Source organism: Lutjanus erythropterus, chromosome 8 (assembly GCF_056507025.1).
Source record: "Lutjanus erythropterus isolate fLutEry1 chromosome 8, fLutEry1.hap2, whole genome shotgun sequence".
Taxonomy (NCBI): domain Eukaryota; kingdom Metazoa; phylum Chordata; class Actinopteri; order Lutjaniformes; family Lutjanidae; genus Lutjanus; species Lutjanus erythropterus.
In genome coordinates this window covers 2445439-2552588 of record NC_139324.1, presented here as the reverse complement: position 1 = coordinate 2552588, position 107150 = coordinate 2445439, and the positions used below count along the sequence as shown (strand labels likewise).

At 38.6% G+C, this 107150-nt stretch overlaps 1 protein-coding gene across 1 annotated transcript; it reads right to left on the bottom strand.

The window, feature by feature from the left end:
• Positions 1-5570: 5570 nt before the first annotated feature.
• On the bottom strand, positions 5571-80859 carry tfpia (tissue factor pathway inhibitor a). The gene is made up of 7 exons (XM_084724237.1): positions 80698-80859; positions 37172-37372; positions 17453-17629; positions 15861-15938; positions 13770-13829; positions 8330-8518; positions 5571-5641 (listed from the first exon to the last, which is right to left on the bottom strand). Exons 1-7 carry the CDS (start codon positions 80855-80857, stop codon positions 5574-5576), a joined length of 933 nt encoding a protein of 310 aa, XP_084580363.1. The 5' UTR covers positions 80858-80859; the 3' UTR covers positions 5571-5573.
• Between the last annotated feature and the right edge of the window lie 26291 nt (positions 80860-107150).

The following is a 107150-nucleotide window of genomic DNA, read 5'->3' as shown; positions in this document are numbered from 1 at the left end:
CTTTTACATCCTTTTTGTCTTTTTATGTCATTTCCATTTTGTTCCATCGTTTTCATCTGGTTATGCTCTTTTTGTCTTGTTAGGTTGTTTTTATCTTGTTATGCCTTGTATGCCATTTTCATCTTGTATTATCTTGTTTCATCATATTTGTCTTGTTACATCTTTTACATCATTTTCATATTGTTACATTGTTTTCGTCGTGTTATGTCCTTAACGGCGTTTTCATCTTGTTATGTCTTGTTACATCTTTAACATCATTTTCATCTTGTTACGCTGTTTTTGTCTTGTTACATCCTCTATGGCGTTTTCATTTTGTCATATAAGTCTTGCTAATTCTTTTATGCCGTTTTTACCTTGTTACACCTTTACATGTTGTTATATCTGCCGTGTCGTCTTTGTCTTGTTAGGTCTTTTTGCATTGTTTTCGTCTTGCCTGAAAACTAAAGTAACAAGCCTGTTTTGAAAATGTAACACATAAAAAGTGCAGGTAGTTGTTTTAAAATGTAAAAGTAAAAAGTTGTCTGAAAAAGAAATACTAACATAAACTACAAAATACCTGACAAATTTTCTTAAGTACAGTAACAAAGTATTTCTGCGAAGTTAATTCCCATGTCTGTCTAACACACACTTGGAAGTGCAGTTTGTGTTGTAAAAATGTGTTTCATACAGTTCATACAGTCAGATTCAGTCTGCACAGCTTCCATGCAGCTGGTTGGGATGCAGTGGCTTACTCATGGGCACTTCAGACATTCAGTACATTTTTTTATAACCTTGTCATTTTTCCAGCTGACAGCTATTAGCAGCTGGACCACATTAGTAGTTTTGAAATGGGTGATGAAGAAAGGCAGGGCCGTAACCACAATTTTAGAAATACTGAGGACATGTGTAAGGTTCCCGAACTCCCTTGCAACATAATAGGCTAACAGACATCATACAACTTAAAGTTATTTAGATTTTTGTTTATTTGTAAAGAAAGCTGAGTTGGTCATACCCATGTGTGACACAACCATGACATCACCCAACCCAGTGAGAACCAACCAGGATTTTAGTGTTGATTTCTTGTGAAAACAGGAGGCAGGAGCTTTTACTATGGTTATGGATACTGCCTGTGTCTCTGTTGCTCTCAAATGTTGCAACAACAGACAGGGGACATATTTATTGTCCGCACCAACTGTGACATGAAATATCCTGAATTGACCCAATGGTTTGTTGACTATCATTTTGAAGTCCCAAGTTTAGCATTATGGGGGTCTGCATCTTTGTTTTTTGCAGCCAGAACACATGTGCCATGACGTGCCATGACGTAAAGCAACTTGGAGGGTCTTTGGTTTGAGCTCATCTGTTCAGCAGGAAATAATGGCAGCCTGTCTGGCCACAATCTTTCTCATATTACAGCTAAACAGTACGCAAAATCACATTTTTGAAAACATTTGAGACAAGAAATAGGCAATGTGGTAACATAATATTGATCCATACTTGATCAGCACTGTCAGGTTTTACGGTGTGATCTGAGTTTTGTGAGCCCTATGTGCAGTGAGAGCAACTAGTCAATCATAAGGTAGCCAAACCATAAATCATACTCTGCTGTATCAGCTCTTTTTCTCTGAATGGGGCCATAACTCAGAAAATGAATGCTGTATTGAAGAAGACTTGAAACCAGCAATTGAGACCATAAACTGTTTACTGAAATCATACATTAAGTGAAAAGTGGGGTCATTTTCCCATAAGAGTACATGCAACCTGACTTCTTTTTGAAACCAGTGGAGTCACCCCCTGCTGGCCATTAGAAAGAATGCAGGTTTAAAGCACTTGCACATTGATTTCACGTGGCCAATCTGGAAGCTCCATACATTATTTAATATATGCTCTGTGGTTATCCCCTAAATGGTAGGTATCCACCAATATCTTATGGGAAGCTGGCTATCTGGCTCTGTAGCTGCTAAATGCTCGACTGTGTTCACCAGCTAGTTGCTAACTTTGTGTGGTTGCTGTTTGGTGCTGGGCAGGTAGTGTACAGTGGGTTTTTAAGAGTTTCTTCACTGAAAACTGCTTCTTCCTGCAGTTGCTAATCATTGTGTTGAGCAGTCTGACCAAATTAAAGTGTAACGTTGTGGGCTATAAAACCAAAACAGAGTCAAGTTATAACTCTCTGTGGGTTTGTGACTATGAGGAACACTTTTCACATGGATATTCTACATTAATAGAAAAATATTGCAGCAGCCATGTTGATATGAAGTAGCAGGGTAAACACGTTACTAATTACTAATTAAGACCCTTTTAATTCGGTGTAGCAGAGCCTTTCCAGTGAGCAAAGATACACAATAGCAGCACCCTGACGCTGTTTGACCTGAATAGAATGGAACCTTAATTAGTATCATTGCTAACACCTGTGTTTACACGACAATCTCATGTCAGAATGGCTGCTGTGAAAAAGGTCTATTGTGTTGTTGCCATTTTTATTTCCCAACACAAAGATGTGGATGCGTTCAGACAAGCTTTTGCCATAATGCCAGGGATCAAAAAGAAGGGAAATTCTAAATCATTTACTTTATTTATTGGACAAAAGTTTTTTCAAATCTCAATACACTAAGTCTCAAAACATTCTTGGATAAATCTAGGATATACACAGACCCTCAAAGTCCCTGAAATGAAAAATACACAAGACGTAAGCTACAAGGTTGCTTGACATAGTTGGGTTTTATTAAGTGATTTTAAAGGAGTTTTGGAGATATCTGTCGTAGAGATGTCTGCCTTCTCTCCACTATAATGGGACAAAATGTCACTCAGCTTGTGGTGCTCAAAGCACCAAATAAATGCATTTGAAAAATTTTGAAACCAGTGTCAAATCATGTCATGGTTACTCAAGATAATCCACACACCTTATTGTGAGCAGTTTCGCGTAGGAACTATTTTCTTCCGTAAACTGCAACTACTGCTTTGAGCACTGCTTTTAGTCCCATTATATTAGAGAAAAGGCCTAGCCAATATCTCCAAAACTCTGCATCTCACGCCAAAAAAATCTAGATGGATAAATCGCTCAATAGACCAGAGGACAAATATGAATTTTTGAGTTAAACTGTCCCTTTAAAACCCTTTAATTTTTAACAGATTAATTGTAAACAAAAATCCAGTATTTTGTTTTTGTTGAGATCATAAGACAGTAATTTTCATACATTGGGTTCTCATGTGAAGATTAGTTTTACATTTGTTTCCACTGCCAACACAACACAAAAACATACAGATAATGACAAAACATAAGATCGTCATGTCTGCATTCATACGTCTCAGGTCAGTGCAGTGTCTGTGAGGCAGTTTGTTCAGGGCAGCTATGGCAGAAATGATAAAACTCCATCTCCAATCCAGATCCAATTTAAAGTCCCATAACTCCGTCCACATGGTAGTAATATAAACTGCTGTTTAGGGGGGTGATCAGTGTCCTTTGCTATCAAGAGTGCAAGGCATGTAATAGATCTGTGGTTCATGTCCGACAGATTGGCTATGGGAAGGATGATAATTTCAGAGGCAGTGTGTGTGAAGCTGCTAAATTGTTTTCTGTTGGAGACCTTAAAGGGATGGTTCATTCCAAAATCAAAAATACACATTTTCCCTCTTACCTGTTGTGCTGTTTATCCTTAAAGATCCTTCTCAAACTGTGGTGCATGTACCACTGCTGGTGCATGAGCTCCCTCTAGTGGCACACAAAGGAATGTCAGAAATATATATTTTTTTTAAATTAAATAGTACCATCCAAATACTGCAACATTTTTAATGAAAATACAGAAAATATCAGCTGACTGAAATGGTTCAATATCATCCTGCGATGTAGTCATGATCATGTATGTAGCCTGCATATATGTCATCCATTTGGCAGTTACAAACTAAACTGTGATGGCAACTTAGTAAGCAGAGGCAAAATGAAATGCTTCACAAACACGACAATCATGCCTCCAGATGGGACCTATTAAGAAGTGAAGTGCACATCAGTAGGAGATCATTTTGAGCAGCCATGTTGAACATGTTGACCATGGCTGTTGAACTTTATAACCAATGCACAGCAGGACGGATGTATATCGTCATCATTAACATGCAGAGGCTACATGCATTACACCTCTTGTTCTGGCTGCACTTTGGATGTCATTAATTTAACATCTGACGTTGTGTTAGCAGTTTCAACTGAACCATTATTACCAATGCACTGTTGTCTGCTTGTGCATATGGAATAAATGCACTAGTATTTTTTCCTCTGGCCTGTAGTACTGTTTATTCACCTATACTATTTTGGTGTGAGTTGACTAGTTTGGGACATATAAACCATACAGATGTCTTCCTTCTCTTCAATAATGGAAATAGATGACACTCGACTTGTGGTGCTCAAAGCACAAAAAATACATTTGAAAAACTCAATGCCAATATCTCTTTCCAGAAATCATGACCCAGTTGTTCAAAATAATCCACAGACCTTATTGTGACCAGTTACATTTAGGAACTACTTTCTTTTCGCAGAACAGGGGTGTATTTGATGTATCGATGACCACCTCTTATATGATGAATAAGTAATAAATAAGCTTTAAATAATTTCTAAAGCATATGGAAGCTATGAGATCTCTGTGATCATATTATTTTAATGTGTTTTATCTTTTCTAGCCTTTTTTTCTGTCTTGCTTGCTTTTTTTCTGTGAAAAACATTGAATTTACATGCATTAACATGCAGAAGATGGGACATAAAACCATAGAAAAGAGAAGAATATTGTTAAACTTTATTATATAAACTCTTACAGTCCAATACATTACAGCCATGATTATAAAACAATACAGTGAAGCAAATACTGTGCAGCCAAAACGGAGGCAGTGCTGACAACCTCTCTGAAAACTTACTTTACACAACACTGCCTCCTTCTGTATCCTCCCATCAACAACACCTACAGGACTGCAACAGTGATTTATGAAACTGCATAACATTGATTAAAAAGAAGGAAAAAAAAAAAATGTTCACGCTTAATCTGACAAAATAAAGCAGTCATTACCTCGTTCACATTGATTTATAGCTGCGAGGACATGGTCATCTTGATTAATGTGTGTGCTTGAGAAGATTCTATATATTGTTGCTGTTGATCCCAGAATAAGGATTGTCCACCAGTTTAATCTGCTAATGCTGTTGTTCACATTGATTAACAACAGTGGAGCTTGTAGAAAAGCATTCAGTTGCTCAGCTGTACAGACGGTAAATATGCAGCAGAGCATTCATTTTGTTATCGAACAAAAATCTTGCCCCGACTTTGGTGTTTCCCATAAAAGTAACAGTGAAATCAATATGATCATAACAGATGCTTTAAAATTAAAAAGATATTGTTCATACAAAAACATTGAAAAATATTCATACATGGAGAGAGCTGCTATATTAGACATCAGCAAAACAAATATGTTTTTTTGTCAGTGAGATATAATGAAAAAATGTGGATAATGATGATAATTGCACAAGTACTGGTGCACTACAAAACCATAGATGTGAGTGAAGCTAAAAAATAAAATATGGACATAAATACAGGGGGCTCCAACTGTTTAATGCAGAGTCTTCAGACTGAGCGATTAACGATGTTGTCTATGTTTTTCTTCCTTATTCGGATCATCTTCTTCCCATGAGCTGCAACAGAACAGAGCAACAAAATATATGTTATTTTAGACACTTGTAATTAAAATTACTTACACCTGCTCTTGCTTAAAGGGACAGTTCACCTCAAAATCAGATGTTCATATTTTCCTGCAGTGCTATTCATCCATTTAGCTTAGACCTCGGCAAAAAATCTAGCAAAGACAGTCAACCGTTAAACCCTTATCAGACCTTTATTTTGAAAGGGGTCAGCGCTGTGTTCATTGGTAATGATAACCGTATCATGTATATTTAACTGTAACTTTATTCACTCAACACTGTGCATCCGTGTTGTTTATGTTGTTTGTCTTCTACTTTTGCGGCTATTATCATTGCAACCTGTATGCATCATGCATGCTACACTGTAAAACATCAGGTTTTGGACATTGTCAATAAAGTATTAGCCCACAGTTCATCACATGGTAATTCAAAAAGGGAGAACAACAGTAGAAGTGCCTTCAATACTTCTGACCATTCCACTTTGAGAAATTTGGCCATTGTTGGGACATTATATCATTTGTCTCTGGCCCACGGCAGCCTGATCAACTTTTTGTGAAAAATTGACGAATAATTTCCCACCCTGGATCGAGACACTTTTGGTGTGAGATGTAGAGTTTTGGAGATATCAGCTGTAGAGACGTACTGCCTTCTCTCCAATATAAGTGAAGGAGAGTGCAGGCAACTTGTGTGCACCAAAAAAATACCTCTGAAAAACTCAACATCTCTCTCCAGAAATTATATCCGGTTACGCAAAATAATCCTAGCTCTGGGCAATGTATCGATATCATAAAGTTCTGTGTAGAGTTTTCATGTTTTTGCCGTGGTCCCTCAACCATCAAAAACATGTATGCCAGGTCAATTCTCCTTTCAGTACACCTGACCGAAGCGCTGGTGTACAGCCGGAGTTGGTTCCAGGCGGCTGCACAGCAGCTGCTTATACTGTTCTTAATTCTAGGAGAGGTTAAATGTAGAGACTGAATCTCACTGTCTCTTGTACTCTATATAATGATGTATGTGGCAATAACCGTAACCTTTAGTTTTATATCATTCTTAATCTAGAGCTGTAAGAAAATGTCAGAAAATAGTGAAAAATTTCCATTCCAGTTTTTCAAAGTCCAAGGTGATGTCTTTAAATATCTCATCTTCTCAGTCTTAAACACAAACACATTCATTTTAATATGATAATAAACAAAGAGAAAAGCATATTTGAAAGGGAAAAAACAGCATTTTCTGTCTTTTTGCATGAAAATGATCCTAAACGATAAGGCTAATAAATTATCAAAATAGTTAAAAAAAAAAAAAATAGTTTAGTTCTTTTTTTTTTGTTTTACCACTTGCCTGTTTGAGCAAGTGAGTTGCCAGATTTACTAGCCAAACATGACATTTTACTTGCCCCGGTGAGCATGAAAACACAAGTAGTTATCCCTACAATATTGTTACAATATTGATTTTAAAAAAATCAAAGTAAAAAGTATCACAATATTTTATTTTGTCCATATGGTCAAGCCCTAGATAATCCACAGACCTTGTTGTGAGCAGTTTCATGTACCAACTGTTTTCTTCCAAAAAAAGAAGTGTGCATCTGCTCTTAGATGAGAGGCTCATGCTCAGCGGGATATAAACATTAATTGCGTCCTTCTCGACTGAGCTGTAATGTTAGCACCACTGAGTTAGCTAGCTAACTAGATACAGTTCGCAGGTGTAGGTCAGAAGAAAGGAAGGACCACATACCACATACTGGTCCGAAATCTTCAAAACTCTTAGCACAGCATATAATACTACTGTCACTCCTGACCTCCTAACCCTAACCCTCCTGAACCTCTCTTGGCCTTGTTTGGTGCCCCCTTGCAGCCTACTACCTCTAAAGTCATGCAGACTGTTCTTGTCTTCACCATCCTGTTGGCCAGGCGACTTATACTCCTTAATTGGAAACACCCTCAACCTCCATCCCACAACAGGTGGGTGAAAGAGCTGTTACTGTCCATTAGACTTGAAAAACTTAGATTCTCCCTCAATGGCTCTCTAAACTCATTTGAAAAGACTTGGAGACCTCTCTTAAATCATGTTGACTCTTTGACATCTCTGCCTGATTGTGATATTTGAGCCCCCCCCTTCTTTTATTAATTTTATATTTTAACTATTTCTAATTTGTTACTTTTTAAAATATTTCCATTTTATTTACTTATTTATTTGTTTTCGGAACTGGTGTATTTGTTGTATGTACTCAGTATTCTTAACAGGATGTTAATGGATGCACAAAGATAATCACTCTCCTTTGGGTGGGGTGAGATTGTGGGAGGGATAAAGGGATAAAAGAAGGGAAAAAATGGAAAGAAAAGAAGTCTTCATCACATTCCACTGTTGTGTTGGTGTCTGTGTAATTGCTTCCAATAAAGAAAGTTAATTAAAAAAAGAAGAAAGGAAGGAGTAACTAGGTCGTGATTTCTGGAAAGAGACGTTGCTGCTGAGCTTTTCAACTCTGCAACTCACACCAAAATAATCTAGATGATAAATATCACTACAGGTAAGACGAAAAATATGTATCTGTCCCTTCAACAAAATGACACATTTACGCAGGCTATACTTTTTCACAATTAAACAATACTAAATAATGAATTCCAACTTTTGTTTTCATAAAATGGAAACAGGCAATTCTGAAATAATCTCTTAACAGACTCATACCCTTTCTACTCCTGATGCACTTGATAATACAGTCTTTCCGGTATTTGAAGTTGTTCTCGTTTCCCCCGCAGCCGCTGTAGTAAAACATCTGACATCTCTTGGTCATGGGGTTGTACGCAAACCTCCTCTCTGAACTGTGACATGTTCCCTCCTCCACAGGACTGAGACACACCTCTGTAGGCTTCGGTTCTGCAAATCAGAGTAAGAGCCAGAAAACAGCAAAGCATTAAAATAGCAAGCAACCCACAATTATTTTCATTAGCATTCATTACAAAATAGTGTGCTGTGATGTACATCATCCTTTAAATGATGTATCATTATAGGGAGTTGGAGGATGCATGACCCTAAAGCACCTAAAGACTAATGAAGCCTCTTTGCTTTTCAACATCTTCAGCAACAACAGCTCTGAACTCACCATGGGTTCATATCCTCACATATTTATGCTTCGGTCTGACTCTGGAATAGATTTCGCCCAGTGTCTGCAGGCTCTCAGACTTAAATTGACGGATTTAAAGAAGTGAGAGTTGTTATCACGGCCTCCCACAGGGCTCTGTAAGCTATCCTCTTTGATTCATTCTGGAGCTTTCTTCATGGTGAGAAACAGCTGCAGTTGAGTCGTAGGAAAGCTTGTTAGCAATCACAAGTGGCCACATGGATTTTAATAGGTAAACACTTTAAAGGTACAATATCCACCTCATTATTATTTCATTGTTGGGGTCAACTGGAACAAATAAATTGATTAATTGCCATTAAACTGCCAATAATACTGAATATCGCTATCAATCGCAACAAAGTATTAGACAATATGACTTTACAGAAGTAATGTGTACTTTGCTCCTCAGTTTAAGAATTATTTCATGAGATAAAAACCTAGTAATAGTTCAAAGTGAGGGTGCAAGATTAGGGCCAGGCAAGGAGAGGTATGGCAGGATTTTTTTTCTGTAGTAGAGATTTGAGATTACACCAAACTCCCTTTAAGAAATATGACATACTAACAATTCCTTACATATCAGAGAAATTACGTAATTCTAGAAACACAAGATAAAAGGTGTCATATGTCGACAGCCTTCTTGTCAGTTCGGCATCAATATAATCCATAAAGACAAACTGTACTACTGTACAAACTTTACGATTTTGATTTTGTCTCCTCAGCTCGTTAGTAGCTTCTGTTAGTGAACTGTACTATTTTAGTGGGAGAAGACAGAAGGAATGAGAGGAGAGCTGTTTCAGAAATGAAGATTTCTGACTAAAATAACTTAAGTCTTTAAGTAACTGCCTGATTTGCTGATTCCTGTTTGGCTCTGGGGAGAGTGCACCCACCTTCTGATAATATTAAACATTATTTCATCATGGTTAGGAACTATTTTTCATTCGAAGTAGCTCACATGTTTCAAAATTGCAAAGTTATATCATCAAAATGTGGGGACACAAAAGCACTTGTTCCCCCGGTCTAATAGTGGGGCTGCAGCTGCTCCACTCGCTCCATTGCTCAGGTGCCAGTGGTCATAATATCTGGAGGAGAAACTCAACAGTTTCTCAAAATATGTTTTTCATTTTGTATCATGTCTCAATTATAACTAACTGATAGGAGACTGAACAACAGCTTCCTGCATCCTCCTTTATTTACATGCAAAAAGTCAATTAGCTACAGAGATCACTTGGTGATGAAGGATTCACCGTTATAGCTAAGACATTCATTATGGGAAATTTCCCTGTGGATCATGCACCTCATGTAGCAATACGATTAAAAACTGACTAATTCAAAAATGTACAGACATAAAAGAAGTGCAAAATCAAATCCCTACTTCCCTCTAGCTATACCAATGTGATTGATACTACTCTGTCAATGTAAAATATACTTATATAAGTCAAGTTTAAAATTCTGATCCTGATTCTGGTTCTGATTTTGATTTACAGTGGAGGTGTTACTGAATTCATTATCTGAATGAATGAGGGAAACAGTTTGATCCCTTTGCTGTAAACAAAATTACTTTGTAACTTCCAGGATATAACCTATTCATGTTATTACACATTGTTATTTTTATCTTTGAACATTTTTTTGTAAGTCGCTGCAATAATATAATTGCAATTACTAAATTTTATTCATGGGGTATTACATGTGGAAGTGATATTAGATTCATTATCTGAAAACTCAGGCTAGTGTCATTGTAACTTCCGGAATATTACTTATTCCTGCCATAAAAATACTTTCTTTTTATTGTTTTTGAGTTTTTTTTTTCTCTAAGATTTTTTTATAAGTCACTGCAATAACATGTGTTGTGTCGAATATCACATGTGGCTTGGATTACAAATTATATATCTTGAAATTGGAAGTTGTTTGGTTTGATTAGTTTTATGAATGATGAGAAACCTGAAGACTGCAGGGATTAACATGGTGGTTTTGTAATAATTTTCAGTTTGTATTGGATCCAGAGCTGCTCTGGTTTGTAATTAGTTGCTTTATTTTGACACAGGTATCTGCATTACAGCCTCTCCCACTGACACTAAAAATGTACTTCATCATACAACCACTAGATGTCAGTCTTTGGTTTCAACACTGCAACATGAGCTTGGTAGAGTGACACCACATTCATGATGTATGCCAATTCTATAAAACTCATGTTCCTGCTTTTGTGACTTTTTAATCCAGCGGTGAAAAACAATTGCGGTCTGATGTGTATTACTGACATGAATTATTAGCATATGTTCATGTAAATCAAATTTAAAATCTGAATAATTCATCTTTACTCTAAGGAGTGTTGCTTTCACGCCAGCATTCTTTCTGAGAGATCTTTTTGTCACATGCTGTTGATCTAATCGCAGAAATAAAAGCAGAAAAACAGATTGATTACGGCACCAAGGCTAACTCATCCTGAATCTTTCCCTCTCTGTATTTTCTGACAAGAGTGAAATTGAATTCTTAAAATTATAACACCTTGAATGAGCGGAGGGAGGCAGGCCAGGGTGTCCCTGTGCTCTCCCACTGCGGCACAAAGGAGCCTTGGAACGCGACAAGTGTGATATATGCTCCCTCACTCCTAATACACAGAAAATTAGTGAGTGTGGGAATATGTGACAAATGGGCTGTGGGAAGGAGACACTGATGCACTCTGTTTCTGCCCTTTGCTTCACACAACAGAAGCAATTTTCCAAGCTGTCTACCATCTATGCATCACTGCACCTTGGCATTTTATTTTATTTTATTACAGTTACATTATTGGCAGCATACACTGCTTTAATAAATGAGCTGGATTTGCTTACTTTGAGGTTTAATTCAGAATTCAGCATGGGCTGGTTGCAGCTCTGCGGACAGGGTGATTGATTTAATTACGCCTTACAACAGTTAATCTATCCCAAATGTCTGGTGCTCCGTGATGTCTGCAATGAATTAACTTCTTCTGGCTTTGTGCCACGCTGTCTGCATTTATGAGTTTCGTCTCATCTTGAAAGGAAAAAAAAACTATTAGTCACAATTTATTCTCCTCGCTGATCAAGAATAGTGAAGGAAAAATTCAAAAGAGCAAAGCTATTTTTCTGTGACCACTTGTGCGGACCATGTTTCATTGCCCCAAGCAGAAAATGTACTAACTGCACAAATGTTAGTTGGAAGCTAGCAAGCAACAATTCAGGGCACGTTCACACCTGAATCTGGTCCAGTTCCTGAATCGATCCAGTGTGAGGATGATATATTCAGTTTGGTTTGGTGGTTTTTGTTCACAAAGGCAAAACTCAAACAATCCAACAACAGAGGTGAAGTCATAGGACCCAAGTTCAGGGAAAACATGAACTGTAGTCTACGATGACAGACAAATGATTTTTGATGCTATATGAATTGTGCTACGAATCACACATATGGTATTTGATAATTAAGAGATCATTTTACAAGAAAGTGACCTCATGATCTTCTCCCTCCAAATGCTAACATTAGGCACTGAAGGATGATTCCTATGCATTTTCATACCAAGTCAAACAACACTGGGTCTTCTTTCTTTCTCTTCCAGGCTGATAAAAGGACCAGGAGTCCCTGGATAAAACTAAAAAAATATAACATAATGTTACAAGAGTGATGTTGGTGCTGATGGTGTATATTTTGCGACAGAAGAGCTGCATTTTACTGAACGGTTTCAAACTATTATCAGTATTTACCCCTTTGGGTAAATGTTCAATCGAACTAAACAAGGCTGGTGTGAACATGCCCTAAGTTTGTGAATATGGACACAATGTCCTCCTTTTTTTTTGTAACACTCAAGAATTTCCAACTAATTTATTATCCACTGTCAATTTGATTTCAGACTAAACAAGGCTGGTGTTGTGAACCCACCCTAAATCTCACAGCAATTTCTGAAATAGTCACAAAATGTAATTAGTTTAGACTGTGACGCTCATGACTTTCAAACTAATTTATTACCCAACTTCTGGCTGGTCAGTTACAGCATTTTAAGGTCTGTAAGTTCTGTATAGCAGACTTTCGCTATGTATATCACGCAGTTGCTATGGATACAGTTCTGATCAGAGACTCTGGAGGAGCATTAAAATCATTTTTAAATCAATAAAATGTTTTTCAAATGAACATTTTGTGTCAAATTCTATTTATTAGTAAATAGCAATTCAATAAGCAGAATAATGTACAGCGAGCAGGTCATTATGGCAAAATAAACCCCTTTAGGATGTTTCAAGACTCCTCCACTTTGTGTTAGGCTCCTGCATCACCATGTTGGAGTTTTCACTCACTTGACATTATCCCTTACTCATTATCGCCTGTGGTCGAGTTAGCAATAACATGCAATGTATGGTTATGCTCTCAAAGTAAAAGGTCATGAGCAGATTTAGATGCTAAAACTAGGTGGTTAGGTTTAGAAAATGAGCATGGTTTGGGTTAAAATGGCTACTTCCATAAATCAATCAACCATCCACTCTTTCCTCCTCCCTGAGTAGACTTTCCCACTCAACTACGCTCATCCTTATTACTTTAAAAGTCTTGCTGACTCAAAAATATTGACAATTCCTGTCCACGTGCACAAATCAATGAATAACATTTTGTGACTACTTCACCAACTGCAGTGGTACTGGGCTGCAAGTAATATACACAGCCACTGTGTGTGTGTGGTCAGAGTAGCAGCTCAGCCTTTAACTGATCTCTGAACTCAGAAAGAACTTCAGTTCTGTCTGTTATTATTTTTCTCCAGGCTCTCTCTCTCTGTCTGTCTCTTTTCCTCTTGTCTCTGTGCATCCATGTACATTCATAAATGGGATGGCAGAAGCAAAAAAAAAGACCAAGGTTTTGCTCGAGTTGAAATGTTTTTCAACTCATGCGGACGTGTCTTCACCTCAGTTTGCACTGGAAAAATACATGTTTATTCTCGCCCACTTGCGTCTTTCCATTGACTTTAATCATCCCACAGCCCTGTCTGAACACACCTTCAGAGTCACACTTTCTTACCTTTTGGCTGTGTATTTGTGTCATTCGTTTGCACCAGAGGTTCAGGTACAGTCAGTTCCCCTGAGAGAAAAACACATACATAAAGGGACGTGTCATTTAAGAGAAAAAGTTCAACATTTTGTTATTTTGTCAACATTTTTGCTTTCTTTCCCAGAGTGAAATGAGAAGATCAAAACCTGAGCGTTTAAGGGCAGTTCTGGTATTTTTAAATCTTGGCACTATCTTTTCAGAATTTTGGCACTAAATGGCTAAGCAGGAAAAAGTTTTTGGACTTGCCTCAGCTGTGGATTCTTGGGGGCACATATGCAAATACAGATAATAGACCCACTTTCCAAAAATTATGATCCAGTTACTCAAGATAATGCACAGATCCTGTTGTGAGCAGTATCACATCAGAACTACTTTCTTTCTGCAGTGGAATGTACTGGACCTACTTTCTTTTGAATAGAGAGAAAGTAGTTCTTACATGAAACTGCTCACAACAAGGTCTGTGGATTATCTTGACTGACCAGGTCATGATTTTTGGAAAGAGACACTGGTTTTGAATTTTTCAAATGTATTTTTTTGTGCTTTGAACACCACAAAGCCAAGTGCTATTTAGTCCCAACATATTTGAGAGAAGCCACACATCTCTATGGCCGATGTCTCCAAAACTCTGCAACTGACACCAAAAAAATCTAAATGAAAAAATAGCACCAAAGGCCCAGGGGAAAATATGCACTTTTGGGGTCAATTGTCCCTTTTAGCTTGGCTGGTCCCCCACTGTGCAGGGCTGAGTCATGATAGGCCACATCCCAGTTCATATTTTCCTCCGCTTTGTGCTGTACTGTATGCAGGAAATCGGCAAGTGAGATTTTCTTCACATCTGCGGTTTAGATGATCCTAACTCAGGTATTCAAATATGCAAGGAGCCTAGTGTGGATTATCACATATATCTCCAAAACTCTGCAACTCACACTTAAAAAATGTAAATGGAGAAACAGTAGTACAGGCCAGGAAATAAATATGTATTCTTTGGTGTTGGGGCAAACTGTCCCTTTAAAGGGTTAGTTCTGATATGAACTTGTGTGTCGGAAAGAGCTTTCTGTAGTATTTTTCTGCAGTGTCTCCACTTGCCTGGCAGAGTGACTCTTTGGACAGAGCCAAATCTGGTTTCTGTTTCTCCCCTCCCAATCTTTATGCTAAGCTAGGCTAATTGCCTGCTGGCTATAGCTCCACATTTCACACACAGACATGAGAGTGGTGCCAACCTTCTCATCTCCCTCTCAGAACAAAAGTAAAGGTAGAAGTATATTTCCCAAAATGTTGAACCGTTTCTTTAAGGAGTGCTTCACCTTCTACATGTAAGTAAAAAATTTAAACCTTAATTACACAATTGCAAAACTGAATGCTTATTTTATTGTGTATCTGACTGATTTACTTTAAAGGAACAGTTCGGCAGAATTAAAAAATACATTTTTTTCTCCTATATATAGGAGAGAAGGCAGACATCTATAATGTCTCTATAATGGGACTTGGCTTGAAAAAAAAAAAATTGAAAAAAAAATTCAACAAGAATGTCTCTTTCAAAGAAATCATTCTTTCGAAGAAAGTATTTTAGTATAGTATTTTTTAGTATTTCTGGTACATTCTAAAGTAGTTCCAGTAGATTCTACTGCAGAGTAGTTCTTACATAAAACTACTCACAACAAGGTCTGTGGATTATTTCATCAGGTCGTGATTTCTAGAAGGAGACACTGCTTTTTTTTTTGGCAGTTTGAGCACCACAAGCTGATTGCCATTTAGACCCATTTTACTGGAGAAAAGGCAGACATCTCTATAGCAGATATCTCCAAAACTCAACAACTCACACCAAAAAACAGAAGAAATGTTGGCTAAATAGCATTACTGGTGAGAGGAAAAATTGTGTATTTTTGATTTTGGGGGTGAACTTGGGGGTGAACTGAACCTTTAAGACAAACGTCTGATGCAGTGAATAGTTATTAGGATACTTTCTTGCAAGAGTTTTAAACTTGAATGTTAATCCATAGAACACACAGAAACATAACACAATTTGGTGCAGAGTGTGGTGTAGTGTACATTCAGTCTTACCAGTTAATATGGTGGGCTGCACCTCACTGGGTCTTCTAGCAGACTGTGTGTGGACTTCTGGTGCCTTAGTGGTTTGTGCTATATTCACAAAAAAGCATAAAAATAAAAATAAAATACAATTTTAAAAAGCCACATAAGAGCAGCTGTAAAGACTTTGAGAGGTTGCTCATCCAGAACATAAATCCCACGGATCAGATTGTGAAGCAGGTTTTTACATGGACCTATATTTAGACCAGATCTCCTCAAATCCCAGTGATCAATCATAATTAATGCAAGTTTAATTTCATTAGTATCTGACTGGAAAGGGTGTTGGTCTGAAAACAGATATAATCTACTAATGAAACCAGACAGAGTCATCTATCTGAAATTGTTATCCATAAAAAAAAAGCTTCTCCAATTGATTTTCAGCACAACATAGGCTGCTGGCAGAATTGGTCACAGCTGAGCAACTTACTCTTTCTGTTCTTTGACAATTTCAATATCTAAATGACTTCTAAGTCATGCCTAAGTCTAGTATAATTGAGTGTGCTTTGGTCACTTAAAAACGATTTAAATGCTAAATCAAGGTGGGATGCGATTTCATGGTCAGCTAAAATTCATCAGAAAGTTAATTTTCTGGGGTAGAACTGTTTTGATTATGTCACCACTCTAAAATGAGTTTGCGCTTGTTGTGCCCTGCCTGGGCTTTGGCTGTCTGTGAACCCAGTATGTGCGTAAATTACACCTAGCATGCTGCTTTGAGGTGAAGGTACGGAAAGTAATTATTTCTGGTTGGCTTACAATGCCAAGGTACAATCTAGGTTCAGACATCTCCAGCTGACTTTATACACTATAACTACTTTGTTGAAATAAAAGCCTTGTAACCATATATACCCTGACTTTTCCTAAGTGTGTGTATATTTTGTTCTAACATTGTCATTTTATTAAAGTTATGAAACACAAAATAGTTCTGAGTATTTCTATTTCTACCTTGAATGGCTACAGAAGTCATGGTTTAGTTTGGTTTAGTCCAGGAAACACTTCTGGTAGTTTCACAGAATCTCCCAAACAAAACCTCAATAAAAGCTTCAACCATAAATATGACATCACAAAAATTACATTTAGATTTTTTTATTTTATTTTATGCTTTTAATGACAGGACAGCTGAAGACGTGACAGGAAATGGGGAGAGAGAGTGGGGGAATGACACGCAGCAAAGGGCCATGGGCGGAGGTCGAACCCACGGCTGCTGCAGAGGACTCACAGCCTCCGTACATGGGGTGCACGCTCTACCAACTGAACTATCGCCCCAAAATGACATTTAGTACAGACCAGTGTGAGCGGTTAGATCACTGCTATGGCCATTCTGGTAGTTATAGAATATTGTTAGTTCTGGTGTTAAAGCTGAGGTGTATTTGTGTTAGCTTGTACTGCCTTTTTTTTTTCAAAGATGCAGTCGATTTTCCACACCTCTGGAGCATTCACAGCTGCAGAACATACCCATCCAGCTTTAATTTGTGTTTCTGAATAGAACTTTACAGTGCCGCAGTCTGGACAACCTCAGTGTCAGTCAGTCTTTACTGTAAAAGTGCAGAAGTTCAACCTTGGCCTACCTGGGTTCTGACACCTCGCCTGGCACGCCGCCATGCTCCTGAAATTGTTGGCATTGCCGAAGCAGCCTCCGTAAAAGAAATGCTTGCACTGCTGACTACTGCTGTCATAGAAGTAGCGAGACACCAGCCCCCGACAGAGACCAGGAGCCTGGGCTAAATGGCACGGGTCCTTGTCATCTAGGAAAGGGAGAAGGAGAACAATTATAAGAAATTATAAGAAAAGACTACATTACAGCTCTCAGTTATTGAGTACTGAAGTCCTGCGGGCAAGTGAGAAAAATGACACACAGTTTCACATAAGTGATATTTTATAAAATAAACAAAATATTCAGGAAAAATTAGTTATATGCGGAAAAATAAATAATTTCATAATAGTCCTATATTTTGCTATTTGTCTTTATATTTCCACATTTTTATTCGCTATTTATTATTTTATTTCACTTTATACTTTTATTTTCTTACTCTGACAGATTTTTTCTCTTTTATGGCACTCCTATGACTCCATGCATCATAGCGTACTTACTTACATAACGTAAATCTATTCATGCTGCAATTTACGAGTCAATAATTATTAGGCCGGAGATATACTCACTGTTTGACCATGCATTCATGTAGACAAACAGCTATGTAGTGAAGCAAACTGTTCACACCACGTCCACTTGCCTACGCATGTTACTGCAAAACACCACTAGAGGGCACAACAGAGAACTGAGACCACAAACCACCCATAAAAACAAAAGAAAGAAGAAAAGGAGTCCTGTTTTTCCATCATCTAATGCACTCAAACCTCATTTATTTCGATGTGTTTTGATGTCGACTTCCAAACCTGAACTTATCCGTTGCTAGCTGTTGTGGCAGGCATGTTTGTCACTGTGTAGCAGCAACGATACGTTGTAAAGACGAGGGTAGTTGTGGACTTGTTCAATGAGCCTGTCCTTAAAACTTTCTGTCATTGTTGTTGCATTCTGCCCCTGCACTGCCCCTATAGGTCGTGTGTATTGCATCTTGCAGATGTATACCATTAATTTCTGAGGATTTGCACAACCGACACTCCAAATGGTTGCAGGATACGCGAGGCAGACATCACGCGTACACGAATGTGCAGTTAAAAGCAAGTATATTTCCCTAATAAGCCTTATCTACTGTATTTATTCCAAAGATTTTCTTAATATAGATATGTATATAGCAGCGGGGCTTCTAAGGCTTGTAAACCTGCCCAATCCATATCAGTTCCTGGCAGTTTTCTGTGCTGGTTGCAAATTCCCATAAACAGTTGTTAGCCTAAACTTCCACAGCAATTTATAGTGCTATTATGTACCAATGAATATCTCACTTTTCTTGCAGCAGATCTTGCAGTAAGTGTTGCGCATATGACCATACTGTACGTGTGCGATTCTTTATTATACATCTGTCCCACAATATAAACTGGCACAAGCAGAGCTACAAAATGATGCCAACCTCTGTTCATAACACACCGTCATAGTTTGTGCAACTCATCACTTTAACATTTAAAGAAATATATATAATAAAAAATTTATGAACAGAAAAAAATATTTGACCTCAGTGGTAGCCAAGGGCCTGTTTCTCTTTACACATCAATTTGCACACATTCAACTTTGGTCTGTAACAATTTTTGCTAGAGTTACTGAACATAATCTTTTATGGTTTATTGACAAAACATAACATTGATTGATTGAAGATTTATTGATTGAACATTGCTCAATGTCATTTTTCAATTTTCTTTCATTTTGTCCAGAACATAAGGCTCCAATGATTCTGAAATTGATCTTCCGTAAGAGAGTAAAATGAAAGTGAAATAGAAATGAAATAGACGTGAAATACTTCACTGCCTCTATTGAGTTTTCAGTTTTGCTTTGATACCACTTACTGATTACTAAATTTCTTTCTATGGAACAACTCGCAACAAAGCCAGCGATCAGTTTTTGTTTATCACACGTTTGAAAGGAATGTAGAGTTCGGTACAGTCAGATAAACGCGTCTTGAAAAGAAAAAGCAAGCAAGCAAGGACAGACCACGGAAGTGACAGTAATAAAGACATGGAGAGGGAAGATAGAGCTACTTGAAGCCTGTATAGAGTATGAGGTCCAATAAATGAACTGAGGCCATTGTCTTCTTGTCTCCTCAGCAGCACAGTGACATTTCCACTCCATCTTTCTCTTCAAGCTGAAAAATCAACACTTTCCCAGCAAGAACATCCTTATGTTCCCTTGTCCCATGTGAACCACATCACCTCCCCTACCATGTCTCCCTTCCCTGCTTTTCTTTTCTGTCGCAACTCTTCTACCTCTCTCCTAGCTCTCAGTTTCAGTTCTTAGCACTCGTTGCATATATTATCTCCCTCGGGTCTCAGAGTGTTGGGATCAGGGTGCTGCAGCTCTAAGCTACGGCTTGATGCTAATCTAAATTCTGCATCTTTCATTGCGTAAGGTTGATGTAAGGTTGTTGAAATAGAACATTTTTGTTTCCTGTTTGTCTGTCTGTCCTTGACGGCAACTCTTCATATTTTGTCAATCCAATCTTGATGCTTTTGAAAGGGAAATTTGGAAAGTTAGGGATTATTCGAACTTCAGATCTGTCATACAAACTGCATTCAGACTCTCTTTAATCTGAAATCTGTAACTCTAAAATACTATCACCTTCTGTGGCGTGGAGCACTCAGCAGAAAAGACAGCAGAGCTGTTGAGGGGTGTTGTCAGGAACCCTGCTGTTTATTTGAATAAGCCTTCATGAAACGACAGAAAGATATTTACAAGCTGGTGACAGGCTCATGCTTGATTTGAGTCTGTAACACAATCACAGCCATGGGGCGAAATGCATCCCTTGCAGTTGACTGGCTCGGTTTGTGACAGATTTTACAGGCATCGTCAGCCAAGACAGGTGCAGCCTGACAACCAGTGACTAGCTAATAAACATCTCTGAAAAGCAGAGTAGAGAGAGCGTGCATCCATTCAAGTGCACTGGGTTGTGCACTTGAATGGATACCCAACTACATATGACATATAATGCAGGTACCCCTGTAGTGTAATTTCTGGACTTGGTCCTCTAGTCTTATGTTTTGATGTGCTGTTGAAGTCAAGTGACGTAGTACAAAGAGTGAGAAATTCCACGTATGGAGGAGGTGGCGTGAATGGATGGGTGAAACAAACACACTTTCATCCCAGAGATTGGGGTTCATGTCCTGCGTGAAACCAAAAGTCAGTTCACATACATTACGCTAATATATGAATTTATTCTCTCATTCTTATTTTGACTAATTTACATAATTTACCATCACTGTTGACTTAGTAAGCTATTACTAAAGTTCTATAACTTTTTACATAACTTTCTACATATCTTACATATGTTATGCATGTGAACTTTCATATGTCAACCTACCTCCACAAGTAGTTTAAGATCAATCTCATTTTCAGATCTATTAATACACCTAAGAATCAGTGATACCGCACACAAGTCAGAAACACATCCTCTGATTGAACAGACTTACGCCAAGGCATCTTGGGATTGTTAACGTGTGGCTAACAACATGCTAAGAACGACAATGACGACTGTTTTCAAAAAATGATAAATGATGAATATATGACAGTTGGGGTCGAATTTATCATTGTTGGTTTCAAGTCTGGATTACAAAGCTTCTTAAAGAGACATGATCATAAAGAAGCTGACAATATGAAGGTGTAGTGCTAGCGTTAGCTTCAGCTTAACGTTAGCCTTCCCTGCTCAGCATACGTCAGGGCTAGCCCCATCACTTTCCCAGCAGTTGGGAAATAACAGGCAAGTTTTTCTTGGTCTTGGGAAGCTAAAGCACTTATTAAGTGACATACTGTAACATCTACGGTACATTCACTGCTAGACTGACAGCTTTCTGCCACTTGCCATCCTTCACTTGCGTGCCACACACAGTGACATACTGTCCTAAAAGAGTTCTGTTATGCTTATGACAGCAGGCTTCGATGACATCCAATAAAATGTAATTATTAAGGCAGTCGCAGTAAACTGCCGCCCAGCGAGAATATGTTGCTGTGTCACCACGGTAAGGAAAATCCATACCATCATAACCTTATTTGTTCCCTAAACATAACCAAATAGTTTTTGTGCCTACAGTTAGAAAGTCTACCTGGACATTGCATTTTTACTGTATTGACCATGAAGCCCTGCATGTGCAAAACTGGCACTAGAAGGATATCTAAGATTCCTATTTTCAAGTGTAGGGCAACTGATCGAGCTGCTGTATTTGAAGAGATGGGAGTGAGAGCACCTTTTTTCCATCACACAGCTGCATAATGATTTATTTATCAAAAAATGTTACTTTTAACTTCAGTTACTTTAAATGTCTGCAACTTGGAAAGTTTGATAAAGTAATACTTGAGGGTAACAAGTTTTTTTTCCATGACTACAATGAAGCATCCTCACATCAGACGAAACGATGATGAGGCATTTTATTCTAGAAATGTGTAGTCCAAAGATTGTTGAGGCAGTGAAATAAATAAGTAAGCCTCTTAAATCTCACTGACCTTCCAGTGGATTAGTCATTTCAAACTCATGCTGTGAACTCTGACTTTGATCACACCGACAAAACTTGAATTTAAATTCTAGTGGAGATCCCAAAGTTTCCAAAACTACAAAATATACCAGGCTGTAGGCTATTTTGGGAAATTGTGTCTAAAATGATCCACAGTGTGTAATATTTTCATTTCATGGACAGGTGCAGCCATAAAAACATGAAGTGAAACACCTTTAAAGATAAAGGTGAAACAAGGATTTTTTTTTTAAACTCTGTTTTTTATTATTTTCTTTTAAACAAAAACAGGACAGACAGGGTCATCACAGGTGTAAAAAAATGCTTAACATATAGAATGAGGGTTGAATGAATCTGGGTTACATTCATTGTCTCATATCAAAATCTATAAGTCTTTTATGTCTGTGAGTGTCATTTGAGGTCCAAGACGTTTTTATGATCCTTGGCTCCATTTAATGCTAGTCCTCAGTGTTTCCTACAAGAAAAGATGTCTCCCAGTCTTTCTTAACTTAAAGGTCCACTCTGTTTGTGCAAAGGAAAAGTACATTACATTATTTCTCTAGAAACAAGGATTTTAAGGAGTTAAAATATATATAATGTCCCACTACATTGCTCTGTATTGTTTAGTGCAACAAATGGCCATCTAATGCTATAATGTCTGTCCATACTAAACCTCTGTCTGTCCTTTTAGGTGTAAAAAAGAAAAAAAGAAAAAAAAAAGGGAAAACAAAGCATATCGGCTCAGTAAACCTGAGTAAACAGCTAACTGTAGCCCACAGGCTAATTTAAGAAAGAAACCAATGTCATAGAATAGTGTTTTGGGAAATACATTAGCTCTCTTGTCAAGACTTTGATGAGAAGCTAGCAGGTGGACTTTCTTTGGACAGACCAAGGCTTGCAGTTTCCCCGTGTTTCCAGTCTGTGTGCTAAGCTAAGCTAACCAGCTGCTAGCTGTAGCCTTATGGACCGATGTGAAAGTGGTATCAATCTTATTGTGTAACTCTTGACAAGAAAGTGAAAAGCATATTTCCCAAAGTTTCTATATATAGAAATATATATATATTCCAAGTGTTTTATCTAGAACCCACCCCAGGCTGCTACCATGAACCTTTCATATTTCATCTAGAACTCACCCAGAGGGCTCTACTATGAACCTTTTTATACTCCAAGGCTTTTGTCTAGAACCAGGGGGTTCCTCCAAGAACTCCTCCATTTTCCAAGGGTTTTATCAAGAACCCACCCAGGGGGTGCTACCGAGAACTACTTTATGGTACAAAGAACCCTTAAGAAAACTCCTTCCAAAAAGGGTTATTTGGATGAAAAGGGTTCTAAATTGAACCCATAATCTTACAACGACCCATTCTTCAAAACAGGGTCTTCAGAGGCAAACAGTTTGGGGTAGAACATCGGGGTTCTACCCCTTGGTAGAACCCTTTTGGAAACCTTATTCTTAAGGGTGTAGTTTCTATAAACTATGTAGCTGAAATGGTTTTACAACAAGACAGTGCCAATTACTAGACAGTGTGATTTACTGAAGCTGAAGCAAATACCTGTCTGTCCCAACAGATGAGGACGCCTTCCACCTGCTAAACACGCCCAGTTTGGTTTATATGTTAAGTATCTTAATAACAGCACTCCACTGAAGGGTTGCCATGATTAAGAGGCTATCATTGTAACATCTAAATACATTTTATGAGGTGACTTTGACTTAAAAGCATGGGCAAAGAGATGTGTCAAAGGGTAGTCTAGCACGCTCTCGAGAGCAATGCAGTGATGAATAATTCAGAGACACAATTCTCTATCAAAGCTGTGAAGGTGGAAGAGGTGATTTGTGTTTTGAGGAGAATTATCGGTCAGCTTTTTCTTTTTCTTTTTTTTTTTTTTCTTCAAGCGCTGGGTGTGAATTATACGGTCCGTTGTTCCAGAGAGTTTTGGCTGCTCTCCAAAGAGAACCTCAATATTTCAGCAAAACAGACTTCAACATTTAAGAGCAATTCAGATGATTGTGAGGTGCAGCCTGGTTCGTGCGTGAAGAAACAGATATTTTCATCTTTTTTCACTAATATTCAAGCTCCTTTGAGAAAGATGAGATTGTGCGACAATGTAGAATGAATCTATTGAACACTTACAATGTTTACAGCATATTTGTATCACCCCATCCCTCCCTTATCTCCTCACTTGAATTGATTTCTCACTGCTTATTTCTTTCCTTCAGTTTTCAACCATACATTTTGAAAGGTTATCATTGTTCTGCCTCTAAAAGTGCTGACACTATCTTGGCCTGACCCCTTGTGGAAAAAAAGGTGACTGATCTCAAATAGAACTGGACTTCAAGTAAAATACATGAACTTGAGCATAGAAGTTCCAGTTGCCACTGGGAGTCCAGACACCATGGGATTATGGGGCCAGGCTTTCCCTGGATAACCTTAGTGACCTCCCTGTTCCATCTTGTCCACTCCCCTCCATTTTCTGCTGTATAATTATTTTATAATGAATGTTTGTGTGTGTGTGTGTGTGTGTGTGTGTGTGTCGTTCATTCATGAGAATTGGGACAAATAATGTCCTACCAAAAAAAAAAAATCATTCTTTAAGGATTTATCTATTTGAAACATGCAATCATCAAAAGATTTTATTTACCTTTTTTTTTACATTAAAAATGTGCTATTATAATCATCTTTGTTTACAATTTTTTACATCCCAAATTTCTGTCGACAAGACATAATTCAATCAGGTATAAGAAGGTTAGCTATACTTTCAGGACCCTTTGTCTCACTTCCTGGTTTGAAAAACGCAGGAATACTGTTCAAGCACAGATAAGCTTCTGATTTTTCAGCAAATTCATTAAATGATACTGCTATCAACCACAACATGTCAACTCTGTAGCCTTTCTAAATCAAAGCTAAATAAGAATTGTGGTTTGAAAATGTGTATTTTGATTAGCATTAAGAGAATTCTTTAAAAAATATAATGGCAACTCACTATGACTATGCTGTGAAATGAAAAAAATGTAACATTTTGTCAACTCCATCCAACATCAACTATGTCAGATTTTCCACCTTCCATTACTTAACAGCTATATTTAATATAATTTAACCACCAGGAGGTTGGCCTGTTACAAGGTTTGATAGCCAAGAGTTTGATCTTTTAAATATATTTTCTTATGCTACCGCAATAAGAAAAAAATCCATCATCATGTGACTTGTGTGGATTACATAATATAGTTACTTCAAACCAAAGTATGACCCATTTTTCAATGTAACCAAGTAGTTTTGGTGGCCAAGCCTAATCAAAATATGTCCATTTTAGGATGTTAACCACATGTTAAGAAGACTCTTTGGGAGCATCTTATATGGATACCTTGTGCATCAGTATGAGATGATGAGGGATGTGACAAATATGTCAGTATTTTACATCTAGGACAAGAACAGGTTGGGAAATCGATGCAAATCTGCATATACTTAATTACATAATGCATCATTTACAAATTGAGACATAAAAGTTCAGAAAACTTTGATACAACAACAATAATAATAATATATTAATATTACTATTATTATTTTACCCTTTTCACCTGCAGTGTCCTGCCTTTTATAAATCTTACTGTTTCAGCTCTATGAAGTCAGCTCACATTTTTCCAGTCCACTTTTTTCCTACAACAATATACCCAGTTCTGCCACCTCCAGCAACATCGTATTGTTTTTGCTGCTGGCTTTTCTGCCCCTTTTCCCTTTGCTTACTTTGTTTTTTAACAACGTCTGTGCTCACAGACCGAGCGGACGCCCTGAGCCGAGGACAAAAAAGTGCGACTGTCACAGAGAAACGCTGTGTTTGTGTCTCGGACCTCTTCAAGCGGAGCTTTAAAAGGGACATCAGACCAAAGGAAGAAGTTTGGGACACAATGGTTATGACTCATCGGGGTTTCAGTAAAAACATCAGGGCCGGGGAGAAAAAGCATTTGCCCGCTCAGACATAAAAGTAAAAAGTACCCCAGACTGAAAGCCAGAATGTTCCTCACATTTCGTTTGTGACCTTTGCAAGAACATTCTTGTTAAGCTGTCTGTGACTGTGTCTGCATGTGTGAGAAATGTAGGTCGCTCAGTCTTGAGAACTGGGGCAGAACTGTACTTTGAGGGGATTTTTGATTTTTACTATTAAATTACACTTGGAAAATATATTTAAAAGATCAAACTCTTGGATATGAAAACTTGTAATGGCCCAACCTTGTAGTCTATAGAGTTTATAAAATATTACTTTTTTCATTTCACAGCAAATTCACAGTGACTGGCCATTTTATTTTTTAAAGTCGTGCAAAATTTTCTAAATGCTGATTAAAATACATGTAATTCTTATTTAACTTTGATTAAGAATGGCTACAGCATTGACATGTTATGGTTGAGACACATCAGATAGCAGTTTAATTTAATAAATTTGGTGAAAATTTGAAAGTTTACCATCACTTGAGCAGTATTCCTGCCTTTTTTAAACCAGGAAGTGAGACAGGGGTCCTTAATCCTGTTTTTGTAAAAATCTGACAGAGTTAACAGAAATCTAGGAACTTTAAAAGGCCAACATTTTCATTTAAAAAAAGAAAGAAAACAAAGATTATTATAATAGCATATTTTTATACCATCTTGTTAGTTTTAGATTTTGAAGGTTTTTAACATATGTTTAAATTGTTTGAAGTTGTGAATTCTTGTCTGGGTGTTTTCTGGCACAGAGCAAGTTGAGAAATTTAGAAAACTAAAGCAAACCAAAATATTTCATAAATTCCATATACTTCATAAGAATAAATTTTCACCAAAGAGTTGGAATTGTGTTGGTACTAACCATATTTAAAGGCTTTTTTGGTGAGACATGATTTGTCCTACTTCTCAAGAATGACTGATAAGTGTAATAATTTCATTTTGAATGTGTCAGCTCACAGTTTTTGTAGTGTGTGCTATTTGTGGGAATGAAAATATCACTGACTTGATGATAACAGCCGTGCTGAAGAAAACGTTAGCCCTCGAGATCTGCTTTCTGTAAGTTACAAATGAGATGACATTTTCAAATGTCTGCAGCTGTTAAATCAAACCCCTCTTGGAAAAATCTAGTTTCACTTTCTTATTAGTGCGACGACACTGAAACACAGAACTGAACACATACATTCACTGTATTCAAAGAAACACTCAACATCATACCGTAGGGGCAAAAAAACAAACAGGAAAACACTTAATAATGGGTGGTATTGATCAGTGAAAATGAAAAGACTGGTGTTAATTTAGTTTGATTTTAATTTAATTTACAAATGCATCAGACTTAATGAGACAAGATCATTAATTGTTACTGCAGTGGAGCTCAGGGCTAACTCATTTTCTCACTAATGGCTTCATTTGTTTACAGCCATCTCACTCCTGTCTTGTTAAATACAGCTGAGTTCCAATTCAATATTTAGATTGTATATATTAAATACATCAGTCTAATCTTTTTTAGTATACTGTGTTTTCAATTAGTATCCTGGAAATGAACTTTATAAATGACACAATGTAATGATAAAACATGCAACTCTCGAAAGACATTATTAATTAAATTTTACAAAAAGAAAGCAAATATCTTTGTGAAGACTTTTTAAAATTATTATTATTTCCCAAGATCCCTCTGTAGCTGTGTCACTTGTGGATGTATTTAGTGGGCAGGTATGGGAGCAAGTCATCTTTTTGCAAATCACGAGTAAGTCTTAAGTCTTTGCACTCAGGTCCCAAGTCAAGACAGGCAAGTCACAAGTCAGTTTTCAAGTCAAGCCTAGTCAAGTCCTGAGTCCTAAACTTTCAGTTTCAAGTCTTCCAGTAAGTCTTCAGAGATTCCTTGACTCACCGTTCCTTGTGCAACTTCAAATGTCAAACTAAACTGGAAGTTGTTATGTCTCTGTCTGTAATTTTCCACAATTCATTTTTTGTTGACCATCGCTTTTTTGTACGCGAACAAAATTATCTTTGGTACAAGTGTCACGATTTTCCTTGATTTGAAAAGATCAACAGATCATTCTGTTTCCGTGGTTTCTGTTTCTGCCCTGACAATTTACATTTTCTAATTCTTCATTAAAAAGATCTATATGGTATCAAGTGTGATATGATGGTTCGTATAAACTACGCTGTGTGTACAAAGTATTGTGTTTCTTTTCTTCAGACACCCAACAGATGCTGCAAATAGTAAGAGAAAAAAGGGGTTCTGTTTTTGATTTCGATTCAGTTGTGCTTGTATCAATCAATTTTCGATCTAATAGTTCAGTAATTTAACTTTGATGTTTTATGGTTCTCTCTTGCATCTTGGTTGGATGCTGTCAGATTGGTTCAAACAAAGTAGATCTGGGAAACTGACTGGCTGAGAATGAATAGAGTTAATGTGCAGGAAACGAAGGGAAATTAAGAGTATTGATGGGAAATAAACTGATTTGTGGATTCACAGTTTTTAAATTATATACAATTTAATATTTGGGTCTGGGAGAAAGTATCAAGTGCTTTCAGGTCAAAAGGCTCCAGTCCAAGTGAAGTCATACGCTTTTTTGATTTTATCAAGTTTAATGACATCAAACTTGAATCCAAGTTATGTGAGTTTTTTGGGACAGTTGCTTATGGGGCACATATAATAAACAAACAAACAAACAAAAAAAAAAAACCTCTGCAGACTTCCTGAGGCTCTTGCATTTTGGACTGATAGAACATGCTTAGTAGTTTCCTTCTTGAGCCGATACACAACTTCCTCTGACCCAGCCGGCTGACTACCTGTTGGCTCCCTGCACACACAATAATAATAAATAAATGAATAGCTAAAAAAAATCAAGTAGCTCTTCTAGACTTTTCAGATGTTACTGAACCAAATGGATCAAATTCTGATAATAGAAAGAGTCGGTGTGGGGTGTGTGTGACACTTTTACAGTGTGAACACACTACAGCACGCAGTAAAAACCTGCATAGAATCAGGACAGAACTGGGTTTATTTTTTCCCTTCTAATCATGACTTTGGCCTCTAAACCAAAGTCACCACCCAAAACAGGACAAATGGTTACGCACATGGAGGTGTGGTCCAGTGTAGATAAAAGCAACCACAACTTGGTATTATGCAACAAGCCAATAAAACAGCCCTGAAACTACCCTTTAAATGTCATGGTACAAATGTGTAAGTTTTATAGTTCACTAAGAGCTTACACACACTCATGAGTAAGACCATACACACACAGCACCTTCACAGTTCTGTCCAAGCTGTTTTATTTAGAGGAACATATTCTTCCCCTGGTCTGCAGTGCTGTTTATCCATCAAGATCATTTCAGTGTGAGTTGTTGTATATTTGAGTTCTCTCAAATATAATGGAACTAAATGACACTCGCTTATGGTGCTGAAAGTGCCAAAAAAATACATTTGAAAACTCTAACCCACAGACTTTGCTTCTGAACTTCTCAGAAATACAGATAAATAGTAGTACAGGTAAGAGGAAAAACATGTACTTCTGGGGTGAACTGTCCCTTTAAGTGCACCTTTGGAGATCAGCCGGAGCTGGGAACCCCACAACTCCAGATTGGTCTTTACAGTGTAGATTTGTTTGTGTGGAAACTCATGAGGGGACATGAAATGGAGGCATCTACTGCACGCGGTGATGCCTGCAGGATGCAAATTCATTCATGACCCTCGTGTCTGACTGCATAATGTATCACAAGGCGTGCAATAAGAAGGTGAAGGTTATGCTTTGCCAGCGGGAGAAAGCACTTTGTCACACCACAGAATAACGCACCATCTAAATACCCTTGATAGATGTGTTATTGCTGTGCATGAGAGGGCATATTTCATTTTGATCAAACAGGCATGAGCATTAAAGATGTATTGTTTCTCCTGCCATAGGTGACAGATACAGTTACATACTGTATGCAGTTGTTACGCTGGCGACAAAAGTATTTCTCTGCCATTCTCCCATTTCCTTTTGTGGACATGCAGCGTTTTTCACATCTCGGAACTGTTCCACTCACCTGGAGTGCTTTTTAAACCAACAGGCGCGGAACAACTCCCGTTACAGTGGATAAACTCAACTCCCAGGGGTGAGAGGTGTAATTGATGCAGCTTTGATTGCTTGTCAAGAGCAACAGTGTTATTATATATCACTGGCATCCCACTTAACAACAGGTAAGCGCAGTGCTGTGAGCGACACATAGCAGATAGCACCAGGCTCTTACCAACAATTGATTAAGAAAGACTGCAGCAGAGATCAGCGGATGTCTTCTGTCAGCGCGGCTCTCAGACCGTCTCTTTGTCATGTTCACACACATTAACAGTGACCTTTGACCCCCTACTTTTAGTAAGCTTCAGCTGCTTTTGTGTTGCTATAAAACATCAGATCTCGAGGTTGTGTGATCCAGGGGGTAGCTTTTGTGTGTGTGTGTATACATTTACTGCGCAACACTAAAGAAAAACCTTCAACAGCTGCTACATAACATGCTTGAACTTAGATGTGGCATTCAGCTGGATTCTGCATGAAGGAGCAGAGAACTGTAACAATGTTGATGGCCGAGTACATTTTTCCTTTTGATAAAAAAAAGAACTTTTATGCATGTTCATATATCTGCCTCTTTTACAAGCTACTGGTGCAAAATAGCTGATGCATAAAAGTCTTTGATTGTGAGTAAAACACAGCAGCGCTTTGTGGCTCTGCTCACACAGGACTAGTATTACCAGATGACAGGGTTGCAAAGTTTGAGTATTTTCCTTAACCGATAGTTGAACATGTTTACAATTAATAATTGATGAATAATTAAGCTGTACTATGAAGCTCAACACAGCCAGTTTTTCTTTGCATGAGCTGGCTCAACAAAACCTAAAACCCCAGTCAGAGATAACGGCTGTCATGATGATGGTTAACAACGTTTTTTGTTGACCCAGGCATTCTTCTTCAGGTTGTGGGGCATTTGGTTTATTTCTGCACAAAGTGGACCAATTGCATGATGCCTACTTCATTCAAAATGAACAAGTCCTTGTAACGGAGAGCTGGGGAGAATATTTAAAAAAATCACTAATCTACTTACAGTATGTGCTTTTAACGCCTGCTGTTTATTTCTAACATGACGACTGCACATTAAAGAGACTGTTCACCCAAAAATGAAATTTCAGTCATTATCTACTCACCCATATGCCGACTAAAGGCTGGGTTTAGTTTTTTGTCCACAAAACACTGCTGGAGTTAAACAGGAAAACAGCTTTGCAGGATCAAAAATTTTGAGTGAATGGTGACCAAATTTCAAATGTAAAAAAGAAAACATAAAAACAACACGAAATGCCTCCATACTGCTCATGTATACACTCATGTGTATTCCAAGTTTGTTCAGTTTGAGAACTGGTCACCATTCACTTAAAGTGTTTGGATTAAGCAGTGCTCCAGCAGTATTTTGTGGACTAAAAAACTAAACCTGACTGTCAATCGCCATGAGGGCGAGTAGATAATGACTGAATTTTCATTTTTAGGTGAACTATCCCTTTAAACAATTAAACTTGATCCAGCAGATTTAAACATGATACTGCCTATAGAAATTACTTTAGTTTTTGGCCAACTAAACATTACTGATTGAATATTATTTGTAATAAATAGGACAGACTAATCAATTTTCTCATCGGTGTTCTGAGCTTCAATATCAGCAGTAAAAACAGACTTGGCAGCAGATTCAAAGAGTCTACAGCTGCTTCACCATTCTGTCAGTGTGTGGACGACCTGCGGTGTAAAATTAAAAAAGAACATCGTCAGAAAAAGAATAAATTAAAGAGCAGTGCTTTTTACAGCCAATTTAATCCAAAACTCTGAACATAATCTGCTCCAGACCAGTGTATGAGTTCAGCATAAGTTACCACGGTGTTCTAGCCAGGCAGGAAGAGAGCCACCTTCATGACATTAAAACTGTGAGTTTAGATTCAGAATAACTCACTGCTCCTGTCTGGCCGTCCTTCAACAAATGACAAACAAAACACTGTCAAATGTGGCATAATTACTGTCATTTCTAGACCAATAGTAAGTACATTTTTCAGTTAAATTCTTAAAAGCAATTAATTTATTAATGATTTATCAGTAACATTGCTTCCAGGGGACCTCGTGTGATTTAGAAATTGTATTTGCACATCTGTATTTAATGCAGCGCATTTGCATGTCTGTATTTTACTCAAATTTACCCCCTGGATAAAATACCAAGGCTCTGTGTAACATCAATGTTGCAGAAGCAGATCTTGTGTTCTTCAGCAGCCACATTATTAATGTAGTTAACAGTTGTTTAGCCCACTTTCTGCTGTCATCATCACTCCTTGTAAATGTCAATGTAACCAATCTCTCAGCACAGCTGTTGACTGCTGTTCAACAGGTTATGAACTACAGTTAAATTTGTTGTTCAGTTGGCCAGCATACAGAAAACAGATGTGAAAATAACATTAAAAGCCCAAATCTCAGACATGCCAATTGGCATATGACAGATCACAGACACAATTATTAGTCATTGTTAGAGGTCTCCATGTAATAGAGGGTATGTACTGACGTCAGTTTCCCACCAGAACATGACTCCTCACCCTCACCAGTTGATTCCACCCAGCACAGCACGTCTGCACCACGGTTCTGATCCGTCCTCCACACTGCTGCAAGCCCAGCCAGCAGCGTTTCAGAGGCATTAGTAGTGGAGTGTTTTGCCCACCTGATTATGTTTACGTGCTAAGGTTTTGTTGATTAGGTCCTCTTTCCTTGCTCTTTGTGCTTCTACCATGGATAAGCAGGCTATGTGGTTACACAGTTTCTTTTCTGTCTGTCTTTATGATCGTGAGTCTGCACGTGGTCTTTTATTTTGAAAATTAACTGGATTCTCCCTGCCTTTTCCATGTCTGACTTCCTGCCCCTTCAATCTGCTCTATGCTAATTGACACAGCATCTATCAAAAATAGACTCACTGTATTTGAAGTGCAGTGGAGCAGAGAGCTGCTTCTGGGATGCTCCTAGGTGCTGCTGGTGGATTCACAAGCATTGTGTAGAATGGCTGCAATCAGCTCCGGCTCACGTAGCGGAGCCATAATGCGACACACCTGCACTTGGTGGAATTTAGCTGTCAGTCAGACTGAGTGGCAAAACATCGTGCAACACAGTTGCCTTTAGTAGAGGAGGCCTTTAGAAGGATTATGTGCTTAAGCCAAAGGCAGTTGAACTTGAAAGTGATCCTTACACAGTGGTTCATGGACACTATCATGTGGCGAAGAATCAGGTTTCCTGACATTTGACTGGACGTTTGGCTGTAATGCTACTTCAAGGTGGGATTTGTTGGCAAAATTAAAATGATGAGGACATCAAAGGATACACTGGTTGTATGTGGACAGGTTAGGTTATCTAATTTATTTATTTTTTAAAGATTTTTTTGTGGGGGGGCTTCATGCCAGTTGACAGCTGAAGATATGTCAGGAAAGGGGGATAGGGAGTAGGGTAATGACATGCAGCAAAGGGCCGTGGGCGGGAGTCAAACCCACAGTCCCTGCAGAGAACTCACAGCCTTAGTGCTTGCTCTACCAAGTGAGCCAGGCCACCACATATCTTTATTTTATGACATTACTGGATAGACGTTTGCATGCAGCAACACCGGGGTTTGCAGTTTTGTCTGCAGCGAGGATGCGTGATGCAGTGCATGTTCGTATGACACAACACTTAGTTACACGAAATATAAATGGAAGATGCTAAATATTTAATTGATGAGTAAGGATATTCACAATCCGTTTGATCTATTTGTTTTCATTATTTAGAATTTTGTAGTCTATTATTCTTTAACAGTGTGTCCTGCTTTGATCACTTCAGCTTTTAGAACATCATGCAAAGCAGTTAAAAGACTATCCAACAAAATCCTTAATGAGACATCCCACTCTCCTTCACACCTTTTTTGACATGATGCAGTGGGGACAGAGGTTCAAAGGTACCTGTGCATGGGAATGCTGTTTTGAAAAACCCCTTTGTCCCCACTGCTACTGTGGAGCACAACAGCAACCACAGAGAAACTTAAAGATTCACTGAGCTGAGTCAGCACACAGCAACTTTACATTTAGTATGTAATATTATTTCTTAACTGCCCCAGGTCATCTCTTTAACTTAACATTCTACTCCTACTCCTTTTTATTATATTATATTTTATTTCACACAGTTTTTTTTTATTTAATACATGTGCCCTTTCTATTTCTATTTGATTCTTGTAAATGTACTGTATTGCATTCTGTTCTGTGCACCAGTAAAAGAAAAAATTCTGTGATTTCTTGCATTAATGGACAAAAAAGTTTTTGAATCTTGAATCTAGCTTTTGGCATTCAATCTGCCACTTTGTGGGTCTCACCAAGACTTCCATCTACCGTGATGTCACATGCATTCCTGTACGAATTGGGTTTATGACAATACTGATGATGTACCAAATCGAAAAACTACAATGCATCTTCCAATTACCATCAAGTCCATGCATGGGAGGCACATCACCTACACTGTTGCAGCAGGGTGTGAGAGAAAATAAATTCACTCCCCGTCATAAATATCTGGATGTTTTTTGTCTGCATTATTTTGAGCTCAACACTTACCTGGGAACTCTGCCACAGCTCCTCTCTTCACCCATTCAGAATCCGGTGGGGGACTGTATTTTTAGCTACGTTTTACATTTCACTCTAATTGAACTATAAAAAAACAGCCTAGAATCAGGACTGTTTATGGGCTTAGCTGAATGAATGAACACCCTCTCCAGCAAAAAGACACAGGTGAGTACTGACGAACACAGAGCAGTGCTGTGTGCTCACTACAGATGTGGAACATATGCAACCATATGTTAATTATGTGCACTTCATAATCTAAAATCCTCCAGGGTAAGATTTATTGCTCTCTCTGTGGTATTGATTGATGCAATTATTTTCCCAGTATGACTTTTATCTAATCTTATTGCATTATAAAATATTATATTAGCAGTGATAAAAAATGACGCCTCCTGTTTGTATAGGGTGTCTGCATGTTGATGTACACAGTGTACTGTAATCTTATGTGAAAACTTCAGAAATGTCCTTTCTAAAGTGATTTTACAGTTTGGGAATTGAGCTGGGTTTTGTTCAAAGTAACTTGACCTTCTAAACACCACATGTACACCAGGTCTGTCAAGCTGTGGAGTCTTCTCAGCATGGCTGTACTTGGTATCTAAAGAGGTATGGATATAAAAGTGTGTTTGTTTTGGGGATGTTACTGATTAAGCATAAATCAATTCATCATCATTAAGAATTAAACCGATTAAATTTGTATTAACCAAGAATGTTTTGTGTTCCATTTCTGGCTTGGTTTTGTCAGAGATGGCAGTGATAGCGTCTCATTTGATTGGTAGACCCATTTGTTAAAAGGACAGGTGGACAACAGCAGCTGTTTCTAGTAAGAGTTTTATTGTTTTATTTTTCGGTTTCACAGACTAATGTGCAGCTAGAATTGTTAAATAAAGCTTAAACCGAGAAAAAGACTTGGGTTTTGTATCTGATTAATTATTAATGATTCACCAATTATTGTTTGTTAACATGTTTGACTGTCAGTTAAGGAAAATGGATAAAATTTCAACTTCCTCCTTTCCTGTTTCCTGTACTCAGACATGCTATGTGCTAGGATCGTCTATGTTGAAAAGGAAACCACATTTTGAAGATGGTTAAAAAATGTTGCTGGGGGACCTATACAAGTGGCATAAAATCAGCTAGCTAATCTACATCAATCACTGGCTAGCTAGTTAGTGTTATGCTAACACTAGCTAGCTAGCATTTTGCTGGCATTAGTTAATTTACGATGTGGCTCAGTTTTACAGGAAAAGGGGAAAGTTGACCAAGGTACTAAGTTTGCTCAACTGTTATTGGCGCACAGAGCAAAATAGGGGCGGGGCTTAAGAAGGACCAATAGACATAGCTTTCAACTGTCAAACCAGACAATGATATCATTGTTTATGACATGGCATTGTTAAATACTCAACTCTGAATAGTCAATTTCAGATCTCATACACAGATCTGATCATAGACTCGGTAAAATCATTTTAAAATGAATATTTTTGTCAAATTATTTATATTTTGTAAGTAACAATGTAATAAGCAGGGTAATGTACAGTAAGTAGCTGGAACTCTGCATCAAACTGTCAGGGTTTATTTTGCAATAATGACCTGCTCACTGTACATTTGCTGCGTTCAAATGCAACTCGCGAACTCAGCGTTCAAAAGGGCTCACATTGTAAACACAGCACTGCAACAACGTCATATCAAGGCACCGGTTATCTAAAAATTTAAAGCTTTACATGCACAGCAGCAGAAACTAAGAAAGCCGAGGCTTAGAAAATTCTTCACAGTGAGTGAGCTCATTATTAACCTTTGACTGGACAGATGGCCGCTGGTGGACACGCAGTGGCAGTGGTTAGCCCCAGTGTAAGAACTTTCCCATCCTTAACCCCTGAGGACAGCCTCTCTGTCAGGATGACCAAGTGGCCCTTTCCTCTTGCTCCTTGTTGATGATCTTCAGATAACAGTTTCCTCAAGGCTGCACACATCCAGCATGTGTTATGAGGTGTTTGTTTCATTACCAATATCAGCTCATGGTGGGTTTATAAAATCATTTTCAGATGGTGACACGAGGATCAGGAAATCCAATAGTTTGAATACTCTTATTCTTATTAGGTTTTATCAATTAATTTAACTTCAATTTGTCATCATTTAGTATGTGTAACCTATGAATAATACAATCCTGGCCGTCTCTCTTAAAAGTGCCCATATTTTTCATTAACCAGATGCCTCCAGGAAATCTGTTCAGAATTAATGTGCTGGCAATGTTCCATTTTAGCCGCATACCAACAAAATGACTTTGTAATAGGATTTTATGCCCAAGGTGGCAATAAAGTCTAATGAGGAACTACAGTCCTTGAAAACAAAACTGATCATTTGCTAACAACAACACAACAATGCAAAGCTATAATAAATCCTTGTCCTATGTAGTATTAAGAAAAATACTCCCTTTGTATTAATGATGTTGCTTCTTTATCTGTGTCACTCCTGCTGTGGACTTAAGCTGATTTAGTTAGAATTTGTTCACCGTGTGTCAAGGTGAATCTCTGGAAACATGTGAAAAGCATTTTTTGCCTGTAGCCTTTAAGTGTCGGCCACATGGCCACACTCACCTGAGACGACGCACGTTTCCTCACAAGCTTCCAAGGTCTCAAAATTGTTTTCATTTCCACCGCAGCCTCCGTACTCAAACATCTCACAGCGCCCTGTGTCGACGTTGAAGAAGAATCGGTCCTTAATGGCCTTGCAAGGCCCCGGCTCGTCCTTCAGGGCGCACAGCTCGTTGAAGATGAAGAGCTCGGGTTGTGGTCCATCTGATAAGGTGGGACAGAAAGACAACTTTTAGTACTCTGCTTTTTGTGGCGCTCTGCGAAAAGAGTTTTTTTGTGTGAGTGTGTGTGTGGAGGGAAAAAATTAGGTCACAGCATCAAACTCTAACCCAGGGCTTTAAGATAAGGTAAAGTTGCATGCCACTATAATTTCTAAGACTTCAGTGCATAGTTTGACAGCTAACTGTTTTTACATACCCTGCTGCAGAGGAGACTGTCTGAAGGATTTGTTAACAGCAAAGCATGGTGAGCTGTGTGACCTGACTTAACATTTAGACAGATTATTTAAAAATGAGCACAGCTGTAAAGTCAGAAGACTGCAATTTCTTTTATTTTTATAAAATACAACATCTTGTTTAGGAACAAGCCTACAGGTGTTTCTTTGGGGGATGTTTCTTTTGTACTTGCAGGGAGAATAATGAACCATCAGGGAGCACCTAAATCTCTCAGTACACAAAAACAGATCCAGGCATGTGGCAGCTGGGAGGAGAGGGGTGAGTGAAAGAAACAGAAATCTCAAAGAATGCAGCACACAGCAGTCGTTTGAACTGCAGCAGATCAAACAATGTATGTGGCTGCATTTTATTTTACACCACGCTAACAAGACATAAAAAGCCATATTTTGTATCAGGTTAGACAAAAACTACAAATATATGTATATTATTAGACATAGTTTATTAGGCCATTATTACACTTTATTAGAGGATTATTAGGGGCAAATTACAACAGAGTTGTAATATAAACTAAAGTGAAATCATACAATATGTGAATTTGTACATAGATGAATGCATTGACTTATTGTAATACTGTAGGGTGTGGGTCTTCAACAGGGGGTCTGGGACCCCTAGGGCCAGGGTCAGCAACCTGCAACCCTGGAGCCGCATGCAGCTCTTTTGGTCCTCTCCAGTGGCTACCCTATGGCTTTAACAAAAAACTATATGGAACGGGAAAAACATCATTTCTCATTGTTGTATGCATTAAGTTATTCTTACATTCTCCAACTGTAAAAAAATGTAGCCTGCACACCAAATTTTGAATGAAAAAGTTAGTTCTGTCAACTAAAATGTACCTCATTGCCTCTGGCTAGGGCTCGCCATGTTTTCCTCTACATTTTGCTGATGGCTAGTCTTAAATCTCCATAGACTAGCCAAAAAAAGTAAAGGCTCCAAGAAACAGAGATAATTTAATGTTTGTGGTTCAAGACAGATTATTTTTAGGGAGATTTTGCCAAAAAAAAAAATTGGCCCTTTCGAGGGTAAAAGTTGCAGACCCTTGCCGTAGGGAGTCCTCAGAGTCGCTGCAGGGGGGTCCCCCAAATTATTGCTTGAATGAATATATTTTGTTTGTTTGTGTTTTAAATTAAAATATGTCTGAAAATACAAATTAAATGAATCCAACATAGCAAAGATAAACCAGCATGCCTGTGAGCTAGCTACTAAATCACTGTACCACACCTTTCCGTAAGTGCAAAGCCAGGCATTACTCAGACATATTGGCCACTTAACAGTATTTTTGGCCAAAGTGTTGTTGCTGCTAACTTTAGCCATGCTGCAGCTGCTGCTAACTTGGCAGCTATAAGTAAGCACAAACAGAAGAATATTGCAACACATGTAACAGGGACACTCAGCTAAGGGGTCAATAGCCTGGAAAACGTTGAAGACTCCTGCTGCAGGCAGGTAATGTGATTTGGTAAAAGAAGTAGGCGTTGGTCTTTGCTATTCTGCCAGTTGTATGGGTCCAACCAAAGAAAATGTGTGCCACATAGCAGATGTGATTCCGTTTTAGTTTACCGTACAGTTCTGTTGGAACGTGTCCCAAAATACTCATTAACGGCTTGATTCAACCAGGCATGGCTTCGTCTGCAAGAACTGATCGTGGTCATTCGTCACAATGCTTGCGATTCCACCAGCAGCACAGAAGGGGCTCTCCGCTCTGCTCCACTTTAAATATGTGCCATAAATATTAATAATATAATATAATACTGTGTTACTGTGTGTGTATATAATAATATACACACACAGTAACAACAGAGACAATCTAGTCAGTTTTCAAAAGAAAATTCCCCGTGCAAACTTGCTGTCATAAACGAAGCCTACTTGACCATTGTAGCATAAAAATCAAGGAAGGAGGACCAAATCATTAAAATTTGAGCAAAGAAAGATAATCAGGCAGCTGGTGGGAAATGCAACCCTGTGGAGGATGGATCTAAACTGTGGTGCACACGTGTCGTGCCCAGTAAGACATTCTAATGAGGGTCTAATGGTCCCTAATATAGACCATATTACTTCTAGCTTTTGTCTAATTTGATTCAAAGTATGGGTTATTACATCTTATTAGTGTATTGTTAGGTGTATATTGTAATGTAAAATTGGACTGTATATTATACAGATGAAGACACTGGATGATCAGAATGTCTTTTAAATAATGTGCCCTGCTGAGGAGAGCATGTTTGATCAATGTCTGCACAGTGAATATTCCCCTGGACAGAAGCAAATTATTCATAATTGTCGAGATCAGATAGAGTTGTGGACATTGAATTAGCTCTGCCTAGACACACTTCTCTGCTGTCATTATCATTCATAAAAGCTGCCTTTGTCAGATCCTGGACAGAGGTGACATAAAACCCTCTGAGCTCCTGCTAACCACTGTTCCGAATGTTAAATCACTATCTCAGTGTGCTGCTGGGAAATGGCTCTCTCTGCCCTCATCCCTGCTGTTTTTAGGTCAGGTCTCAGTTATGCCTGCCTGTAGCTGTGCAGTTACTTCAAAACGGACTGAGAAGAGAGGGATCTCTGTCCAAAGAGATTTGCAGATGGTCCAGGCTTGAGCGACAGTGTTTAAAAATGTCCTTTTTGCATTGCAAGTTAATATTCGGTAACCTTGCTGTGTCCCATTCAATGTTGTTAAAGTAGTAATGATGGTGGGGAGGACCAGAACCGGAGCTGGGTGAGCAAATGAAATGGGCTCAGCAGCCTTTTAGTAAACATAGCCAGACTGAATATAGACTCTGAAATCAATGGAGGCCAGGGAATACAGTACTGAGGTGATTACAGATGCTCTGACCAGGACTCTGATTCTGGTGGCAATGAAGACACAGCTAGTTTGGGGACAGGAAGAGTAGGTACACATCATCCATCATGTTGTCCACAGGTCCACAGGTATTTGTTTTTGAGAATTTGGAAGTTATTTATTCCCATATTTTAAAAAGACTTGAGCGATGTTTTATCCTGTTAGCACTGCCGTTAGCAGGCAGTTAGCTTTGTGCACCTGTGCAACTGTTATAAATTTGTTTTTTTCTCTGACTTTTCATCAGGTCAACATATTAATTGGTCCAATACTGTGGTTTTGAGGAAATACTACAAAATTAATACCATTCCCATGAGCCTCAGCTGTACTTTGCATTGCCCAAACAGTGCTGGAGCTTGTCAGCTTGTCAAGGTGCAATATGTAAGAGTAGCCCACCTGTCGAATTTATACTTTAAACAAATAGGGGGCAGCATATCACCTCTAACTGCTGCTAACTGTAGCTGCCATTAGCCAGTCTGGACTGGGACCCTGGACCACCGCTGAAGCTTTTCAGGCCCGGGGGTGAAGGGACCCAGCACGTCATGCTGGATGGGAGCACTTGGCATCAGCACTTGAACAAGATGAGCAAGCAATGAAACCTGGCTCAGCAGCCTCAAACCAGCCAGACCAGGTCTGAACACAGTCTCCAAGACTGATGAGGGTCAGTTTGATGACAGTGAATACATTATAGAAGTGATTTCCAGCAGATCCAACCAGGGCTCTGACTCCTAGGATGATGAAGACATGGCTAACTGGGACAGGTAAAGGGTGAACAGCGGGGAAAAGCAGAATATTTTCCACATCTGACTGAGTGAATTAAGTGTTTATTTTGACAAACCCAGAGTTGGTGATTGTTGGGACAGTGGAAAGACAAATCAAGATGGTTTTGGTGAGGCTTATTTTGTTTCTGTCAAGCTTGAGACAAGTGTGTTTTATAATGAGTTAACAAGGCAATTAAGCTAGTCTTAGTTTGGTCGAAGAGAGAAACTTGTATTCAGAAAGTTTCTGTTTATTTGTAAGTTCATTTGGTTTATTTTTTAGACTATAAAACCTATGAGAGCTTATGGAACATAGAGAACTCACCATTTGCCCAGGACTTTCACCTGAAACTACTGGTGGGAGGCCTGAGCTATTTTTGGACAATTATCTCTTGAGGCACAAAGAGGTATTCTGAGACAAGTATCAGCTATCTGGTTAGCATGCTAACTTCCGTAGGTATCTCTGCGATATATACGTCAGACGAGTGTCAATTTTCTTTTTCACATTCTGCTGATACTTTTAGTTAATTTTTGTTCTCAACTAGAATACTTACATATTTTACCTTTAAGCTGATGCTGATCCATATTTGGCTGTTTAAAATGTCGACCGATAACAAAGATACATATTGAGTGGAATATTTTATGGTTAAAAATCACGCTTGCCAGTTAGGGCTGCACAGTTAATCGCAATTGCAATAAAATCACAACATGGCCCAGTGCAATATCCAAAGGGCAGAGCCAGAACCAAATCACAATTTTCTTTGAAAAAGAGAAAAAAGTTTGAGAAAACAGCATTATAATGAGGTACTGCAGTGCTGCATAGATGATCTGGCCATAAAATCTTGTTCTTCAGATGAAATAACAACTTGTTTGTTTGGTACTGGCAAAAACATACACAGATATCTTCAATAAGCTAACATGAGCCACTTGGCCTGGGTGGGTGCTCTAGGCCTAGCTCTTTGTTTTAAGCCAATTGGCATGCTAACATGCTAAACTAAGATGGTGAACATGGTAAAAAATATATCCTGCTCAACATCAGGTTAAATATGTTAGATATACTGAATTTTCCAGAGCTACTAGCATGGCTGTACAATCTCAGGGTTGGCGTTTTTATGCTTTTGATAAACACTAAAGCCATGAAATACATTTCTAGATCATTGAGCTCACAGGTAGTTTCTTTTCCTGGTGTGACTAGAAAGGTCGGGTAACAAACATTAGATTCCCTTTCCTATAAGGTACAAAGTTCTATCAAAGCACATCCTCTAATGGGAACCACCCTGCCCTGTCCTATCAGCACAACAGTCAACAAACAGTCCCTCTGCCAGGCGAGGTAATGAGGGCAACAGCTCACTGCTACAACCTGCTTTCCTCCTTCACCTGTCCAATTTCAACTTATAACCAGGGACCGGGGACACCAATCAAACACTCTCAATTTCTTTCCTTCTGCCTGACCTGCAGTGTTGCTATTGCACGTGGGAGGTTGACCGAGGGCACAGGGGCTTTCCTGCAGAGACTTGTGGTATTTTTTATTTACGTTCTTCTTGTCGTGTCTGATAAGCAGTTCAGGCTTAGGTTGTCTAGCAGGGGGGAAATTACGCAGCTACACAGGCAATCTGGCCCTCTGTCTAGTATCCAACCCCATTTCGGCTATGCAAACACACCTCTCTGCTAAACGTCACTGAACAAACTTTACAGAGAAATAATGACAAGTTGAGATTGTTTGCTCTCAATGAATGCCTTTAGCTACCATGGCTGCAACAGAATCATTCCCACCAGATGTGCTGCAAACTGGTAAATTTTGTGAGTAAGTCTGTTCAATAAAGCCAGACTTTGGCCGCCCAAGGACTAGGAAGAAAACATCCCTCCTATTGATTTCTGCTTGTCTTGTCTGAGACAGACCAAAGAACAATAAGCAGTGTGTTTTTCAATCACTTCAATGTTCAGTGTCCAGACAGAGGTATTGTGAAGCAGTCTGAAAATAAACACAACCAAATTCTCTGGAAGTAAACAACAAGTGGTCCTTGAAGAACATATATAGCAAAATGCTTTCATAGTAAAGTAAATTAAAAAAAATTGTGTTAATATATATATTCTATATATTATGTTCAGCATACAGAATATAAACTGATGTAAAGTAAGAGTCATGTCAGTCTTTCCAGTTTCCAATTTTAATGTTTGTTGATGGTAGGTTAACACTGATCAAGATAACGGCAAAGTGGAACCGCCTGGAATTAATTTCTGTAAAAAGAGAGAAACTGAGAGCAGCAGAGTGGCGACCAGGCTATAATATGACTGTTGTACTTATTGTGTTTATGCTGTGGAAGTGTACAGCCGACTTTTATAATTGGAGATGTGTTAATGTGTCCCACCATTCCTCCAATCCACTTACTTCCAGTCTCCTCCAAACCTGTGCCAAAATATATTCAGGGGACTGCTCTTTGCATATAGTGTTTGTTATTGTTGTTTTATTAATAATTTCTTTTCATTTTTAATATTAAATATGTTGAAATACAGAATGCTTTATCTTGAAAACCAGAACTACCATCACCTGGAACTATTTCCACACAGTACCAGTCTACTGGAAATATAACAGAAGAAGAAGAAGAAAAATGTTTGCAACAGGTGTGCTTAATCTGCCTCTGACTCTGTCTGAGTTAAAACAACAGTTTTACCTCACAGGACATGGGAGATGCTGATCTACTGCTGCCTCAATGTGCAGCAAGTAACATTAGTTCCAATCTGAAATAATGTAGCTACTCTACTTCAATTTGCGTGGTGCAGAAATCTCTGACATATTTACTGTAATAAATCATAAAATGACCATGATATGTTTTCAGAGATTAAGGAAACATGCTAAATTGAAATACTCGCTTCTCTGACAACAACACTACAGCCATGGCATCCTCTTTTGAAATTAACATAGTAATTAGCATTCAAATTACTGCCAAATGTTCACTGTTAATGAGTTAAATGTCTTTTAGAAGGAGTAGATTTTTATAATGCTTAAATTGTTAATGGAGTCTGGTGGGCAGGAGGCAAACAGTCATTGAACTCAAGCTGTGTTTATTTTCAGAGCAGTGGGCTTTTGTTTTTAGTATAAAAGGCTTAACTTTACCTTGACAGACAGGTAAGCAGCTGATCAACTTACACCGGAGGACTCGTCGTCACTTATTATTGTAAAATTATAATGCTGGGTTTGTCCTGCAGTGTTCCTGAAGCCTGTCTTAACTTCCTCTAGTCTGAGTAGGAGGGGGCAGGGGGAAACAACTCGCTTCAACCATTAAATAAGATTTCAACCTACTTAATATACCGTCTATGGCTATTTGTTTTTGGACACACAATTATTATGTATTGCCCCTTTAAAACAAATGGAATGAACAGCATGAATTATTATTTAGTTGTGTTCTTTTTGTTGGTCCCCAACTCATGCATGCAGAACTAGCCACAAGCTGACATTTGTTTGAAGATGACTTAGCAAGCATTTATGTAATAAGAAGTTTCTTAAATTAATAAAATAAGACTAGCAATTAATATTTGAAGTAAACTTGGTTTAAAAAAAACCCATTTTCATTCTCCTTGCAGTGGCTCTGAAAGCAAGCTACTTGTCCATGCAATCCATCCAGATCTGTCATGAGGAATCCTCCACATATTGTTGAACAGACGGTAAATAAATATAGTCCCGCTCACACAATGCATCAGCAAAACCCTTGGAAGCCGACCAACAAATCAGCCAGCCCCTTGAAATATGGACGATGCTGAATAGGGAAACAGATTTTAGATGCGTCAAATTTCCATTGGCAGCTGGTCTCCTGAGTATTGCTGACAGGCTCGCCTTGGCCAACATTTGCGCACGCACTCACACATTTGGATAAAGATCTGAGTTGCTCAACGTGTGCACTGTGCCAAGCACCTCGATCTGTAATTCCAGATATGGGCAGGTTGAGTCGGCCTGAGGCCCCGTCCCAGCTTGTTTAGCATACACAAAGATCATCCTGCATCTCCATTTCTAGATCTTTTAGCAAGGGTGGGGGTGGGGGGCTGACTGTATGGGCAAACGAGGAAGAACAGCCTATTACTCATGACTCAGCACCAACACCAAAGAGCACACGCCGGTATGAGGATGACAGTAAAGTATGATGTACTAATGAAACAGCCTGAGAAAGTGAGACAGATGTAGACAGTAACAGCAAAAAAGAGCAGAGCAATGCCAAAGTCCTGACAGCTCCCAATGGTTTTCTCATCTGCAGCCCTGACTATATAACTTCACACACCATGGGAGGAAATAGTGCCTATACTTTCTTTAAGGTAACCTTCTCAACATTTTCCCCATGCTGTGTAAGTGAGAAGGAAACTTAGCAAGAAAGAGTAGAAAAAGTAAAGCGTATGCATAAAAATATTTGCTGACTATGTTGAATAAGTGCAAAAAAATTATCAGAGACCTTTGTAACCGTAGAAACTATGAAAGGAAGTGATGACAGCTGTTTAACTGGAGTGGACTGAGAAGAAAACAACGAGCAAGAATACCAATGCAAGCTAATGGGCACTCTTTCTTATTAAAAACATCATTCATATGATCTAATTCAGTTATTCACAGATGCCTCCCTACAGTGCTGAGGTGTTTATTGAGTCTGATTAGTCTGCGCTAATATACACCACAGTGAGTGATTAAAAAAAATAGCGGAGCAGAAATCCTGGTATTCGCGGTTGAAATACTGCCAGTCCTAAACCAAAAAGAAAAAAAAAAAGCAGAAAAAGCTTAAACTAAAAAGGAGTCAGACAGCACACACCACAGCCAACAACTCTCAGAATTTGTGATTTTAATTAAAAAAAATAACTTTTTGATATATTTTTCAAGTTCATAAGGAACCAACTTAAATCCCCTTCTAAATTTGTTTGGAAGAGCATAGCTTCATGATACAAGACAGGGGGACGAGGGGTTTCTAAGTGTAGGGTAGCTGCTTGAACATTTGCGGGAATGGCCGCTAACAAACCCACATCCCTTACAATATTTCAAGGGCATTGATTACAGGAAATGATGCTCTGCCCCTATTCTTGTCAGTAATAAGCGCACAATGTCACCGCCATAACGCAAAGGACCACCTTAAAAACTTTGGATTCGATCAGCAATGCAGGTTGTTTAAAACTCTCTTTCAATTTTAACCAACCAACCAAAGACAGAGGGGTAGCAGATTGTAAAGCCCTCTGATTTCTGGCTGTATAAAAATGACTTGACTTTTCAACAGGCACTAGTTATGGAAAATATATAGGGTATGAAAAATAAATTCATACTTTCACCACATTTAATGACAGTTAGCTGAAAATTGTGGGAAAAAAGTGCTCATAGAAATGTAAAATTGTGTAAATATTGTATAAATGGCTGTGTCCTATATGTACAGTATATATATGCAACACATCCTTATATGTGAACAACTGAAAAACAGTATATATGACCACTCCCAAAATGACATGACTGTTGGAAGATACTAGCAACAGGTGTACTGGATCTTTGTCATACAAGTCCTTCGTATTTTGGTTAGGCTTAAGCACCAAAACTAAAGGTTTAGGAAAAAATAATGGTTTAGGTTCAAATACACAAGTTCAGTTACGTACGTAGGTTAAGTTATATTACGTATGTGATGTAAGTTAAGGATGTTACATAAGATATATATGCAACATACATAACTTCTGCTAACTTAACTCTGTAAGTTAAATTATGCATGTAAGTTAACTTAAATATGTAGGTTAAGTTACATTATGTATCTGACATAAGTAATGTTGTTGATATATGTAAGCTAAATTTTGAACATTAGTTAACTATGCTACATAAATCACATATGTAACATATGTTAACTTATGTTAATGTTACATACATAAGTAAACTGATGCACCCTATTAAGTTACATTATGTATGTGGCCTATGTTACATAAGATAACAAAGGTATGTAAGTTAATTTTTCTACAAAGATTAAGTTATATTATGTATACATCATAGTTATGTATGTTACATACGTAAGTTAACTTGCGTATGTAACTTAGGTTAAGTTACATTGCATATGTGACATAAGTTAAGTATGTTACATGTGTAAGTTTGAGCCATCCATCCAACCTGAACTCTAAATACGAGGGCCTGGATGTGTTAAGCATTTTGTCTTTGTTATTCTATTGTTGTTACTTTGACAATTGCTGTTTTAACTAAGGGTGACACACACTACACTTAAGTGAATTTTTGGATCCTGTTTCAATGTAACACCATGACACTATGCACATATATCAATAGTAAACTTTGTTGTAGCAAGCTTGACAGAAGTGTAAAATACAGCCTTCTACAGTACACCATCTGCTGCTAATTATATAATCAATGACATAATCACAATTATTGTCAAAGGATGTAATACTAAAAACAAATGTTCATAGATCCAGAAGTGGCATATTCATGTGGTGACGTCACTGAAATAGGAAAAACAAAAGAAAAACAACTGAAGCAAATAATCCCTGTGTGCAATGCATATATCAATGGACAAGTTAGTGAGCACTGTTGTAACAATCATTTCTTTAGTGACTCACTTCATTAAACAGCTCAGGAAGCGAAGAGTACAAACCCCATTAAACAAAGGTATTGCGACAGTATGCCAGAGCAGTATGTGTATGCTTTGGTGAGAAAACCAAAAGGGTGCATCAACGGTTTCAGAGATATGCCTGCAACGTAAGTAATGCTGTCAGTGTTTATCAGAGCCGTGCCCTGAGGCCAGCGGACAAAGGGCTGACAGTGAGTCAGAGCCAATCTCAAGGTTTTACAGAACAAATGAGGCAGCCCTCATTATATGCATCTCTGTGCTGTGTGTATTCTGTTTGTCTTTTTATATAACTTTCAAGGGTGTCATTCTGTTTTCAAGAGCATACTGCAGAAGCAGCTCCAAAGTCCTGTTCCATTCAGAATATAATTTATCATCTGCATTGTATTTTGTGTATTATGAACTACTCTATATGTTGTATAATCATAATAAATGTCCCTGAATCCTTCAAATTCATGGACTAGACATTTATGTATTCAAAAAGAGTAGATTTTGATGAATAAAGTACTAAACTTATGTGCTACAGAGTGAAAGTATTACTTTAAAAGAGTGCTGCGTTATGGGTTATTTATAGCCTTAATGTTGCTAGGCTACATAGTTTCATCTGTTTATCTACTACTGTGTATCTGCTACAATCAGGCAGTGCAAAAATGTTGTGTTGCCAGTGCATTGTACACAGTATTTGGAAAGTTACTGAAAAATTGTAAAAAAAAAAAAGTAATTAATCCCCAATTAGAAAAAAGTAAAAGTAATTAGTTTCTAGGAAAAGTAACTTTTGTGTGACTTTTAAATATATGCTTTAATCCTCTTACTAATGCACACATAGCTATATTGTTTTCATGTAGTTAACTGTAGTAACTGTCAAATTTTTATCTACGATTGTACCTATTACCACTGATGGGACTTATTAATACTCCTGGCCACCAGAGGGCAGCACCAATCAGCGTTCCTTTTATTGCCTATGATGTAGACCAATGATTCCCAACCTTCTTCTAAAATAGTTTTATATTGAGACTTTTGGATAAATCCTTTAACTGACAGCCAAACAGAGCATTGTCTGAACTTTGTCAAGGCATGGTTTTGCCGGATAACATTTTTAAAATCTGGGCCGAGTAAACTAGTAAAGTCTAGAATTAGAGTCACAGTTGGCAATTGGTGTGGAGGATGCCCACGTCACGCAAGTGATGACTGTAGTGATGATTGTCTCTGACCAATCAGTGGTCTGCAGTGTTTCCATTACACTGTTCAGTATCAGCTCAACTTATTTGGAATCAAATGGATGCCAAAAAGTAACAACTTTTGCCAATGGAAAATCAAAAAGAGTGGAAAATGTCGAGCCAAACTGAGCCGTACCATGTAGTGTGAACAGATTAAACATTGAGTCCAGTTCTCTGCTGTTCATGTCACAGTGTAGGAAATGTTTAGCTTCCCAACAAGTGTCTCCTGACAGGCTATTTACCACAGATATTTGCTGGACACAGCCACCTGTCAAGTATCCAAGTTACACAGTGTCACTGTGTGTCATGTTAGAAGATAGTGAGCCCACAAAGGAAATCTGAGAACTGTTAACTGTCAGAGAAAATCTTTCCAAGAATTTGATCTGTCTCAAATGAATCTCCAATCCTTGTTCACACTTGTACACACAAGTGTGTGTGTGTGTGTGTGTGTGTGTGTGTGTGGGGGGGGGGGGGTTAATAAAAGCAGCTATAATCAATATTTTAATATTATCAATGTATCAAATCATGATGTGAAAACAATGTGAAGGGGGCAGTAGTACTGAACCGATTTGCACCCAAATCGACAGCTCCACCTGGCCTTATAGGCAGGTTTAAAGGTCGCATAAAGCAACAATAAATGCCAAATGTGAATGATTAAAAAATTAAGAAGTATTTAAAATTAGGCCTCAAAATCATGAAAAAATTAGCACCACTAGGGGCACGTCTGCTCCCTTGTCTCAGACCTAAAAATGAGCTGAAACATAGACACTCCTTCATGCAGCTTTATTGGACATATCCAACATGTCTGAGCCACCAGACTCTTGTATAGTCATTTTGCAGCAGGAAGCTATTTCCTGCCAAAAAACTCTCAAAGAGCAAAACCCCTGCACACCTGTAGATCACACCTGTAGATCAACACGCACGTAGGTGGAGACCATGGGTCGACAATACACACAGTGTCTTCTGCAATTACAATCAAAGATTTAATAACAGTGTTTTGGTACAATGACCTTCATGTGGTTATTTTCATCAGAGTAAAGTGCAGATGACAGTGTGTGGGATGCAGTTTGCTTTGGCCTGCTGGAAAGCTCTAAAATATCACCAATAGGCAAAAAGACAAAGTAGCTGGTGAACACAGTGTAGCGTTTGGCAGTTAAAGAGGCAGATATTTCTCTCAGAAGGAAGAGACCAAGACAAGAGCTAAAAAGTATGAATTATTGGATTTACGTTAATTCTTTATGTTGCTTTTTAACTGTTGGGTGTGTAAACAGGCAACTGATTGCTGACAAGTTTGCCATATTTCAGCTGTATTCAGAACTATCTGGCATTGCAGCAATTAGCTATCCAGCTGTGTGGCAGTGTGGGTGGTGTTTGTGCTTAGAACAATCAGAAAATAACTGCAGCTTTGCAGAATCTCCCAAACAATTCAAGTGAATGGTGACCAGTTTTCAAACGTACAAAAAAACAAGAAAATAAAAACAAAATCCTCCGCACTGCTCGTCTGTTGTCAGCCAAGTCTCCTAAAGCCTCGACATGTCAAGCTGATGTGAAAGAGGTCGTTTTAGCTTGGAGCCACGTTCACATGGGCATGCATACTGTTTGAACTAGGTATGTATGGTGTGATGTGTGCATGCACAAGTCAATGTCATGTCTCTTTAAGAAACATCTTGGATTACTTCAGATGAGCAGTATGGAGGCATTTTACGTTTTTTCAGATGTTTTTTCAGATGTTTTTTCAGATGTTTTTTCCATGTTCTCTGGATTAAAAAACTAAACCCGACCTTCAATCAGCATTAGGACAGGAACATGATGGATTTTTCATTTTTGGGTGAATTATCCCTTTAAGCTAATGTCACCTTCACAGTCCGACTGGATGAGCAGTCTGAATCTTGAAGGTGCAATTCAGATCTTTCGAGGTGAGAACCCATGAAGGCAAAGAATGAATCTCCCTGTATAATTCTACTTTGTACGGTTGTAAATGTCACAATAAAGTTTACCTTTACCTTATAAAACAAATATAGACTGTGCTTGAAAGCTTCACTGGGAAACTGAATCAACTCTGTTTACCTCTACTTGACAACTGCAGAGCTACCTGCAAGTTATTTGTCTGACAGTAATGCGTTGCAATCGCTATAGTCTTTGTATTAAACATTCAGCACTCTGTTGGTCTTTTATGAACAGCAGACATTATCTTTTAAAACATTAAAGTGCATGCTTCTTCTTTGACAAAACAACCTTTGGCCAAGCCTGCAGACAAAGGTATATAGAGGGCATAAACCAGGCAAGAGCAAATCATTTGTTTTTTGTTGTTTGAGTTTGTTGCACTCATAGAATTAATGCTAATTAGCAACAGCTGAGTAAATTTGCTGGCGACAGTGGTCAGTCATTGAAAACGACAGATGTTTTGTTTTGTTTTTAAATTTCTTACAGCTTTTTAAGACAGTTAATTATGGTCATATTGTTATTAAAATCATGGCTCTTGAAATGTTTGAAAAAAGCACTAAAATTACACTTTGAAATTCTGACTTTGATCTAAATGAATTATTGTTCAGGCCTATTAACACTTTTTTTAATTAGAGTTGCTGAAATTAAAAACTGAGTTATTATTTTGTTTTGTTTTGTATTGATTTACTGCATTTCTAAAATATTAATTTGGAATATCTTCCCATATTCTTCTGTTTCTTAACCTTTTCTGGGTTCTTTCATCTTATTCTCACTTGTTTTGTTCCAAACTTGCATTGATTTATTTTTTGCTGTAAATACATATCTGTCTTAAAAGTCCCATTAACACTGTCTGCTTGTCAGACATAACCATCAGCATCCCAACTCATCAAATGCAGACACAAACCCTGGTCTCCTGGGTGAAAGTCTAGTGTTTGTTAAACCCACTCACCTCGCCTCCTCCGTACACAATTTCTCGCTCTTTATACTGCATCACCTGTTGGGTTCGGTACCGAACTCGCCACAATCAAGTACCAATTCACATTAAATCAATCCGTGCCAAAGTTCAACACCTGGGAGGTCAATTTGGTATAGAGGAAAAGGAAAAGAAAGAGAGCAGCTTTAGAGCGAGCAGCAGCTTGTCCAGTCACAGAGTCAGTGAGTCAGAGCAAGAGAGAACTGAAAGCAGTAGGGTTAATCTTTACAAAATGAACCGACACAACATTCACTGAAATATGTGAAATGCAAAGCTGACGAGGTCAACACGTCTGGCCAAACACAAAATACAGTTCATCTAAAAGTTAAAGAGTGCACCATGTTCATAGCCTCAGGTCCCCTACAGCAACAGCAGCTAACATTAGCACACCTGTAGCCAGCATCTAAACAGTGTAACTCAAGTTTCCATGAACAACAAAACGTTTAAGTAATGTAATGGCAACTTCATCGACATCTTGATGTGATTAATTAGTTTATTGATTAAGTTGTTGTTGGAGATAACTGGGCTTTGTTTTTTTTAACTGTGATAACTGTCATGGTTGGCTTAGCATTCTCACTAGCTTTAGCCAACACTCAGCCACTTGTGCAGACAGACTGCAGGTTGTAACAACAAAATATTCCAATAAATAATGTTGAAATAGAGAAGTTTGGACTTGTTGTTGACAATACAAATTACATTTTTGATATTAGAGTAAAGTACTGAAAAAGGTGCTGTTAGGTACCAATACCAAACTCCAGGTAAAGGTACTGGTAATGGGACTTGAGCCACAAAACTGAAGTCAGACTTAAGGCACAAATTTTAAGTCTTGAGACTTGTTTGACAAAAACTGATTAATGACTCAACTTGATGTTTGACTTGGTTTTCATGACATGAGACTCATGATTTTGATTTGAGACAGATGACTCAAAAAGTAACATGGCAGCTATCATGGAGGAGGTTAGTCCAAAGATAATAAAATTTTGATTCATTGCCAGAAAATGTCAAATATCAGTAGGATTTATAAGGTGTAAACAGGGTGTGACAGTTGAAATAAACTTCATGACCACTGTCTTTTTGGGCTGCATCAAATTATTATTTTCAGTGTTGATTAATCTGTCAGTTATTCTCTTGATTAATCGGTTCTTTTTTTGGTCCATAAAATGTTGAATAATGTTGATCAGTGTTTCCCAAAGCGGCCTCAAATGTCTTTTGTTCACAACCCAAAGATATTCAGTTTACTGTCAGAGAGGAGTATAGAATCCAGAAAAAAAAAGGCTGAAAATCAGAGAATTTGGCCTTTTTTCCTGTAAATCTTAACTGTCCCCACCCTTTGTCACCTGACTTTCATGGCACATCAAAACATAACACGAGTATTTAATCAGACAGAATGCCAAATGACGTCATACAAATAAACTCCTGACTTTTACTCTTATTTACAGACATGGCTTTATCATCAATGACCATGTAAACACTACAACCTGGGACTATTGATCAGAATCAAGCCGGTGAGTGCGGTGGTACAGTGTTCCACAATTACATTTGTTAGTGTGTCTGTTGGAAACATATTGGTTTCACTTTAGATTTTATGATAAGAGGCTCAAGTGAAATTCAAGAAGAGCAGAGCTCCTTTCACAACACTTAAATCAAGTGTGAAGATAGATGCGTAACGTTTTTGACTCCCAGGCTGGTAGCAGTATAATGAGGGGTGGATCAGCTCAATAATAGTGAACCTGAAAAAGAGATGGTATAGGAAAACTAGAAAGAAACAATTACAATGACCCTGCAGTTCATTTCAAATTCAGCTCATTAAGGTAATAGTCTTTGGCCTTTAAGCATCTATAGAGAAATGACCTCATTCTTGCAGCAATCTTGCAAACAGGGAGAACACTTCCTATGGTGCTTCATGTTGGAAGATCAAAGTGGGCTTCAAGCACCTTCTAAAGCACCATCTCCAGCAGATCAAAGGGAACCCTGGGAAACACGGACACGTTCGTGCCTCCAGGAGAAATCTGTTGCCATTTCTACGAACAATTAAAGCTTTGAGAGCTCACATTGTGTGGTCGGGGAACAGACTGGGGGCTAGCCTGAAGACTGACTGAGTAGTGAACCTACTTGTGTTTGGGCAGCAACAGGTCCGGTCCTGCACAGCTCAGTGCATAGAGCGTGACACAAACGCTGCCAAGATGGGTGCTTTGATTGTTGCTGGAGACGCCCAAGTGGAAAAACTTTGCCCTCATGGTAGGGTCACATGTAAGATCATATAATATATTTTACCACAAAGTTAGTTCAGTGCCAGCTGTTACTGTGTGTGTTTTATAGCCCGTGTGGTTTCTGTTTTTTCGTACCTTCCTGACATTTTACCTGGGTATACAGTGTTTGTATCTTAATAGGCTTCTGTATTTGAGGAAGTGTGTCCCCTCAGAGTTGCCTTAAGGCAGTATTTGTTGGCAAAGTACCGTTGTTAATGTGGGAAAGAAAATAAAAAGAAGCTGTTGCTGCTGGTAGTTGCACTTAATTATTTTCTTATTTATCCTGCCCAGTTAGGTGAACACACAAGACACTTGACTACATTGGTGGCACCTGTATTTTTCTGCAGGCCGCTGATATGTTGTGTTCACACCAAAAGTAAAGCAAATATTCACCTCATATTACTCACGCAAGCTTGATCACCAGATCATTTTGGGAACATTTGTAGTTATTCACGTTACTCAAGTGAGTATGTTTATTCACCCCAAATTAGCAGCCAGCTAGTGAGCACCAGCCGGCAGGCACCAACTGTTTTTGTGTGTTTGTGTGTCAGCCTCTGACAGCACTCCTGTCTCTTTTCTTTCCTCTATGTTCACAAAGTAATGCTAACTTTTAAGTACATTTCTCCTCCAGTTAGCATTCAACATGGACAGAGAGACTAATTAGCATACAGTAAACAGTTGAGCAAGGTCAGCTCCTCTGTGGGTCGCTGTTGCAGACAGGTTAAGAAGCAAGAGTGAAGATAAATCTGCTTTTTAATCACAGAAGTTTCAAAAAACAAAGTCTGTGCTCTCCTCTTGCAAGTAAATGGATCCACGACTTCTCCGTGGGTTGCTGCTGCAGACCGGTTGAGAAGCGAGAGTGAAGATAAATTTACTTTTTAATCCCAAGTGTTTTAAGAACAAACTCTGTGCTCTCCTCTCATCAGTAAACAGGTCCGAGACACCTCCGTGGGTCACTGCTGCAGATAGGTTGAGAAGCAAGATTGACAATGAATCCACTTTTTAATCCCTAAAGTTTGAAGCATAAATTCTCCTCCTGCCAGTGAAGGAATCATCAGAGCAAAATCAGTGTGACTCTAGTGTTTCTTCCTCCAGAAGCTCCGGCCTGTTCTCAGCTCACTTCTTCAAGGTCCCACAGCTCTCGGCAACTGTCTGTCGGCTGTGCACCTCAGCTACGCCAAATTCTATATAAGCAACACTCAGCAAAAGCCCATGACCAGTGTAAATTTACAGAATGCACAGATTTCACCTGGCACACGGATGTATGTTGAATGACCCTCACTGACTCACTGGTTTTCTCAGCTGAGTGACTGAGACTGTGGGAAGTGCTGGTGACTACAGCATGAACTGGTGATGAGTGGACATCGTCATATGCTAATTCAGACCTCTGGTGGCACATACAGTGCACTACAATAGATTACCTCAATACAACATCTCGATATCAGTTTAATAGAAAGAGGAGCGTCTGTCGTTTTGACAGTATTGAAAACCATAGCTTTGGGATTTCTAAATACCCTGGTATACCATAATACACTGATATCTTCCACGCCTTGTGTTCTATCTGATTTTGCTTTCTCCTTTCCTCTGTTAGCACTGCAGGCAAACCTTCTTAATTATCTAAAAGGCTTGCGAGTCCCATGCATTTTTAATCAGAGCTTGCATGTTGGTATGGCAGGTGGTGAGGGAGGAGGGATGCAATGAGTGAGTTAATTGTCGTTGCACAACTCGATAGCTTTTGTAGACCCATTTGTCTGTGCCAAGACAGCTTTAACATTCATCTCAGCTTGTCTTTTCCACCAACTTCTTAAGATTTTTTCGTCTCGCTCTATCAAACAGAAGACTCCGGACAGACTACTAAAAAAAAAAAAAAAACACTAAGACATCTAACTTTCTATCTGTCTTTTCATTACTTTGACTCTCTTCCCTGTATCTAACAGCTACAAACTTAAATAACTGTTTTCATCAACTGACTTTTTTCCAATGTCAGTTCAGTGGTGGAAATCTGTGCTCTCCCTCTGCAATAGCATTATCTTTTCCTTGCAATATCTAAGTTGAGCCCCTACCTGTTTCCCACTTGGTCCGGATAACAAAACAATAGTGGGAACCAGAAAGCCCTCTCGCTTCAGTGATTCTGCCAAATCCACGCTCTGACATTTGCAAAGTCTGAGCGCTGCCGAACCGAACAATCCCACTCAATGCCAATTAAGAGCCGGTCTCGGTTGCCTCCCAGCCAATCAATTGGACAAAGTGCATTTCCTGGGATGTACTCTAATGGGGGTGTATATGATTAGCTGAACTGCAGGTTGGTGACATGTATCCTCAACCCGGTCATGCCTGTGCAAGAAATCAAGCGTGCATCTGTGGGAGCAAAAGGGTGTCTGGCCCTTTAATTTGACAGAAGATGCCAACTTCTCAGTGCAGAAGGAGCATATGGCAAACAATGATGTGGGCATAAGTTTGCCATAAGTTGCACAAGCCTGTAGGGGAGAATGTATCAAGGCGCCATCTGCCAAATTGGGAACATCCCAATTACAAAACACTTAGTAAATTATTCATCAAATCACTTGCAATAATAACCAACTGACAAGAAAACTAAAGGTGTTCAAACCAGTATGTTCAAGGGTACAAAAATCAAAAGCTTTTAATTCAAAGAGCACCGGCACATTAGAACGTGATTAGATTAAAATTTCTGCAACTGCCTGAAGTGAAACAGAGCTCTGAATAACTGATTTTAATTAAGAAAATTGTAATGTTACATAAAATCTTACTACATAATTTTAATCTAACACAATGGGAAAACAATTTGTGAGCAGCTGCTTATTTGTAAGCCAATGTAGGCCAGTAGAATGCATTAACATAATGCTGCTCCAACAAAACCAAGAACTATTTTAAATGACACAAAAGAGAGCTACGAGGAACAGAAGAAACAGTAGAGAGAAAAGCCGCCGTGGGACTGAGTCCCTGGTCGGCCAGGATACATAGCAAAAGAGGGGCAGAATTTTTAACAACTACTTTAAACACATAGGGAGCAAAATCTATGACAGTTTCTGAAATGTTTTATTTCTGATTTCTCACGAGGTTTATGAAGCTTCTCAGCGATATCTGCTTGAGAATATATTGGGATATTTAACTCTGTTCGGGCTGCTGCTCAGGTTTCTTTGCCCTGCTCACGTACCAAATGATTCACTTGTCTCAGATCTTATAACATAATTCACACTAAGCTCCTTACAAATTTGAATAGCTGAGCTAAGATCATCAAAACCACAGATGTGGAGAAAATCTCACTTGCCGATTTCCTGCATGTAATTTCAGGACAAAGCGGAGGAAAATATGAACTGGCATGTGGCCTATCATGAGTCTAACACTCAGCTCCGCACAAGGGGGACCAGCCAAGCTAAAAGGGACAGTTCACCCCAAAATCAAAAGTGCATATTTTTCCCTAGGCCTTTGGTGCTGTTTGTTTGAGTTTTGGAGATATCAGTCATGGAGATATCTGCTTTCTCTCCAATACATTGGGACTAAATAGCACTCAGCTCACAAAAATTCAAAACCAGTGTCTCTTTACAAAAATCATGACACAGTTAGTCAAGATAATCCACAGACCTTGTTATGAGCAGTTTTATGTAGGAACTACTTTCTTTTTAGGAGAAAGAAAGTACTTCCGACATGAAACTTCTCACAACAAGACCTGTGGACTATCTTGAGTATTTCAAGTGAATTATTTTGGTGTTTTGAGCACCTCAAACCGAGTGCCATTTAGTGAAATTATATTAAAGAGAAGGCAGACATCTCTAAAGCCGAAACCTCTAAACTCTGGATGGATACATAAATAACACTACAGGCCAGGGGGGAAATATGTACTTTTGAGTTTGGGGTGAACTGTCCCTTTAATTCACACTCAGCACACTGAAGAAAATATGAACTGGCATCGGGCCTATCATTCTATTTGTCTGACACTCAAGCCAAGCTTAAAGCGTTGCAGGTGGCTCAACTCCATGTATCGTGGTGCCATCAGGAGCTACCAGAATGGTCATGCCCCCTGATTGTTTCCAGAAGATCAGGGATCAGATACAGAGGATGGGGGCGGCACACATGGTGTCTTATCCAAGACGTGTGTAAAACCCAGGCAGCACAGAGTGCACAGTTCAAACAAGTCCAAACAATCGCTATGAAGCAACCAGTCACATCTCCTGTGTATTTAATGTAAATGTAAATGTGAGTGACTGCTTATTATTTTCATTGTAGCTGCTACAGTGGAAGAGCCTCTTACACAGTGAAGCCTGTGTGAAAAAGATTGACTTTAAGGGCAAAACTGTTATCTGAATACACACAAAGTAAAAGTATGCTTTATTAATCTAATTCTGACATTTATTGTCCCCTTGTCTGGGCCTTCTGTAATTGTACATGAGCTCTGATTATAATAAGCCATGAAAGTAAATAAAAAAAATATTAATACAAACATAAATAAGTACATGAGCCAATAAACACACACACACACACACATCCTCACACTGAACAAACCCATCCGAATCCACTGATCCCAAACACAAGTTCATTCTCAAGTGGCATTAAAGACATATTGCACAACTCCTGAGGCTGGCAGCTCTTTAGATCTAACGTAGCCCGGCTGTCCCAGGTGTACATGAATGTTTATAGCAGCTTGAGGAAGCCTTAAACAGATTATTTGAAGTGGGATTGTATGAGGTAGTCAGCGTGTTACCTGCAGGAGATGGTAGTGTACATGCCTGAACCATTAAACTGGCACCTGGCCTATCATAGCATTTGTCTCTAACACTTAGACCCGCATAATGAGGGATCAGTCATGCAAAAAGGGACAGTTCACCTCAAAATCAAAAATTACAGGGAGTCACCAAGGCTTTGTCTGCTCTGAGGTTGTCAAAATTAGATCTGAACATGTTACTAAAATCACAATTTATACAAAAATCCCCATACAAAACTATTTTAAAAGACATCTTTTTTGTCCTCACTCATAAATAGTGGACTTCTTAGTTGTCCACAACTCTGTGATAATTAATCAGTATTATTCTTTTGGTAAGGATGAGCGGGGTTTATTGTTCTCTTTTTTGTTGTTGTTTGTTTGTGTGTTGACTGTTTGATCAAAAACCCTGTTTTTTCAAAGTCCAACATGATGTCTTCAGATGTTTTGTTTTTTCTGATTCAAAGACCCCAAAACTCAAAAATATCCAATTTAATATGATAATAAACTGAAAAAAGGGGCAGAAAATGTGCCATTTTTGCATAGAAAATTATTTTAACCATTAATAGATTATCAAAATTGATTATTAATCATTATTATTTAATTTATTATTTTTTTTACCACATTGAGTTGCTAAATTTACTTGGACTTTTGCAAGTGATCAATCCTAACTGTTGAGCCCTGGTGAGTGTGTATAAGCTACACTAAGTTGTTGAAAGAAAAAATGTTAAATTTACACCAGAAAAGAGACATTTACTAAGAATGGAGACACTTTCAATGGATGTTAATTTTCAGTAGCGACTGCTTTCAAATGAATCGTTATTCTTTTGGTGTGTGTAGGGCTGAGGGGCTGTACATACAAACGGAAGGGGCTCTAAGGAAAAAAAGGTTGGAAATCACTGATCTAGATGGCTTGAATCATCAAAACCATCAATCAAAACTAGAGTGCATTAGCAACAGTGGTTCCTCCTCTCAATTAGAACTGCAAGGAATAATCGAGTAATCGATTATTAATAGATTATTAATAATATGATAATCAATTAATCAGTTTTTTAAGAAAAAAATATCCAAATTCTCAGATTTCTGATTGAATTCTTATCTCTTCACATAAAGGTTGTTCCAATATCAATGCCAGTATCAGAAAATGCCTTCATTATGCCTGAAATGCTGGTATTGATTGTTTGTATCGGCAAGTATGTGAGTCTATGCACTGATCTGATAACACATTAACCCTGCAACAAGACACTACTACCTCCCAACAGCGCCATTTTTTAATCCCAGGATGGTGAATTCTTGTTCTATGGTATTCATTCTCTGTATGTATTTGATCATGTTTTACAAAAGGTTTAACCTGAGCCCAGCCACACAGCAATGATACCAATCATATCATATCCATACAAGGACACTAGGATACAGCTGTATACTACACACTGGCAGTGGTTGAAAGTACAAGTACTATTACATTGCTAGAATATTACTCAATTACAAGTAAAAGCACTGGTGTTAGAAATATACTTCAGTAAAAGTATTTGTCTCAAAAAGAGAGTATTTGTTACTTTTAACTGTTGATGTCACAGTCACCTCTTCAAACTAGAGTTGCACATTTTGTGTGTTTTCCTAAACCAATAGTTGAAAACACTAACAATCGATTAATCATTAATAATTTATTTTATTATTATTTTATTTTATTTATTTATTTTTTTTTTTTCTCATTTTAAGCCAAAGTATACAACAAATGTCTCCACCAATTACTGGAAATAATTGGTTAAATTCTTAATGTTAAGTAATCGATTAATGATTGATCATTAACATCCTTACTCCAAATGTTGCCAGTCTGCCAATGTTGACATCTGTGATGTCAGATCATCTGACTGGCTACAAAAATGCAGATGAAAAGTTTGGATATTAATTCAAATTGTACTCAGTACTCAACTATGATTTTAAAAGTAACTGCACACTGGTAGTACTGATGTCAGATCAAGATCAGTTTCAGCTGATATCCTGAAAGTAAGTTCTGGTATCGGAATCGTTATCAAGGAGACTAAAATAGAAGAGAGGGACATTACGTCTCCATAGAACATTCTATGCTCTGCTTGGTGCCAGTTCCATTGAAGCCTATGGGAGATGCACACTAGAACCCAACATATCTACATTTTCTGACGTTTGTCATATGAAGGGAATACATACTGACTAATTTTCCAAAATGTGTGCATTCATTTATTTGCTGTTAGTCTCCAAATAACATGATTGACATTGTATCTCCCATAAGCTTCAACAGAACAGGCACCAAAGCCATAGACCATGGTGATTTATTCTTCTTTTTTAGTTTCCTTGATCAGTATCAGGAGGGCAAAAATGGTTTTGGAACATCTTTGCTTAACACAATCCACAATCCACCATCTGCTGCTCAGACACATGTGCTGTACATGGGAAGGTGTGGTATTAGTGTTATTGGACTGTTGGCGAGGCCAGAAAATCTCATTGTTTTCTTCAGTTTTATTTTATCATCAAAATTCATTTAGAACCTGAATTTTAAAACATCCATATCACAGTTTCTGCAATACTGTCATATTGTGTTATCTCACTGCTAGATCGTGAATTCAATATGAATTAAATATAAGCCTATTACCTATCTATGCTATCACACCATTGTGTTGCGTGAGCAGAGTCTTCAAAGCGTGTTGTTTGCCACAAGTCAACATTATTTGCTGTCAGAAAATCGGGGAAAAAAAAACAACACTGTACCAAGTCAATAATTCCCACATTACAAGACCATGCCGTGGGTTTCTGAGCAGCCGCTGAGAGCTTTCGCCACGTGGAAATAATAACTGGAAACTCTGTTTTTCTATGCGTCTTCAATACTTCACATACAATGAAGACATAGTTTGTCGGGCACTGAATGGACCCTCAAGGACTCTACATCCTGCAGCCGTGACTGTTTGTGCCTTAGCCTCCTCTCCTGATGTGGATGTGATTACACAGCTGAATCAATGGGACGGGCAGAAAGCGAGAGCAAGTGGCTCATTCCCCTTCTGTGCAAATGTCATCCTCAACTGATTGTACTGTAGATGCACTCTTGATTAGAAAGGACGATCAATACGGTGGCCCTTTTCTGCAATGCAGGTTATAATTCAAACACCAAAGAGAGAAAAAGGGAATGTTTCTGCTATTAGTAATCGGTGAGATTGAGGGTTTTTACGTTGAAAGCCTGGTTTCCTGAGAGGGATCGACCCTGCCGCTGCTGGGATCACACCTAAGGAGAAAATTATTACGCGTAAAATACACTTAAGGTTCAGCTGAGATTCCAGGTATTTTGTGTCTTTATCTCCACTTTTCTTTTTTTCCCAAATCAGTCGGATGTATTTCTGTCCTCCCCAACGTGGCCACTGTGTCCCTGTCATTGTGATAGACGTCTCAACAGAAAGGATTAGGAGAACTCACTGGAGCGTGGCTCCGCAGAGGAAAATGGTACTCTTAAAGGGACGGTTCACCCAAAAGTGAAAATTCAGTCATAATTTAATCACCATCATGCTGATCGAAGGTCAGGTTAGGTTTTTTTGGCCCACAAAACACTGCTGGAGTTTCACAGGAAAACAAGGTTGCAGAATCTCCCAAATGATTTAAGTGAAAGGTGACCAGTGTTCAAATGGAAAAAAACAAACAAAAAAAAAAAGGAAAGAAAAACATGCCTACAAACAGATTGTCTGGTGTAATCCAAGTCTCCTAAAGGCCTGTGACTAAAAAAACCTTCAGTCGGCATGAGGGCAAGTAGATAATGACTGATTTTTCATTTTTGTGTGATCTACACTTTTAAAGACCAGTGTTAATTTTGTTATTCTTAAATTTTTAATGTCTTAGCCTTAGCCACTTACTGAAAAGTTTTGTTAATTAAAGTCATATGGAGTCCTAAAGTCAAATGGAGCCATTTAGTCTTTTGGTTTTATTGTGCTTCAGTCAGGAACTCAGTTTTACTTTAGTCATAATTTTGGTCAACGTTTTAGTCATACTTTTAGTCATAATCTCTCATCTATTTCTGCTGGCTGTAAAAATTCCACTGCATAGCAAACCTTGAAATATGTGTTTAGTCATCTAGACTGAGACTGTGTTACTGAGTCACTCTTTCATATCATGTATTATTGACGTGATAAAACAGACTTTTATATCACTGAACTCAGGTGAATCCTGTTTTAATAAAACAATAGTAAAAATGTGAAAACTGCTTAATTAAGGGTGAGCATTATCTAGGAAAGGCCACATTTATTCACTCTACACTGAGCTGAAATTAATATAAAATTATGTGAAATAATCGCCAAATGAGTTAGTATGTGCTTATGAGTCATAATAAATCACAAATTATCTTTTAGAAGGAGCAGATGCTTTTTGCAGGTCTGTTAAATTTAATGTTATGTTAATGGAGCATGGCAATGCATCCTCAATCCACACACAATTTCGAGGTGATTTCATATGATCAATAAATGTAGTCGTAAAAGGATATTATTTTGTCTTGTCTTTTCTTTTCTTTTCTTTTCTTTTCTTTTCTTTTCTTTTCTTTTCTTTTCTTTCTTTTCTTGCCACCTGATAGGCCACTGGTGAAGATGAAACACACTTTGCTAGATTTATTTGTGCTTTGAATTGGCTGATTAACTTACGTTGTCCGCTTGAGCCCACTGTTTCATGTCATCTTTACTCATCAGAGCATAATGAACTGAGATTTCAGTCATTTTTGTTGTCAGATTTTTTTTTATTTACACTGTTGTCACAATTTTGTCATGTAATAAAAGGATGTCAATAATTTTCATTGCTAGAATTAACACTGGTCCGCCCCAAGCGCAATAACTATAGCAACAATGTGACTGATGAACATCAGCATGGAGCTCAGGAAAATGGATACTGATGACCTGTCAATGCTATACGTTGCTCAGATACAGCTGTTCACATTCTCTTGAGAGAGATAATGCTTTGGCAATGTAAACATCTATTCCCCAGAAGAGAGAGAGAGAGAGCACATTTGACAGAGAATCATTAATAAAATCAAAGCGCTCATGGATCTGGGACCTGAGGGGTTTGCAGCATCCCCTATAACCAGGCATTATAAAAAACAGCAATTGATAAACAAATGTGATGTGGACTTGCAGTAGAGAGAGTGTGTCTTATTGTGTTGTTAATGTAGTTAAAGTCCTGTCCATCAGTCATACATGTAATTTTGGGAGTCATTGGCATTGTGTGTTGAGACAGAACAGGAAGTGAATTGCATGCAAAATCAGCATAAGGACATGGCTGCAAATTTGCCTTGGGTAGCACAAATTGATGCACAGATTTTTTGAACCTGAGATAAAACTTTGCAGGTATGCTGGAATGTAAGTTATTATGGAAACCATGGAATGCAACTATATAGTTGGTACATTGGCTGTTTGGGGTGAATAAATGCAAACGATCACAGTTGTGTTAAGTCACACCATTTTATACATTTAACTGCACTTTGAATCACTGGCCAGCTGCTCAATTTTTATCTCAAAATGCTGGAAATGTGAAAGGGCTTATTTGACATGGTTTGCATTCTTCCTGTTATCTTATTTGAGTCTTAATCATGTTCATCTGTTTAAAGGTCTTGTACGGCTGATGAAGGCATGATAGATAAAAATATGAAGTCAATAAAGCATGGCGTTCTGGAGAGGAGTTGTGCAATCTACTACTTCTGATGGACTTGGATTGAACCTGACACAGCTCTGCTGTGAGCGTTCCAACACTGTAGAGCTGAAAATAAACACAGACAAATTCAAGAAGATTCTAGAGCTACACACAGCTTCATTAAATATTCACTCAAGCTTGATTTTAATTCAGCCTCATTTCTTTTTCATACTACATACTAGTCACTTAATTGGTGTGTAAAAGGGGAGAACAGTGCAGAGGCAATGCTTTGACATAATTGTCACGGATTACAGAAATATGTCTATTTGCATAACGTGCATCAACATGCGGTCAGAGAATGGATTCACCTGGAGAAAAAGCTGCAGCGAACAAATCTCGCCCTCGATCACCTAAAGTGTGAAAGTATTTTACACACAGACACACCATTACACTTCTCTATAACATCTGCAAACTGGAAATGTCTTATCACAGCAGTATCACTGCTCTGCATCAGTGCTTGGAATGACAACACTGTTGTCAAACAGCATCTGCAGCGAGACAGCAGCGTCCTGTCTGCTTTTTGTCAGCACCGTAGCTCGATATATTAACTTTATTAAGCCTATCACAAGGCAGAACATGTTTGTGTTAGTAGTAGTCACTAATTATTGTGAAATGTAAATGTTTCTTTATTGCGCCCATACTTAATATAATTTCTGCAGCACTGTCTATCAACATAACAGTACAACATGCGTCATCTCATTGTTATCTGGCTGTTATCTGTTTTAGATTTCGCCTTTTACTTTCACACCCATGTATGAGTAACAAAATGACTTCTCTTGGTGCAAAAATATGTTGCCTTCTGATTGTCTTAACTGCAAATTAATGCAGTGATGACATATCCATGTCATGACCATTATAGGTTTTAAGTAAAAAATACTGATTGTCCAGTTCAGGAAAAGGTTTGCCACAGCGATTGAATTAATGTATGTCACAGTAAACCTTTTGAATATAAGGTCCAGTATTTTTCTACTCTTTCTCTCTCTTCTGATGTGCTCCATGTGTCTATTTTTCAGGATTGATTAAATTAAAAAAAAAAAAAAGGCAATTTTTTTTCATTTTGGGTAAATTTGGGTAAATCAATTTGGGTATTATTAATCGAGTAATTAAAAATAGAATATTTTGATTAACTGATAAATTAGCTGTTAGATTAATCACCTAATTGAAAAAATAATTGTTTGATTAATCGGTTAAAAAATAATCATTAGGTGCAGCCCTAGTGGAGAAATCTAAACTTGAATGACGATCAACATCAAGGAGTCAAAACAAGGAGCCCTGTATCCACTCCAGCCTTGTCTGAACTGGTACAGAGTGACAACAAAGTCATCACCCTTTCATCGAGCATTTTCTTTGAGTGCTACTTCAACAAGTTCAGACTTAGTTCACCTCCTTCTTTTATTCCCTAAACCTTTGTACACTTTGCTAAAATGAGCTTCTGTGGTTGAGTACAAAGCTTACAATTAGTCTGCACAGCATCTTAGGATAAGAGGTAGGTTTTCTTGGCGATCAAGACACACTGGGCTTAATTTTTGTGTCAGCACAAGTACAAATTGTTTTGTAATTTATCATAATCATTGCAAAACATATTTTAAATTAAAATAAGGCAATAAAACAAGCAATTGTGCATTAGTAAAGGGAAATCTCTTATATATTTACTGAAATTAATCATAAAATGACTAAGATATGTCAACAGAGATCTCTGCCAACACAGTGTCCCCATTTGAAATTTCTGTTTTGGCCCGGATTAAGTGTAAACCCGTTTCACATTAATAACAGCTCATATTTATGCCGAATGTTCACTGATGAGTTACTGTCTGTTTTTGAGTCATAAGAAGTCAAGCAATATGTTAGTGGAGTTTGCGGGATTGTGTATTTTCAGTGGGCTTTTGTTTTCCGGATAACAGGCTTAACTTTACATCAGCTGACAAGTGACTGTTATAAACAGCTGACCAATTTACAGTGAAGGACTTGTTATCGCTTGTTATTGTCAGTTTACCATGTTGCACTCATCTTGTGCTCCTGCAGTGTTCCTGCAGTCCGGGGAAAAGGGGGCGGGAGGAAACAACCCGTCAACCATAGATCATATATTAAATAGGATCTCAACCTATTTCATACATCGTATATGGCTTCAACTCACTATTTGGACTGCAGTATTCATTTTTGTATGCACAAATACTTCACACTGCGCCTTTAAAAATCTCAAGCCATATATATTTACATTATTGGCATCTGTTGCTCTTTTCCAAGTGACTTTCAATAATTGGTATCTCGCAAGTTCAGAGTCCTGTAAGATGCATCATTTCCTGAAACTCTCTCCCTGAAATAAAGCTTTCAGTTATTGTGAGTACGACTTGTACAGGAAACACTTGCTCAGCCTTATCCGTCTACAGATGACTCCGTTGTAAAAAATTTCCAGGCTTCAGAAAAGATAGCACTATCTTTTAAAACAAACCAAAGTGTGTGAGTCATGAAGGCATGTGTAGGACAGGACCACATCCCTAATTAGTATCCTTGCTGGTGTCATTCACCCCTCTGTGGAAAATGCAAAATATTTATGCAATAGTGAGTCAACATGCGAGAGATTAAAGCTTCCTGTAAGCTAAAGAGTGACACTAATAATGTATCTCCAGCTGCAGACATTGCTGTTCACCCGCTGCCCTGAGAGATACAACACACTGTGCATACAGACTGATAAAGGAACATTTGAACAAATAGCTTACTTTTGTCTGTTCTTGCTCCTGGAAAAATAATGCAAAATCACCAAGATGAATAAATTACACAAATTATGCAGGCACATGAGCCAATTTTACACTGTCAAAGTCTGTCCACAGGCTGTTCACACCAAGAACCAGAGCTATAACTAACCCCAACCTCAACCCTAACCCTAATGATGTGAGTGTCCACACTGATGAATAACATTTTGTAAACAGTGGCGCAAAGAGGGAACATGGATAATGACCCGTCACTGCTGGATGTTCTGCAGAGTAAGAAAAAGACAACCAGAAGGACATGTGTTCACAAAATTCTTCAAAGATGAGAGGAGTCATGAGAATCCAAGGCTTTCTTACCATAGTTGTTGTCTTTTGAAGACAAATTTGATTCAGACTTTCATATGAATCAACATCAATTTGATGAAATCCTGTCACTTATCAAAGCGGATGGCAGGAAGACCCTACCAGCGCAAACAACCATGTGGCATTATGTGTCAAGCAAAATGGCATTTTCATGCGTAACTTGCAGCCAAAATATTACTTTAAATATTTAATAAGAAATGTGTACACCACAATATTTTGCAGATTTTGATTGGCTGTCATTGTTTCTATCAAATCAAATCATCAAATTGCCCTGAATGTGATCCCAATGATATTGTTTGCCTCTGTCTTTGTGATTTATTGTTGTGGTATGGAATCCACAATCCTTATGTTAGAACGATATTTAAAACCAAATATTTATAGTTATAGTACGGCTGTGTCAGAATTTAATATCGCAATGTTTTTGATCAAATACCCCAACATCGATATTTATTGATATCGTGACAATATTAAGGATGTTCATTGGTGCTTTCATGAAATATATAAAAAATATAAAACACAAGGTTTTTGTTGTCATGTAGATACAATGACTAAGTAGGTAAAGAAAGGTAATGGTAAGTTCAGAAAATTAATCACTTTGTGGTAATGGAACCTTTAAAACTGGGGAAAAAACTGCATTTATCTCAAACAATATACAAATATACAAAGGCAATAACTAGTCTCATATCACAGTATGGATACAATATCAACATATTGCCCAACCCTAACCCGTAATTTACACTAAGCGCAGCTGCGCCACATAACAGCTGTGCCGTGGTTTTGCTCCATCATGCACGCAACTTCAATTTACACTAGCAGCGTTTCAGCAGCGGAGCATTTTGCCCTTCTGATTATGTGTACTTGCTCTGATTTTGTTGATTAAGTCCTCTTTCCTTGCTCTTTGTGCTTCTACCATGGATAAGCAGGCTACGTAGTTAAATTGCTTATTTTCTGTCTGTCTTTATGTTCGCGAGTCTGCACGGGGTCTTTTATTTTGCAAATCAACCGGATTCTTCCCTGTTTTCCGTGCCTGACTTCCTGCCTGTTTGACCAGCTCTGTGCCAATTGACACGCCATCTGTCAAAAATAGACTTGCTGCGTATTCTCCTTGGAGCGGAGCGCCGAGCCGCTTCTGGGACACTGCTGAGATGCGCTGCGGCGCTTCTAGTGTAAATTGCAGCATTGACTAGAATGGGAGCGTATTTCTCAGAGTGCTGCAGCGCAGCCATTACGCAGCGCAGCTGTGCTCAGTGTAAATTAGAGGTAAGTTATAGTTATCTTTCTTGGTGTGGAACACCAAGACAAGTGAATAGCAGCATGTCTTCATTTCCAGACATCTGGCCTTAAATTACAGTGTCCCAAACAGGTCAATCAGTGTAGTTTAAACAACCAGTACATAGGATTTTGTGCCATCTAGTGGTGAGGTTACACATTACAACTAGCTGAAAACCACTCGCCTCACCCCTCTCTCTCCATCCATGGCCTTCGAGTAACATATAAATGTAAAAAGTCTTCTCTGGAGTCTTTGGTTTGTCCATTCTGAGCTTGCATAAACATGATGGTGCAACATTACAGGCTCCCTGTAGAAGAGGACCTGCTCCCTGTGTCAATATGACAGCCTCGTTCTAAGCTTATAAAAGCATGGCTCAGGTGATAACACACTTATAAAAGCATAACTGTGAATAATATATTCCATTTCCACTGAAAGATCCCCCTAAATCCTACACACTAGTCCTTCAACATTAAACATCAGGCACACTATCAAGATGCAACATCCATTCAACTGTCAAAACTGAACAAGAACCTCTCAAAAGCTTCAAAGAGTTCAAACAATTTGACCCAGTGCTTTCATCCGGAATATTATTCCAAAGGTCGGTCAACTCAAACAGAAACCAAAAGGAAACAAAGCTTGATAGGAAAAAGACAGAAATGGATTCCTAAGCGGCCCTTTGACCTGTGTTTGTCTACGACAAGCATTATCAGAATTTTTTAATTTTCCTCATTTATACCACAGGTGTTGAACATGACTAAAAAGGCCAGTGTAGTGTGAATACAGAGTTTAATCATTGATTTTACAGAATCCATTTAAGTGTCTCAATTCTATGTGCAAAAAGGGAGCGATATTTGGTTTCCAGGCCATTTAACTTCAAGGTAAAGCGATGAAAATGTTATAAACACACACAGCATACACTTAAACTACAACTGTATTTTTTACGGTGAGCCTTTCTTTAAGTGGCTAAAATATGTTTTGGTGCTGACCATGTCTACAGCAGCTTCTTTGCTTCCTAGAATTGAAGGTGTTGGTTTTGTTCAGACCTATCAACAGTGAAAAACCCAAAGATATTCAAATTACAATTCTGTAAAATAAAGAACAGCAGTAAATCCTCACACTGGAGAAGCTGGAACTAGAAAATGTTTAGCATTCTCGCTTTTTAAATGACTACATTTCAATCTACTGCTCACTTAAACTAAGAAGTGTTTGGGGAACATATAAGAGTGAACAGAGAAGAAGTTCTGGAGACGCTGCATGAGTCTCATTGAAAACCTGCCATGAGTAACTTTCCATTTTAAACTGTAAATCACACCCCAGGTTGTAAAGCATGCCAATTTTAATACAAGGTACAAGACATGTTCGGTGGTACCTACGTATAAATGCTCTACTGATAGAGGCTAGTTATGGAAAGGCTTAATGTTTCTGTCATCCATATGTTTCCAACAGTAACATGACATTATAAAAGTAATTTATATCCACTTGGTCCAGTATAACATCAGCTGTGTTACGTGCTAAGTGTCTGTGTGGTGCTGTGCTCTCTTGTGCCCAGGTTCTGCCCCTCCCCCCTTGCAGATTGCAGTGATTGGCATCAGGTGCAGCACCTCTGCAATCAGGACCTGGTGCTTAAAAGCCTGGAGAGTGCAGCCATTCAGGGCCAGTGGGCCATTTGGTGGACAGGAGTCAGAATGGGCCAGTGGGCCATTCAGTGGACAGTAGTCCACATTTCAGGGCCAGTGAGCCATTTGGTGGACAGTAGTCCACATGTCAGGGCCAGTGGGCCATTCATTTCCGGGTCAGTGAGCCAGTGGGCCATTCGGCGGACATAGTCTGCATTTTGGGGCCAGTGGGCCATTCGGCCATTTGGCAGATTGAGGTCTGCATTTTGTTGTCTTGTCTTTGTCAGCCATTTTGGCTAGCATGGACACTTGTCTTGTATGTATTTATTGTTTGATTTAGTATGTTAAGTTAACCCTTATGTTAGTTTAATTAGTTAACTTAATTTGACACATCTGTTAATAAAAGAACCTTTTATTTACACTTTTGTCTCAGTTCTCCTTCCTTCCCTTTTCCCCCGGTTATATTTATTTAATGTTGCACCCCTCATCCCCAACTTGGGGTCGTAACAGCTGATTGCCTGTTATCTGAGCAATTTAGATGACACAGAGATTTTGCAATTGTCAGCTATGGAAACACACATCTTCTCTCAAAGTGCCATCAACTCTTATGGTACCGTGCTGTAACGGTAAAAGAAAAGGCCAAGTAAACCATCTTTTCAAGATACTATGTTCAGTCTAAATAAAGCTAGTATCCTTTGCCAATTCCAACAGGAGACATTGCGCAGAATGAACAGATTAACCTGTGGCTCATGCTTCTCCAAGTACATTTGTCATCTCCAGTGCTGTGTCAACCTCAAGTTGACAGGCATTTTCTCACACGGGACACATATCTTCACCCTACTGCGACGTATTAAGCCTGTTATCTGGAAGTAGGATAACAATGATTCAATGGTTTGCCACTAAGAAGCAAATCCCCTGGAGCAAAGTCTTTTGGTCGAGCATCTGTGTTCTACGTATGATAGATCACACGTGGAAATGTTGCGTTACAGTCTATTGTTTACTGTCCATTGTTCGGAAAATTGCTCCGAGGTCACTGCCTAACTCAGTTGTTTCATTTTGCCCACTCACGCCCAGACAACAACGTCAACTAGCACTCTCTTGTTTCACACAAAGGTGTCCTTTATTTTATTTTCTGAAGCCGATGAATCAGCAAGGACTTTTGAACTGTAGTCTGTCGCACTCTGTAGTTGTTAAACTTGAACAAAATTAAAAGTTACTTGCAGTGACTAGATTATATAATGTACATGTCACCATGAGTTCATGACTTCCACTCAGCTGTGGAGCATCCTTATTCAGCTGTGTATTCATATACAGCATCAGAGAACATATTATATATCAACTGCATGGCAATATACACTGCACACACATACAATTTACTGAGACAGTGAGAGGAAAAGACAGAGACAACAAACACATCATAACTAGACCACCAGTGTACTGGCTAGAGGCGTCACCTCAAGCAGAACTGAATGCTTTGCCTCTGCAAAGTACAGTAACCTACAGTGATGCTGTGCTGGGAGCAAGCTGGGGATGTCAATACTAGGCCACGCGCACCAGTGGGAATCAATCAAGTCTGTTTTTCCATTTCAAAACAATGTCACATATTGGGATTCTTGGTAACATGCATACGGTAATGATCAGTGATCTTTTCCTGACAAGGACTGGAGAGCCACTTGCTGGCTGTTATTACTGGGCACAAAAACTGCTCTATTAAAGCAAGGATTGCTGTAATTATGACTCACACAAGTAATCTCCTCTCCTGACCATTATTGTTTAATCCATGCAGCAGCACCACAAAGAGCAGGCTTCTGTACAGTTCTGCTGGCAAAAACAGACGTGCTGGGACCCTTTAGTGTAAAAGGAAAATAAGCCTACGTGTTCCCTCCTGGTCTTCGAGAGATTAAATGCTGAGCTGTTTTTAGTCTTTTGGATAATGTCCAAGTAATATCTCAGGTCTCTAGAAGGCAAGTCCAAGTCAAGTGCTGAGTATTCTAAGGGTTAGACCAAATCAACTCTCAAATCTTTTATGGAAAGTCCAACTTGTATCTCAGCTCTTTAGAAGGCAGTCCAAGTTCAATCTCAAGTCTTCACAAAACACATCTTACTTGGATCATGTCCAAGTAATGTCTTGGGTCTCCAGAAGGCAATCCAAGTCAAGTCTTGAATAACATTGGTCTCTGGTATTTAGAGGTCAGATCTAAAGTCTTTGTAGAGCAAGTCAGGTCTCAAATCTTTAGAGGGACAGTCCACATCAGGTCTCTAGGAGACAAAGTCCTGTCCAGATCCTGTATCAGGTCTCTGGAGGGCAAGTTCACGTAAAGTCTCAAATCATTTAAGAAAAGTCCAACTTGTATCTCACGTCTTTAGAAAGGAAGTTCAAGTCAAGTCTTTACAGAGCGCATCATGTCTTAGGTGTTTATAGAGGGCAAGTCCAAATCAATTTTGTCCAGGTCAAGTTTCAAGTCTTTAAAAAAACAAGTCCAAGTCATGTCTCAGCTTTCAGAATGACAATTTCAAGTCAAGTCTCATATCTTTTATGAAAAGTATTATCTCAGGTTTAGAAGCCAAGTCCAAGTTAAATCTCAAGTTTTTACAGAGCAAGACATGTCTTAGAGAGGGCAAATCCAAATATTTCTTCTCAAGGTCAAGTCTCAAGTCTTTGGTAAGTAAGTCCAAGTCATATCTCAGGTCTTTCAAGGGCAAGTTCAAGTCAAGTGTCAAATTTTTTTATGAAAAGTCAGTGCCATAAATCAGATCTTTACACAGCAAGTCATGTCTTAGGTCTTTATTGAGGGCATGGCTAAACTTAATGTTCTCCAGATCAAGTCCAAGTCAGGTCTTTAACGTCTCAAGTACAAGTCAAGTCTCTTTAAGACAGAACTTGTCAGTCGCTGCATCAAAACATCTTATGGCAATTCCATTATCACTAGCTTTGCTAGTGTTAAAATGAACAGAACTGCAATTCAAGCTTAACTGGCCACTCTTACCAATCTACTCAAACAGTTAGGTGAAGTCTGTCTAACCTGTTTAAGTGGAGTTGACTCACTATGCTTTACAGCTGTCCATTCTTTAATCTGAATCTGGAGTTTTATTTTTACACAACCTGTTACAATTGCAAGGATACAAAGATGCTGTGTGCATCATCATTATGTTTTGGCAATTTGGTAGATATCCAAAACTAAGAACAATACAATGCATCTTTCAATATGGGTATGGTATATTATATGGTTCACCAGTTCCTGTCACCTCAGTCTCAAATCAAGTCCTCAGGCAGTCAAGTTTCCAGCAAGTCCAGCCTCTCTGAGTCCAAGATAAGTGGCAAGTCCTCATTTTTGCAACCCATGTCCAATCTCAAGTTTACAGCTCTAATTAAATGTTAACACCAGAATTACTTGGGGACAACAAAGACTGCAGTAGTTGGTCATAAAACAAACAAACTAAGAAATAATTAAATGAGTTGGCATAACAAACAAAAAGCAGAATTTGTATAGCTGTAAGCAGACTGGAAAGACTGAAAGAAATAAATAGGAAGTGGCTGTGGGTGCATGTACAAACAGAAAACAAAGACTAGTGAATTGCATCATTCAGAGAAAATTGCAATTTGATTCATTAATAGAATTCTAATGCTGGTGTCGCCCCAGAAACAGCTGCTGCTTTTGCTGCAGTGACATTGCTTCAAGGTGAGATTCACATTGAGACAAAACAGTAATTTTCTCTTTAAGAAAAAAAAACCAAAGGCCTTCATACTGGTGAGTGCACAAAACATTAGATAAAAACTAACTGGACATCCAGTGAAGTGTCTTCGCTTTTCAGTTATGGGTGTATTCATCTAATGGACTCAAATGGTTTTTAGTGACAGTTTAGGTGAGTACTACTCTGAAGTCTACTCCTTATTGCAAGCACTAATTAAGATGGCACATGCTACACTATTTCCTCTCTGTCTATGGCCTGAGGCTCCCTAATAAAACTACCACTTCAAACAGCAAGTGAGCATCTAATTAAATTTCTCTACAAATTAATGAGACACAATGTTTACGCCTCTGTGAGACGATTAGTGAAGCTACCAAGACCGTGCTCCAGTGATACTGATGTTCAGTTTCAAAGGGGCTCACTGAGTCCCTTATTGTTTTACCTCTCAAGAGCACCTAAATGATATGCAAATAGTGAAAGCTAATGTTCTTCAGTGAACAAAACCATGTTGAAGGCCAGTGTAATCTAAGTAGCCCAAATTGCCTCTCCGCATTTACCTATAAGTTGGTATTCGGATATCTCTGATGGATGCAAAGTATAATGGCCAAATGGTAATGTGTTTTTCTAATACTGCCTGGAGGCTCTATTGTTTTGTTTTGGAATATTTAAACACTCAGCATATTTGTCCTCATGTGCTTTAAGGTTAAAATGCTAAACGTGTATGGTTTGCAAATGTTAACCATCAATAAATGTCAGCTGGTGGCTTGTGGGAAACCGGAACTTCTTATATGCAAAGTATATTAAATGCTTGCTTAGGGAAAGAGTATGAGAATGTTCAATCCTGCCGTGAATAAAGTTCAAATACATTTAAATTCAAATGTATTCAGATAAGACACAGTATGTTCTGCTAAACATGTTGATGTTTATGCTTACAGCACAAAAACACTGTACTGTAGCTTCATTTAATAGTCATTTCAAATTACAGTAACAGTATCTGCAAAACTCATTTTGCAGTTTCACCTAAGGATAATCACACTGTTTAGTAGTCTGTATTGATGGAGCTAAATTATGGCTTAAAGGGATAGTTCAGATTGTTTGAAGTTGGGCTGTTGGAAGGTATTTATTCATCATCAGCATATTACCTACAGTAGATGGTGGCCAGCATGCCCCCAGTTTGGAGGAATGTAACCAGTGTATAATTGTAATAGGATTATATTGTTGTTTTTTTTATGTGTTTATACCTGTTTCTGTATTCATTTTGGGGAGCTTGTATTTTAGTAAATTGCATTTTTGCTGTGAGACCTCCAACATATTAGTGAAGTCTTCTCCTGTAGATTCACGGCATCCTCCTCACTCGGTTACTGGACCCCGTGAGGAGACATAAGACTTATGAGCGTTCTTGCCTACAAAGTGTTAAAATGTGGTAAAAACACTAAACAGAGGTGCAAACTTTACAGGGTACAGGTCAAACATTCTGTCTGTTGCTGGCACATTTATTTCCGTGTATGTATTTATTTACTTTTTTATCAGTGCAGCACTTTTATGTAGCATGCTAAGTTACTGATCTCAAGTTAAGCTAAAGGAGCACGATGGCAGTTTTTAATGCAGATTGTTGTGTTGTCCCCTTGTTTTTAAAGGTGTGCTTGTGCAAAGCAGGTCATGAGAAGTTGCTGTACTGATTTTAATGTGATTTGCACTGAGAATAAATCCCCCATTTGGCAAAGTAGAAGTTGCCCTTGTCTCCTTCCTCATCATCCACAAACAGAACGCAGAGCTTGTAGCAAACCCAAGTGTACCTAAGCAATGTCCTGCTGTGGACAGGATCAGCAAAAAAATGTATTTTAGCCACCTAAAAAAATTCTATATCAGTTTAAGTGTAGGCTATATTTAGAATATCACCACCACTTTAACTTGCTGTCAAGCAGCCTTTTCAAATGGGAAACCATAGTTGCATAAGTCAATTATCACTCTCCCCAAAGCCACCAGACTCCTCTGGCAAAAAAAGTAATTTTACCTCACAGATCACAGGAGTTACAGGTTCACTGCTGCCTTTATCAGTTAAATTGTTTGTGATACTGCATAGCTTCTGTTTTTTAAAGGATTAGTTCAGATTCAGAGTTATTGCACAAGTTCGTCTAGAGTTGCACAATGAATCGTAATATTATTGAAACCACAATATGGCAAAGTGAAATATTGAATTTGCAGAACCAGAAACTAATAAGAATCTTTTGAAAGAGGACAAATGTGTGCGAAAACAGCATTGTAACGAGGTATTGTAGTGCTGCAGAGATGTCCTGGCCTACAAATCTTGTTGTTGTCCAGATGCAAAAAACATCTTTGGTACAAACCTCACATCATCTTGATTCTATGTTTTTTTCAGTAAAAATAAAAACTGTAATCCAAAACATGATCATTCCCACTAATCACATCGTATATCACAATCACAATAATCACAACATAGCTTTTTCTTTACAAAATCGTGCAGCTCTAGTTATGTCCCATCAAATATACTGACATTGGCGACCTGGCTTCAGTGCATGGCAGTGTAAATGTATGACAATAAAAGACTGGACATCCCATAACTTTTTAAAGATGTTATTTTGACAACATTACATCAGCACTCAAAAATGTGGGTGCATTCACTGCACTGGCTTCCAGTCTCTTTTATACGTCCTGTTAAAGTACCATTAATCACATATTAGAGTTTATGACTTAACTTCAAACCTCTTAGTTCCCCTAACTTTGTGCTTCTTGTTTGAAAAGTGCTCTGCAAATACACAACTATAATCATTTTTATACCTTTGACCTTGCCATGTCTGAGGTTCACTGTGTGGCAATTATCCTGTGGTATTTTGATTAATAGTATAGTAGATAGTATTCTGACAGTAGCGGTTGGGTTCTAAGCCTCTGGACAAAATATCACAAAGTTGCCATGTAGTGTCTACAGTGTGCTGACGGTACTTAAAGCTCTGTTCCAGCCAGCGTTAACTGAGGTTTTTAGGTTAAGGTTCTTGCTCAAACAGAGAATATGGGTGTGGTTAATAGCTGGAAGTAATCCATTACCACGGCAACAACTGGTCAACATCATTAGCGTGGCAATAGCAATAAAGGCCAGGCTGCCATGGCCAGACTGACCATTAACTTACTGCTAATCTTTTCCTCTGCTCTGCTCGCAATCGTTATGGCTTTTCTGCTACTTGCTCCACGACACAGTCATTACGCACACGTGTTTCGTGTTCTTTCTTCTTGGTATGTGGTTGTTTATTACAAAAAGGAGACAAGCTTTGTTTGAGAAAAGGCTGAAGGCAGCGAGACAAAAGATTGCTGAAACAAACAACCAACAACATCCTACATCAGAGCCAGATGACTCTAGTTGCTCCGATTTACACTGACCAGTAAGTGGTCTGCAGTGTTTTCATTTTGTTAACCTCTGTCTCTACACAGTCTCTGATTGTTTAACATGATAATTCTGAGGCATCTTTAGATTACCATTGGGTGGCTAATAACATGCTAACAACAACTTTTCTTTTCAAGAGGAAAAAATGGATAAACAGTCACAAAAGACATTACGTTTTGGATTTATCATTATGGATTTATTTTACCACATCTCCAGAAAAGATGCTGCAGTTAAAGACTGGATTATTATTAGCTTCTGAATGGGATATGATTACACCGAGCCAACATTGTTAAGGTTCATTAGCTTAACGTGAGTCTTTTCTGCTCATCTTACTCTGGGACTAACACCATCGCTTTTCAAGTATTTGGAAAATAACAGGAAAGCCTTGTCTTGGTCTTGAGAAGCTGCAGTATTTATTAAATGACAAACTGTAACATGGATATTGTACATTTACTGCCTGACATAGACTGACAACTGACTACTAAGTTTTAGGTATGTCACGAAAACCAATAATTTGGTACCAAGTTGATGCCAAATTTTGAAAACATGACAGTGCTGTTTTTTTTTTTTTTTTTACAGTACCCTCAGTACTAGAAGTAATTGTGATGTAGTTTTTCTGAACATGACAGGGACAGCATAAATGCTTACAAGTGCTGTTAAGCGCCAGAGGAAGGGGAAGAACGCCTACCAGCACTGAACAACAACTATACATGTAAGATAGCAACATGTGCAGCTGCAACAAAATCTCTGCTTACACTCATCCAAAAGAAAAAGTAGTGATGTGCGGATCGACCGAATTAACCCACAGGGTGGGTTTGGATTGACTTTCTAGAATATACACCGGGTTACAACAGGCAGGTCAAGTGACAAAGCAGTAGTCGGACTAAGTATTGATGACTTCCAGAAAGACAGCGTGTAACAGCCCTCTTTCCACCTTCCTGTACTCCTCTCGTCCTCCCTCTTAGTCAAACACACACACAGGTTGCAGCGGTTCACACAGCAGCGCATCCAGTGCACTCTGGCAGCTCAGCTGATCGGTGGTCAAAGCACGACAAAATATGTTAAATCTTGAAACTGTGGACTTTTTCTACACAGTGAAGCTGAACACCACACAAAAAAAATACTGTAGACTTATCAATGGGTACACTGTTCAAATTAACCATTAAAATATGAAGGGGAAAAAAGAAGGAGATGATGAGAGAGAAAGAGCAACAGGCTCAGTATCTGAGCAAAGATCATTTTTGTATTACTTTCCAGACATGGCAACCTGCTTTCCTAAAAGTGATTTGTGCCAGGCTCACTAACCCCCCCCCCCCTCAGTCTTTTGTCCAGGTGGCAAAGAAAAGCAACAATGGATGAATTTTATTCTTCTTTTTATTTTGTTTTTTTCCATGGTCTTGAATTAGGTATAGAGAGTCATGGAAATTCACCAGTACTGATATCAACTACTAAATCTGTGGTATTGTGACATTCCTACTAAGTTTAAGTTTCTGCAGTCTTCCGCTCTCTCCCTCACTTGCACACCACACACACTTATGCACTGTCCATATTAATTAAAGAAGCTATGCTACGCTCAAATAAAATGCCATCCTGCAGGAATATGTCGCTTTTTCACTAAAGTAAAAATCCATACCATCAGAGCCCTAGTGATTGGTACCATCCACAATTTTGACAAATCTAAACATGTAAATAATTGTTCTAAATTGTAACAAACTGAAGTGACAGCTTGGTGGAAACACAACATACAACGCACAGAGAAAGTGAAGAGCCAAGGGAGCCAAAAGGTGCCCACAGCTCAGTTTTGCCTATAGTCCCCACAGGAAGGTTAAACCAGCCCGGGCCAAAGCTACCACCATATAACCAGGCATGAAGGGCACTTAAAGTACCTTTGAAAACAACATTTTAATATTAGATTATACATGCTTTTATCTTAACAAGAAAATGATTTGTAACAAGTAAACCAGGTTTACATAACTCAAAAAGGGCTTTGGCAGTGTCGACCAAGTGTGACTATTTTAAGAACCAAGCTGTCAAAAGTTGTATTTCTTTGTAAAAATGTTTCTAAAGACAGAAAAATGTCACCTTTTCTTTCCATAAGAAAGTTTTCAGTCTTCATGCTTTGTTATAAATAGACTGTAAATGTTCCCTCCATACAGGGAAATGATGCAGAGAAGCAGCTGTATGTCGCTGAGAGATAAGAGGAAGCTGTCTTTTATGAGACATACAGTGAATGTATCCATCTTCTCATCTTCTCAACTGCCCTCAGCCAGTATCTGACCTTTCTGCACTTCCCCTTTTAACTGCAAAGCTTCAAAGTCTGAGCAGCTCAGTGTTTTCCTCTCAGGGATGGAGGAGTAGAAGAGGAGTACTCGGCTACAGTTTCTCCTCCACTTTGGACCACACCTGCCTCCACTCCGACCTTTCTCGGCTTGTTCAGTATCTGACATCCAATCCCAACAGCCTCATTACCGCCTGCGAGGCTGCTGTTGCGACATGACAGGACAGGAGGAGGTGCCAGGCGGTTCAGGTGTGGGTCGTGGCCGGCATGAGAACTGCCTGTCGGGGGTGGACTTTGGCCCTGCCTGACGCACAAATCTCTCCAATAATACGGCCTCTCCAACACAACAAAGCAAACTCAGTGCGTACGGAGCCGGTTTTCAGTGAAAGCGCTGTGTATTATTAATGTGTTAGTTAGTACACATTATGACTGATCACTCCTTGACAAAAACTGTAATATTCAGACGCCAATTTGTCATTTAACGCGTTAAAACCTGTTAAAAGAGTCACTTTGAGGCTCTAAAAATGAGTTCACGCACAAAAACAATGAATATAACAGGGATACTACAGTGATAATAACGTGTACTGCATGGTGATATAATATATACAAAGTTCAAACAACAATAAATTGAAGCCAGGATATATAAAAGTGTGAATATGTCCAAACTTTGGACCCTGTTCCAATTTACGCACGAGTTTCGGGGCGAAAACTTTCAAAGCAGCTCACGCGAGCTTCGACCGCGGTGATTCCAGTTAAAATAACCTTAAATCTTCACAGACATACTTTTTTTTTTAATCATCTTACCTTCTCTGCCTCTTCTGCAAGACCCGAAGCGGGCGATACAGTAGAGAGAAACGGCGCACAAAATCCACCACTTGTTGGACAGAGCCATGCTGCTGCTGCTGCTGCTGCTGAACGGGGAGCTGATCCGGACTAACTGTAAAAGTTTCGAGGAAAACTTCATCAACTTAAAGGGCCGAAGCTGTGAGTGTGTGTGAGTGTGGTGGGTGTGTACTTCCGTCTGATAACACCGTGTCAGTCTCCTATCAAATTGAAATTCCCAGTAATTTCCTGAATGGACACGTCAATGTACTCTTTGACAATAAAGTATTCCCCTTAACTCGTTTTTCCAGGAAAATGAAAAAGCAGTGAGAATGTTCTTTTCCAGTTATTTTAAGTTATCACATTTCTTTTCTTATCTTCTTTTGCCAAATAAGGAGCATGGCATCATGTATTTGGCATCTCTGCTGAAAATTTGATCGTGCTGTTCAGCATGCCACACAAATCATATATATATATATATATATATATATATATATATATATATATATATATATATATATATATGTGTATATGTATATATATATGTGTGTATATATATATATATATATATATATATATATATATATATATATATATATATATATATGTATGTATGTGTGTATATATATACATATATATGTATGTTAGTATATATATACTAGTTCATTACTGATGCTTCTATATGACCCACAGTTGTGTATCCTTAAAATCTTTTTTTTACAGTGAGTAGTACATTCAGTTAAAAAGAAGCAGAGGAAGATTTTTCTGTAAATTTTTCATCAGATTTTTCTTTAGCCTTTGTGGTTATTGTGGTGGAAACCACTGGCGCCTCCAAAATCAACAAAATATGAAAGTTCCTTGTTGCAGTTTTAAAAGAAAAATATTGATTTCAAGTTTACAAAATATAACTATAAATAAGTTAGAACTATAAACATGCTATTGTTTATTTTTTTATGAATGTATATGCTTGATAGTGTAAAAAAAAGAAAAAAGTTGCTAAGACAGTGCAACGTTTAAGACTGTTTAAAACAGCTGAAGCTATTTAAGGAACTTTCAAAGCAGTAGTGTTTCAACAGTAACAAAAATATAAATTTGACGGCAAAAAATAAAATTACTTAAATAAAAACTTCCTCCGGCTTCTTTTTAAGTGGCTAACATGATACTCACTGTAACTGTGCCAAGGAAAATGTAAACAGTATCTTTTCATCTGATTTCACAGAGACTCCAACAGATGATAAGTACAGTACAGAAATAGCCGACCTTCTCACAAATTGTCTTGTTTACTTACATAGGTCATATAGAGGTATTAATAATATTTGAAGCTGTTTCATAACCACTAAAAACTCCTTGTAGTAGCTTTAAAGAAGCAATATGTAGTACTTACGTATCCAAAAATGAGTATCGTAGTCCAAATAGTGCTTTGGAGCCATAGACTGTATATTAAATAGATTGAATCCATGTTTAATGGAAGGTCTGTGGTTGATCACCTGTTTATAACTGTCACTTGTCTTTCAATGTAAAGTCTGAAAATACACACTCTGGAGTTGGAGTTCAGTGACTGCCTGCCTCACTGCTTGCCAGACTCCTGTAACATATTGCTTAATTTCACCATTATAAACATCTACTCCTTCCTTTCAAGATTATTAATGATTTCTTATGACTCATAAACGAACACATACTCATTCTGGAAGTATTTGACATTAATTTGAACTCTGATTAATGTGAAACAGGCAAACAAAAACAGTCATTCCGGCTCAGAATAGAAAGTGGAAAGCTGACAACGTGGCTGTAGTGTTGTTGTCAGAGAAGTGAGATTTCAAATTACTGTTTCCTTTATCTCTGATGGCATATTGTGGTCATTTTGTAATAAATTACACTAAATAGATAGCAGATTCCTCCTTTAAGCTGCTGTAGGAAGTAGAGCAATATAATAGTTATAAGCTGTATGTATGTACAGTGAGTGTGTCTGTGTACAGAGGTCAGGATGGTCCGTGCAGGAGTTCACAGGTGAATGACAGTCTTCATGGTTGTATTTCATTTTGATGCCCTTCTCCAGTCAGAACAGCTTGCAGATCTTGCTGCTGCACATTGTTGTGTTTCAGCCAGCAGATACGGGAGGTTTTTCTCGTCGTCAGCCATGTTTTCAAAGTCTTTTCAGCTGATTGTGAACTTTGGGTAGCATTTGTCTCTGATGTCCTGGTACAGTGGGCAGGCTATTTTTTTATTTCTATATTTTTTTTTAGGTTGTTAAAAAAGTGCAGCTCACTGGCTACCTCCTGCACTGTAAAAAGTGTAGTTTGGTAGTAGTTGAAGTAATTTAAAGTTTTGAATGAGTCCCATTCAGCTCCCTGCTTTAGTGATGACAGTCTACTTTTTGTAGATTATAACAACCTGAAATGACATCATGTTCCTTTAATCTGCTATTCTTATTTCAGTAATAGCGCATCAGTTGGTCTCAAGACATTACATCCATATCTTTTCCAGATTTTTACCCCTGCAGGTGAATTGCCATTTCCTCTTTGATGATTTGGAAAAGAAGGTAAATCAAATTTAAAACAGTTGTATGATGTATTATGTTAGATATGCTCCACCTGAATTGGTTGAATAGTGTGGTTTAAGTTTTCTTGAACTCACTGAACCAAACTATCTATTGTTAAGTCGGGCTAATATTAGCATTTATATTAATTATATTTAACAAACTAAAGTAAAGTTACTTCTTCTGCATACTATTAGAGTTTTAAGGTGCAACATTTAACCTTTGTGTAAAGCAAATAAATGAGTTGGAAAATTGAACATTTTTAAGTTGATTTGCCTCAAATTTAAGATTATTATTAGATTATTAAGTACATCTGACTTAAAGCAAGCGTTCATCTAACTTGTTACTTGAAAAATCATAATTTAATTTAATTTTAATTTCCTTTGTGTGTTACCAATGGAAGAATTTTGGTTGGTTGGTCCAGTAATTCACTTTTGTCAGTGTGCCATGTGCAGTGGGTGCACAGTCTTTGTCCTCTGGGAGTCAGGTCTCCCTGTGGCGTCCTCTGCTCCGCTCACTGAGTCTGTACATGGTCAAGGATTTCCTTCATTTTCAGGCCAAATAGCATTCCAGTTTGCTCTGTTTTTTTGGTTAAATTTTTTCCAAGTGTTGAATAGTTTCCTTTTTCTGGTCTTATCATTTGGTTACTCTCTCTATGTGGCAGAGTTTATTTTTGATCAGGCTGATAATTTGGGGTTCAGAAAAAACATTGTTTACTCTTGATTGTTCAAGTTTCAATCTGAATTGTCTGTCACCTTTTCCTGTCAGTGTAGTAAACCTGAAGATTGATGGAAAACTTCAGACTGGGCCCTAATACATCCTTGTACTGGCTGCTAATGGAGCTTATTCTCAAGGGTGCACGTTTGGGCACCTCCTGGAAAGAGGTACCGTTGATGTCTGGGACATTAATGAATAAGGGGATAACTACAGTCCAAACTGGCTGGAGCTCACATGGATAATGCTGTTAACCCTGGCAAGAAGACTGGAGGTCCGACCTTTTTCCAGTAGTGGAGATTTAGGAAGGCATTATCAGATGAGGACAGAGTGTTTCTCACAGAAATGGTTTACTGGACCACTAACACTTGATAATACCGACTGTTTCCCAGGTTGTGCATCAGGCCACAACTTACAGACTGTGAAAGATTGGGTGCTCTGCTGGAAGTGGACAGTCAAGTATTCATACCACTGGACTCCAGTGGGAAAGCACTTTATTAGGGGGGTGTCAAGGCCTTAAATAAGGAAAAACTTAAAGGCAGAGCAGACATACCATGGAGGAATTATTTAGAAGTTCACTGTGAAGAATGGAGCATGCTTCATATGAAAAACACTGGTTATTTACAATGACATATTTTACATGGAATTATGGCAGTGAATGCATTTATATCAGTGTTAAATCAGTCTCAGATGATTGTCCTTTTTGGTCTGTAAGAGAGGCCATATTTCATTGCTTTGTACAGTGTTCTGGATGAATGTCCTTCAGAAGTTCATATTTGTTTTTCTTATGCTTAAAAGAAACAGAAGAGAAAAAGATTTACTGCTGGATTTCCTGTTTGGCTGAGCAAAGTTAGTAATTTATTTCAGTAGGAAAGAACAAACAGAGGACAGAGGACAGGGGTGGGATTGTTTATTCATTTTTAAGAGTCTAGTTAGAACGAATGTGTTGTGAGAATATAAATATCGAGTCAAAATGGAAGGTTTGGATGCTTTTCAAAAGGTGAGATTATGAAGGCAAACTTTCTTCTCTAAAGGGCTTGAAAATCATTTTTGCCGATGTGTTGCTTTAATTTAATTTTTTTTCCTTTCATAATGCAGTTTATGATTGTTTTTGTTGCAACCTATTGTAAGATTGAATATGAATTTAAAGATTGGCAGTGGAGGATTGCATATAATACAATGTAGCCGAAGCATAAAAACACAAACTATCTGATCGTAATGACCATAAATAAGCAAAATGAACAATAAACAATATCAAGTCTACAGAAGGGCATGGAGAAGACGACAGGCTGGTGAGGGTGGGTGAGAAATGAGCAGGGGTGTGTGCGGCCTTTTTTTGACTGGGGCGGTACAAGTGGGGCACTGACTAATGCAGGGGTGGCATAAAGTATGTGCGTTCACATGCACGCTCACAGATACACAAATGCACATGCGTCAGAATAGCATTCATTTAATGCAATTTCTTATATCTACTTTAATTGCTAACAGTATAGCCTAATGTAATGTAACATAACGTAATGTAACATAACGTAATGTCATTCACGTGACAAAAGTGACTTAAAACTTAACCCTGACTAACCCTAATCCACCCCACCTCCTCTCTTCATCGACTTTTTTGCTCTTTATACTGATCCTGTCATACTTACTATGCCCACTAGAGGTCACTGCCAAGAATCAAATGTAAATATGGGTCTGAATAGGGTGCTTGCACATACAACTTACCTCCCTACTTACACAAAGTTGTTGCAGTGATGTTGTAGCAACCAGTCGGCAACAGTCCTCTGTCTCTACCAGTAGGACTGGAAGTCTCTCAGAGTCACTCCGGTAGAGAAAAGGAGGGATTTATTACTTTTCTAAAATATTAGTCTGTAATACTTTCATATTGGTTACACTGAGCTAGATAATGCAGCTCTGTCTCAACTGTTCCCTGGTCACAGTGGGTACACAGCCTCTTCTTTCCGGGCAGCCTGGTCTGTCTGTGTCAGTTGACCTCCACTGTCAGCTCATGCTGACTCTGTTCAGTGTTTTCCCCAGTTTTATCAGACACTGCAGTCAAATATGCTGCCAAAGTGTGCTGTCCGTTCAGCCCGTCATCACCAGAAAATCCCCTTGTGTACATAGTAAGAGAAGTTTCAGGAACAAGAAAGATTGAATTTAGAGGAGGTGGGGCAGACGGAGCTAAACTTTCACCCAGCAGACTGGGGTTTGAATGTGCAACAAAAAGTTGAAAAGTGAGTAACTTAAAATTTCATTATAGGCGTGAAGTCAGTTGTGTCACTTCTATTACTTCTGTCATGTTTAACCCAAATCTTTTCCAAAACCTTACCAAATAGTTTTATTGCGTAAATTTAGCCAAGTATTTTTGTGCCTAAACCTAACCAAACTGCGACCATCATTGATAATCGATCTATTCTGTCATTCTGATATGTGGATGTTGGCCTGTTTAAAACTTTGTTCTGGTGTCTTGTTAGTTTGTCCAACAATGTATTTTTTTCTTTTTCTTTCATTGTAATTTGATTGAGTCCAACTTTCAGACTGTACTTTATGCATCCTGAGGCTGAGGTGGTTGTGGTGAAATGACAAGTTGGCAGAGGAGACTCTTCTGTGGGTTCGACTCCTGGCAGCATGTAGGGCTTTTTAGGGAAATGAGAGTGGTTCACTTGTTTTAATATGATTTTAAAAATTAGGGCTCGTTTTTGAATATTTAACAGTAGAGAATATTAGCCTAATTCAGCTCTACTGTACATGGATGCATGAGTTCAGAGCTCTCCTCTACACATGGAGGATAGTTTGGCAGAACTCTGCATGCAGGATACCAATGGGTCCCAGCTTGTCCAATCTTTTGTCACACCTCACTGTCACATAATGCAGTGATCGGTTTGAATATTCTGAGCCAGGTTCTAATTGGTACCTCTCTCACTTCTCTCTCTCCACTGGGAGCTGCAGCCAGAGGAGTCCCTGGCTGCATCTTTTCCCACTCCCAACAACACTTTAATCTGCAGCAATTCACCTCACAGCGATGAGAATTTTTCATCTGAAGCCCATTACCCAGACTCAGCTGTCTGTTTCATTCAAGACATTCTTACCTGACTCATGGCCTTTGGAGAGGTTTTCAAACCCCCTTTCAGCTCCTCCAGACCTCTGCTAGTAGTGACACATACTGTAATTGAGCTTCAAGCAGCGGTATATAGGCTGAAATTATAGTCTGCCATCCACTTTATACCCCATATTTTCATAACTTGAATGAATTCATTACGCTGTGTTAAATACCAAACTGGATTTATGTACAATAACGCACCATAAATACGGATGGCTGCGCTACTGCCAAGGCTGGAGATTCGATACACAGTTGGGGGTAGACCAGAACAAATATTCTGGCTTTCACTGACTAAGGATGGATGTCATCTGCTGTACAGATTGCAAAGCCCTCTGAGACAAATTTGAGATTGTGGGATCTATAATTTAAATTGACTTGACTGGTTTTACAATGAAAGCATGTATCTTTAAGTCAAGGTTAAATGAAAAATTCCTTGTCAACCCTTTGAGATCCACAGTCATACTGTGCCCCAGTGGTGCACTCAGGCTGCCTGAGGTGCAGGGGTCAAAGCGTTATGTGTGCGGAGGGGGGGTGGGGGTGGGGTGAGGGGGGACTAGGGATGTAAATCACAAGTTTCTTCAATTGTATTGATTCTTTGGACAACAATACGATATCTGTCGATCTTAAAGTCTGCCACCCTGTCAAATTCAACTCAATTAAACTCAGTAGCCTGCAACTGATATCAGATGATATCTTACTTTATATCCATTTAACACACTCTGTGACTAAACTCTTCTAGACATTTGTGACACAGACATACCATGCTATTTTCAAAATAGAGGCAGACTTAATGATGATGAAGATATAGATAATTTTTTTCACTTTGCATCGGTCATATTAAGTTGCTGAAACTGGAATCAATATATTGATCCTGATTGATTACACGCCTATGGGGCACCAGTGGGGCAAAAGTTGTGATGCATTTGTACTCAGACAGTTCCAATCCCTGGTCTGCTGCAAAGGTAGCCTACAGGGCACTTAATCAATTCTATCTACCACAGGGCATCCAATAGGGCAGTGTTTCCCAAACTTTTTTCCTGGTGGAATTCTTTTTAAAAATGATAAACCATCATGGCCCAATTCACAATATCTTGACATCCATTTTTGAAAACATATGCACATGTTAAAACTTTAGAAGGAGAGATAAATTAATTTAAGCTGAGCTAACAGGCTGTCTAATTGTTTTGGTTTTGTCACATCAGACAAGCAACGTAGGACAGTTTATAAATGAGAAAAATGCGTTTTGACAGAGGTTCTAATTTTTTCCTCTCATCAGTAAAACAGTATAAACATTTCAAATGCTTTATAAAAGGTGTACTGCTACTGATATAAATCTAAAATTTGCAGAATGCAGAATTATTGCAGAATTTCTTTCATCGGCTTTTATTTATTCAGGGAACCAAAAAAAGACCTCCTGTGATTTACCAGTGGATCTATAGCCAGTCTTTGGGAATAACTGCAATAGGGCACTTTTGCTTTGTATTTTCAAACATGGGGGCACTGGGATGAGCCATCACCCCCCTGAAATCCACTAGTGTTGTGCACCTATGTAACAAGGTCGAAAAATAAAAAAATCAATTTCTTTCAATTCTTATATCAAAATCCATGTTTTCATCCAGAAAAAAAGGCAAGATCTTAAATTATCTTAAGATCTTCAAATTTTAGAGGCACAGAGCTGAGACTCATTAGTTAGCTAACTAGCAACAGCATGAAACGTTGTTGATGGTTGAGGTACCATCATATCTTACAAAGCTCCTAACCCCACTAGAACACTGTGCTCCCAGAATGCATTGTTCCCAGAGTCTCCAAAAATAGACTGGGACTGTGGACTAGAGCCTTCAGCTAGCAAGCTCCTCTCCTGTGGAACCAGCTTCCAGTTTGGGTTCAGGAAGTGGACACCCCCTTGATAAAGCTTGAATTGAATGATAACGAACATTATACCCAGGTCCAGTTGCTAGGCAACCAGCAAAAACTTCAGGAAGTTACTGGTCCTTACCGCAAAATGTTGTTTTTACACTTTTACTTTACACTGTTCAAACAAACAAGATATAGCATGTTAATTAGTGAGCTTTAGAGGTGCTGGACTTTGTTTCCTTTGGAGAGAGCCAGGTCAGCTGTTTCCCCTGTTTCCAGTGTTTGTGCTGTAGGCTAAGTTAGCCAGCTGCTTTCATATTCCAGCCCGGTCTCATTTTCAACACATTACGTACTGACAGTTTGTCACCACCTTTGATGACTCATATGGTGCATGGTAGCCGTTGGCGGCTATATGAGATGCACTGGGCTGCCGATGTAGTATAAAGAGGGAGAAAGTCCACACATGGAGGAGGTGGGGTGGATGGATAGCTCAGACAAACACAGGGCTCATTTCCTAAAACCCCCATGTCATTAAAGGTTTTAAGGTACATAACATTATGTGCGTCTCACAACGCTAACCACATGTTAAAAAGGCTTTCTTGTGGCGTAAGAAACAGCTGCTGAAGGGTACCTCATGAGTCAGTATCAGACACTAAGGGATGATGAATCGTTGGTATGTGGCAGGTTGGGATGAGAACATGTTGCATATTCACCATAATGCTTAGAAGTGATATCCATTCTCTCATCGAACTCTTAAATGAGTGTATTCCCTAAAATGTTAAACTATTCCTTTAATCATACAAAGGCATTCCGGACAAACTGCTTCCAACTTTTATTGCGACAGTTTCAGGGAGAGCATTTTCTGTTTCAACATGACAGCTCTAGCGTACACAAAGCTCAGTCCATGAAGAATTATTTTTCACACTTTGGTGTGGAAGAACTTGACTCGCCTGCACAGAGCCCTGACCTCAACCCCATTCAACACCTTTGGGATAAATCTGAACGTCTTGAGTCAGGGATTACCACCAAATAAAACTGCCTAACCTCACTAATGCTTTTGTGGCTGAGTGGGAGCAAATCCCTCCAGCCAGGCTCCAGCATCTAGTTGGCTGATTTTGGAATGAAATGTTCAACAAGCACATAAGGGTGTACTGTTGTACTTTTGCAATAGAGTTTATATCTTTGCTTCAAGTGGTTTTGTATTAGAGGTTACAAATCACTTACATTCAAATTTGAGTGAGTTCAAAGACACTAAGTATATAAGTTCATTTATTCCCCTCTGTGACAGTTTTTGTGGTTCATCTGCTGTTGGTTTGAGAAGGCTGATATAAGCACCGTTAATAATGTTCAAAGCTCAGAAACTACCACTCTACACCAGAGTTAACACATCATCATCATATCTATTGCTTTCGTGTTGTTTCATTAAGCTTTTAGCACTAACAGTAACATACTATAGGGAAGGGGAGCTCCATTGCACAAAAACATTCATTTGTATATGAAATAAACTTGTCTACATTGAATACTGTATGCATTATGGCTGCAGAATTAAATGAAATATATTCAAATTTGCAATATAGCCAAGTGTAAGTGTAGATTGTAGAAGCTGCAATTTTTTGATAAAGGTAAAATGTGTGACAAAACAGCATTAAGTACTATGCTGCAGCAGAGACGTCCTGACTTTCACCTTGTTCTCCAGATGTAAGAAAACATGTTTGTTTGGCACAGATCCCAACAAATGTCACATCATTGTGATTTTAGTGGGGTTTTTTTCAGTGATAATGAAAATTGTGATGCAAAAATGCAGCCAACTTCATTGTAAACATAGAGATTACAATGATAGAGTGAAATTTGTTCTCCGCATGTAATCCATTCTCTTACCAGGAGCAGTGGACAGCCACTGGACAGCACAGGGGGACCACCTTCATTTCTGAGCCAGCACCTTGGTTGGGGGAACTGACTGGAGAGTTGACTTAGCATACATGTTTTTGATGTTGGGGGAAATGCATGCCGGCATAGAGGGAACATGCAAAATCCACGCAAACAGGTTGTGTCCCAGTGGGGATGTAAACCCCCAACTCTCTTATTATGAGGTGCTGCCTACAAGTATTCATTAGCCGTGCTTCCGCCCAAATTTATCAGAAAATTTTAAGTACATTTGCAAAAGATAATGTGTATGAATGCTTATTTCCATCCACTACTGTTGTGTAATTATTACGGGTTGGTTCACTGGGATAAGCAGTGAATTGGTGGCAGTTGACTCTTTGCTAAGCACCGCCCTCCTTAGATACTGTTGCTAAGCCTGCCAAACTTTCTATTCTTGCACTGCAGTCATGCAGTTTACAGTGATAACGGTGGCAGATTTAACATCAAAATTGGGAGTAATTGTTAAAACACGAGGTCTTTGAATCCTTAGAAACATAAACAAAAGCAACTTCTCATTTCTAGCTGATGACCATGGATTTTGCTAGATTTTGCTTCAGTTCTAGTTACAGTTGCTAAGCTATGATTGCTATGATAAGACAGTTGCTGTTTGGAGGTGGGGCTCAGCACAGGGTTAGTTCCTCAGTTGGAAAACCAGTATACTATTGCAGAAGAAGATGTAAAAGAGAGTATCAGACAAACTTCAAGCAGTAAAAAAAAAAAAACAATTTAGAAAACCAGATGGAAATATGAGATTTTTGTTTGTCTCATATATTAATGTCAGGAAGGTTCAGTCAAGTCTGTGGTGGACATGGTTGTATTACAGAACCATGTGAGTGTTGAGGAGACCCTGCCTGTTTTGACGTTTTGCTGTTACCTTTTCTCATACTGTGCATTTTAATGATGCTCACCATGACACCTCCTCTTTATGTTTCTGTGGCATTGAAGATTTAGTCCTGCCGCACAGGAGAGGTGACCATGACAAGCTAGTAAAACAGTGTGAGGCTTATTGGATTCACACTCTTCAAACATTGGCTCCTAAGGGTTTAAATGATGAATTGCTCTTGAATATATTTCTGTGATCTTATATACTGAATGTTGTCCTGAAATATGTATTCCTGATGTCTGCCTTCACCTGGTCTAAGAATATTTTGAGGGCTTCTTTATTCAGCTCTGTTCAGTTCTGGATATGTCTGAATATGTACATATCATCAGGTTCATCTACTAATGTGGCCTGCTGATTGTGTTCCTGCTGCATGTTTTTTGAGCCCCCCTCGATCATTGTAGAAAATTTATGATGATATTAATCTTTTCAGATGCCATGTTTCTAGAAATTAGGCACAGACACAATTGCTGGAATTTGAATGAGTTTTTTTTTTTTGTACTATCATTTATTGTAATTGTATGCAGTTTGGATAGGGCAAAGTTAAGTTTGATAATTGTTATTAATTATATGTATGTTTTGATGAATTATGTGTCTTTTTGTATCTGACATTTGTTTATTTAATATGTCTGTTTTTAACCTGTAATATAAATATTCCCCTATCAGCCTGCTCTCAAAGGAAATTTGCAATATTGGCAGCAGAAATATTTATTTGTAATTTGTATATTTGCTGTGAATAGGATTCATTATATTATGTATTTGTCCATTCAGACATCTTGGGGATTCTCTGGATTGTTGTCACACAGAGAGCTTTGTTTTTTGCTGTCTCTGTTTGGGATATTGTTGTGTTTTTCAGTAACCCAACGATAATTTGTCCCTCTTTGTTTGCATGTGGGAAATGTGATTGTGGACAGATGACCACTCCATATTTAAACTGTTTGTCTGATGAAGGTCTAGCATCGGAAATAAATTGCAAATAAATTATATATTGCAAGTTATACAGTGTGCAGGAGTCGTTTTGCAACTTTTTGGTCATACAAAATGTGCATAAAATATTGATGGAAACAAAGCTATAGTCTTGATTAAGGGGTTTTGACATTTAGATAAATGTGACCCTTATATTTGTTCAACTTAATTTCTGTAGTTTAATTTTAACTACTGTCAAAGAAAGTGATTTTATTAAAGTATTTAAATATTAAAAGAAAATGAAGGAAATTAAAATAAAGTGAAATATAATTTAAATTGGCATTGTTTTTTTTTTCCTACTGTCCTCAGATGGGGTCAAGGCACGCCGTCTTTCCGGACAAGACTTAGACAAGAGGTCCTGGTGCAATTCCCCAGAACAGCTGGGAAAATCGGTACGGGGTAAGTTAATATTTGTTTCCGCTCCCTGCAGCGACACTGAGGTGCCGTCAAGCCAGCCTCCTAAACCCCAGCTGCTCTAATGGAGCTCATAAACAGCCAGCAGCAGAAGACAGTGGTCACACTGGTCAACTCCCAGGAGTGCCTGTGTGAAACATTGCAAGTGTGATGTGGAGCAGGAAAAGAGCAGAGAAACTACCTTCTTTGGTGACTTAAGGTTTGGACATATAGTAATAAAAACATAAAAAGTGCTGTATCTCTCTAAAGGTCGTTAATGTAATGACTGTGATACTCCTTTGGAGATGTTATTAACTATATGAGTCATTTAAATCACATCAACCCACCTTCAGCAAACTATGACTGTTTCATTTTTGTCTGGGCTAGTATCTACTGTATGTGAGCAGTGCTTTTCTTGAGAAATAGTGCATCATTGTTATTAAAGGGTTCATATTTCGAGCTGCAGCCTGCTGCGTTGCAGAGGCAGAGTTGGTTTTCCCTAGCACAACTTCCAGAGTGCATGGAGGAGAGAATGAGCAGCACTTGCGGTATTAAGAACAACTTCATTGTCAGATCAGCCTGCTCTATTCAAATAGATTCTAAGCACAGTGCCCATGTGGTTCCAAACAGCAGGTGTCTCTTATTAATTACATTCATTAGCAACTATTCCCAAACAGCAGCTTAGGTTTAATGGCATCATTCTTTGCCAGCGTAGGAAGTAGTTTGAATTCATATGGAGTCACAAAAAGATAAAACAGCCTAAATGTTTGCTTTCCACTCTGGCAAACCTCAGTCTGAGTTCTTGGTTTTAAAAATGTTATTATATTTTTGTTGGCTTGCATTAAATCTGTAATATGTCACATTTCTGCATTAAAATGTCCAAAGAAACACTAAACATATGTTATATACACTCACCGGCCACCTCGCTAGATATGCTTTGCTTGTATCGAGTTGGACCCCCTTTTGCCCCCAGAAGTGCCTTAGTTCTTTGTGGCATAAATTCAAAAAGGTGCTGGAAATGCTTGGTCCATATTGACACAATACCATCACGCAGTTGCTGCCAATCTGTCAGCTGCACATCCATGATGTGAATCTCCTGTTCCACCACATCCCAAAGGTTCTATTGGATTGAGATCTGGTGACTGTAGAGGCCACTGGAGTACAGTGAACTAATTGTCATGTTCAAGAAACCAGTTTGAGATGATTTGAGCTTTGTGACATGGTGTGTTATCCTGCTGGGAGTAGCCATCAGAAGATGTGTACACTGTGGTCATAAAGGGATGGACACAATCAGCCACAATACTCAGGCAGGCTGTGGTGTTTAAATGATGCTCAGTTGGTACGAAGGGGCCCAAAGTGTGCCAAGAAAATATCCCCCACACCATTACACCACCACCAGCAGCCAGAACTGTTGATACAAGGCAGGATGGATCCGTGCTTTCATGTTGTTTAGTCCAAATTCTGTCCTTACCATCTGAATGTCGCAGCAGAAATTGAAACTCATCAGTCCAGGCAACATTTTTCCAATCTTTTATTGTCCAATTTTGGTGAGCCTGTGCAAACTGCAGCCTGAGTTTTGGATCATTCTCTGTAAACCCTAGCAACGGTTGAGTGTGAAAATCCCAGTAGACCAGCAGTTTCTGAAATACTCAGACCCGCCTGTCTGGCACCAACAAACATGCTCCTTTCAAAGTCACTTAAATCACTTTTCTTTCCCATTCTTATCCTCAGTTTGAACTTCAGCAGGTCGTCTTGACCATGTCTACATGCCTAAATGCACTGAGTTGCTGCCATGTGATTGGCTGATTAGATATTTGCATTAACAAGCAGTGGAACAGTGGAAGTGGCCAGTGAGTTTATGTTATATATCTTGTTTGGTTTCTGTACTTACAGTATTCCAAATGTTTCAGACAATGTTAAAACGCAGAGAAATAGAGAGAAACTACATATGGTGCACTTTATGTGCATGTAATGCGATCAGTAAGACTGGTGGAGTAAAATGTGCCACTTTTGTTGTCAGTATTCAGTTGTCCTACAGTTGAATCGGACAGTAATGTGGATCGACTGACACAGATGAAGCTGTCTCTGTGCTCTTGCTGTACCCACGTACCTACAGTAGTTTAATTCAGTAATACATAAGTTTATAGTTAAGGTAAAGAGAAGCTTGCCTTACAGTAATGAGGGCTTTCAACTCTCATGCACTGAGCATGAGATGCATTGACACATGTCACAAGCTCTCACCCCACACAAGCCTCTTCTCATGCTAACCTTTCCTCTTTATATATATACTAAGGTGCAGAGCATCAAAGCAGCACTTTATATGGATTGTCTATGAACACACCAGTCATCACTTGTCTGTTTGAACCAGTAGTGTATGCATTGATCTTGTGGTCAAACAGCTAACCCGCTGAGGATGAGTAAAGCAAAGTTGGACAGAGTGCACATTGATTGTACTGTGTGTCTCATTATGTCTGTGCTGCAGGTAGCGCAGTACAGTCACAGGATTCAGTTTTCAGCAGGTGAGCATCTTCATCAATGAACTGCTTTTACTATCACTATGGGGTGAGTGTTGTCTTGTCTGTGTGTGTGTGTGTGTGTGTGTGTGTGTGTGTGTGTGTGCGTGCGCGGTGGGGTGACTCAGAGTTAAATCACTGACCACGGATTTCAGTCATGTATTGACAGGCATGCAGTGGTGGAAAAAGTACTCAGATCCTTTACTTAAGTAAAAGTAGCCTACCAATACCTAATCTTTTAGATTGTGGTATTGTATCGGTTGGCTACTTTTACTATACTCTGTTAGCCTCTGTTAGCCTACAAGTAAAAGTCCTGAATTTAAAGTTTTTCAAAGTAAAAGTATAGAAGCATCACCAGATGAAGTACTTAAAATATCAAAAGTAAAAGTACACATAGCTGAATTGTTGTTCCTGTGAATAAATTAGATTGTTAATAGTGATGATTCATCATCATCTAGTCTAAGCAGTTAGTCATCTCTATCCCAGTCTAGGGCCCCTTCAAAGGGTCACAAGATAAACCTGACGGGTCATGTGAAGATAAAAGAGCAAGTTCTCATATGCAGCTTTTTTTTTTTTTTTAACACAGTTTGGAGTTTTCTCTATCCTTCCTTTTTTGTGAAATACTGGATAATTTGACTTCTTTTAGCCTCAGACAGTCATTTCAATGAAACCATGTGAAAGGTTGGGGGGGGGGGGGGTTGTCTCTTTGATGGAACTGACAACAAATCAGACATATGAAACATGACCAGGGGGCACATTAATCTAAAAAGTAACTGGCAGCTACTGCCGTTAAAGTGGAGGAAAAAGTACAATGTATTTCTCTAAACTGTAGTGGAGTCAAAGTATAAAGGAGTAAAAGGGAAACAAGTAAAGTACAAGTACTTGAGTACTGACTTACTTTGTACCACTGTGCAATGGTCGGTCTAATTTTACAATTTCGTTGGATGTTACTGAAGGGTAGGGCTAGAGCCAAGTAGTGCCCCCCAGCCAAGCTAAAAAAGTTGGCAGCCCTGCAATAACTTCAGGGAAAACACAAGATACATGGGATATCTCAGAATGAGGAAGGACGTCAGCAAATGTGACTCAGTGTAACTTGAATAAAACTTCAATATTACTGCATTCTTGAGAAAAATTCACGAGATAGATTTTTATCAGCTATGATGGTTGTGCAACAATGAAGACGGCAACTCCCATGATTCCACACTACTTCACAACATCATCAAAGTATGTTTTTTGTTACTGATTAGCCCCTCACAGCAGAATTTACATGTCAAAGCTGCAGTAGTCAATATCTTTATATTGATATGGATCCAATATCTACATGTAATGTGAAAGGTGTGTGCAATGAACCCACAGACTCTATTTTAATGTTTAGTTCACTGTCACTTATCTTACCGACCTTGTTTCCGGTTACAACGGCAACAATATTTTGGTGAAAAAGCTCCACCAACCCTCGGTACACTACCTACTTAATGTCGATCAGCAGACAGACAAAGTTAGCGACTAGCTGGTGAAGACAGTGGAGCATTTAGCAGCTAATGAGACAGATATTTCCTTTATAAGTTGGTGGAGACCAAAGTGGAACTAGGAAGGGAGTGAATGTTAAACTGACATTTCACATAGGTACAGAAACATGGATCAGAATGAATTTAAATGTTGGTCCCTGTTTGCTGGATATGTAAATCAACAAGTGCATCTTAACACTTTTGAGTCATATCTAGAATAAAACCCAAGATCTGCGAAAGATCTGACATTTTAACCCAAACCATGATCTTTCCCAAACCATAACCAAATAGTTTTGTCGCCTAAATCTAACCAAAATGCGACTGTTTTACCACATAAACCACCTGTGTAATGTCATGCGAGTTATGTCACATGACTTACATAACCTAGTTAAGGTCCACTAAGTCTGCCGCTGCTGATACTCTCCCCTGGTAATATATGTCATTTTGGGAGTAATTGGCAATAGACTTATTCTAGCCTGTAGGTATGAGGATGTGTTGCACAAAACACTCCTAGACACACCATGCAAACAAGAAAAGTTAGTAATATGTAAATGTTTAGTTGACAGCTTGTTGCATTGCCCTCAAGTGGCCACAAACCTCTGTATCATCATTAACCATAATGCAATTAACACAGTTTTTCCCTAAATGTAATCGGGTGATTTTAATTGGCTATCTTTAATCATCCTTTAATTCACCGCGTGGTTGAAGAAATAACCACTTACAGAATGTTGTCAGTGATCATAATGTTTCACCATAATGCATTTTACTTTCTCAAATTATTATCTCTCTGATGCTATTCAGCCAAGCTCAACTTGTAGATTCTTCAGGATTACCTTTATATCCTGACTAAAAAAGGTACAGTACATATTTTCTTTCCTATTTGTACTAATGTACTATATAGAACAAGATGTATGGTCAAATGATTTAAGATGTGTAAATGTGATGCATGAACATGCATAGTAAGAATTAACATTAAAGAACCAGTGTGTAGGATTTAGTCTCATCTAGTGGTGAGGTTGTAGATTGCAACCAGCTGAATGCCATTTGCCACACCCTCCCCTTCCAAGTGTGTAGGAGAAAAAAGAGTGGCTGCGAAACCTGTGAAAAAGCCAAAGGCCCCTACTGTATAATCATGGCAGTTCAACATGGCGGCCTCCATAAAAGAGGACCAGCCCTCTGCAGATATGAACTGCTCACTCTAAGGTAAAAAAAAAAACAAAAAAACAACACACACACACACACACACACACACAGACACACACACACACACACACACACACACACACACACACACACACACACACTGCAGTTCCTATTTTCAGGTGATTAACACTAATGCAGTGGTTCCCAACAACTGGGAACTGGGAACAACCGGATGCAGAGCTACTGCAGGCGGGGCACAGAAGACTAGAGATGAATGAATATGATTTATGTAAGGGAAATAAACAAACAAGGGTTTGGTGATTCTATCCTGCTAACCTTTATTTCACTAAAATTCAACATTTCAATCATTTTTTTATCAGTTCCATCCCCAATTATTTTGTGGGGTGCAAACCTTTTTCGGCTTCTCAAAGGGGGGCATGCCAGAAAAAATTTGGGAACCACTGCACTAATGAAAACAGACTTACTCGAATATTATAGTCCATTTCTGATATATTCTGCCTATAAACCCTTCTAAATCTACACATGGTCCTTTAAATGTAATGAAAATGAAATATATTTAGGCCTGCTGTCAAATTAAAATCTGTCTTGTGTCTGGATAATAACACTTTTAAGATTCCTGAAGTAAAACAAACTGCTCTGGGAACAGCCCGAATTATCTCAACCCACTGACAGATCTGTTCTTGCTCTGAGAAATATGAGCTTTGAAAGCTGAGAATGACACTGGATTACTTTCAGCACACCATTCCACAGCCTGGGCACTGGTCAGTGTGTGCACACTCGGTTGTACATTTCTGCACATGTGTGGGATGTCAGTGGACAAGAATGTGCCTTTTCTCTGAGACTAATCAGCCCAGTGCTATTACTCACTCTGCTCAGGGAAACAGTACCCCTGTGGTCCCCCACCTTCTGCATGGAAAGTCTTAGACGAGAGAGAGTAAAAGTCACATGGTCAGATCTGCAGCAAAGCTCTGATGGAATTTCCTGTGTGCAAATTTTCCCACGGTATAATGACCTCAATATTTCTTACATGAAACAATGTGTTGGAGGAGAAGACACTTCATGGCTCGTAGCAGATGAAATTATGTCATTGTCTGTCTTCTGCTCTCAAGGACAAGGACAAAAATATGGATTGGGAACACAGATGCCAAAAGAATTATTTTTACAAATGTATTGTTCATCGGTAGAGTTAAAATAAAACAATAAAATCCAATATTCACTACTTGCTCACTACAGTACAGTTTTGTTTGTATTTTATTACATCTAACAGGTAGTTTATTGTAACATCTGAAACACATACATAAAAAAAGCATTTGTAGAGAAAAGACTGCAGCTGTACGTTTATTGCCTGCAGGTGGTTCGGCTATTAAAACTGCGGCTAAAAGTTCATGTCTTTTAGGACAGTGGGTCCCAGCCTGGGGGTTGGACTGCCACGAGGGGGACCCTCAGTTAAATCTGAGGGGTCCTGAGATAATTATCAAGTTGGGATGGATCAGTGCAGCCACATGTCGCTTCAACCACAACAATTTTGGGTGAAAACGTGCTATTGCAGTGTGAGCGCTAAATAGAAAAGAATTGTGTCATTCGCTAAATAGAAAAGAATTGTTCATTCATTTTCTGTAACCGCTTATTCCATAAGGGTCGCGGGCTGCTGGAGCCTATCCCAGCTGACATTGGGCGTACACGCTGGACAAGTCGCCAGTTCATTGCAGGGCTGACACATAGACAGACAACCACTCACTCACATTCACACCTACGGGCAATTTAGAGTCACCAATTAACCTAGCATGCATGTCTTTGGACTGTGGGAGGAAGCCAGAGAACCTGGAGAGAACCCCATGCAGACACAAGGAGAACACGCAAACTCCACACAGAAAAGCCCTGCCCCAGCCGGGGAGCTGGGGGATCGACCTCAGGACCTTTTTACTGTGAGGCAGCAGTGCTAACCACCATGCCACCCAGAAAAGAGTTGTGTCATTCATATCTAATGTTGGCAGTGTAATTAGTGTACCATAATGCCACAGTGTAATTAGTGTACCATAATGCCACAGTGTAATTAGTGTACCATAATGCCACAGTGGACAGACTACTCAAACAGTAAAATAATGTCTTAAAAAGTGACAGATATATGGACATGCCACTACCGACCACTTGATGAAGTTGTTCATCTACTTTGAAGAAGGCAGATACTCATCAACCTCTATTTCTGGCATTTTTTTTTTAATGTAATGATGCCGACCGTTGATCAGCAAAGACATAGTGATATTTTTCACCTGACTGCCCACAGGTTTTATCTCAACAGTGACACAGTTTTCTTATTTTATGTGTTTTAACCAGGAAAGACTGTGGAATTTGTATTCACTGCCACTTAAATTTAGACCGGTTGTTTCCAGCCAAAAAGGGGTGGAATGTTGATGCAGAAACTAAGTACCCAGAGGGGTTGCTCTGATCTACTTGGGGAAAAAATTAATTTCTGCTACACAAAAATATGTTTATATTTCTCAAGGAATGCTGGAGAATCTCCACCAGGTCCTTAAAAGTCATTCAAAATGAAACTCTCCAAAAAGGACATGTCATTCTTTGCTTGTCCTGCTTGCAAGTAATAGATATAAGGGGTGAATTCAAACCAGTGTTCTGCAAGGTAAAATTCCAGTTTTAGCCAAAGGAGTTTGGTGGCTTTGGAGAGAGCATGTTCCTCATTTTTATTAATGCAGTTTTATTATTTTTCCACAATAACATTTTGTTACAGGCCTGAGCATTTTAAAATGATAAACAGACGTAGCCAAATAAAATAAATAAATTCATGATAAGAAATATGTAGAAATCACAAACAAATGTTCATCATGGAATATTTAATTACTCAGTCTGATAAAGTGGTGACACTATTCTAAATATAGCATACACTTAGATTGATATTGATTCTTTTGCCATGGCCATTTTTTTAAGATGCTGCAGACCCTGTCCACAGCAGTACATTGCTTAGCTTCCGTGCTGGTACTCCTGCTGCTTCTCCAAACTGGTCACCATCCCTTTATGAACCAGTGTTTTAAGAGGTGACATCAACATGTCTACATCTGGGGATCTGAATGGTCACTGCTATTACTTTCATTTCCATCAGGTGGTGCAGGTTAGTATGCAAAATAGTCCAAATAGCTCCCCCTTATGGATAATTAGCAGGCTACTAAATGTTTGGTGTGGGCTTATGAGTAAAACAGTGGCCAATTCCCTCAAGTTGTTACATCTAAAAAGTGAGGAAAGAAAAAAAAACATTCTTATTTCCTAATTCACACACATAGGCTACATGTAACAGAAGTACACCCAGCTGATGAGTGTCTGTGGGTTTTTTGTAGGTTGAAGTCTCGGTCTTCAAAGCCATCATCCTCTGTCTTATTTGGCTTCCCCCCGAAAGACTTGTATTAAGCCCCGCTCAAGACTACTTCACTCTGTCATACCCTGTTTGGCTCAGATAACACTTGCAGTCCTTTAGCTCCATTGGAAATCCTCCGCAGCAGCCAAACACGTCTCAAGATGTAATGAAAAGAAGTTTGAAAGCAGTCAAATGACGTTAGTGGGTCGACTCATTCTGAATGATTCAGCAAGGGGAGTAATGAAGCTTATTGTTTTGAGCCGAGGGCTTAACATGGGCTCTATTGTGTTCATAATTTCAAACAACACGTACCATTCATAACTTCACTGTAGTGCTCCTTTATAAAATCAAACAAAGCAGCCACTAATTTACATAAGACTCCACAATGAGTTATCCTCCAGATCACTAATTCATTTAATGAGTCATTAGCAGAGGTGGGAAATAACTAAGTACAAATACTTTATCATGGTACTTAAGTAGTGTTTTCATGTATCTCTTTTACTTAAGTATTTACTAAGTTTTTTACCTTTACTTCCTACGTTTTAACAGATATCTGTACTTTCTACTCCCTACATTTTCAAAACATGCTTGTTACTTTAATTTCAATACATCTGATGGGAATTATTGATTAATTTTATATTGTATCATTGTGCTGCCTTCCCAACATCAACACTGGTTTTAGCCTAAATGGATGGGACAATAACACATCAAAAACTTAACATAACAGGATAACAAACAAGTAAGAATATGAAAACAAAGAGATAAAAGACATAAAAGAGGTAACAAGACCAAAAAAACCTAACAAAACATAAAAGACATAGCAAGACAAAAAAGACAAAAGAGACATTACAAGATGTAAAACATGTGAGAAGACATAAAAGACACAAGAAAAAGACATGCCTATAAGAAGATGAAAAACTACGTAAAAGGGGTAACATGACAAAAAAGATGTGACAATGTAAAAGACGTAAGATGGCATAAAAGACGTTACAATAGGCAAAAGACACTGCAAGACAAAACACGATGTAAAAGATGTAACAACATCACCAAAGCAGGCCTCATGTGTAAATAGTTTATTTTACATTAACACCTGCAAAAAGCAGTACAATATATGAACCATAAAAGTCATACAGATATGTAACTGGTTATGTTCTACACTGAAACACCTTGAAACTACATAGTATAGTAATTTCATGATTATCATCATCATTGGCTGAAGATCCTGAAGAAGAAGCCAGTGAGCAGGAGCAGGGGAGAGGGGTGAGGACTGGAGGAGAGAGACAGTGCGGTCGAGAAGAGAGGCGAGATGACCCAGACTGGCTGCAAAGCTGCACCTCAGTCTAGCTGAACACCCACCTCTCCATCTCCTTCTGCTTCTACTCATCTCCTCCTCCTTCCATTCTCGCTCATCCATCCAGAATCAGGAAGTGTTTCTGAATATGACACTTACACTTTATTTCTTATATGGTCAAAGGACACTTTATTAATCTACACTCCTGGGAGGGAAAAAAACGAATGATAAATGACAGTGTTATGTGATTGTGGAGGTGTGTGTGTGTGTGTGTGCGCTTCAGCTAAATGTGTCAGTTGCTGTCCCTTGTAGACATACTTACTGCACCACAGACTTTGCACTTTGACCAGGTTTTAGCCGGTCTCAGGCGCAAGTGGTTTCGACTCCAAATGTACAAATGCACCTGGCCATACCTTCAATTTGCCTTTACTTTTAGATCTCCTGCTGATGGCCGCAAAGACTAGGCGGAAGTTCATTTGCTATCTTGCAGAAGTGGCAAAAATGACAACTGTGCCGCTCTAAGATAGCGACACTAGCGCATCTGCTTTGCACCGCGTGTAAGATAGGGCCCAGAGACATAAAAGATGAAGAACGACATAAAACAAAACAAAAAATGGCAGAACAAGATGAAACAAGATGGAACAGATGAGAGCAGCAGACTTAGCCTTGGAGAAAAGGTGATGTTTGGTCAGCTTTGCACAGTGACAGCTGGGAGAAATGTCCTTCTAAGAAGATGAAAAACAAGCCTTTTTACTTTTCTAGGCTGACTACATTTCAGACTCTGTACTTTTATGCTTTTGCTGCAGTAAAGATATTGAATCAGTACTTCTACTTTTACCAGTCTTTTTTATTAACACAAGTGTCTGTACCTCTACTTGAGTAAAGAATGCATGCACTTTTGTCACCTCTGTTCACTGTAAGTCTGAGTCTGACAATGGATGACCCTACTGGTGGTGGAGGAGAGAGCAGATACTTGAGTACAGGCCTGCAGTGTGGGTTGAAATATGCGGCCACTTATAAATCAAGGTGGAGAGCGTGAGTCACAGCTCCAACACCTGCTGGCTTTAATGTGAAACTCCCCTGCTGGATTCTGTAACCACCTGGTGCACTTCATTATTTGTCTCAATATAATCTTTGTAACTTCTCGGGGCTTGGGGGCCAGTGAATAAGCAGCTCCCTTTGATGTCAAATGGTGCCACGGTTACGGTCCAAACAATTTATATCACCTACCACAGCGTTGCAAAATGTCCGAACAGTTCATTCTTTCACTGTGGGCAGCCCCACCTACTGATATGTTTGAAACTTGGAATCGGTTGTCAACAGTGACACAGCGCATACAAAGGCCCTCTTACCTGAGGCAGAAATACAAGCTGCTGTTACTTGGATATCAAGACAACACACAACATCATGCTGTTCATTACTGTTTATAGCCTATAGTACAGCTGTCTCCCCAGCACCATCTGAACCGTGGCTGCATGAACCTCAAGTCTAAATATACTCTCTTAGAAATAAGGGTTCCAAAGGGCTCTTGCTGAAGGGCTAAGGTTACCCAGAACGATTTGAAGAACACTCTTCAAGAGTTCTTTTTTTTTTTAAGACTCAGGGTTCCATGAAGAACCCTTTTTGGAAGAAATCATAGGTGTTAAAAGATCCTCACCCTCAGATGTTAAAATGGTTATCATGTTTTAAAGGGGTTAATTTAAACATTGTTAATTGTTACATAGATTGTTAAAATGATAGAAACCACAATTTACATTAAATGGAATTCAATATTTTTGCCTCATCTGTGTAATACAATACGGTTCTTCCAAGAACCCTCAGAAGATAAGGAGGTTATAGTTGAAACCCTTGAAATGCAAAAGGGTCCTTGGTAGAACCTCCTCTGTGGGTTTCAGATGACACCCTCGGAATAAAAAAGGGTTCTCAGGTTCCCTGTGGTGGGCTCCAGATGAACTCTTGGGATAAAAAAGAGTTCTCAGTAAAACCCCCTGGTGGGTTCTAGATGAAACCCTTGGAATAAAAAAGGGTTCTCAGTAGAAACCTGTGGTTAGCTCTAGATCAAACTCTTGGAATGCAAAAGGACTCTTGGTAAAATCCCTTGGTGGGTTCTTGATGAAACCATTGGAATATAAAAGGGTTCTCAGCAGAACCCCCTGGTTGATTCTAGATGAAACCCTTGGAATGCAAAAGAATATTCAGTAGAACCCCTGTGTGGGTCCCTGATGAAATCCCTGGACTGCAAAATTGTTCCTGGTAGAACCCCCTGTATAGGTTGTAAATGAAACCCTTGGATGACAAAAGGGTTCTTGGTAGAACCCTGTGGCAGGGCTATAACTGAAAAACTTGGAATACAAAAGGGTCTGTTGTTAATCCTCCTGAGTGGAACTCTTGGAATAGAAAAGGGTTATTAGTAGAACCCCCTGGTGGGTTCCAGATGAAACCCTTGAAATGCACAGGGTTCTGGTAGCACCCCCTGATAGGCCCTAGACAAAACCTTTGGAATCTAAATGCTTTCTCAGTAGAAGCACCCTGGGAGGGTTCTAGAAAAACCCTTGGAATACAAAAGGGTTCTTGTTAGAATGGGTTCTAGATGAAACCCATGGAATGCAAATGGATTTTTGGCAGAACTCTGGGACGGTTCCAAATGAAACTACTGGAATATAAAAGGGTTCTTGTTAGAATCTCATTGGTGGGTTCTTGTTAGTGCACTTGCAAATTGGAACTGCTCTGGATAGAACCCACTGAGAGGGTTCTGTATGGAACCATTACACAATGAAAGGGTTCTCTGTAGAACCTTTCTGGATAGAACTTTTCACACAGAGTTTTAGATATAATATTTTATGTTGGGTTCCTGGTAGATCACTGGGGGCAAACTGATGAACCCCATATATTCTAATTAGCAGCCTCATTTCTAAGAGTGTGCGAGTCGTGTTATTTGCATCTCCACAGGATGAGTCATTTTGCGTCAGAAGGCAGCTAATATTATATTTTACACTGCTGAATATATACAGAAAAACCTGCTGATGCCTGCTGAGTTAAATGTCACGACTTAAGGCAGTGACGGATTAAAGTGTCTTGATGGATAAGTGCATTTTAATTGGATTTTCCTCCCTCTGTGCAATTAGCATTAAGTTATGCCAGTAAAAACAAGGAAAATCAAACATCATTAAGTACAACATCCTCACTGCCATCAAGTACCACAGTCATTTTAATGCAGCCACCATCTCATGAAAGAGCATTATTAAGAGGAAGTTTGCAGAGGCCTATTGGACTCGAAAGTAATTCAAACCCAAAACAACAGATTAAGCAGTCAGATCAAGTTCCCTATGAATCATGTCCTTGGAAACAAATATACAAACATGTTAAAGTGCAATTCTGTCTTCCATCAGGTATGATCTCCTGAAAATGAGGCTCAATCACATGCTAAATTTATATCTGCTTTCATGTCTCCATTAAATTAATGAATAAACTCACGTTTTTTATCCTTATGTTTCCTCCTATTCCCCCTTAACCCTGATGCCAACCCCTGTGGTAGTTCTCTCTTATTTCCAAAGAGCTGTTCATTGTGTCTTCACAGAAATTTGAAAATAAATGCTGTGTGTCCTGTGTAGCTGGTTGTTGCTAAGATCCAAAGAAAACGCAAATAGCCCCAACAATAACCAGTCCTTCCACGATTTTGCGGGCCTTATTTTGGGGGGATTGTTGTATCCTAAAAAGTGTGCATTCATGGCAGCTTTTCTAAAAGACTTATATTGCAATGGAATTGTGTGAGCAAGTGAAAATTAAGGGAAAAAAAGAATAATTCAATAAATTCATAATTAATTACAATTCATTAAAGATAAAAGGCAAGCCTGCACTACAAAAAGTTAAAAGTCATTTAGACAAGAGGAGGAAACTGAAGCTCATCTTATGGGGCAAGGTCGATGTTATTAAAATGGTTGTTGCTCCCCAGTTAAATTATATAACTATGATGTTTTCTGTTGTTATAATGCTTCAGATCTTCAGACAATATGTTTTATAATTAAAGGATTTCGATAGGATGGGAGGAAACCAGGGATTGGATAAAGTAAAATGCACTCTCCCAATAGCAAAGGAGGTCGGGGTCTACCTGACATGAGGTTATATCAAATTTCATTAGAAATTGCCCAATTAGCAAAGCACTGGATTAAAGAAAATAAACTGTAGTGGGTTACTATTGAAAATAAGCTGTGTTCTCCATTTACCCCTATAGATAG

What these genes read in the sequence shown, in the direction of transcription:
- tfpia (XM_084724237.1), bottom strand. Translation starts at nt 80,857, where the DNA reads ATGAAGTTTTCCTCGAAACTTTTACAGTTAGTCCGGATCAGCTCCCCG. An exon ending in GGAAACGTGCGTCGTCTCAG is followed by an intron (nt 17,630 to 37,171) that starts GTGAGTGTGGCC and finishes TCCCTTTCCTAG; the next exon opens with ATGACAAGGACCCGTGCCAT. An exon ending in GCAGCCCACCATATTAACTG is followed by an intron (nt 13,830 to 15,860) that starts GTAAGACTGAAT and finishes TTTTTCTCTCAG; the next exon opens with GGGAACTGACTGTACCTGAA.